This window comes from Scardinius erythrophthalmus (assembly GCF_964197995.2).
Source record: "Scardinius erythrophthalmus genome assembly, chromosome: 6".
NCBI classification, from domain to species: Eukaryota; Metazoa; Chordata; class Actinopteri; order Cypriniformes; family Leuciscidae; genus Scardinius; species Scardinius erythrophthalmus.
The window spans coordinates 16816047-16941894 of NC_138226.1; the positions used below are offsets into that span (position 1 = coordinate 16816047).

Genomic DNA, 125848 nt, shown 5'->3' on the forward strand with positions numbered 1-125848 from the left:
TCTTTTCTTTTTTTTTTCTTACAATGAAAGGTTAATGAATGATCTGTTGTGGTTAATAAATGTAAAGTTGGTTACTCTGACAGTTGTGTGGAAGGACAAAAGTTAGGCTATATGATTTTATTAAATAGCCTAAAGTATGCTACTAAGTAATTTCAAGTCTGGTGGATGAATGAAAAGAAAGGAGAAGACGAAGTCTTGACTGAAACTTTGGTGAGAACACGAATGTTCTGGGTGGTGATGTTCAGATATTTAGTCACCTATTGTGATGGTGGGAGGAAAATAGTAGCTTATGACATGCTTCAACTTATACGCAGAGGTTTTGTTGCAGTTAAAAGTGGTGGGGTGGAAATAACAGGAATGGTCTAAAGTTGTGTGTGCAAAAAAGAAAGAAAATTAAAACACGGGATGTGTTATATGCATGGGTAAATAGTAAACAGACCATAACAATAATAATGGCCATTCAAGTTCAAGGTGTATCTAACAATAAATTCAAGATAAATAAAGTTACATTTACAAGAGACATGCAAAGAGCATACAATTGTCCATAAAGGTTTTTACTTTAAAAAGAGGACCATAAGGGTTCACAGATCGGAGTTGAAGCGTTCGGCCTAGTCATCCATGTCGGATAAGTATAGAACAGTTTATGTTATTTTCTTTTGCTGCTGACACACGTCCTGTCTTTTACAGTGTATCTTTAAATAAAATGAGGAGTCACTTCCTTCCCCACTGTCTATATCCATTTATAACACCTTACACTTTCTCACATATGTAGGAACACTCACTGGCAGATAGCCTATATTTCATGCTTGTTTATGTCAGCAGTGGCATGTGAGTTTATGTGGGTGTGTCTACAAATAAGAAAAATTCATGATGCAATGATGCCACCCAAGATAGCTAAAAAGGTGGGCAGATTATTTAAAGTGGAATAAAGCCATCATGTTTTCTTTGACATAGCCTATAGAAAAAGTAGCCTATAGCTTTCGTCTTGGTTTACAGTTGCAGTTAATGCCTGCAAAATAAGGCTAAGGTTTAGAAAGCAATTTAGTCACAGCCACCAGATATTCCTAAATGAATCATTGGGGTTTGCTGGTCAAATAGTCACAAAGCGGTGCCAAATTTTAAGTCATTATCCGAATGATGCAGTCGGCAGTCATCAGAAAGGGGCGGATTTGACAGATGGAGCGCAGTTTCTTTCTTCTCCCAATCAACCTTCACGCTGCTGGTGGTGTGAGTGACGCAGCTCGCTGTTGCTCTCGCCGCGGTGACTCTGGCTGTCTGCTGTAGTAAAGCAGCGCAGGGTCTGTTGTCAAGCTACTTGCAGTCAGTGTTGTGGTCGTTTGCTTCGTCTTCACGACTAACGTTCCGGTCATTTAATGCATGCTTTCATCTTCTTATAGAAACAGTACACGCACCTTCAAAACTGGCCGTAAAAAAAAAGAAATCTGAACCGCAATAGCGTTTTATTCCCTCTTAAAATCACGAAAGATGGAACATAATAAATAAAGATTGTTCGCTTGGTAAAACGCTCACTATAGTTACTAGAAAACCGACACTTCAGCAGGCGATTCAATTCATGTTCATTTTAGGGTTAAATCACGTTTTATAGGATGAATTTATCCTTGACAGCGTTGAAAGCTATCTGATTTTGGAAGCAATTGAAATCCCTGAGATATATATTGCATATAACCATTTACGTACGCCTAAAACTATCAATGGTGTGAACGCGAATGCACTGGTAACAATCGCTTTTTCAAACACAGACTGGCAGAGCTACAGTTAAACCGTGCTCTGTTGGCCGTGTAAGGATATTGTGCGTGGGTTTTGGGTTGCTAGCCGGTTTGAGGGTGCATTTTGTCTCGACCAATCCTGCGCGGTGCTCTAGGTCCCGGCATGCCCAATGCGGGCAGGGGGAGGCTCCGGCCAATTTGAATGAAGACTGGAGCTTTCGGCGCCATTTTCGAGTGAGCAGCTACATCAACAGCAGCTGCCTAGAGAGGCTCCGTACTGTAGTCCAGTAATTTGAGCGAGGGGACCCTTTTTTCTTCTTGTTTCCAGAGAACAAAGATAGATTTTTTTTCTGAAATCTACCACAAATTTTAGGCGTCTGTTTCCCGGCGGATGGATGCAGCGGACACAAAAGACGATGTGTAGTGACAACAAATAGTGAAGTGGAGTCTGAAGTGAGCTAGCAGGCTAATCCGGCTAGCATCTCCAGCCAAGAAGGGGCGTCAGATTGGAGCTGCGCTGTGGAAACGATATATTTTGTATTATTTTTCGAAAAAATCCAACAATTACGTGGATGATTTGAAAAATCAATAAAAAATTCGGAAAATTATCGCAGGCGACGACGAATAAAATGACGTGGGTTGTTTGGTGGAGCGAGGTGGTTTTGTGCATTTTTTAAACGTTAAGTTTGAGCGGGATTGGTGATGTGAGCGAGACGGCCGGCGAGCCCGACAGCCTATCAGCGAGCGATACACCGGGATGCCACACCGACCAACACTGTCCTATTCTTTACTACAGTTTTTGTTCCTCTTTCAGCGGAAAAAAAGCGACGATGACCAGAGTGCCTTTTTTCTCTCTCGCCTTTTTGCACAAACTATATGAAAAAGTGCGCCGTCATAATTTTCAATTGCAAACTTCTTTTTTTTTTGTGGATTTACAAATATTATGAACGTTCGTGTGTTTTCGGTAAGTAACATTTTTCATAAAAGCGTCTTCTTTGTTTAATGTTAGTTACCATGAAAATGACTATTTATGTTTTGTGCGTGTGTGAGTGTATGGCAAATGTTTTAAAATAGCAAACATTTGCTATCCAAAGTGTAAAAAGCGCAAACTCTCTCACAAAAGTAAATAGGAGTTGGAGACGAGATTAAAGTGATTTGATCAGTTTGTAGAACAATATCATCTCTCGATCGAAAAAAACACGTCGTAATGTGTTTGATCTACTGTACCACGCTATTGCAACTTAACTCCGTTTCATTCCCCTTAGCAATTTGAAACCCTTGTTATCACACTAACGTAAGTGTTATGGACACGTATTCGTACTTTTTATACGAGCGGGCCTATAAATTGAAATTACATAACCAGGTTGCATTGTCAGATAATTTAAGGCCTGGTTGTGTAATGTTAAAATGCGATTATTCGTTATATTAATTGTGTTTGGGGTTAGTGGAAAATAAACTTTTATGTCTATTGCAAAGAGAGCGAAATCTAATCATCTTTAGAGGGATCTTGGGTCAGCAGTCGGCCTTTTTGTCAGCGTGTGCACCTCAGTTCTTATAATAGCGCCGTATTATTTTTCCTTATTTTTTCAGTCTCTGTTCTTAAAGTTGTTTTGGTGACGCTTTTCTTGCATTGAACACGATTCCATCGCTAATCTTCTGTACCTCAAGGAAAGTGTCACTTCGGGTTGTTTTGTTCTGTCTAATGTAGAGGTCACATGCAGAAAGGTCATGAAGTCATTACCGTGATGCTTTGACCTCCTAATTTTGTTGATTGATGTAAAGGCCTGTCCATGTCATGTGATGTCATGAAAGGTTAACCCAGCAGCGACCCAGGCTCACTTTGAGCCCAAACAGGTCAAGTGAGTTCAGAGAATCCAGTTTTAATCTTTTTAATACAAAATGTCAACCTAATCTTAGTTTTTTTGTGCCATTTTGTGTAGCATTTGTTTTATAGTTACAAGATTTTGTATTTTTGTTTTAATATATCTGATTATTCACTTTTCTCACTCCTATATAAATGTGGCAGAGTGTTAAAAATATGGTAACCTTTTTTTTTTTTTTTTTAGTTCTGTGTGGTACAGGTCTAAATGATGTCTGGTTTTGCCTAAATAACATAGTTTGTTATTTTGGAGTGAGTTGTTTAATGGCCATTCACAAAAAATAAGTGACACAAATTACACCATATACCAGTATTACTCCTATGACAGAAATCTTGTGTTATGAAAAAGACCCATTGCAGCATAGACTGACTAGGCACAAAATATTAGTCTAAATGTTAATTTGACTGAGAATTTACATTTGAGTTGCCACCGTAATTAATTATTGCACATTCACTTGGCCAAAAAAAATAGCAGTCAAATAGAGTCAAAATTCTTAGTCTGCTTCTTCCTGCATATGGAGATGGTTCCCATTTTGGTCAGTTTTTTTTTTTTTTTTTTTTATTCTATTTGTTTTGTATTAATGTAGTCAACTCTATAGCCCAATACCAAGCATTGTTGGTCAGAGTGTCTTTTCACATCAGTTCCTTAGTGTGTGTGTGTGTGTGTTTTTTAAAATAAATTTCCTGGCAGTTTTTCTTCCCATGAGTTGATCCTGCCTGGGACCGTAGGGAAACCCCCACAAGTAAACCACAACGATATCTTTATCATGTTCGCAACATTGCAGTTTCATCAACAGACACATCATGCACCCACTCAAACGCCCCACAGTTTCAGTGACAGTGCTGATACTTCAATATTTATTTTTGTTTGGTTTTGTACAGTGCACAGAAACATTTTAGTCATAACTATTGTAGTTATATTTTAAAAATATAACTTACTGTAGGTTCTGTAAATTACTGTATGATCTATATTTTCAAAGAAGTTCACTATTCGAAACACTTTAAAACTTAATCCCACACACAGTTAAAATTAATGCACTCCATAACTGATCAAATACCCATGATCTATTGCCATCTAAATACGTAATCAATTAACTTGCAGGTTATTTTAGGCAGTTTACACTTGAAGTTTATATGCCTCTATCATCTACACCAAAATATATTGTGAGATCTATTTTTACTCACTTATTTTTGCTCATTTAGATATAATCTAGCAGTTCTCCACCTACAGTTGTTTTTATACTTATGTGGCTATTCACTTGTAATACTGTTTGCAATAAAAAAAAATGTAATGGAGATAATGATGAGATTAGTATTTTTTTTGTGTGTGTGTGTGTGTGTGTGTGTGTGTGTGTGGGCAGTTGAAACTTTTATGAAACAGTTTAAATTTGTCGCATGTTAAGACATTGTTTCTCTGGTGTGTCCAGGGCTGGATTTGGGGAGAAGCTGAATTTCTATACTGTCAGCTCTACTGAGAGTTTTGAAAACAAAAGTCACCACACTAAAGAAGTTAAATTGTGCAATGTACACAATTAAACAACTAGTTAAAAAAGCAAGAATACATTAAGTCAGTCATGCTTTGTATGCTCATGACTGAGAGTGTGTAAACGTGAACCTGCAGGAAATGAAGACTTGCACTTCAGATCTCCTGACCAGAGGCTGTAGCATACACACTCAGTTTTAATATGGGGCTTATTTATCAGTTAATTGTGCGGGTAATTTTATGAGATACAACATGTTAATTTTATCATACACCATGCCAGGACCCCTTTGAGTTCACAAAATTGAGTGTAGTAATATGACTGTAATAACATTGCAATAGTGGTGACATGACAAGACTGTTTTTTTTTTATTATTATTTATTATTTGTTTTGAATAAATAGAAACCCATGTTGTACTTGTTTTGACCCATTGTGATGTGCAGCAGCAAATGTGTATTCACAGGCACACAGAATGTCTCTGGGACATCACCCACGCTCTTTTAATGATTATAGGGAAAGTAGTGTGTGTGTGTGGATGTGAAAGATGTTTTTTTTTTTTGTTTGTTTTATAAGCCAGCCAGCCCTTACTCTGAGACGTACAGCTCTGATTTTGACTGTTTAAAGCATCCCTCTAACTAATGATAGTTTAAGTTTGGGTTGGATGCAAGTTGTGAATACAGGCTTTTGCAGTGTTGCAGAGCATTCTTTGATCAATGCATGTGTGTAACAGTGAGAGGTTGCAGTCAGGGCACAGGTGTGTGTTGCTGTATGTAGTTCTATCCGTACTCAGGTGCAGCGGTGCCGTACAGGTGTGCAGGCTTGCCTGCTGTCATTCTTTCTTTGACGAAATATTTGCACAGATTTACTTATTTACACAGAGTTTTTTTTATTAGATTAAAGAAAATGTTTGAGAGAGACAAACACACACACACACACACACCTCATTACTACAAGTGCAGCGGTGTAGCTAATTTACAGGGTCTGAATTGGAATATAGTGTGGATTATTTGCCCTCATGAGTAGTAATTAAATATTCATGTTTTTTCATTATTTTTTAAAATGTTATAATTATACATAGATATATATATTTTTTTTTCTTCCAAAGTTTCCTATTTCAGTGATCTTAAGTTATACCTATAAAATAAAACTTGTTTTGCTAAATTTTCTTTTGACCATTTAACTGGCAAAATAATTACGTGGGAGGGTTTCCTGCATAAGGCAGAGTCTCGGAGTGTGTGAGCGTGTCACATGCTGATGTTGATGGAGGAGTGGAAGGTGATACCCTTTGACCCTGAGGTCATGTGAGCTCAGTAAAATACAAGCAGAGAGAGGTTAAATGTTATATATTCATTCACACCCCCTCTTACTCACACAGACTTGTTCAGGGGCTCTGACGGTCCTCCTCGCGCACACACACACTCACGTGCATGACCACTCTCTAGGTTATCAAAGAGCTATGTGCTGATGCTCTGCTTGTATATAATCAAATTATATCTTTGCTGCATGATTTAAAATTATAGTGTAATATGGTGCACATAATGCGCACTTATCTTGTGGGATTACGATGTTGCTAGTGCACAAGATTAAACACCAAAATGGAGGCTAGGCCAACTACACACATTATTGAGTTGAAGAACTTTTAATATTCTTTTGATGGCAACACTTAAAAATATTTTTTAAGCCTAAAAAAATAACCCAACATATTTTTGAAATGGTTTGATTTATGGAGTTTGAGTTGTCTAACCAGGCTGTATTTTGTTTGACCTGCTCTGTTACTCAGTCCTTCCATTTGCTTGTCCTTTTCAGCTCTGATAGTTGTCTGATAACTTGTGTGACTGATCTTTTTTTTTTTTTTTTCTCCGTGATAAAAATTAATGTGGTCAGATGCTTCCTGTGAAGATACTCATTTATAATATCTTAGTATAAGGCTTGCTGTGTGTGTGTGTGTGTGTGTGTGTGTGTGTGTGTGTGTGTGTGTGTGTGTGTGTGTGTGTGAGAGAGAAAGAGAGAGAGTGGGGGAAGAGAGAAATGTGGGAGTTAGTGAAAGGAGTGGGGAAAACGTTTTCTCACCAGTCTCTGTTTTTGTGCTACACATCTCTGATTCACATCTGAGATGCATGCATAATTTGTTTTTATTTTACTAAAAAATATCTTGTGAATTTGAAAAAGCTTTTTGAGACAGAAACTTAGGTGAGGTTTAAGATGTAAATTTCAGAAAGTTTCTGTCTTATAATTCATAGGCCAACAATAGTTTCAATCATTTGTTGCTTTGAAGGGTATGCATTTTTAAGGGTGCATTTGAGGCTTAACTGACTTGAATAATATACACATAATAATATTTTACACCTCACACACTGCAGTGATCTCAGAGAAGACACATCCACTCACATAGTTGACAGCAACTTTCTCACAGACACACTGTAACATTAACTATGGGTGTATCAATTTTATTTTATTTTTTTAAACTAGGTGTATGTTTTTAAAACTATTTAAGCATCTGGTTTTATGGTTTGATGCTGTCTATTACACCAGATTTTTAGAACTGCAGCTTCTAACGTAATGTCTGTATTTTGATGAATTTCTCTTCTCTTCTTTCAGTATTTGCCTAGTTGTGATGTCAGAAACCAGACAACAAATCAAGGTAATAACATCTATTTGCAATTTAATTTATGTGTTGTGTGTTAATTGTTTTAAGAGATCATGGGCTAAAACACATTTTACAGCAACTAGGCAGTTTAGGTGTTATTTACACCCAGTACAGGACACTTTTAGCATTTGCCATTTATGTAGTTTAATTTATGCCATTAAGCCATTGTGGTATTAAGGCTTAAAAATCCCCTTCAAGCAATGAAGTTGTTGCTTTAGATCTACACAGTGGTTGTTTGCATAAGCGAAGTGTAAAGCTTTTTATTTTATTTAGTATTACTTACATTTGTCTCTTATGGCATTGAATTCACTCAGTTTTTCAGGCAGTGATGGGTTGGCTTTAGCTTTCAGATGCCAACTCTTGTTTAGAAGTAATTACAAGTTTGTTGTCAATATCAGGACATAGGCTCTTATAGGCTACTCTAGCATTGGCTGTATAGTGTGAGAAAGGGTTTAGATGTCTTCCTGTCAGTCTTTGAGATCACGACTAGGCATTAGGTTTTATTGGAGTTAAAAAAAAAAAAACACTGGATAATTTTAGAAAATTCTTGTTTGTTTTCAAAATCTCCTACACTAGTTTTTTTACAAAAAATAAATCAGTGACTTCATCAGGAGCTAAACATTATATAAAAAAATATTGTAGCATTATCACAATGGCTATTTCTTGGCTGTGAATCCATGTTGGATCATTGACCCAAATTCCATAGCTATGTTAGTTAGGTCGTAACCTTGGTGTCAGTGTTACAAGTCAATGCTCATAATGAACAGATGCTTCAGTTGATATTTGTTATAATTAATATATTTTAATATAATAACAAACTGGTCGTTTTTTTTTGTTTTTTTTTAAATATGTGATCGGTTCATTACAATTACGTTACAAGTTGTTTGCTCTAAAATGGTGTGTTATTTATAGTGTTATGCTACAATTCTCCAATTTCTAATTAAAGTAGAATTTCATTCAAAACAATTATATTTAACTTTTAATAAATTCTAAGTCTTTTGAAAGCTTGTGTGTTAAAGAAAATACTTGGTTATTAAGATTCTGTGTTCGCCATTGTGTTTCTGGTTGAATAAATATATCTAATAATACTATCAGTACTAAAATTTAAAATTCAGAGGTTAATGATGTCTCACATTAACTCTGACTTGGTGAGCATTACTTTTACTTTTTTAAACACAACTGTATACAGACCACAGTGATTGATTCATAAAGTAGAGATATCTTATTTAGCATAGTGGAGGCATAAGAGATGTATTCTGTTGTGGGACAGGTCAGCTCCCGCTGTTGAAGATGACTACGAGGCAGGATGTTGGCAGTGCTGAATCGCTATCTCGAAGGTTAAATCCAGTCTGGTCTAGAAGACAATATTACTAGTTGCTTGTTTCTTTTGATATCATTATTTTTTGACGTAGTTTCCAGAGGACAGGTGTTAGTATAATGCAGGAAAGTTGCTGAGAGGTGTGTCCGCAATGATCTCCATAGAGTCCAGCCTGTAGAAAATCAGAATGAAGTCCTGCAAAATATATAAAATTTTGATTACCATTTAAAACTCTTGTAATGCTTTATTTTCAGTCATCTCTTGTGCTTTGTCCCAAAATATAATAAAATGTAAATATGCCAAAACAGCAATACACGACGGCAATCCACTGGGAATGATGATGAATTTAAAATACCCATAATTGTCCCATAACATTAGTATACGTTTATAGGTGCTATTTTACTGAAGTGCAACAATTCAGATTCAGTGTGCATCCATCTCTGAAAAGTATACATTAAACTTTATGTATGCTATTGTGTTAAGTTTTTTATATATATATATATATATATATATATATATATATAACTGTACATAACAGGCATATTAAATAAAATAAAATAAAAAAAGTCTCAAGTATGTATTTCAATACCAAGTCCTACACACAAATGTAGCAATGCCACTTTTTTATTGTATGCAAATGGATTGCAGGCAAACACAGTAAGGAGACACTGAAATATTTTACTGCAAACTGACAGCATCACGTCCAGCTGCTGTGTGTATGTTCTCACTCAAGCGTCCTCCTCTCTTGTGTGTTTCAGATGGAGTCCTGGAATACCTCAAGCCCTGCTGAGAGAAAGAGAGAGAGGGAGGAGAGGAGTCACTCGCTCTGATTCTGGCAGTGCTTGGTCATGTTGCCGAGGGTGTGAGTGCGTGATTGAGAGAGAGAGGAACCCTCTCTAGGTGATGGTGTAGCAGCACAGAATGGTTTGTGGTGATACAGAGATGCAGGCCGTGATGTGCTGCAGCATCAATTCCTGGGACCTACGCAGCAGAAGGAGAGATTACATGTGTGTGAATGCGTGTGCGTGTGTTGTCTTGCTTTAGCAGCATGTAAATATTGGAGTTACTCTTTGGCCAATGCCTCCAATATTGCTCGTGCTGCTGAAGCAAGAAGTCACCAAGCAGCATATGCACGTCATCTTTTTTTATCACAGCTACCAGGGCCTAGCCGGTGCAGGTATGGCTGACTCACAGGTACAGAAATACCATCATGGACTGAATCATCAATCCAACATAGAGAAGTCAGGAGGACACTCGGCCTCACCGGAGTGAACCGAATGGTCAAAGGTAAAGATAGATGCAGAGTTTAGTTTTCTTTGGAAAGCGAGTTAAGTAGCTTTTTTTTAATCAATGTTGCTTTTTTCCCCTTTATAATGTTCATGCAAAAACATGTTTTAATGTTTACATTGTTTGTTTTCCTTTATGTAAAATATGTATCCTTTTTTTTTTTTGTTTCAATCGTCTGTTTTTTCTTCATTAAATATTCCAATTTTATTTTCCTAAACGTGGTTGCATTTTTTTTTGTATTAATGCAAACAAATATTAAAATTAAAAAAAGGAAAAAACTGACCTGTGAATACTCATTTTGACGTGCACCGTTTGTCGATATCTGTTTAGCTTTTGTTTTTAACTTTTTCACAGGGAACGCAACTGTTGTCAAATGAGATTTTTTTTTTTTTTTTTTTTTTTTTGGTCGCTTTTCTGCTCTGATGTGTTTGAAACACATTGAATACTGTTGTAGAAATGTGTGTTTTATGTTTCTGGTGGATGAACCCTAGGCGTGACGTGTATTCATGTTTCTTTTAAAGTAGCCTATTCCTCATTTCCGGTGACTACATTGAGCTAACAAAACTGACTCCAATAGCCTTTTTTTCCCCCGATAATAAGCAAGTTTTACTCATTTATGTGGATTATTCCGGAAGTTGCAATATACGAGATATTAACATGGAGGCAAATGTCTACAGTTTCGTGCTGGAGAGTTTACGCGTGCGTAGACCATCAATCTTATATAACATTAATATTAAAAAGCTTAACGCCCAACGAAATTTATTTGTGGGCAAGTCATTTTTCAGTATTCCCGATAGCTGAAAATGACATGTTTTATTTCGTGATGTTAACCGTACAGGTCGTTGATTATGTAACCTCACGTGACTGTGCCTATAGGCTATAAAACAATACAAAATGTTTATGACTTTTGTAAAATATTGTATAAAGGCATGTCACCCTGAAACAAATAAGAATGCAAAAGGCAGTATCTCGCAACGCAGCTCTCAAAATGTCATTGAAATAATTTCCGCCATTTTATGGAGAAAAAAAAACTATGAGCAGGATCAATTATGTAACCACGATTTGATCGTATCCTTACCATATCCTTGTATTTTGGTTAATGATCATCTATTTATTTATTAATTATTTTGCCGGGGTGAAAGTAGCCTATATAGGATAACTTTGGGGAGTTTTATAAGGAACCCCTTTATACGCAGAGATTCGCCTTTTTTGATCGCTGTCTGAGCGCTGCTTTTTCCTCTGATTTTATCACATCTTGTATCCTTGGCAATAAAGAAATGACTTTTTTTTTTTTTTTTTTTTTTGTTCAATTGACCAGCACTTACACCGTTGTTGCCTTTAACTAGTAACACGACCACTTCTGACACATGTCGATTTAATCTTCTGACGCTTCGTTTTAGTCATATGATGCTTTTAGATCTGAACTAAAGATGGTCAGCACAGCTGTGATAATAGGAACAGTGCACAGTTTCATAGAGCTGATTTTAATCTATGGCAAAACACATTTTAACAATTTAATGGAAAAGTAAAAAAAAAAAAAAATGCAGCTTTTGCAGCTGTTTTTACAGTCTGGACGCAGCCTAGAATTGTCTTGAATTTTTTTTTTGTTAAACCAATCACGATTTGATTTGTAAGCGACGGATTTTATGAAATTTTCTACGTTTTTGAGTCAGATCCAAATTTCCTATGCGGTTTCCCGCGTGTAGCCTAGGCTACTCATTTATTTTTTTACTTATTATTCTATGTTTTATGCACGGAGAAGTCCTCTTATAAGATGTTCTCATATAGCATGGCCGTTAGAAATTATATTTAATTTGGATCTTTTATTTAATTTCTCCGCCAAAGAATAGGCTACACGTTTTTTTTTTTTCTTAATTTTAATTGTGATTAGACTGGTTTTACATGACCTGAATAGATTACAGTTACTGGTCAACGTGTGTTTAGAAGGACCAAGGAAAAAAAAAGTCCGTCTATTTTTCAAGTAGGCTAGGCTATGTGAGTGTGTTTATGTCGGAGCGACTTGGTCCAGATAAATAATGTATAACTCGACATTTTCTGTGCATACAATGCAGATCGTCACGCTTTAATTCTATAGACAAATGAATGAGACTGAAGTCTCAAATCCTATTACGGTCCTTTCGAGTGCCTTAAATGTTAGATGCAGTAAAAACATTTTTTTGGGGGGTTAAAATATGTAATTTTAATAAAAATACAGCATGTAGGCCTATTTCATTTATGTTGCTTTCCCGACAACCATGGCACTTCTCTGGAGTTTTGAGACATAACTAACTAACCTAATTGGTGATGTTCCCTGTTGCTGTATCATTTTTTCATCATACAAGGTTGCTTTATTTAAACATTTAAACGGTGTAGCCTATGTATGAACTCGTGTGTGTTTCAGGTCTTTTTGTAAACGTAGACGTATCATGTGCGTAGAAATAAAGTTATTTGCTGCAAAGAAAGTTACAAAACTAATATATTTTGCTATAGGCTATGGACACAGTTGGGCTTCAAATAGCCTAGTCATTGCCGACGTAGGCATTGCCATTCATTTCATTTGACAAAATTTAAAGAGAAATAAGCATAATACTAGAACTAAATAGTGTATATACATATGACGGGAAATTTATTTGGATATATCCCTATAACAATTTTCAAAGAAAAACAGCAACATACAAAGTATTTTTCAGTGCAGAGTCAGTTCCTTAAAGAGACGAGTATTGACCGAATTTAACAATTAAATTATTAGAAACATTAAACACAGGAAGACAAAACGTTTAAAGCAAAAAGAAATGGCACTTATAATATTGAAGTTACTGGTGCAAGAGAGGTAAGCTATGCGATAGAGTGGGGATGGTGTCATTATTATTAAGACACAATGGTTCATTCACTAAAAAGAAAGAAAATAGAAGAATTGAAATTATATAACACATGGCGCCATTTCAGAGTGAGCTTCCTATTTGTCGGCAATGCATTCTGTATGGCTGCAGAAAATGTAGATTATATTTATTCATAAATTCGTTGTTATTTAATTTTCTCTTAGTTATGTAAGGTTGTATTTGGTAAAGTAGGTTAAAGTAGGTAATTTCACTTTTCATCCCCAATTCGCCTGGCAACAGTCGGCTAAATATATGTTCGGTGACGTGCGAAGGGCTCCAGCGGTGACGTCATATCAGAACAGTCGTCCGAGAATCTCTCAGGATTCCTCCTTAAACAGTGGGGAAAAGGGGATGCCTTCAATTTTTTTCCCCTAAACAGTCCTGACTTTGTGTTAAATTTTGCACATCACATGCCTCTCTTGGGTGACATTGTAAACATTAAAGACATTGATGAGCTCTGGTCCTAGTATATAAAAGGAAAAAGAAAAGCAAAAGCAACCAAAAAACGTAGCTTATACATTCCATTAGCTATATGTCCAAGTAGATTTTTGTTTCAGCACTATAGTGATTTCAAATTGTTCTCATGATGCCATGCTATCGCAATAATGAGTTAAACCAACAACAAAACAAACATATAGCAGGATACAAGTTCATTCTAAGTAAACATTGTAAATGAATCACTGAAGAACTGAAATCCTGTCCTGGTGTGAGTCTGACATTGTTACGTAACGTTTAACCTTGAGTATCCAAATAACTCGCACAGAGAAGATAAATGATTTCAATGCACTTTCGGAATAAGTGTTCCTCTTCTTTAGTTAACTTCCAAAACGGTATAATTTATGCAATCAATCTGTCTGCTTGTATTCGAGGTGAACTTGTGGAGATGAACTATTCAGCTCTATATAAATGAAGTGAATAGGGAATTTTTTTAAATGTAAGATTCGGGAATATTGTTAGTAGCCTATACCACGATCCATCCACACTTGTTTTTCCATTTAAAACCAACAGACAAAATAAGTGCAATTTTATAGCACACAAATCCTAGTTATGTTTTTTTTTTTTTTTTTTTTTTACAAATTCAAATACAGACACGAACTAAATCAAATCTACGGGATACAGGCCTACTCTAGGTTGGCACAATGTAGTACATAAAAAAGTACCTAAGGAATGGAGTTATAAAATCAGCTGATGAAATCAGATGTCGTGTTTATCAGGTCCAAGATACAGTTCCGACACATCTCAGTTATTAGTGTGCAGATCTCAGCCGCTTCTGTCCAGCAGAACCCGAGCCAGCGCACGATCTCTCCAGGACCGGGCAGAGAAAAGCCACTGAGTGCGACCACCTTATCCTGGAAGCTCAAAGCGAGACAGTCCGATGGGAGAAAGTTCAGCGCGGGGAGACACGCACATACAACCAGAACAACTCTCCACATCACACGGGAGAAGCGCGGAGCGGCAGCAGGGGGCAGCGAAGACAGGTACGCGCTGCTCTCGTAGGGGGCGCACAGCTTGTCCACTTCCCCAAGACGCACCCGGTCCCATTCTTTCAAATCGAAGCTCTGCAGGCCAAGCAAACCCACGTCCACGTCAGTCCGCGATGGCAGTGGCGTTCCCCGAATGACGCGCAGCTTTTCTCTGAAGTCCTGCATCTGCTGGAGGAAAGTGAGCGGGTCGGAGAGCGAACGGAAGGATTCGGCGATGTTGAGCGCGCGCCGCTGCTCCTCGAGCGCCGACCGCAGCTGGTTGATCTCGGGGTCAAAGGTCTGCATGACCGCGAGCTTCAGAGTCTCCAAGTCCGAGAGAATCTCGCTCCGTTTGTGGTCCAGCGTGCGCAGAAGTTTGTCAAAGTACTCTGAGACTCGATCCGCGTCCCGCGAGACCCTCTCCAGCGCTTTCTTCTTAGCTCCCTCTAACGATTCCAGGCACGAATGCACCTCCGCGCCCCTCCAGCCCTCCACGACGCGAAACAAGTCCTCAAATGCGAGCTTCTCGCGTTCGTACGCCTCCTCCAGCGCGCAAAACTTGTGTCCTTTATGATCACCTGTCGTGGCGCAAAACCCACAGATGAGCTTCAGATCTGTGGCGCAGAAGATATTGAGCGGCTGTCCGCTGTGAGCTCGGCAGAGAGACATCCTTGGCATCACTCGAATCCTGTTGTACTTCTCCACGATGCCACGCAATGAGTAATTGACTTGCAAGCTCGCGATGCCGTTGTGCACTGTTTCCTTTCGACAGGTCGGACATTTGAACGGGGGTCTCCAAGCAGGGCTCCGGTTACCGTCCAGGATGCCCTCGAGACACTTCTTGCAGAAGCTGTGAGAGCACGGTAGAACACGCGGGTCCTCGAAAAGACAGCAGCATATTGGGCATGTGAGGTCCTCCTCTAAGAGCTCCATCGTATCCTAAAGAGGAAAGAGACATCAATATGAAAGCTTGTCGGGGGCATGACACATCAATACAACTCTCATCATAGCAAGCTTCTCTCTCGTGGATCTCACACCGATTGTGAAGTCTAGAGCACTTAGTGCTGTCCAGTGTCATTTTTGACACCGTCTACATTACGCGCAATAAGCAAAGATATAGCATGCATACACACACACACACACACACACGAGTAGGCTTTTTTTTTTTTTGCATCGAAAAATGTTTTTATATTGCGAGAATGCGTTATGAATCTACAGTGAATAAATAATGGAACAGAACTAGCTTAAGTCAATATTTTACAGTGCGATTCTGTGAAGAGGCACAGCAGGTTAACCAAATATAGTAGTTCAGATTGCCTGATGATGAAGACTCCTGAGTGCACCAGTACTTCATTTTAATTGCCCGCGTGAGAACTTTCGTGCAGGAATATCCGAGGACCTGTCCAACAAACTTCAAGGAATTGATTTGGAAAACAAAATATCCCCGCCGTCGAGTTGTCAAAATGTTTCTCGGTAATGCCCGGGTCCGGTTGTCAAGGTATTACTGTTGTTGAGGCAGATTTTGCAGGCAGAAAGCACCAGCAATTGGACCAGAAGTGCACTAGCTGCATAGGCAGTGTAACGCAATCAGGGCTCTTGTTGCTGTGCAGACTTCGCCCTTTCCAATTGGGAAATTTTAACTAGTTCAGGTCAAGTCAGCATGGCCAGGCAATTCAAACTAATGCGCACAGACAGTTATTGAACAGTGAATCTAAAGTTAAACATTCCAATGCCACATTCAGCATAATATCCGCGTAGCAGTGTATTTGCAGACTCAGGTAGTTGAACACACGTTTCGTGCGGTGAGAAATAAATGCAGAGGATCCCTTCATTCTTGGATGGTGTTGTTGCGGGGGAGCGCTCACTCTCTCCTAGATCAGCGTTTTTTATACAGATTACGTCAATACTTGCGTTCCCCATCATCTACCCGCATAGACGCATAATTCATCTATTCAGTGAACTACAATAACTACGTGGTTTTCATTTACAACTAGTCGTGGTTAGACACTGATACAAACACAAACAACCAAAAAGCACGTCCGTATTTCCTGCCACAAGGATGATTCTTCACGCCACTTCGGTCGCATGTGCCCGTGCCATGTGTCAGGGTCTTGACGCATCGATAACCAATCGCTACCGAGTCACGTGTCAAAATATTTTGACCTCGATTTTTCTTCCCCTGTTTCCATGCCATCAGGAAGAGAACGGCGTCCGAGGCGCAGCGCTCATTGGTCGAATCAGGGATGAAAGCGCGTGCAATGACGTAATTGGCCACGAGAGGGCGAGAGTCTCAGAGAACCGCAGATTTGTCAAAGAAATAGGATAACGCTAGAAAGGCTTTTAAAATGGTTTTCATTTATTGTATATTAATTCGTTAATAAAACAAACCAAAATCCAGAAGGGGGGCACATACACTTAAAAAAGTAAACCATTTACCCCAATCCATTTCAATAATGTGACATGACGACGTGTTCTCAAAGCTTTTCTGGTCAGTTGGCTGTTTTGGTTGCACATTGCCTTGATTGTGATATTTACCTATCAAACAAATAATTTAAAGTATTCTAACAAATTAAGTATTATCTAACTCTTTGTTAGGTAGAATGTGGGATTTAATCTGGTGGAGTTTAGCGGTCAAAATAATAATTATCCAATTTGCCTCAGTGTGTATTTTAAATTCAGTGACTACTAGATTATTTGGATGTAAATTATTTACCAGACCGACGGTAAAGCGTCACGAGCTATCTGATACTTTTCTCTGCGCTGGGTCAGGATGGGGCATTTTCTGTCGTTTATGATTACTGCACAAGAATTTGTAAAAAAATAAAATAATAATAATGCTAATAATAAAAATAATATATACATTTCCATGCATCTGCTATAACTCAAATTAAAAATTGTTATTAGTGTAAAATCATTTAATAGTAAAACTGTTTTGAATGTGGTCCACTGAAGGACTCTTCAAGTAAGCGCCGCCTTGAGGTAGTTAACGAGAAAAACACCAGCCGTCGACAATGATTTTTCCATGAGATCCATTCTATCCTGAGAGCTCGTGCGCTCTTCAGTTTGACATGTGTAACTGCACTTCCGGTGATCTCAGCGCTAGAATGGCTGCAGTTTTTACGTGTTGTTTGGGCTGCTGCGGGGATGGCGGGCCGGGTCACGCTCCCCTCAAAGATATGCCCACCGTGCAGCTAGACACGCATCACATGGGTAAGAGGTCATTTCCAATGCTCAGCGGGGTCACAAAAAGTCACCAAATTCATTTTAACACGAAGAGATGTATCAAGCTAACAGATAATGCTATATCTTAAAAACAAAGGTTAGAACACAAAATAACCATTGCCATCACTGTTTTTAAACAAACAGTGTGTTTTCGTTCGTAATAATATCTAATCAATTATGTCAAGTAGTCCTAACTACTCTGGATCAGATGTTAGTTGCTAGTATACAGCTGACAGATCCAGTGTCTGTTTTGATTGGATTTCAATTGAGTGAATCCAGGAAGTGAGGTTCAATTCAGACTCGTTTTTTGACGATATCACTGAAAACGTTTTGAAATACATACCTTGTACTGTAGCAGTGTGGGCATGAGAGTTTGCTCGGCCTTTTTTCCCAGGGACGGATGTGGTCATAGTGAAAAGTGGGAGGCGGATCTGTGGAACTGGAGCCTGCCTCGCCAACGCCCCTCTACACCAGAACAAGAGCTATTTTGAGTTCAAGATCCAGTCCACGGGTGAGTGCCCTTTTGTGAGAAATGAAGCATGTTTCAGCTAATCAGGTTTTTAATATTTTGCTAATTATTGTGCAAATACTGTAATAACTTGTAGCTGTCAGACAGATGTATTTGTCTGAAAGTAGCTATGAAGTGGATTCTGAAAAATAAAATAAAATTGTTTACCTTTATAAGTGAGCAAGATTTCACCTTAATATGAAAAGGTAATTTATGTAATACCACATATGTCAAAAATGTCACCAAATTCAAAAGAAAAACATATTTGCATAAATAAAACTAACCTACTGGGACCCTTAGATTTGTTTTGCATTGTGACATTAATTTTAGTACAGTTTTACCTCCAAAATCTCTGTATTATTGGTCTTTATATGGGTATGTATAGCTTAAGAGAGGGTTTCTCAAACTCGGTCCGCTGCCCTGCACAGTTTAGCTCCAACCCTGATCAAACACACCTGAGCAAGCTAATCAATGTCTTCAGGATCACTAGAAACTCACAGCTAGGTGTGTTTGATCAGGGTTGGAGCTAAACTGTGCAGGACAGTGGCCCTCCAGGACCGAGTTTGAGAAACCCTGTGGGCTATGAACTTTTGCTGATGTTTGCGATGCAGGTGTTTGGGGGATTGGTGTGGCCACTCAGAAGGTGAATTTGAACCAGGTGCCACTGGGTCAAGACAGCCACAGTTTGGTACTCAGACATGATGGCTCCATATACCACAACAATGAGGAGAAGAACCGTTTACCTGCCAACAGCCTCCCTCAGGAGGGGGATATAGTGGTACATTTTTACTTCTTTTTGTGTGTTGGTTACATTCTAGATTGTGATAAATAGCTAAATTGTGGAATGCTACTACTGTAGAAGACATATTGCTCGTGGTCGTAAGTGTGTGTGTCTGTTTTTAGGGCCTGACCTATGATCATGTGGAACTGAACCTGTACTTAAATGGAAAGAGCATGCACTGTCCGGCCTCAGGTATTCGAGGGACTGTGTTCCCCATAGTTTATGGTGAGTTGTGTATTGTTTCTTTATCAATGACAGATACAAGACATCATAACTTTTGCTATATCTGCACATTTTTTTAGATTATTTGGAGCAAGTTGGAGCAAGTTGATTTATTTGGTGGCCATTTTGGTGAGGGATTGAAAGATGTCACCTACCACCCTCAGATTTTAAAACTGCCATAGTAGCTTCAAGGGATGAGAAAAATAGATTTTTCATGATTTATGATCTGCTGTTTGCAGAGACGAGCTGTCATGAAATGTTTTTGCCGTTCATATGATGAACTAACATCATATTGATGTTTGTAATCTGTTCTCTCTCAGTGGATGACAGTGCCATCATAGACTGCCAGTTCAGTGATTTCTACCATACTCCACCTGAAGGCTTTGAAAAGATTCTGTTTGAACAGCAGATCTTTTGAATCGTCAGCTACGTGTGCAGACACACAGTGTGAAGTTGAACTGTGTGTGTGGCAGTACGTGCTTATATTCTCTTTCAATGTTGCTTCTGCCTTTGCTGTTACTACTGCTGCTCTTGTCCATTTGGAAGTCAAAACACTTTATTTCTGTGTGTGTGTGTGTGTGTGTGTGTGTGTGTGTGTGTGTGTGTGTGTGTGTGTGTGTGTGTGTACACGCACAAATGAGAGTGAATCTACAACCCAGACAACGCTTTACATAAGCACTGAAGACACTTACTGATATCTACTTTCTGTTGTGGGCGATATTGATAAACTGAGCTTATACTTTTATTTAATGACAATGCAAATTAATTAGCAGCTGAACAGCTTTTTGTTCTTATTTTGTATGTTTATTTAATTTGATTTATGTAGAAATTGACTTTCTCTATCTACACATATCAGCTTTCTTGAATGAACCAATTGTATTTGCACTAGTTATGTGTGGTTGGAAATCAAAACAAACCTCTCTTGTTAAAATATATGATTAGAAACAGTTCGATAGGTTTTTGATGTGTCTGTTACTGTCATTTGCCTTTCATCTGAACGAGGCACGTGTGTGTTTTCTTCATATTGATAGATTGCTAACAATAGCAATTTTCAATATTTTCCAGAGTGTATTTTATCACTTTACCTCTATGATCTCTATTGCACTTAATATTAAATAAGTGACTTTGGCTGGACAGGCTCCAGAGTGCTAAATAACCTCTAAAATGTTTAAGACTTGCATGAATCTGTTTAACATGGCCAGTTTTGATGCATTAGCATATATCTTACCAAAACCCTTCAAATGTGTTATACTGAAGATTCACCAAAACATTTATTTTTGCCTCAGATGTATTTTTTTTGACCCCAGTTAATCTAATATTCACAGCAACATTAATGACAAATATTAACAAAATGTAGCTGGTTACAGCAGAAATGTTATTCTACCAGAGAATGTTATCTACTCATAACACTAAACCACTCGTAATCACACATTAATGTTATTCAAAAAATGAACGTGATCAAAATGGCCGTGCAGTTACCCAAAGGCAATGTGCTTTTCAGAAAAAGGTTCTCTGAAAACGTTGTGTCCTGTAATAATCTTTTTTGGTCCCAAACAAAGCTTGAATTCTCTCTGTACACTGTGTCTTATGGTACATTCCACAAGTGCTGTATTTAATAAAATTAAGTATTCTGTGTCTGAGTCATAGTGTGAAATGAGGACAGTCACCTATGACCATGTAAAATGTCAACATACCAAGCACGTCTGCAAAAATAAAGTGTTTTATTTAGCTAAAATTGAAAATGCGTCTCTAGATCTTTCATTGTTTACTGTAGGAATAATGTGGGTTAGTTGTAACTATTATGTGTGTGTGTGTATATAATAAAAAATAGCCCCTTTAAAGGAATAGTTCACTTTAAAATGAAAATTCTGTCATCATATACTCACTCATCATTATGTTGTTTCAAACCTGTATGCATTTCTTTCTTCTGCTGAACACAAAGGAAGATATTTAGAAGAATGTCAGTAACCAGACAGTTTCTGGGTCCCATTGACTTTCATAGTATATTTTTTTCCTACTATGGAAGTGAATGGGACCCAGAAACCGTGTGGTTACTGACATTCTTCTAAATATCTTCCTTTCTGTTCAGCAGAAGACATAAATTCATACAGGTTTGAAACAACATGAGGGTGAGTATATGATGACAGAATTTTCATTTTAAAGTGAACTATTCCTTTAAGTTTGATGTGTTTTACTCATATGCTACACTGCCATTTAGCATCATCCAGTAATATTATACCTAACAGGGATGAGTGAGTAACTCTTCGTAAACCCCCCAGAGCAGACGCTTTTTATTGTTCCTATTGTCTTGATTTCTCAGCTGGTCTTGACATTAGTAATGACAGACAGGAGGGGGTTCAGTGAACATTTTAAAAAAGACTTTTAAAGCTGTTGAGATGAGTGTCTGCTGCCACCTAGTGTCTATATGGATTTTTTGGGAATGAAGTGTTCCTCTTATAAAGCTACAGACGAGCAGACGCAGGTAAAGTCTCACTTCCAAAGTCAAAACACTCAAGACAAAATAGAAACAGCGTATCTGTGTACAACAGACAAATACTGCACACTCCTCTTTAAAAGTGTCAAAAGCCATGTTTTAAAATACAGTGCAGGAACCGTGAAGAACGTTTCTTACTGTCAGAGGTGGACAATAACAAGGTACATGTACTTAGTAGGCTACTGTACTTAAGTTCACTTTTTGAGTATCTGTACTGTACTTGAATAGGCCTATTATTTTTTCTGGAAACTTTTTAATTTAACTTCACTACATTTCAAAGACAAATATCGTACTTTTTACTCCACTACATTTCATTCAAGGTTTTTGAGTAGAAAGTAATAACGTTAGTCTGGGGATGATCTTGGTTGCAGGGGTTGCATTTTGGTTGAAAATGAAAGTCGGGTTGACGTCAACATTCAACATCGGATAGACGTTGGATTTAGGTTGATGTCAGAACCCGACTGATGTTGGTTTCTGACGTCAACCTGATTTTAATTTTCAACGTTGGGTTTGGTCTTCTAAATTGTGTCATTGTTTTGGAGCACACTAGCTAATAGATAACAGTAAGGCTAACATATTCATACTAAAAGTCAAAAAACTTTAAATACGGCACTATTTGAGGGAACAGCCATTTGGGTGTCCGAAACCATTGTGGACATTATTGAGTGCACTTATTCAATATCACATTCAATCCCACTACTGGAACTGTGTTCTAGAAAATTTGATATGGACATGATTGGGTAGGTAGGCAGGCATAGATTCAGAGGCATAAGGTAGGCTACAGTAAGTATTATAAACAACAATAATAAAACAATGCATAAACATTTATTTTTACTTTTGATACTTAAGTTCTTTTAAAAACGAGTACTTCTGTACTTTTACTTGAGTAAAAGTACAGAAGTACTCGTTTTTAAAAGAACTTAAGTATCAAAAGTAAAAATAAATGTTTATGCATTGTTTTATTATTGTGGACTAAGAACACAACTTCCTTACTTGAGTGAAAGATACTACTGGTCAAATATTACTGGTCAAATATTACTTTGTTACAAGTAAAAGTGTAAAGACCGATTTTTACTTTTGATACTTAAGTTCTTTTAAAAACGAGTACTTCTGTACTTTTACTTGAGTAAAAATCGGTCTTTACACTTTTACTTGTAACAAAGTAATATTTGACCAGTAATATTTGACCAGTAGTATCTGTACTTTCACTCAAGTAAGGAAGTTGTGTTCTTAGTCCACCTCTGCTTACTGTATGCACTTGCTTTGTTTATTTACAGACCTGCAAACTCACAAGAGGTGAAAAAGGTTCACATTTTTGTGATTTTAACATGTAAACAAAGCATTATTGTGCACTGACAACAAAATAATGGGAAAAGACATTGTTTGCTTTAAGTAAAAAAAAGTATCATTTATTGACAGACAGGGAATTGACACAAATTTCACCATTGGATTTGCTTTCTTTCGTTTCACAAGCTTGCGATTCAATTTCGATTCGCTTAACTTCAATTCAATATTGATTAATTTGGGGGTCTGTCAGGTACAGTACATGGCAAATTTACTCAAAGAAAAAATATCTCTCAACTAATGCTGAAAACTATACAGGGAACCCCAGTTGGTACATCATATAATATATTTTTAATGACAGGATTTAGTTTTTTTAATAAACATTTAAATGGTGGCTACTCTTTTTGAAACCTTTATTTTGATGAGTGTACAGTCTCACTCCAGTCTATGGGAAATTAGCTCATTTTCAATTCTTGTGAGGTTTATTGTTCTTGCAAAAAAACAACAACATATATTCACATAAATTCTGATTCAAAACGCTGAATTTCACCAAAAAGCGATAACATCAAAATGATATATCAGGTATATTTCACGAGATTTCTGCCATTGATGTAAACATTTAAAAACAAACTAAACCAAAGAATAGATTTTTGTAAACACACCGTATGAACAGTGGCATCACTTGAGTATAAAAAAAGGTATAAACCACTGACTGCTTGAAGCAGCTTTGTTGTATTATATCATATTATCATTTAAAAGTAGGCCAAAAAAACAACAACTGAATAAGACATTAATACTACTATAGAGTAGATGATTATATTATTATATTAAACCCAGTACAGCTCTGGCATCCCTCAGTGCTGCTTTTTTCCTCTGCAAATCCCGTTCCTGCTCCTCCAACTCTGGAAACACAAAAGACAATGCCATCTCATGAAGCAATGCTATTTGAGTCCCCACAATAATTTTACTTTATGTGTGATTCATTACAAGGCACTCAATGAGATTATAATTACATTCAAACTTGCTATTACACGGTTTCAATAATATAAAACTTTAGATTTAAGTGGTTATGAATGAAATGCCGTACCTTGTTTCAGCTGAGTAATAATGCAAGGTAGATGTCCAGATGCCTCCAGTACTTTGAGAGCAACATCATAGTCTGTGAAACAGTTGTATAAAGAAAAAAAAAAAATCAACATTTTATCAGTTTTATAAAGGGTTAAAAACATACAGGGGTATTTTAGGTTCAAGCTGAGACATAATGTTGATCCACACACAAAATTTGAATTGTCCCTCCTTTTCTAAAAACAAACAAAAAAAACACATCATGGCTAAGATGAGACACCTGGAAGTGAATGTGACTGATTTTTGGAAAATCTCAAAGCAAAAATGTGGAGCTTAACATTTTTTAAAAAGCACTTAATTCTTCTGTTAAAACTTCATTAATTGAGCTCTAAAGTTGTTTTCATTTCAACCTGTCGCTCACATGAGATCGCAGCAAAAACTTGTGGCTAAACTATTGAAATTAATGTTTTAATGTCTGTGAATGACCATGTTCACTTGCAGATGTTTACTTTCTTTTAAAAGGAGTTACAAGTGAAACTGAATGCGTGTGATAATGCCATAAATACTGTCGACTGAGTTTAACTTAACTAATATTCCACAAAACCGGTCTGAATCAAGGCTGTTCTCACCCTGGTGGCTGGCTTCCTGTGATTGTACTCTTTCTCCCAAGCTTCCCAGATGAGACACAAGCTCTGAGAAGATTTCTTCAGTCCACCCGGCCTGATTGCATCTAGTCCAGAATATGGCGGCATTGGACTGGGTGCTTCCTGTGCGGTTTACATCACAAGCATCTGATGTAGTGGCCCGATCTAGTGATGTAGACACCCCAGCCGGAGAAGAAGGTTCTGGTAGCTCCTCAATGTTGAAGTCTGACCTTGAATGCTGAGGTGACCCTGGTTGACCTGAGGGACCTTCACTGTCATGGTGCCGTTCTGGCGTGGAGTCAGCAGTACCTGGTGAGACTGTGTCAGTGGTTGGAGCTCTGGGCGCCGGAGAGGTTCTACTTGTGGATGGGGTTTCCTCATGTTCAGGGGCTGCGACAAACCCAGGTGAGGTGCAAACAGCCTCTGGGGCAGCACTGACAGGTGAACCAAGTTCTAGACTGTACTCTGAAATACAGAGAGAATCTATTGCCACACAGATTCGCGCCTCATTGAAATGACAGCAGCAAGACAACAGAAGAGAGATAAACGCACCTGATTCTGCTGAGGGTCCCGAGTCTACAATAACGTTAAATGGAACAGTGGTATGATACATTTGTGATGATAACAAACTCTGAGAATCTTCCTGAGAGAGAGAGAGAGAGAGAGAGAGAGAGAGAGAGAGAGAGAGAGAGAGAGAGAGAGAGAGAGAGAGAGAGAGAGAGAGAGAGAGAGAGAGAAAGTAACACTGTAAGCAATCACACTGTTAAAGGAACACGCCACCGTTTTTTCATATTAAACTATGTTATTCCCTTAACTAAGACGAGTTGATACATATCTCTCTCATCTCAGTGCGTGCACTCAATCGCTCTGGCGCGCGGCGGAATAGCATTTGGGAGCACTTCGACTCGGCGCAGTAAAAAGTCACGTTGGTTCTAATGACAGAAGTGAGAGGGAGAGGATTTTTCAGGAGTGATGATATTACTGCGCCGAGTCGAAGTGCTCCCAAGTGATATTCCGCCATACATTATAGTTATCCTTTTTACCCGCTTAGAAAAGCGCCACGTTTTATTTTGTGTCACCATACTTGGTTGTGTAACTGTATTTAAATAGGGAAACCGTGGAGGTGTTTGGTCGCTTCTAGCTTCATCTCTGTTTGGATCCTAATGAATGAACTGGGCTAAGCTAAGTGCTATCAAAGTGTCGCCGCGCGCCAGAGCGATTGAGTGCACGCACTGAGACGAGAGAGGTATGTATCAACTCGTCTTAGTTAAGGGAATAACATAGTTTAATATGAAAAAACGGTGGAGTGTTCCTTTAATTAATGCAGGCTATGAGAATAGTGACTGAGTATAGTGGTGAGTATGATACGCTGTTCATAAGTTTGTGGTCAGTAAGACATATTTTTAAAGAAATGAATACTTTCAGCAAGGATTTATTTAAATTGATCAAAAGTGACAATAAAGACATAATGTTACAAAAGATTTCTATTTCAAAAACATGCTGTTCTTTTGAACATTCTATTCCTAAAATCCTGAAAAAATGTAGCATGGTTTCCACAAAAATATTAAGCAGTTTTCAACACTTGTTTATCAAGCACCCAATCAGCATATTAGAATAATTTCTGAAAGGATCATGTGACGCTGAAGACTGGAGTAATGGCTGCTGAAAATGCAAAGGATTAAATTTACAATTAATAGCAAATAGTTATTTTATAATATTTTACAATAATGCAGTTTTTACTATATTTTTGATCAAATAAATGCACCCAAGAGGTTGAGCATAAGAGACTTGTTTCAAAAACATTAAATGAATCTTACCAACCCCAAACTTCTGAACAGTAGTATAACTGTACTGCAGTATGATGGATTTGCCATATCGAACATACTACATTTTATATGGTATTATTGGATGTATGTTTAAAGTTTGGGAGTTATTGTTCTGAGCTTTTCATTTCACAGGGAAAAATTAATTGTGGGGACAAATGTAAAAAAATATTTGTCACTTTTGGTGGCAATTTTGCCTGAAAGCTCAGGTCAATATGTTACTTTGCACTCAATGTTCAGTGCTGGCCTGATGGGTTTGTTACAACCCCGGACTATGGAGAAGTTTTCCAAAAAGGTATGGGGACATGTTTTGGACATGAAAATATCAGTAAATACAACTGCAAAACGCAGGCTTGTTTACGGTGTGATGTGAGTATGATGTATTCTGTACAGATGGACTCACCGAGTCAATGTCAGTGTCATCGTCGTCCACTCCTGAAAAAAATTAGATGTTTCTTTACAATAAGGAATGATAAATAATATTTTTAATTAAAAACATAAGCAGTTGTACCTGTGGTTGACGGGTTGATTTTTTTACAGGGCCTGCAGACAAAGTGAATTTTTGGAGGTTTCCCCTACATAACTTTACTATATTAAGTTTTTGATAAAATACCATGGTAAACTGTGGTAACCTTGCATTTGTCCTGCTTTCAAACAAATACAAACTGGTTACAGGGTTGAGAAGCATGTTGCCTATTGTAAATTCTGAACACAAAGCATACCTTGTATTTTCAGGCACAGTGAACAGAGAAACACTTTATTGCTACAATGTTATTGATACTGATACTGAAACTGAATTGTATGCACTCATCATGGTGTGATGCAAATAATATCTTAAAGGGGTCATCGGATGCAAAATTCACTTTCATATGGTGTTGCATATAAATGTGTCTTTGCAGTGTGTGGACACAACCACCATACAATGAAAAAAATCCATTCACTCCTTTTTTTAAATCCTCAAAAAGTCTAAACACTCAATCAATAATCAATAATCAATAATAAAAAAAATCAATAATCAGGCCGTTTGGATTTTCTGAGCACTATGATGTCATAATGCTTATGCTCTGCCCACGACCACTGACGGACTGTGCCGTATTAGCATATTTCCGCCCTCAGCCATTCGACACTAGCCTGGTAATGCCAAACTCTGCTACTTCGCTTTGCTTCGTAGAGAGAGTCTGGAGTTCCGTAATAGAAAAACGTTTTCTTTACCGCCTGGGGGCGCTAGTCTGAAGCTTAAAATCATTGGTTACCCGTAAGCCAATCACATAACGTTTTGTTATGCCGAGTGTTATGCGCATGCTCAGCCGCATCTAACTTCCACTGTAAACACATGTATGATGCGAAAACAAAACCATCGAGCGAAATACCGGAGTGAACATGGCTGTGAACGACTATGTGAGGTAAATCTATGCATCCACGGTACAATCAGCGTCTACGTCACGGCTCTCAGCCCGCCCTCTGTTCGTTGATTGGCCGGCTGTTTTCAGGCCGGAGGAAAACGGAAAGCTATGACGCGGTCTCAGACTGAGTACAGAAGCGAAATGAAATTGAGCGGAAGTACAAAGTCTGACATAGTCAGGCTAATTCGACACCCCCCATGGAAGAGAGGGGTGGGGTGAGCAGTTGCTCATTATCATTTAAAGAGACATGCACTGTAAACAGTAGCCTGGGTGCCAGCCCGAACCCCACCCACAACATTTTTGGTCGGGAAGTTCGGTCTGGACTCGATCCGTTGAGGAGTAATTATGCTCGGCTCCCAGAAGGAAGAGCCAATCAAATTGCCAGGGCGGGCTTTAATCGATGATGGACAGATGATATGCGGTTACGTAATCACCCACGTCATCAAATAGCGCTTGGGTTGAATTGGTCTTCAACAAAAGATGACTGCAGCTGGAGAATTAAGATGTTTAGATTCCGCTATCACGTCTGTTATAAAAGAAAACGACAGCGCATTAATTTTAAAAGACGAACAGAGCATATTCTGTTCGGTGGTAGGCAGATTGAGGCTTCGTGAAACAATGAAACAGTTGAAGCAAATGTGCCATATTGTGTCGAGGCTTCGAAACAATCCGACACCCGTCTCAACGGGCGACACTTGCAGGTGCTGATCTGAAACAACCTTGACGAGCCATTAAAAATGTGTTTTTTTATTATTGTATTTTTCTAATATGTGAAGCTTGTAACCTGTAGGCTCCTCATTGTGCATAATGTTATTTTGGTCAGTATTAGTCAGTATTTTGGTCAATATTAATAAAAAAAAAATCAAGCCACAATGTCTCACTTTTTTTATAGATTTTTATTAAAAAATATTAATTTCTCTGCTGTGGAAGGACTTAGGCTAATTCTTTTTTTAAAGATAATTTCTCCAGCCTTTGACAAACTCCTCTCACAAAAACCCACGAGGTCAAGATGCGTTGACTTCACTTTTATACAGATGTGCGAGTGTATGGTCTGTTCCCGACCCTGTTATATAAAACTTTGATATATCCTTTTATTGAAACGGGTGCTTTTCTGTGCTTTTACTTTCACTTTTGCCGCAGAGACCCTTTTATGTCCTATAAATGTGTCGTATTTTTGATAATCCGCGCAGATTTCAGCTGATGATTCTGTTTAAAGTTATTAATAACAAATCATGAATGAAAGAGAACTTTTTTTTTTCCTGGTTCGGTTAAGACACGCCTCATAATCAAAGCTCTATGGAGCAGTATCAGACTCACATTCTGCCTATATGAATATGAGTATGACGAAGTCAGGCTACTGAAACAGCTCACTGTGAACAAAGCTGTTTTTGAGGAGGTAAAAATGGTGTTGTTTTACACAACCATTGAGGAATTGTAACCAAAGTATATTACAAACTTTACATGAACACCCTAAAGAATCATACCAACTTGTGGAAAATGGGCATCCGATGACCTCTTTAAAGGAATTGTTCATCCAAAAATGAAAATTCTATATGACTTTCTTCTCTTGTACAAAAGAAAATATTTTGACAAATGACAAATTTTTGTCCATATTAAAAGTCAAGTCACCTTCATTTATATAGCGCTTTTAACAGATTGTGGTCCACTCATAACAAAAGTCAATGGGGTCCAGTCATACAGGATTTGAACAACATAGGGATGAGTACATGATGACAGAATTTTCATCTTTTGATGAACGGTCTCTTTAAATTTGGTCTAGCAGTTTCAGTGAAGTTTAATATGAAACTTTGGTGCATATAGACAAATATCAAACAGTGAGATTTTACGATTCAAGACTCACATTGGGCTGTTTTGGAAGCACAGACTCCTCCAGATCTGACACTACAGGAACTACTACAGGGTCGGTGCCGGTGGGACTTTCATCATCTAAATAGAGACATATTATTCAAATTGTTATGATTTTAATAACTTGTTTATTCAGGCCAATAAATATCTATAATTCGTATTCTCTCAACACAGAGAAATAAAATAAAATAAACCTTAAACACCTGAGTATTCAAGGAATTTCACTACTCTGGGCGTGAAGGGCACTTCTGGAAACCTAAAAGAAACCAAACACAAGATAATCACAACAACTCTGTGATTACTAACTGGACATTATTCTGTAATTAAAAGTTTATACTACTTACCATGTTGGTGAATCGGATTCGCTCTGTTATTAAATAAAAGAAAAGAAAATGACAGAAAATAAGAATAAGCTATACATTTATGTTAGCTGTCTGTCTATTTGTGACTCATGTAACTCAAATCAAATTCGCGTTTTTTGTTGTGTCGGCACGGACACGGACACCGGCACTGACACCGACACGGACACCGACACGGACACCGGCACAGGCATGGACACTGGCACGGACACCGGCACTGACACCGACACGGACACCGACACGGACACCGGCACAGGCATGGACACTGGCACGGACACCGGCATGGACACGACACGGACACCAGCACGGATACCGGCTTAGGCATGGACATGGAGAAGGACACTGGCACGGACACGGACAAGGACACCGGCACAGACAAAGACACCAACACGGACACCGGCACAGACAAAGACACCAACACGGACACGGACAAGGACAACGGCACAGACAAAGACACCAACACGGACACCGGCACGGACAAGGACATGACACTGGAACGGACACCAGCACCAGAACGGACACTGGCATGGGAATGACCACCGGAACGGACACCGGCACGAACACGCACAGCGGAACGGAAAAGGACACGACACCGGCACGGACACTGAAAAGGACAACGGCACGGACACTGTCACCAGCACAGACAAAAAAACGTGAATTTGACTCGGTTACATGAGACTCACCAACAGCGGTTACACAAACAAAACTAGACAAGATACAATGTAAACATGAGGGCTATATATACACCAAGACTAATGACTAACAAGAAACATCTGTGAACAATCAAGCAACGATCAACCAATAAGAATATGAAGTGTGTGTGTGGTTCAGGTAAACTCTATGTCAGGGATAGACAACTCCAGTCCTGGAGGGCCACTGTCCTGCAGAGTTTAGCTTCAGCCCTGATAAAAACTCACCTGCCTGTATCTATTTAGTAATCCTGAAAACACTGATTGCCTTGTTCAGGTGTGTTTAATTAGGGTTGGAGCTAAACTCTGCAGGACAGTGGCCCTCCAGGACCGGAGTTGTCTATCCCTGCTCTATGTTATGGAGACAAAATGTCCCCACAATGATGGCAGTATCCAAAATTGTTGTGCGGGACACGAGGAAAACAGCTAATAAATCAGACTAAGTGAATTAAAAATGCAAGTTTTAAGTGATGGGTGGGTTTAGGAGTAAGGTTAAGGGATATAATATATTGTTTGTACAGTATAAAAAGCATTGTATCTATGGAATGTCCCCATAAAACACAAAAACGTGTGTGTGTGTGTATGTGTGTGTGTGTGTGTGTGTGTGTGTGTGTGTGTGTGTGTGTGTGTGTGTGTGTGTGTGTGTGTGTGTGTGTGTGTGTGTGTGTGTGTGTGTGTGTGTGTAAGAGAGAGAACTGACCCCGCGATGCAATTCTCCTGGATTGTCTGCTGATCCACAAGCCTTCTGATCAGATGTTAAGCCCCCATTTAATGAACCTAACAAACACATAGAAGCATTTAATACTAGAACATCAACTGTACCGATAAGCCACTGTGATATCAGCATCATAACAATCAGCTCATGAAAATAGTGAAATTATGTTTATTTACAGTAAGAAATGAAAAATGATCCTTTACTTTCACACATAGTATTCAATTGTACCTGTAACTGATGGACAGAGTTCTTCACTTGGCCTACTAATAGACAGAGAAACTTGTTAAAGAAACACGTAAACAAGAAATGTGTCAGTACAGTAGATGATAGTACTAATCACATTATAATTATTTATTTATGTAGATTAATGGGTGAATAGAGGTCAACATACCCTTTACTTTTAGGGTCAGGAGTTGACTGCTATTGAAAGAGAACAGAGAGCAATTACTACAACATTACTTACAACTACTGTAATGTTACAAGACTCTGAACCATTTCAGTGCTGCAAACAAGAGTTGTGAATTTGCAGTCTGAATTAAATGTTTACAAGATGATGTGTATTTAGAGATATTCACATGATGCACACAGACACAGATTAAACAGCCAAATTATATCATGAAAACTCACATTGTGCTGTTTTGGAGGTGTACACTCTTCTACATCTGACTCTACTGGAGCAAACACGTGATCAACGTCATTCTCTATGATAAATAAACATCATAATAGTCCAATTTTATTAATGTTTTACATTTAAATTACAATATCTGTCATCAACATGCCAAAAACAAGTTATTATTCTCATGTTGATGAATAAACAGATGTGATGAACTGTGAATAAACACTCTACTACTCTGAACTGAATTGGGTAATCGAGTACTAGTAAACTGTAATTACAAATACCAGACTCTAAAAACTCTTACTGACTTACTTTTCTTCTTTCGGGACAAACTCGCTTCTGACGACCTGATAGAGCGCAAGCACAAGATCATCAGTAGTATTCACATTGCGATTATTAATTTGACAATGTTCAGTAATTAAACCAGTTCAGATGAGGAGCATAACACAATGCACACTTACCCTGTAGATGAATTAGATCCACTCTGTTATTAAATGAAGAAAAAGAAAAATCACATCTACACTTTCACATTGAAGCCAAAATGAATGTGCCACTCATGTCTTTATTTTAGTATTGTGCAGTGAAGGTTTAAGTTGGACAGTAATGTGGTTAGGCAAAAGTCAATGTGCGAGTTTATAAAGAGGAAATATGTGCTGTAAGTGTGTGTGTGTGTGTGTGTGTGTGTGTGTGTGTGTGTGTGTGTGTGTGTGCTGACCCTGTTAGGCCTTGGTCCATGACTGTCTGCCAATCTTCGTCTCTTAGAGCCACAGAGACCAGACGTTGAGGCCTCTTGCAAACTTACTGAACCTAATAAACAAAAATAAACAGAAAATATGAACCTAATAAACAGAAAATATGAGTATTTCACTAAATAAAGTTACTGCTTACATATTTGCATCAGATACAAATAGAATTGCAAAAAAAATTAAACACTTACTTGTTTCTTTCAGGTCTGGATCATGTAATTCACAGTACAGTCTAAAAAGAAAGATTGGTTCATCTAATTTTACTACATTGTCATTATGAAGACATCTAAAACAACATATTCTTTTGTCTTACATATATCTGCCTTCAGTATAGTCTTCAATGGCTCTGGCACGGGCCTCTATGGCGCAGGGATAATGGTACGAGTGCTTACAACGCTTTACATCACATCCTGCTGTAGCTCCCCTTTTCTTGCAGTGGTGGCAAAACTAAAAAATAATGACACAGAAATGATGCATCAGCAGAGAAACAACACCAGAATATGATGGTCACATTTTAAAACATTTTCTTTTAAAGCACATTTTAAAACATAAAATATGCAGAACAATACAAATTACATGTATTGTACATAATCTTGTCATGTTCAATTACTTTTGGGATATAACAAAATGCTCCTAACTACAATCATTTTAAGCTATGTAAAGTGTTGCACAAAGTTTTGAGAAAAATGTCATCCTGTTAAGATAAATTATGAATTTTCGAGGTAGCGGAAGTGTGTTCGTGCTTGTGCATTTGTTTCTGCAGGTATACGCACCAGTTTATTTCCTCTCCGCCGCTCATTCCTTACATCTTCTACTGCAAATCCAAACAGGTCGTCATAGGTGGGCGAGTGCTGGCAGTAGATCCCTGATGCAAACAACTGAGGACACAATAAACACATGCACGCGTCCAGTCTTTTGGAAAACCCCTTAACAAAAAATATGACCGACGATAAGCCTTACATTTCTGTACGGTTTACAATATGAAAACAAAGACTACTTACCAAACAGTTCTGGTGTGCAGAGATGTTCTCTTTGGATGAGAGAGGACCGGTGATTTCGTTTTCGTCTGATTTCTCGCACAATACACAAATAATTTTGCACGGTGATCGATATTGATCCGATCCCATCTTGAGCTCTGCGGGAAATATTGACATTCAAAGACGACTCGTGGTTTTATCGGACTGTTTCCTCCAGTAAGCCTTAAGTTTCGGTTTCGGTTCTCTGCGTCGAAGGCGGGTCACATCGTCGTCATCTTCGGCAAGCATGAAACCACTCGACTTCTCGAACAGACAGAAATCCATAGCAGAAATCTCGACTATAGTTTTGATTTGTTGTTGTCATAGTCTCCCCGGATTCTCAGCTGAGGCCTTAGTCAAATCACGGAACAAATTAAAATCTATTAACTGGTAATTAAAATAGCCCCACAACATCACATAGCCTTCACCATACCTAGAGATTGGCATGGAGTACTTTCCATAAGATCATCTCTCAATGCAAATCAAACTAGCTATTAGGCTAACTGAAATAAAACCATGCCAATCTCTAGGTATGGTGAAGGCTATGTGATGATGTGGGGCTATTTTAATTCCAAAGGCCAAGGGAACTTTATCAGGATGCATAGTATCCTAAAAAAAAAAAAACTTAAAAATAAAAATCTGCCTGCCTCCATGGGAATTTAACATAGGGGTGTCCAAACTTATGCACCCTGTATTTTAAGGAAGAACATTTATTTATTTACGATACATTATTCATTCACAAAGAAAATTTGTGTCCTTAAAGGTTGGATTTTTCGTAATTTTTTAAATTAAGGCATTAAGTTCAGTTTCCAAAAGATGATTTTTTATTCCTCTTTTTAGTCAACTTTAGTATGGGTGTCTAAACGTATGCATAGCACTGTATGTGAAGACTGATGCAAAAGGTAAGTGCCATCTGAAATTTTGTATATACAGTGGTTAAAGTGGGATTTGGCAGGTGGAGGGAGCCCTCAAATTTTGTGTAGGTGCAACAGTGAAAAATTACTAGGGCTGACTTCTAATAGTCGAGGATTCGACGATTCGATTCGGAGAGGTCTGATTCGACTATGAACCTCATAGTCGAATAGCCTAACGTATTTTCCGCACTATAAGGCGCACTTAAAAGCCTTTAATTTTTTCAAAAAACGACAGTGCGCCTTATAATCCGGAGCGCCTTTATGGATCTGGCGCCATATGTTAATGTCTGTAAAACAACCGCTGACTTAACCCTTGTTTAAACTTTCGCCTGGCACCGGAGCGCGAGCCTCCGCTGACTGCGCGCGCAACTCCTCAAACAGACGAGGCATTTATACTTGACGCAACTGTTTTGTTTTAGACTGAACACCAGACCATACAACTGATTTAGACGCGCAAACTGGGTGCCGGTGTGATGATGAGATGTACTAATATCCGTCTGCTCGGGCAGATTCGGGTCAAAGTCGTGCATCTTCGGATGCGGAGGCGCGCGCGTTGTTAGCCGAATCTGCCCGAGCAGACGGATATTAGTTTTTTATTACCTTCGCGCCATAGCTTCGCGCTCAGGCGGACGCGTCGAGTATAAACAAGGTTTTACAGCTCAGCCACTTGTTTTTTCACATTTTTTTTGCAAGTGGTAGATCTTGATTTATATTTGGACTTTGGATGTGATCTTATGAAAAGGTTGGTGACCACTGCATAACGCAAACCCAGTCAAACGTTTGACTGCAGTATCTTCTATTCTATGCGCCTTATAATCCGGTGCGCCTTATAGACCTTATGCACCAGAGAAACAAGGGCGCCGCCATCTTTGGAAAATTGTCTTTTAACTTCCGTTTTGCGGTCGCTCTGTATATTTATATGGCATTTCTGTCCAGGAGTAATTAGCTTTTTAAGTGGATTTACTTAATGTAAAGTTAACGAAAGTTATCATGAGGACTGTAATGTTTAAAGCAGATGACTTAACAAATGTAAATCGACCGGGAAGATTTTAAAACGAGCCGTTCATTAATAAACACGCAAAACGCTGTGAAAATACAGACCGGAAGTCAAAAGACAATGAGCGCAGCGCTGAAAAGGGGCGGAGCTACATAAGGTCTATAGTGCGGAAAATATACGGTACATGGGCGTCAGTTTGGTTTGAAATGTGCTGGGGACAGAGACGCATTCGCATTTTCAGAAGGGCTGGGTACAAAAAAATATTTTCCGCTTTCGCGCAGGTCATGTTTTGAAAGACGATGTCCTGTAGCTTACTAATGTAAATAAATAAAAATGTATTTTATTTTAAAAATGTATCACCATGTGTTTCTTTTAGTTTTTTTTAGCTCTTTTGTTTGAAATGGAAAAAATCTAGCTGCTATCTTAAAAAAAAAAAAAAAAAAAGGTTCGACTATCAGTCGACTACGGCAAAATCTAACGAATCAGATTCGACTATGAAAATCCTTAGTCGAAAACAGCCCTAAAAATTACTCACCATGGGACAACAAATTGAATATTGTGGTATAGCAATACTTTTTGGGACAAGAGTGTCACTGTGGTGTTGGTGTCCGTGCCGGAGATGGTGGTGTCCTTTCCAGAGACGGTGGTGTCCGTTACGGAGACATTGCTGGAGACGTTGGTGTCCGTGCAGGAGATGTTGGTGTCCATGCCGGAGATGTTGGTGTCTGTGCTGGAGACGTTAGTGTCCGTGCCGGAGATGGTGGTGTCCTTCCCGGAGACATTGGTGTCCGTGCCGGAGACGGTGGTGTCCATGCCGGAGTCGTTGGTGTCTGTTCTGGAGACGTTGGTGTCCGTTCCTGAGACGGTGGTGTCCGTGCCGGAGATGGTGGTGTCCATTTCGGAGACGTTGGTGTCCGTGCCGGAGACGTTGTTGTCCGTTCCGGAGACGTTGGTGTCCGTGCCGGAGACGTTGTTGTCCGTTCCGGAGACGTTGGTGTCCGTGCCGGACACTGTGGTGTCCATGCCGGACACTGTGGTGTCCTTGCCGGAGATGGTGGTGTCCGTGCTGGTGTTCGTGCTGGTGTCTGTGCCGGAGACATTGGTGTCTGTGCCGGAGATGGTGGTGTCCATGCACGTGTCCGGAGACCTGCCAGAGACATTGGTGTCCGTGCCGCAGATGGTGGTGTCCATTCCAGAGACGTTGGTGTCCGTGCCGGTGTCCGTGCCAGAGACGGTGGTGTCCATTCGGGAGACGGTGGCGTCCGTGCCGGAGATGGTGGTGTCCATTCCGGAGACGGCGGTGTCCATTCCGGAGACGGTGGTGTCCATTCCGGAGACGTTGGTGTCCGTTCCGGAGACGGTGGTGTCCGTGCTGGAGACGATGATGTCCGTGCCGGAGACGGTGGTGTCCGTTCCGGAGGTGTTGGTGTCCGTGCCGGAGACGATGGTGTCCGTGTCGTACACGGTGGTGTCCGTTCAGGAGACGGTGGTGTCCGTGCCAGAGACTTTGGTATCTTCCAAAGATTTTTAATTTTGGCTTAAATTTTTCTCTATAGAGTGTTGTTATGTCATCTAGTAAATACACTAAGTTTTGTAATGCTAGCATGTGTGGAAGTATTTAAAACAAGGGTGTTACAATTAGCCCCGTGTTAAGTTGTGCCACGCTCTCCCCTATCTCTGGGGGTATGTGAGGTGACAGAAGGGGGTAAGCGAACAAAATGCTGAGTTTTGCGTTCATTTAATTCTACCCCACCTTAAAATAACATTAAAACTGAGCATGTATTTCTAGCTGGTAAAATGCTGTAAATACATGACATCCGATCAAATTACTTCATATTTTGCAGTCAAAACTATTCACTCATCAACGCTGCCTTGGCTAATCGCGCTATAGCCTACTGCCGTTCTCGACCATGCAGCCTACCCCAGTAAAATTGGGGATTTAGCACTTACTAGCACGAAGAACAAATATAGACACAGACTGTGCATAGAGATCGATTTAAGATTGAAACTCTCTTCGATAGGCAAAAGTCATAAGTCAACTATATGATTTTATTTTTATGTATATATAAAACAATATTGATTTGTAAACATACTTTACATACAAATGGCACAGGGTGATCACAGTCACTTTGAGAAACAACATCTGCATATATGATATGCTTGTTTTACATGTACAGTAGGTCCTAGTTTCCTGTGATATAACTGTCACATGCATTCACATTGGAGATTACAGGGCTTGACAACAGACATGCCATATCCCATTATAGACACAATTACTGTGGCACAAATTACTACTAAGTTTTAAGGGATATGAAACATGTATCACAACATACGTAAAGAGCCAACTCAGGTGTCTCTGCGAAATGCATTATTTTGGTGCATTCTATGACTACACTCTTAAAAATAAAGCTTCTTCAATGGGTCTTTGCAAAGAACTCTGAGTTATGAGAACAAGAGTCATTTTCCACTGTATACATTTCTTTGGAATGTTACATTAAAGTTCTTGATGTTACATTATAGTTTTTTACATTATGGTCTAGAGATGGTTTCTTATATTTAAATAATAAAAAGGTCCATGTGGAGGCTGATAACCTATTTTTGGGACTAACCTTTTGGTTTTTGGCTGGTTAGTATCACCCCTGCTGGTAGATGTATGGTTTTAAAAAGCATTTTTCTCCATTGACAACTATTTAAAATTAGCTGCGTATTCTCATAAAAAGCACTTGTCGTCACATTGACATTTAAATGAATGTGAATGCTAATGGACAGCTTTCTCCAGGTACTCTAAACCACATGGTTCACCCATGAACCTTTATTTTTAAGAGTATGCAAAACATTTTATATGTCTCATTTTCCTCTTTTCCAGAGTTGTGCATGACACATAGTGTATATGCTGTACATTGATGGCATAACGGACATATTCACACTCAACTCTCATTCCTCAGGGTCCTTAGTCTCTTCAGAAAGCTGAATCTCTTCCTCTATACTCATAGGCTGCAGCTCATCTTCACACTGAAATGAAGATGAAGAAATGCTTAAAACATGACACTTTTGCTTTAAGTCAAACAGTAAAAAACAGACATGGTCATGCACCAGTTTATCCTCCTTCTCCTCCTCGGGGTCAGAGGTCATCTGCTCCTCTGCACTAAAGTAACCATCATGCTCCACAGAGGCATCCAGAGAAAGGGATCCTTTAGACCAACCTGAGACAAAATGAAAGAAGTTAGAGAAAACATAGATAAAAGTTAAAAGGATGGGGAACAGAGTTTGTATGAGGGCCATGTAGAGATGAAAGAAAGTACCATTGAAGCCTCATCGTGATGTGATAGACAGGGGACAAACCAGTGAACATTTCCAAAATCACACAAAGAGCATGCGTGAGTGTGTGTCAGTGGTATGTTCCAGGTTCAATACACGTTAATGTCTATCAACAGCATGAATAAAAGGACAATCTGTCCACAGATAACAAATTTTTGACAAAAATATTTGCTGCACATTTCTGCTTTGAAACCCTCTGTAATGTCTTGCTCCATTAACTTCCGTGGTAAATCTATTACCATGAACACGTTTTTGTTTGTTTTTACAAACTGAGGGACTAGTCAAAACTTTTTTTTGTGTAACCGATGCTGTCGATAGAGCTTAACCCGAAACAATCTTGTATAGACGAAGACGTGGTCAGAACTACTCAGAAAGCATCAGATGAGACACACATATAACCTACAAACACATGTTGCCCTAGTAAGACCTCAGTGGAGTATGCATGAGTGTGCACATACGTGTGTACTCAGTATGTGTACCTCTCCTACGATTTTGAAACAGGCTTGATGTACTGAACCACCTGACTCCGCCCAAGTTAGGGTGTGGCCCTGTTTCTGGGAGGAAAATAACCAATCAGACGGCATCTCTGCATCTTCTTAGTATGGCACATTGCCTGAACTGAAGTACACCTGACAGAGTTTGAGCGAGCTAATCCTTTGAGGATCAGCTCATTTTCTGACTTTAATCTTTAGAGAGCTTGGTGGCTTGGTGGTAATGAATTATCTGTTTTTAGCATCAGCCATTTTCTATTTTTATTTTTTCAAACCTCTTGAAGAGAAGATATCAAGAACATGTGAACTTCATGTTTGGTTTTCAGTCTGCTAAAATAGGTCACCTAGAGGTGTAGGGTCACTTCGGATGTCCTGTCGTTTTGGTTTTGTCTCAAAGCTGAATGAAGACCCTGTAAACCACCAAAAGAAACAGAAAGAAGTTAAAGAGGAAGTTCAAACAAAAAATGAAAAGTCTCTAATGACATGATGTATGTATGCATGTCGTAGAGTTGGATTTTTTCACTCACCTTTCACTCTCTGTGATGTTCCAGGTTCTAGAATGTTCTCAAGTTCTTTGCCTCTTTCCTCTTCTGTCTTCTGTTTCTCCACTCCTCCACTCCTGAGGTTACTGCGTTCATTTTTCCCCAGTCTTAAGATGTGATTAATTTCATGTTTTAAAATTAGCTCCAATATAAATGTGTAAATGTGATCGTGTGTAATCGGACCTGTTAGTTGAGCTGGTATCTGAGGTGAACTGATCAGGTGCCCTCTGTTGACTTGCCTCTACATAACAAGAGCATGCATTTAATGCATCTTTGTGTTAAATCGGTCATCTGAATGCGTCACATATTTCTTTCCAAACAAACATAAAACCAGACCAATACCTTTGCAGGCCTCCAACTGTCCTGTTAGAAGTTTCCGGATTTCTGTCACCCAGATAGTCTTAACCTCCTCAGACACAGCCTACAGGATAACATATAACAGACTTAACACATGTCTGATAACATGATCTTTTTAATAGGAATATGAACTAAGACACACTCTTGTGCTCACCTGTACTGTGTAGACCTCATCCCTTGAACTGGACCAGATCTCAAACTTCTTGCTGTCCCCTTTAGCATGCTCTGTTATTCCAAAAGCAGCCATCTAATGAAGACAGAACAGAGACCATCAGGTAAATAGGCTATTGAAGTATGAAAAAAAAAAAAAAAAGCTTGCTTGCTTATTTAAACATGCAAATTAGGCATACTCTTATGCTCAAAATGAATTATATAAAAAGCACTAGACTCCAAAAAAAATTCTCCAAAAAATTCTGCAAGGCATTTAACCAAAAAGTTTAAATATTTCAGTTTGTGCATGTTATAAAAAAATGCTTCTTGCATTTTTTTTAAATATATAAATAAATACAATTTAATATGATCCATTAAATATATCTGAAATGTTGCATTTGCTATTTTAGAAAAAAGTCAGATCAGGAAAATTGCCTTTTAAAGATGCAACTCTGGAAGTTGCAAAATTTTCCTCAGTCTGGGAGAAATGCTATGGTTAATTGAACATAGCAGAAGAGATGGGAATTTTATAACATCTTTAGCTAAGCATTATTACACTCTATGTTATTATACTCACACTAAGCTCCTGTTTGAAGCTATATGAGGGGGCTTTCTCATATCCCTCTCCGCTCTCCTCTCGTCTCTTGCAGAAGAGCAGGGCTTTCTCGTGCAGGAACAGGTGTCTCTGCATGGGCTTAAACCTAGCCAAATCTATCACCTTCACGTGACCTCTCTTATGCTCCGCCCACACACTGAACGACCCCTGCATCAGCAGGCGACCCAGGTCTCCAAGGTTACCCTGCATAGAATCAATAAATATTGCTTGTAGATGTGGAATAAATAGAAGTGACAGAAAACATTAATGAATATTAATGAAAAAGACAAGAGTAAAGCGTGTGCATGCCTTTTTACCTCATATCCTGTGATGGCAATGAGATGCATTGAGTCATTTACAGCCTTCAGGATCCCTAGTATAGAGGAAAGAGCTGCCTGCAGCTCCACTGAGCCCTCGCAGCCTTTACTGTACTTAATCATCTCCTAAAACACATTTCAAAGAAAAATTTTGGTTTCTATTACATGACCCCTGAAATGGAAATATTGACAGATCTTTTCTTCTGGACTCTTTTCACAGACTGTGATGGCACATTTCCACAGTTATTAACATTGCAAATCTAGTAAAGTTTTTCATATTTTTATTTAAAGCTACACTGTGTAGGATTTTCTCCCATCTAGCAGTGAAATTGTTTATGACAACCAACTGAATATTACTTTCTAGCCCCTCCCATTCCGAGGACGTTTTAACTCCTACGGTGGCCGTATTATTTCAAATCTGCCGGCAGTCGCGAGTAATCTCCCCTTCGCATTCGTCACGGTGCCACTGAGTGTAAAACGCAAAAGGCGAAGCTTGAATTTCCAGGTATGTCCCTCTTTGGCGAATGTATTTTCAAGATGGAGGCGCAACATGGCTGCCGCCATTCGAGCGACTCGCTCGTATGTATTCTAAATGGCAGATTCTACGCTTATGAGAATACTTGATTAATTAGTAGAAGTAATTATACATTAATGAGCACATATCATTTTGAAAGAACAAAGTGTTTTTTGCTAAGAATCAACTTAAAAAAATTACAGTGTAGCTTTAAAAAAAATGCTATGCAAATTTACAATGCTATTCTTTGTGTTGTTTTAAAAAAAAATAAAAAATGAACACTGCTGCGTAGGTGTTTCAAATACAACGGCTGAGGGATTGATGACAAATTCCACGTTTCTCTCTTCTGACCAAAATAATTAATCTCTCTATATTTTTCCCTTCTTTGGAAAGTCATGGAAACTCTAAAGTCATGCATTTTTTTTTTAACTTTTGCTATTAGAGCAAAATGTGGAAATGGCCCATTGTGACGTATAGTTAAAGTTAAACAGATTATCGATTATCGATAAATGAAGGGCGGGGACTTGGTTGTTGATTGGCTGGAGGCAGAGGCAGATCTGACTGTGAGTTAAAAGTAGATTGTAAGAAAGGAGCAGGGTTTAAACAGACTTAATGATTGGAGAAATCCAGCATACGTCACCAGAGAGAAGTTGTTTTTACCAGAAGATCGAGATAATACATTTTTACTGAAGATCACGAGGTCAAAAAGAGGAATCGTTCAGAATAAGATCAACAACATGCATTTAGAATATAGAGTGAATTTTTAATTCATGTTGACTTTAAGATGCAGTTCTTACCATTTATCTTATATTCAGAAGTCTAAAACAACCCCCCCCCCCCCCCCCCCACACACACACACATACAAACACACCTTCAGCAGGAGCTGGTATTTAGTGATCCTCTGCACAGGCTTTAGTAAGTATGAGTCCAGCCCCAGCTTGTGCTCTAGTTTCTTCTGACACTCCTGATGCACAAACACAATGTGGTAAACAGCTTTCTTTCACAGAGAGGGCCTGATGTCATCAACAGATTGTGTTAAGTGTGTATGCGTGTCTGAGAGTGTGTGTTTGGAACAGAATACTAGAGTACTTCACACACAGTGAACTTTAAGGCAAATGTAGTAGGTCATCCAAATATTACATGCAAACAGAACATTGTATATGTATATATACACTACATACTGCGAATATAGTATGTAGTAGTAATAGTAGTAGTATGCTGTTTTAAATATGCACGTGTACATACCTGGAAGAAGGCACAGTCTGAGCACTGCCTCCAGAGGCTCTCAGAACGAGGCTTGTTGTGACAGTATTTCTCATAAATCTGCAGCTCCCTCATCTAAACAACCACAATGACCAAAGGTCTGAGCATCACTGAGAAAAATAAACTCCTAAAAGTTCACTTTTACTTCATACTTCAAAAAATGCTTTGTTTTCTTGCTAGTTATAAAAAACTCACCCAGTCTAAAAAGCAGCTGCCCACAAGCTCAGGACAGTCAGTGTAAGTCTCCAGCTCTTTGAGGAATATTCTGAAAGGAATTTAAAATGAATTTATTTGAGCTGTGATTCATTCATTTAATCAGTGATATCTGCAAATAATTTGCTAAAATGAATCAAACTTTACATCCTAACTAATGATGCTACTAACTATTCTCCAAATAATCTTTTACATTTGAATGCTGTTTATCCACTCCACTAGATGGCGCTCACCTTTTGTGGAAATTATAAATCTCCTGCATGTTCCCAAATAACACATCCTTCTTGTTCTGCAGAGCTGCAGGAATGAGAGGAGCCATGGAGGGGTTGTCCATCTCAGCAGCATATCCCTATAGCACACACACATGACACATTTAATGGGGGCATATCACAAAAAGCAGGATTTTCATGGCACTATAATAAAGAGTTTGGTGTAGACCAGCTTCAACTTTCACAACAATAATCTACCTCCCAAAAACGGCTAAAACAGGATAAGGCCACTTTAACAACATTTCAGGAATATATCCTCCCACATAATAAAATGAAGTAGTTCCTTGATGTGAAGATGAATTTTATTTATGAAAGAACTGACAGATTCACTTACCTGCAAAACACACAAAAGCTCTTCCACATATGCTCTCTCTGTTTCCAGTAACTCATTCATTACATGCCTGTAAACAAACACAGAACACACAGACAATGAGGAACACACTGTAGAGGGGTGTTGATGGTCTAGCAAGGCACATGTTTCCCCCTTTCCCCTTTGACCTTTGACCCTGGACTGACCTGCGCAGCACAGCCAGGGTTTCCTCCTCCTCAGATACAGAAGCATTGCGACTGCTCCTGTCAACCTGATCAAAACTTACCTACACAGAGGGAATCATTATTGAGTAATAGTCAAGGCCCTTAACTTACATAGAGTTCCCTACATGAGAGAGAGGTTTATTTCATTTGCTTATACAAAGAGAGTGATTTAGAGTTCCCTACATGAGAGAGAGGTTTATTTCATTTGCTTATACAAAGAGAGTGATTTACAGTTTTTATCAATCGCTTTGGTTCAATTCTCGAAATCTCGAAATTCTCAAATTCAGATCTCTGAACAATTAGTTTCTTGTTCACATTAGATTTGAATTTCTTATTGATTTAAGCAAATTGCATGTGTTTTGGCACATGTGTGCAAAGAGTAAGTACAAATGTTTACAATTCGCACAATACCTAAACACACATGGCTTGTTTATCAAAACTGATGAGTTGATTTTCAGTGAAATTGTCAAACTCTTCACAACTTCTAAACATTCTTTCATCATGTGAGCCATCACATGCAAAATTATGTATTTAGTTATCAAAATCTATCAGACATGTACAGTGTGTATATTCCATAAATATCTAACATGGAATATTTGTAATGTCTGTTAAATTGGCAAATAGCCTGACATATTGTAATCACAATCTTACTAATCAACCAGTCAAGTTTGGAAGCATATATATGGAGTTTGCCAAGCACAATCACTACTATTTTTGAACATAGAAGAACATCACAAATCACAATCCTAAACAGCAGCAGCTAAAGCAGTACTGGATAAATATATTTGTATTCACACAGTACATTTATTTTTGTATTTATACATGTGTAAATGTGTTACACATCAACTGAAAATTCAGTTGCTTGCCATGGAAGAGCAATAGGAAGCTATAGACTGAATTGACAATCTTGTATAGTAGGCTGTAGAAAATCAACAAATTGTCAAAAAAAAAGTAAAAAAAAAAATTGTATATAACAAATATTTCCATGGTGAAAAAGCATCTAAACATTTTGACCAGAGTGGCTCACATGATGACAAAAATACTTTTAATTTTGGTGGCATTGGCCAATTTACTGACAAAATACCTACATTTTGAAGCATGTATTCAACGTTTTGGATGAGTACATGTTTTGCAGGCATGTAATAGAGTTCTGTGCCCAGTTGCATAAAGCACCTTAAGTGTAATTTTCCCTTAAGTTTGCCCTTATGTTTCCCTTAAACCTAAGGGTGTTGCAGGAAAAAGCCATTAAGTGTTACTTAAGGGTTTCTTTAAGTGAAACGTCATAAACACTTAGAATTTCCCTTAAATGCTGTTTTTTCACTTAAGTAATCCCTTAAAAAGCGTTAAGTGTTGCATAAAACCCCTTAACGGTCATTTCCCTAAGTATAATTTAAGGTTTGAAAATCGTACCCTTAAGAGTAACGGACAAAAAATAAGACGACATGGCTGAATTTATAGAACCAGCTGAAGATTATTATGTGCCAAGAAGAATTTTTAGGGATAGGGAGAACCCTTTGGACCATCTTATGATGTTCCAGCAAACAGTTGTGAAAATTGAACTTACAGTTTAGAGAATGTTAAGACTGTTTAAAAAAAAAGTGCCAAAGCGATTGAGAAAAACTGTAAAATCATTGAAAAGGGAGGAAAATACACTGTGGGCATTGTAGATGAATTATACATACTTGTTTACAGGACGCACTGCTGTCTAAGTCCTCGCTAATACAGATGTTCTCGTGATCCCTGTGAGCTGAAAGAGAGGAATACACCAATTGCCTCCATTTTACACTTAAAAAAGTAACAGACAGATAGATAGATAGATAGATAGATAGATAGATAGATAGATAGATAGATAGATAGATAGATAGATAGATAGATAGATAGATAGATAGATAGATAGATAGATAGATAGATAGATAGATAGATAGATAGATAGATAGATAGATAGATAGATAGATAGATAGATAGATAGATAGATAGATACCAGGAGATGAGAGTGACTCTGGTCGAGGGGCCACAGGCTGGACAGGGCGTGTTTGTTTGGCTGCTAGTTTTTTCAGGCTAACCCTCCTCCTCTCAAACATCTCGTGTAGAGAGGCTTTCTTCTCAAATGCACGCTTCACCTGCTCCTGTATCATTACACATTATGTAATATAATATAACACAATATAAAAAAGATGTCTTTATTTTATTTATTTTTTATATTTTTATTACTAAATAAAAACTAATTGGCATACAATGTTTTTTTTTTCCATTTCAAAATTAAACTGAATCGAATTTGAATTATAAGTGAGTTGAATGTATAGTTATGAATTCATATTGCCTCACCCTGAGCTCATTGTTCAGCATGCTCTCATATTCCAGCCAAACTGTGCTGATCTCCCACTGCTGTTTCTCATTGGCTGTCTCCAGGTAAAACTCCAGCTCTGACAGTGCTGACTCCGCCCCCTCCTGTGATTGGCACTTGTCAAGAGGCTGTGATGCTAGCATGTAAATCCCATCATCACACCATTTACACACCTGAAAGAGAAAAAGTACAGAAGAGAACGTGGTGGAAACAGGTTTGCATATACAGTATGAAAGTGTGGTTACATGTCTGTGCGTGTGTGTAGAGAATTTGCATGTAGCTGAGTGAAGGTGAAGACTTTATGCACCATCACTCCAGGTCTCCCTTGCTAAACTAGTTCTGTCTTAAAAGCTTTATGGCTGGTTTAAGGTAATGGCTAAATACCTGGGCTGGTAACAATATATATACATATCTATATATTAAAATTAAAAATCACCATGTCCAGTCTTCTGTGTAGCTCTATAGCCTGTGTCAGCATGGTATTCTTGTCTTTTAGCTCTTGGATGAGGTTGTCTCTTGCTTTCTGTAGCTCACTGCATTTTACTGCGACACTGTCATCACCATTTTGAGAGCTGTCAATCAATCCTTGGCCCTCGGCAACCAGAGATCTTACTCTGTCCAGCACTTCCTGCAGAAAAAGGAAGTGTGTTAGAGAGGAGGTATTCAGCACAAGGGTTATTGAAAGCTTTCATATCAATTAGACTGACACATCTATGCATATATGTCTGTGGATGCATGATAACACAACAAGATTATTCAGATGGCGGAGACTCACACAGACTTTCCTTTCGTGATTGGTCAGTTCTTGAAGGAGGTGTTCTGTTTGGGTGGGGCTTATTCCAATATCTGAGAAGGCATTCAGCGTTTCTGTTGCCTGCTCCAGCTCTGTTTGCAACTACAAGACCATAGCACATAAAACAGAGAGCAAATATTATTAGTAAATGCTAATGTTATTCAGTAATAAGAATAAGCTGTAAAAATATGAGTGTCTTTTAAAAGCAAGACCTGTTGAAAGCTGTGCTCAAACTGGCAAAGTTTCAAACATAGCTCCAGTTTATTTTGATGCTGAATCCAGAACTCATCAAATGCTGTAGAGCTCTCATTCAACTGGGATAATAGCCTGCAAGTTGGCAGGGAACAAGAGAGAGAGAGAGGGATATATGAATGAAATCTGAATGACCAAGTAATTGGCAGTGCATACATTAAACAAAACAAATATTACATCTATATTAAGTGTATAAACCACTAGTATTGTTATTGCTAACTAAAACTATTAAAATTGTTGTCGGTATTTGAAATAAAACTGAAATTAAATTAAATATAATATACTTTGGCAACTATTAGTTGAAATACTAATATTAAAATAATAATTTATTAAATCTATATCATTTTTAAAATACTGAAAATAATAAAGAAAACAAAAAATAAAAGTCAGTTCAAAATATGAATAAATACTATATATATAAATTATTTTTGTTTAATGTTTTGACCCATTCAGAAAATTTATGGATGAGCATTATAACATTGGCAGAGTGATTCACATGACTTCGCACTTGTATCTCATGCTTTAGGACCTCAATAGACAGTTGGACAGCTTAAATTACATTACAGTGTTATTTTAGAATTCTTATATAATATATATAAATTAAAAACATTTTAGTAAGAAAAAAAAGTGTCCAGTGTGCTCAGGGAGTTTAGTCAGGTGCTCTTTGGGGTCTGGAAATCAAATAAATATAGAAAAAAGAAAATCAAAGGTACTCTTCTACAAAATTATTTAAAAAGCCTTTATTTTACTGGCTATTTCATAATAGAAAATTAAAAGACATGGGGAGAAGCAATCCACACGTAGCGGCGCAAACAGCCTTCTCCAGGGTTTTGAAGAACAGTGCCTTGGGATTTTATTTTTTCTATATTTAAATAAATTTAGTATTTTATATATTTACATATGTGTATTTATTTATGTATTCTTTCAGATTAAGATGCAGAAAAACAACAGAGGAAAAGTTCTAGAGGATTTCTACTAAGAAAGAGTCTGAGATTTACCTGTGCACTGTAGCAAGATTCTCAAGCTGATCGGGGTTTAGACTGCTGTCCGGATCTCTGCGGACCGGTTCCCTGATGTTCTCCAAGAGTTTACGTCCTTGGCTGAGAGCTTCTGCCATCTCTTCCTAAAGAGAAAACAATGAAGCAAAGAATACTTTTGTAAAAACCAAAGGAATGTGTGATGTGGCACATACTGAATACTACTGAACATATTGAATGCTTTTACTGAATACTACTGAACATATTGAATGCTTTTTTTTCATACTTTCAAACTGTCTTTTCTGCTGGTTTGTGCATTGAGCAGATTGCCGGCTGTTAGGTGGTTGTTAGGCAGCTCTGTTTCTGCCAGCTCTCTGCCCAACATTTGCAGTCTCTGAGCCATCCTCTTCAGTAATGCAGCGAAGCTTTCAAGATCCTACCGCCACAAAGAATTCATAATTTCATATATGATGTCACTGGTACAGCTTGTTTCATTTCGTTTATGCATAGGTTTTTAATGCGCACTCAATAATTTTTCTCCAATTAAAAACATTACACAGAAACGTAATTAAAATCACTTTGACAATATGTTTCAATCATTTTCAATTAAATGCCAGAAAGTTTTATCAATAGCCCAATGAAAGATGCTTTAAGACTGTTCAGCAAAAAAATCCAGTCATTTCAAAAGGAATCCACTTTTTCCCAACACAGATTTCGCAACAGCTTTAAGTTGTCCATGTGAATTCACCACATTGACCAACAGAAAGCTGCTTGGTTTGAAAGTGACTTGTGTGTGAGTTGTGTTTCTTTGCTACCCTATTTTTGCTGTGATTACATTAATGTTAGCGCACCTTTACACTATAGTGAAGCAGGTCGTCTCATTAAGGCTGCAATGTTGCAATCACATGAAAAGCTGTGTATTACTAATATTATGAATGAAAAATTTTACTTTATCCACCTGATTATTGGGCAATGTCACTCATGAAATAAATGAATCATGGCTGACAGCAAATTATGCATTTCTACAAGTGAATTAATAAACAATTTGAATTCACTTGATGCTGCATCCACATCACTGTCAGAATAAAAAATACAGAGTACAACTTCAAGATGTGTATTTATTCTTACGGTGCGATGAGAAATCCAGGTCCTGTGGCAGTAGTATTGAGAGCCACCCAGGTCTTGTGTCAGTTGACTCCGCTCAATATAAGAGTGCAGATCAGCCACTGAGCTTAGCATGATGACCTTCAATACACACAGGCTTCATTATTTACAACGACATGACACACACAAACAGATGTCGCCTGTATAAAACAACAACAACACACATTCAGGTTTCGTACCGGTACTTTAAAGTCATCTCTGTGGAGTTTGAAGAACACATCAGATAACGTTCGCTGCAGGATAGCACTGGGTCTCAGCACCAGAACAAGCCGAAGATTAGCGGGAAACCAGCCCTACACACAAACACACAAGAAAGCACTCAATTTCATATTATACATAATAAATATATCAAATGTATATTTTTAAATATATTATAGACAATAAAACAAAATATCCAGATGTGTGTGAAGTATCTGCAAAAATATTATTGAAGACAAAATTTATGTGCATTTATATAGGAGAGATTCAGAAGCCACAGGTACTGTTAGACTTACTGAGATACGCAGTAATGTTGCCTTTAAACACGCCCATCGATCTTGACGCCTATCAATCACTACGATAAAGCCCACACCTGCTGCACTCAGACTGATGAAGACACATGCACACGTGTTACTGCGGTCAGTATGTATGATATTCAAATGTGTGTTAATTTGTGAATTTACCTGGGAATACTTGTCAGGTAGGTAAGAACATTACGAAACTCTTGGTCTCCGATTTCACTAAACGAAGGGAATTCTGGGAAGATAATGATAGGGCTTCCATCCTGTCCCCTCCCCCCTAAAATAGACAGATAGACAGAAATATGAAGAATCAAAGAGAAAAATCCTGCTCCTATAATCTTTTACACTGGCAAACAGCAAGGGCCAATAAAAATCAGACACCGTGCTGTCCTGTTGTCTGTGTTGGCATGCATCAAAGATCTTAAATTAGCACACAGGCAAACCAATAAAAAACCTGCTCACACCACCTGTATGCTATGTTACAGTTTTCATATTGTGTGCTGCTGCTATTGAACAACAGCCAAACTGTGACATAATACCAGATCGGCTTGTTAGTGTTTTAATCATCTTGGCAGCTAGCGTCAAGAATTTTGGTTTTAAAACCACATTTTATCCCTGCTGCACCACTGACAAGACTGCACCACAATACCAATAGAAATTGTACAAGCAAAGCAAGAACAGAAAAGTGTACCATCCCTGAACCTTATACACACCAAACCACTTGCCTGTGCAAAACCATAATGATGCTAGCTTGTTATGGGAGCTAACCAGGCTGTTGCTATAGTAACTAAGGTGTTCTGAGTGGTATTTTGCATGTAGCTACACTTCCGTTCAAAAGTTTAATGTTTCTGAATGTTCACCAAGAATTTGGTTGATTATATTATATTATATTTTATTATTCAGTGTCACATGATCCTTCAGAAATAATTAGAATATGCTGATTTGCAGCTCAAGAAACATTTTGGATTAATAGTTTTTTGGGTTTTTTTTTGCAACAATGTAAAATACTTTACTGTCACATTTGACCAATTTAATGCATTTTTGCTGAATAAAATAATTAATTTCTTAAAAATAAAATAAAATCTTAAGGACCCCAAACTTTTGAACAGTAGTGTATATTGTTACTAAATTGTCATATTGTTAGTCATAATCTATTTGTTACTATATTGTCAAAAGAGACCAAGTCTAATTCAAATCCTGGTATCCTAGTTTCCGTTTCCACGCAAGTGGGATTGTTTTGCCCATTTTACAGTGATTGAAAAGTGACTGAAAAGTAATTGGTCCTCACCAAGTGTCATTAATAAATATAATCTTAAAAAAGAAAAAATGAAGAGATAAAGACACAAGTGTTGTCAGTATTCCCTCAGGATAGAAACTATGATTTCCCCAATGTATAAAGCGAGATTCAAAAATGTCACTTTATTCTTCCTATCTATTTTGCTCCTTTAAATCAGGATGAAAATACAAGGTGAAACATCGGTAAGACAGAGAGAAGACAGTGGTGATGGAATGGAAAGAGTGAGAGAGAGAGAGAGAGAGAGAGAGAGAGAGAGAGAGAGAGAGAGAGAGAGAGAGAGAGAGAGAGAGAGAGAGAGAGAGAGAGAGAGAGAGAGAGAGAGAGAGAGAGAGAGAGAGAGAGAGAGAGAGACTGGGTGAAGATCCCAATGTGACAAAAATATAAATTTGGCAAGTCATGCCTTCTTCTCCCTGTCTCCATGACAACAGGACAGAGATTGTGCAAGCATCATTTACTCAGTTCAGTTTAACGGTAACAACCTGTCAGCAAAAACAACACATATTCAGATTAAATCCTTAAAGCTGCAGTGTATGTACATGCCTGTATTTCACAGAAGTGATTCTAAACACCAAAATATCTTTTTCCTCTAAGTCGTTTATTTTTTTTACATGCTTTACAGAGAAATTATCCAACCACCCATTACGGAGAGAAGCAGGAAATGATGGGAAGTGAATTTTGACTAACAAATCTATACATACGCACATGTGCCCTAACGTAATGTTACGTATTCAAATAGATAGCTTTTTTGCACTCTAATTGAAGAACTCTTTATTACTACAATATATTTTATGTAAAAAAATGTATTACCCTCATTGAGATAAAGGAAAGTGTTTCTATTGCAATATAATAGAAATGTGTTGTATGAGTAAAATTCCTCCTAAAATAAAAATGTGGATGGCATAACTTAAGTCTTGGAGGAATTTGATAAGAAATGTTTGAGTTTTTATTGAAATCTCAGACTTCAGATTTAGTATGTTGGCAACCATGGAGACCTTGATGAGATCTGATTTGAAACTCTTAAGGAGACACGTATGAATATGATTACTGTTGGGTTTTTTTTTATGTGTGTTTTTTTTTTTAGAAAATATATCCAAGAATTAAAACCCACAAGCAAAAATATCCATCTGCTTTCTATGAGACATTTGAGAAATCCAAAGAGATCTCATTTGTTTTTCTATTTCCCTGTGGATCCTTACAGTTGGTCCCTGGATAATGTTTCAGTTTCATGGATAAAGAAAGAAATGCAAATATAAAGAATATTTACCTGACAAGAATGAAAACTGTCTCTTGAGCTCAGTTATGATGTCAGCAGCACAGAGGGGACTGGTCTCCTTCTGCATGATCTCATCTGTAACAAACACACAGAGACACACTAACATCACGTCTACAGTCGACGCTGACAGCATCGTTCATTATAACAGGAGCGTTCCAGTTCTCCCTGTAACCAGGGCAAGACAATCCTGCAGTATTACCCTTTAAATTAAGTTTAAAACTCTTCTGAAAATCTTTCGAAGGGCCTTACTTGCACAATAGCAAATAACAAAATGAAAAACAGCACTTATCTTATTGTTGTTATTGATGATAAGATGAAATAAACCACAGGTGAAGAAGTTAACCACAGGTAAGTAGAGCCTACAGAGTCTACACACACACACTAATATATTACTGGCTGTCTTGAATGTATTGTGTCTTTGGCTGGTGTATATTACCATCTGAGGGAGGTGAATCTTGCCCAAAGCAATTCCCATGCTCTGGTCAATGGCACATCAGACATGTTTAGAAAGAAAGAGTAGGTGATTTCCTATCTATCTCAACCAAAACCACCTCTGGATATAGTGCCTCAAAGTGCGCACAACTAATTATCTGCATGTCCACACCTTCTATTGTATAACATGGCCTCAATGTTTTTTTTAACTGCAGGATTAAGAAATTCATTTTTTTTTTAAAACCTACACAGCAATCAAATATTTAAGCGGTATTTAAAAGGAAATGACAGAAGAAGCCTGAAAAGAGGGAGAATATATCCATTGCATTCTTTTGTTCTTCTAAAATAAGAGTGTGTTGTCCCATTGGAGTCAGATTTACCCCCTTAGGATATTCACACACACTGGACAGAAAATCATCTGTCACATTTCAAATAGGCTTTTATGGTAGCGTTCACCTGTTCTCTCTCTCCTGCTCTCAGTTCTAATCAGTTATATTTAGTGAGCTTCATTTGTATAACACAAACTGCAAAACTGCATTGCCAAATTTGTCAGAAATAAGTATAATAAAGTAAAATAACAATAATGCAAATGGAGTAAATAACAAATTAACATAATTAATTGTATGAAATGTATTTAAATAATTTGACATTTTAAAATAAGATAAAATAAAAAAGTAAAAGGCCTTACTTTGGAGCCAGTGGCAACATCTGGAAAAATTGTAATATTTCTCAACCTCAGCCAGAGGAATGCATATAGTTTTCCCTCTGTTCTGTACATCCATCCCTCTGTTTCTCTCTTCCTCTAATGTCTCACTAAATCCTCGGCCGCCTTGTAACCATAAGCAGTTATCTCAGAATGAGCTACCTGAGACAGGTGCACCAGTTAATGACTTCCTGTTTCTCTCTCTCTCTCTCTCTCTCTCTCTCTCTCTCTCTCTCTCTCTCTCTCTCTCTCTCTCTCCTCATTTCCAGACTTCCTGGAATGAACTGGTCTCCTGACGCACATACAAAAGTTCCCTTCACCTGCAACATTTTTACAGTATAACTGATAACAGTGATGGATCACTGACTGTAAAGCATTGTTCTTCCTTTGTTTACACTCTCTCTATGTCTGTCTGTGTCGGCACAATCACCCCAAAAAGAGTCTCCTGACACCCATAACTGACCACCCCCACCTTCACCCCCAGCCCCAGGAGTCCCTTCCCCCATCAGATTGGTGGATGAATGAGACCCTGTGTGTGTCTGTGTTTGGTTGGTTTCTCCACAGTATAAGAGGAATCTCAGAGTGCCATCTGATCTTGCTGAGGAGGGAAAGATAAAAGCTGAATTCAAACCAAGTTACTCAGTAGCACTGGTAAACCTCTCTCTCTTTCAGACACATACAAATGTAAATACACACTTTCCTTAGGAGTCTCTGTGGGCAAAAATATTGCTCCAGTCCAGACTGAGTCAAACTAAAGTTCATACGAAAACACATATAATGTTTCACAATAATTGGAGCTTAACTATCACTGTAACGTTTTAGTACACAATATTAGGATTATCATTGCACATACTGTATAGTGGTGTAACACATGGGTGAACACAAAAACAAAGGGAGAGCTGGATCCATTCGCAAAAGAGTTTAATAACAAAATAAACATAACAAAACCACAACAGAGACCAGAGAACCAGGGAACAGATAACTCTTATATGATATCTGCGAGGATTTTCAGTCCGGATTTAGACCGTACCATAGTATCGAGACAGCTTTCGTTAGAGTCACAAATGATTTGCTCTTATCATCCGATCGTGGTTGTATCTCTCTATTAGTGCTGCATTTGACACCATTGACCATTGATGGAACCTGGGTGTGCTCTTTGATACCAATCTTTCATTTGAAAGTCACGTGTCTAGTATCTGTAAAACCACATTTTTCCATCTTAAAAATATATCTAAATTACGCCATATGCTCTCATTGACAAATGCGGAACAATTAGTTCATGCGTTCATGACCTCAAGGCTAGATTATTGTAATGCTCTACTGGGTGGTTGCCCTGCATGCTTAATAAACAAACCACAGCAAGTTCAAAACGCAGCAGCTCGAGTTCTTACCAGAACCAGGAAGTATGACCATATTAGCCCGGTTCTGTCAACACTGCATTGGCTGCCTATTAAACATCGCATACATTTTAAAATATTGCTGATTACTTACAAAGCACTAAATGGTTTAGCTCCGCAGTACTTAAGCAAGCTCTTAACGCATTATAGTCCTTCATGTCTATTGCGATCTCAAAATTCCGGCAAGTTAATAATACCTAGAATATCAAAATCGACTGCTGGTGGTAGATCCTTTTCCTATTTAGCACCAAAACTTTGGAACAGTCTTCCTAACATTGTCCGGGAAGCAGACACACTCTGTCAGTTCAAAGCTAGATTAAAGACACATCTCTTTGACCAAGCATTCACATAATACATTATAGACTTCTATAATTCAATGTTAGGCTGCATAGATTAGGTCAGCCGGAACCGGGAACACTTCCCATAAATCCTGATGAGCTCGTTACATCATAAGAAGAATGGCATCTACGCTAATTTTAGTGTCTTTGTTTATCCCGAGGTTTTCCCGCAGCCTGCCGGATCCAGGCCGTATCCAGATCTGACGAAGGACCTTCGCCTGGACCCGATGACAACACAGTGCTGAAGTGCCAACTAGTCTCTCCCTATGGAGGATCCCTTTACCACTCTACAGATAAAGCGTTGTTGGGAAAATTTGTTTTGCGTACCTGCCCCGAAGTGACAAAAAAAAAAAAATTGTCTCAAAATTTATAAGGAAAGACCAGTACTTTGTTTAGGCTTGGTTTGTAGGGAATTACAAACCTGCACACATATATTCAAACGCACATAACTATAGAACCAATTCTTAACGCGCATATGAACGCCATCAGTGTTTATCACAGGTTCGCGTTTAAAGTCTGTGTAGAGAGAATGGTGTCGTCTTAGCGGCCCCTAATTTAATAATAAATGATTGTTGCGACGGAAGCGAATCAATTAAAACTAACTTTAGCTGGAAAATAACTTTATTAAAGAACCGCTATAAAGCCAAAACAATCTCTGTTACCTTAAATTATATAAATGAAGATGACTTGACATAACAGAATGAGTAGCACCAAACGTACATCCATGCAGCACAAGACTCGACAAGGAACACAAAAAAAACATGGGGTTTAAATACAAGAGGGGTAATAGGCAAACAAGACACCTAGGAATGATCACATAACTAGAAAAACTATGAAGGACTACAAAAATGGAATCAGGTTCCGGTAGAGCAGGTGACCACCACAGAGGAGCAGGCGGAACTACAGACCATCATAGCGGAGCAGGCGGAACTACAGACCATCATAGCGGAGCAGGTGGAACTACAGACCATCACAGCGGAGCAGGAGGAACTACAGACCATCACAGCGGAGCAGGCGGAACAACAGACCCCCACAGGCGGAACTACAGACCACCACAGCGGAGCAGGAGGAACTACAGACCACCACAGCGGAGCAGGCGGAACTACAGACCATCACAGCTTAGCAGGCCGAACTACAGACCATCACAGCGGAGCAGGAGGAACTATAGACCACCACAGCGGAGCAGGCGGAACTACAGACCATCACAGCGGAGCAGGCCGAACTACAGACCACCACAGCGGAGCAGGCGGAACAACAGACCATCACAGCGGAGCAGGAGGAACTACAGACCACCACAGCGGAGCAGGCGGAACTACAGACCATCACAGCTTAGCAGGCCGAACTACAGACCATCACAGTGGAACAGGAGGAACTACAGACCACCACAGCGGAGCAGGCCGAACTACAGACCATCACAGCGGAGCAGGAGGAACTACAGACCACCACAGCGGAGTAGGCGGAACTACAGACCATCACAGCGGAGCAGGCCGAACTACAGACCATCACAGTGGAGCAGGCGGAACTACAGACCATCACAGTGGAGCAGGCGGAACTACAGACCATCACAGCGGAGCAGGCCGAACTACAGACCATCACAGCTTAGCAGGCCGAACTACAGACCACCACAGCGGAGCAGGCGGAACTACAGACCACCACAGCAGAGCACGAGGAACTACAGACCACCACAGCGGAGCAGGAGGAACTACAGACCACCACAGCGGAGCAGGAGGAACTACAGACCACCATAGCGGAGCAGGCAGAACTATAGACCACTACAGCTGAGCCGGGGAACTACAGACCACCACAGCGGAGCACAGAGAGTTCATAGAAGACCTTTGTGTTAGTGTCAGGGCAGATAGGAAGTTCAGGGACAAACTCCATGGTAGTGTCAGAACAGACAGGAAGCTGGGATGACCTTTGTGGTCTTATCTTGGCAGACAGTGAGTTCATTGATGACCTTTGTGGTCGTATCTGGGCATAGAGAGTTCACTGACAACCTCTGTGGTCGTGTCAGGGCAGACAGGAAGTTCGGGAGCAATCACCGCCACCTCGAGAGGATCCTTAGCGGTCACTGCCGCTTCAGGAGAAGCTGTACAGGTCGCCGCCGCCTCGGGAGAACCAGGAGAAGTGTGTGTGGCCCAAAGACACAAGATAGCCACCGTCATCACAGGAAACGCACTCAATGGTAGAAAGGCCTTGGAGACCCCCTGACTCAGGATCACTGGACTTGAAAGATCTGGGACCACTGGGCTAAAGGGTGCTAAGATGACCGGTCTGGGGACCACTGAACTTGGGTGCACTGGAACCACTTGGATCCCGGCTGCTTGCACTTACATCAGCAGAAGGCATCTTGAATGCCTTGGAACAGCCTATGTAGCTTCAGGTACGGCGGCCCGAAACTCTGGCATGGTGGTCTTGACAGCTGGAGACTCTGGACTTGGGACCAACGGATTCGGAAGCACAGAAAGCTCTGGACTTGAGATCACCAGACTTGAAAGCACATGAATCCATGGTGGGTCAAGCTCCACAGCAGCCCACAGTGAAGTGGGAACCACTTAACATAACAAAAGTGTATAGTCTAGAAATTCACTCAGTGACCCCCGAGGACCATCACAAATGAGTATGTGTTGGTTGTGGTTATTGAGTCTGTGGCAGTAAAAGTCAATAAAGGCAAAGTCTGGGAATTCTGTAAGGTAGGTGATATCCAAAAAATCGTTGGTGTGGTCCTTGAGGGAATGGTGGCCTTGCTGGAGCCAAATTAAACTATTTGCTGGATCCTTCTTGGTCGAGTCTTCTGTAACGCTGGGTGAACTCAAAAACAAAGGGAGAGCTGGATCCACAAGCAAAAGAGTATAATAACAAAATGAACCAGGGAACCAGGGACCCAGGGACCCAGGGAACCAGGGAACCAGGGAACCAGGGAACCAGGGAACCAGGGAACCAGGGAACCAGGGAACCAGGGAACCAGGGAACCAGGGAACCAGGGAACCAGGGAACCAGGGAACCAGGGAACCAGGGAACCAGGGAACCAGGGAACCAGGGAACCAGGGAACCAGGGAACCAGGGAACCAGGGAACATACATCTGTGTAGGTCAAGACTTGACAAGGAACACAAGAAACAGAGGGGTTTAAATACTAGAGGGTTAATAGGCAAACAAGACACACCTGGGAGTGATCAAAACTAATCAACAAGAAAAACTGCAAAAGGACTACAAAAATGGAACACGGGACAGGAAACAGAAACGGGGTAAAATGCAAACTAAAAGTCCAATTAACAAAACACAACAAACACAAATCCAGGGAATACATAACAAGTGGGGTCCAAAAATTAGAGGCTATTTTGAAAATATAGGATTCTAACTCTTAATTTAAACCTGTAAATAAACAAATTTGTGGTATTATGGAAAGTCTAAAATTTGGCACTATTTCTATAGGTTACTAATCAAATAGGCAAATTTGTGACACTGATCATGTGAACTCTTTCTACAGATAGTTAGATGTTCTTGAAGCTCAATATGCTCTTTGGATCATTCTCAAATTATACTGGAGAACATGATCACAAGGTTTTACACAAACTAATTTTTATTATGCTGATAATATCATTTGTAATAAATAAAACTACATTAAATTAGAAAATCTGACTTTTTTTAACCCCACTGTACATACTGTTCAAAAGTTTAGGTTCAATCAGATTTTCTTTTTAACCCCTTAAGGGTCACCGTACTGTATACGGCACGCCTAACTTTACTTCCCTATATTACTATTTAATCCTAATCTAATTATGACAAACTATATATCGTTGGAAAGTTCTAAGACTCCTAAATAGATATTTAGGACTCTTTTTTTTTGTTATAAATTATGTAGGAACATAAATAGATGAATTTATGACAAGAGTGCACCTCAAAAAATCTACATCATAACAGGCGTTTATGGCGTTTGTCACAAAAAGTCGACGCACACACTTTTAATAATTGAAACTTTGGTTTTCATGCTAAAAGTTCATAATAAAACATTTAATCTAGTATTTGTCAATAAAAAAAATGTATAAAATAATATTATCCTCTAAAAAGTATAATATACATATTATCCTCTCAAATATAATATTATCTTTTTTATTGCCTTTTTTATTACATCACATATTTTAGTAGTTATCATAAATTAGGTATCATTTGAAAGCTTACGATCTCAGAATTCACCCTGTGTAAACTGTTTTGAAATTGGACATTGTGTTACCATAGAAACGGTACTCTAAATTATTTTATCAGGCTCCTCCCCTTTTGGGCGTCATCATGTTTCATAATTTATGATCAAAATATTTTTTAATCTTGACAAAACACATATTGTCAGAAAGGTCTGAGTCTCAAGGTTCCATATTTTGTGACAGAAGTGATATTTGGACAGAAATTTATTAATTTGTTATGGTAGAATGCATACAGTTAAATTCAATGGAATTCAATGACACCCGGTGGCTATTTTTGGTAATACGCCTAAACAAAATCTCATGGGAACTTCAATTTTTGTGATATCAACTTCAAATTTGGAACACAACTTGGTTAGATATATGGCTTTGATTTTATAGTAATTTTTTTGTAAAACATATTTTGTAAAATATATATTTTAAATAAAAGAAAAATATTAAATAAATTATATTTGATTTAATGTAAATTTAAACTTCCATAACTTTTTCATACTTTAATTTTTTGAAGTGCTTTCACTAATAATAATCTGCATTTTTTTCCCTTTAAAACAAGACCAAACTTGGGTCTATACTCCAAAGCATTCTTGAATTACAACCATTTAAGCTTGAATAGTGCATTTTAATGTCCATTCTCAAAAAGGGGGGTGACAGCTAAGGGGTTAAACAAAGGATTACTTTTATGATAAATATTATTAAAAATATATTAAAATAGAAACCAGTTATTTAATTTTTTTTCCAGTATAGTTGATCAAATAAATACCGCCTTGGTAAGCATAAGATACTTCTTTCAAAATATTTTTAAATATTTAATATTCTGAACGGTATTGTTCTGTACAATCATCTAAAGACCTTTTGAAAATAAAAAAATGATGAATTTTTGCCAGTGTAAGCATGCTTTCACTCACTCTGTCCTTGTGCCAGCGGGACCAGAGGAAGCTGTCCACAATCACTGCCTTGTTTGGGATGCGTTTTCCTGGATTTCCTCAGCATAACTTTCCCCTTTATTGCAGTCTGATACCTGACCTCACAGTGTTCTTTAAGTTATGCTCTACGATACTACAGTACATGGTACTAAACTCAAACAGTTGACTGCAATTGTTAAAGCCTCAGCTAAACTTAATTTCAGAGCAGCTATGGGTAAACAACATACATGCTTCCCTAAAGCCTGTGTACTTTAGAACTACTGCAGCAAGCCGTGCTGCTACTGTGGAAAACTGTGTTTTTATGGTATCCGTTTTTGTACTCAGCAGTAACTCTGCCAAACACACACACACACACACACACACACACACACACACACACACACACACACACACACACACACACACACACACACACACACACACACACACACACACACACACACACACACACACACACACACACACACACACACACACACACACACACACACACACACACACACACACACACTTTGGTCAAGTCACCCCCAGCATGAATCTCACAGGACAGTTTTTGGAATTCTCTTCCAGCAATGGGCTTGGGCTTCTGATTACGTTCTGAATCACTACTGTATCATATTTGATACATTAATTTCTACGGCCTCTAAATTATCAACATGATCAAAACTTTGCTGAAAAACCTGTTGTACACAATCTTCTACATGCCTTCTGCCCTCAGATTAATAGTTCATACTTTTTTAGCAAGTAAAATACCTTCTAGTATCATCCTAAAAATGTCTGCCGTAAAATGAAATCTTACATTTTTATAAAGTAAACATAATAATTACTTTTATAATGTTATTAATATTTCAAGATGATCAGTTAACATTTAACTTATATTTACTTGATTATGTATTTATATATTTTTTATATTTAATCAAAAAACATTTTTGTTAAAAAGTATGTATCAAAGATACAAAAGGCTTTTGAAGAATGTTCATTTATACATCTCTCAGTCATCGTGTTGCATTGCATAATATGTTTTGCCCCCTACAATCAAAACTACAGCATTTAAATATCATCTTCCAACGACATATTATTGATAGATACAAAAATCTCATTCATTTACATTACAAGCAATCAGAATTTCATCTTACTTTTTGGCCATTTAAATAACAACAAATGCACCAGTTGGATATTTTTGCTCAGTTTGGGCCTTTAAAAAAAAAAGAAAAAAAAAAAGGTGTTTTTTTCTCCGTAGTGTGAGCTCCATATTCTCACTGCGTGGGCCATAAAAGCCTAATGCTTATCAAATACAAAACAAAACATACATGCAAACTTTTTCAAGGTTTTCATTTATATTTAGTCTAAAGGTTCAATAAACTGATCCATTAAAAAATAATAATAATTAAATAAACTATTATTTAACACGTCAGGGTAAATATTTTAATTAAACAATATCACACAAGAAAGAGTCCTGTTGTTCCGAATATCAACTCAGCTATAATTTGGCCAATACTTTGACCATGAAGTGACCAAAATATGTGGCCACATATAAAATTATAATGTAGACAGTACTGCTGTAATTTTCCAAAGGTGAGTAATTCTTACCTCTTAAAAACATTACCGAAGCTATCAGTAAGCCACTCAGTGTGTAGAGGCATTTCACTAAGTAGCTCTTTAATAAAAACAAGCTGAGTGACAAACATACTCATTAAGGCTACAGTTCTTACCAATGCTGTGAGAGACATTGCTCAATCTGCGCTGTAGCTCTTGCACGACTGCCTTCTCTGTCTGCATCCAGATCATCGCCATCCTTCACTCCAGAGGGAAGGAGGACGGATAGAGTGGACGTTATGAGAAGAATATCACCCTCTGTCCTTCAGTGATGGGCAATTCAGCATCAGCATCAGCATCACAGAGAGAGACGGGGGAAGGGACTCTCTGATGACACACACAGTCAGACAGTCTATGAATATAACCAGTGGAAACCTCACACGCATGTCCACACAGAATGGCATGACCTGCTGCTGTTTGGACTTTGGCGCCATCACTTGTACTGTTTCTGCTATTACAGCACACCACAATGCACCTGGAGACTGGAGTGGAAGCAAGAGGGCAAGATTGAAAGAAATAATTTAATTCACTGTGATTGACTTGAATTTCATATACAGAATAACAGTATAAGAGAACAAAAAAGATGTTTATATATTTTGTCACATTTGATCAGAACTTAGGAGGCATGCTATGGGTTTGGGTTTAGAACTTCACAGGAAATATCTGCTGAAATAACAGAAATAACAGTATTTCAGCAGATATATAGAGATAATGATTATTTAGTTAAACCTTATGTTCGAAATTGATATATTTGCATTTGTCTGTTGCCTATACAATCTGTTGTAGATTCTATAAGTGAGCATGTTTCATGGTCGTTATCGTAGCTCTAGGCCTACTATACTGCATACAATATAAAATGCATTTTTACATTTTCTGAGAGAAATGTGTGTGTGATGCTGCTTACCTATGCAAGTTGGCGGCGGTTGGTTGCCAAGGTGTTGCTGTGGGGTTAATGCCTTGAGGTTGAATATAGGCTACTCGCTGCTATGCTGTTAATATTTGAATGCATCCTTCAGGGATGTTTTAATCGTCCACCAGGCCAAGCCTGATCAAATACTATTTGAAGAAGTCATGAATCATCGATGTTACACGAAGTAGGCCAAAATGTGGTATCGGATATTGAAGGTATAGGCTAGCTCATGAACTTTCATCTTCTTCTTGTAGGCTAATAGTTTTACTATAAAAATAATTATCTATAATAATTATAATTTGCTAGGTTATTTTGCTCAATGCTCATGAATAATAAGAGTATGGAATTGTTCGCTCAACGAAATAAAACGTTTTTTCAATTCTGACTTTTTCCCTAATATCTCGCGATTCAGAGACAAAAAAAGTTACAAGCCTAAACCAGATAATTGACTCAGATTTATTAAATACGAATTGCGAGATAAACTTGCAATTATGAGGGATAGTTATAAATTAAAGGTGGAATTGTGGGACAAAAAGTCGCAATTACCTTTTTTATTTTATTATTCTTATTATTCCGTGGCGGAAATACACGACGGAGGGGAGGAGCATAGGAAAACTGCAGCTCCCATCATGCACCGGTGCTTTCGTTTTCATTCGTCTGTCTCGCGGGCTTTGCTTTGTTATGGCGGTATCGTTCGAAACTCACCAAAGTTCAGACGTCAACTGCTGAAATCTTTAAATACCCGCCTTGGCAACCCCCAGACCAAGGTATGACATATTTATTCACAGCTCTTTAACGATTTTTTTAAAATGATATTGTATCGAAAACTGGATTTATATTAGAAAATGCTCACAATGGTTCTGTGCCTTAAAATACTGTTTTATAATTGCCGAACACAACCAGTGTTAAAACCTAAATGCGCTGCTTACCTAGACAGGATTTTGGTCGTCACTGGCAGTTTATTTCAGTTCGTTATTTTCCATTTATGTCAATTGCAGCTTCAGAGGCACTGACAGACAGACATTGTTTGATTGAGTGTGTTGTTTATCTGTGTGTGAAATAGAGAGCTTATGTTATTACAGAATTGGATAAAAGTGAGATGCTATGGATTTTAATTTTCATCTCTAACAATTGGTCATGCCCAGTTGTTAAAGTAGTAAAAGCATTTCTCCCCCAAAAACGTAAATGTGGGTTAAAGTGAGCCATTTACTCAAATGATAGTGATGAGCTTTCCATTCAATTGCAGGAAATAATATTACTGTTATAAATACTCTTCGAAAACGTTCAATTATCCTAGTCAAAATATCCTATTTTCAGGCTGGTTTATGAAAATGTGAAAAGTGTGCAGCAAAATAACACTATGGAATTGGACTATGCATTATTAAATTGTATTTTCCATTTGTCTTTCTTTAGACCACAACTTAAGCAAAAGGTGGCACAGCTTACCCCACTACAAATACCCCCGGTTTGACAGACAAGGCTTAAGCCTAGTCCCAGATATAATGCACGTTTGAGCAGTTTTAACTGAAAGCAACTTGCACTGACATCTTAAAATATGTAAGTGCCATTGTTTCGTCACAAGATGCACACCAGTAATTCTTTTCTAAGGAAAATGTAAAAATAAAATAAAAATCTGCTTAAATGTCCTTGAACTAAAGGCTTAATCCTAACTTAATCTAAGGCCTGTATGTGAAACCAGGCCATAGAAATAAAGTACTCTACTCTCTCATCTTCTTATCTTTCTGTCTGAATAATTGCACTCAGTGGAGTTAACATGACCAACAGTTTAAATATGAATTTGTGAACCCACCTTTTTAGGGTTTGAATCAGACCAACATCATCATGTTACCATCTCCAGCTGGACTCCAGCAAGGGCAGTTTCACTTCCTCTCTCAGTGGATCCCGGATAGCTCCCGTGCTGGGGTGATATTAAAAGGTTCCCCAGGAGAAGCCGGTTCTGGGTCATTCAGGAGTAGCGGCAGTCTGGTGGTTCAGGATCCAGATGACTCCTTTATCTGCCAGTTTGCCCCGCTGCCTATCTCCCGACACAGCAGCTGTGCCAGCGTGGATATGTGCAGTCCAGGTGGAAGTGGCAAGACACTTGGGGAAACTGAGTTGTTTGATGCATCTTTAAACAGTGAGATGCAAAGTATGCAAGATATTTTAAGAAACACACGGGATCTCCCATTAATAGCTAAGCTTGAACAGGTGAGTTAAGGTCCACAATTAATGTGAATTTTGCAGAGATCTTGCTTTAATAAATTTGTCTGCTTCTTTTCTTCTTGGGTATTTTAATGAGTTAATTTCATCCCATATGTCAAGATAAAGGGATGATCTGTTAGAATTGCTTGATGGTATTTTACTTTTTTTTCACAATTATGTCTAATAATTTTGATTTCTTATTTAGAGTGTGTTGTTTAGTCAAAGCATTTAAAGCAACAGTGTTTTAAATGTTTCAGGTTTAGTTTTGTAAATTATTTAATGACTTGTTTGTTTATTCAGCTGAAGCAAATGCAACATCGCATGCAGGAGCAGCTAAAAACCCATCAGCAGGAACAGCTGTTTAGATTACAGCATGAACCACAAAGACTTCTGGGAAAACCACAGAATACTGCAGGTACATGATTTATGGTGCATGTGTCATTCGCCTGTATGCTAAGAGCTCTTATTTAGTACATTTAACCTTGGTTGAACAACAAAATTGAGCCCTCCAAGCTGTTAAGGCATTGCATCACACTTTGAATATACTTAACACTGTTTGGTCTAAACTTCACTTTATATGGTCGATAACCTAACTTTCTCCATATGCTGCTCTAGAGACTAGTATGTTGAACCAGGAACAAAGTGTGGTGGAGTTGAACACTGGACATAATGACAATGATCCTGATTCTGAAGAATCCTTTCAGTCAACGATAATAGATCAAACTCTATATAGAAAAGAATGTAACTCAGAGCCACGGGACAGGTAAACTTCAAAACTGCAAGATGGAATACATTTCTTTGACAATGGACAAATGTATTGTGTCAGTCTGGTTAACGTGTTATGTGTGTATTTGTTTTAGACCTATCAAATCAGGTTTGAGAACATTTGAGGAAATACTGGAAGAGCAGCTCAAGATGGAAGACCAGAGACTGAAGGGCAAGGTCAGTTACAGAACATGAGGTTACTAAGTGTTCAAACCTTAGACGGCATACAAATTAATGTTCATGTTGAGAATGAATTGTGCAGCTGAAGACTGAGGAGATGATGTCAATGATGTTTGGAATCAGTAATAAATACAATGTTTTTCTCAATATCTTTATAAGCAGTTTTTCAGTAGATGTGACCAAACAGAGTTTGATAAGTTATAACTATTAAGTGTATATAAGTATCCTCTGTGCAGTACAAAGTATATACGTTGGATTTTTTTCTTATGTAATGTGGATTGGCCTTATTTATCTTCATATCCATGTCTCATCTTCTTCACTTATGTAGAATGCTCCAGCTGAAAGTATGAAGGTAAAGAGACCCTTTCTTAAACGAGGAGAAGGTCTGGCCAGGTTTACTGCGGGAAAAGCCGCTGTACAATCACAGAGAAACAGTCCACCTAACCCCAATCCCTCCTTGTGCCCAAATCCAAAAGTTTCCCAAGGCCCAGACATGAAGTCCAAGAAGAAGTCCATAGTAAACAAAACCGAAGGCTCAAAATCGGCACACCATGTGATCCAACGCAAGACTGCTGTTCTCAACAAAGAAAATTTTCCTCAGAATAAAACTACAGCACCAGTCACCAAGATGACCGTTCAACCTCATGTTCTTGTTGCACACCAGGGTCAGAATATGGGCTCCATCTCAGCTCCGTTCCAGCGAAAACCTTATCCCTTATCCAAGCAGAAGATCAACAGTGGCACTACAACAGACGACAATAAAGCGAGAGCATGTTATCGTGTGGAGGATAATGCCTGTGTTGCAGAAAACTCATTTGAGGTGTGGTTTACGGAGCGGAGGGAACGCTGGGAACAAGATCACCAGCTTGAATGTGCCGAACTCGGAGAGTTTGAGTTGCTAGAAAGAGCAGCAGATGAAATATCCTTTTCCAGCAACTCGTCCTTCATCAGCACCCTCCTTCACAAAGATCGTAGACGTCTCTCTTCCACACCCATCAAATCAACCTATCAATCTGCACAAGGGCCCACAGTTGCTCCTGGTCCCACGTTGGGCCATAGTGTACCAGTGCCTCCTATAAACACAGCGATACAGAGAGACGTCATTGGCACAAGGCCGAACGAGGGGGTTCGAAGAGGGTTTTCTGAAAAGGAAACCGATGAAAAGTTGGATGACAACAAATTGTGCAGTAACTCAGATTTGCAACCCCTTCCCAACATGTCCAATCCACCCATAAGCCACTGCTTTCAAGTGCCCACCACTCTGCCTTATGATAAAAGCACCTATCAAGACAGGGACGGAGCCAGCAGTCCAGAGGGAGATGAAAGGAATTTAAGTAACAATGGAGACTCTACTCTTGTAGAATCAAGGGCCCAGTTAGAGTTTGATGACGATGATACCTGGAATGAACCTGAGGATGAGTCCTGCTGTCCTGCAGAGGAATCCTTATCAGAGAGGGCGCTGAAAAGGAAGGTTGCCTTCTCCAAGGGGGTAAAACCAGTAGGTGGTAGTCCACATGCATTTGGAAATCACAAAGAAGCTCCATCAACATGCCAGTTGGTATCAAAACTGTTTCCAGTGCTAAAGGATAAACCTTCTCCTCCAGTAACTGTGCAGGAACCACAGAACATGCCCAGTGAAGAAGGAACAGGTAACGGTAGAAGTTTTGACGGTCTGCATACAGCTACTGAATGTGCTTATTTGCTTACTGAAATGTTTTTATATTTTAAATCATTATCATTGCAAGATCTTCAGACCTGCTTCCTAATGAAGAAATTATCATAATCAATGCCGTGTAAAACTAAAACAAAATGGATATCTTCAGTGTCACATGATCCTTTAGCAATTATTCTAACATGCTGATATGGTGCTCAAGAAACATTTCTTATTATCAATGTCGAAAACAGTTTGATTAAATTTGGACAAGTTCGATCAATATAATGCATCCTTTCTGAATAAAAGTATTAATTTATTTACTAAACATCTTACTAACCCCAAAGTTTTAAACTGTAGGATACATGCATGATTATATTTCAAGAAAAACATCTCAACTTCTTTTCTGAATGTGCACATACTATGTAATGTAGTGGTTACATACAGTACTTGCATGACCCTACTAAATCCTGAAACAATTTTTTTTTTAGCTCAGTCGAGACTTCTTCGTGAGCGTTTGGTGGAGCTGGAAACAGAGATTGAAAGGTTCAAATCTGAGAATGTGTCACTGGTCAAACTAAAGCAGGAGAACCAGGAAACAAGAGATAATCTCAAGTATGGCCCTTTACCTTTCTTCTTTAAATACTCAAAATACTAAATGTGTAATTTGATAAATATTTCAATAATGTTCACAGCTAAATTGCAAATGCTTTGGCAGTATGAATATACTGTCATGCCTAAAACAAATATAACTGAAAACTTAAATAACTTACAGGAAAGATAGGGCTGAATTTGAAAAGAAGAGGATGGAGGAAATTGCAAAGTGGGAGGAGTTTAAAAGGGAGGAAAATAAGAAACTGCTGCGTGAAAAGAAGCTTTTTGAAAAGCATGCCGCAACTGTGAGAGCAAGACCTGACAAACAAGAACGAGATGAGATCCAGGTCCGGTTTAATTATCGTCTATTGAAAAAGTATCATTTGGACACTACACTATTTGTTATTATAATGAATTGTTTGATGTTTTTTCCAAAAATTTGATGGTTTATGTCTGTATCAGACTCTAAAGCAGCAATTAAACGTGCTGCAAGAGGATCTGCGCAAACGAGAGGCTCGTTGGAGCAACACACAGAGCCGTCTTCGGCAGCAGGTAGACGCTTTGAGTGCAGAGAACGCGTCCCTCAGAGACCAAGTGCGGACACTGGAGAAACTGCGTCTCAGTGTGTGGAAGAGTGCTGAGAAAGAGAAGGAAAAAGGAAGGCTCTCTGCGTCTAGCAATAGAGCTAGTACTGGATCCAAAAGTACAGATTCTAGGGTAAGTGTGGATTGGCAGGTCTGAAGGTCCTTCCCTTCATGCATAACACTAAACAATAATTCCCAGAGGATTGCTTATTTAAATAACTCAAATATACCTATAAACATGTTCATTTGTGTAAGTTTTCACACTCTTACTAGTATGTCTGTTTTTGTGTGTCTAGAGTCCCTCCCTGAGTGCAAAAAGCAACAGCAGCAGAAAGGGAAGTCCAGAGACACAGATTCCTCTCACAGACTCGGGTAGGTATTATTAGTGCATTTCAGGTATTTAGGTACAGAAACTAATCAAATGTAAAATAATACTGGACTTTATAAATAAAATGTAAATTATAAATATTGTTACAAAAGTTATTCAGTCAACAGCGAGTCAATTTTGTTGTTTGATCAATCTTATTAGAGAAACGACAGCAGAAATTTTAGGCTGCTGTCATTTTAAGAGCTACACAGATCCAATATAGTTACACATGCGTTTTCTTTGTCAGCTGTTTGCATTCACTTAAAACATAACCGACTGTGTTTATGAATATTTCGACATATTTTTGTGTCTTTGTCCGTTCAAAAAGACGTAGAAGAGGACTCAGTTCAGTATCGCGCACTATTAAACAGCTTTCTGTGCACATGTTTTGGATGTGTGTGTAGCACAGAAAACACCAAGCGAGAATTCTTGCGCTTGAATGGTTTAAAGTCATATTAAAATGCACACAAAGGAATCGATAAGAGGAATCTAAATTTAAATTTTATAACAAGTATCCGATTCTAGAATTGGAATCGATTTTTGATTCCCAACCCTTGTGTGATTACATTGTAGCATGACTCACAAATAATCAATCACATTTTGCCACAGCTTTTTTCCCTGAACAAATGAAAGAGGCTGTCAGCTTCAAAAGGGAGCACAGTCCAGTGGGAACTCAGTGTACAGATGGACTGGTTATGACTCAGAGGAACCATGATGCTCCACTGATTAACACAGCTGTCATCGGACAGTCAGAGGAGGAACAGGAAGAGATCACGCAGTCTGACGACAAGGTAATATGTCTTGTTTAGCTCCAATTCAAAGCGTGCTGACATTGAGGGAATGCTATTTCAAACAAAACTGAACCATACCCTTCCATAAGGGAAGTGTAGAAATGATGGTCACATTACTAAAGTTATCAAAATGCCCAGTTTCTAATGGAATTTGGGGTCTAACTCATATTCATGTATGTTTCAGATTGAGAAGGTTCTTCCTGATGGAGGTCGACTTGTTGTTTTTCCAAATGGCACAAGGAAAGAGCTCTCTGCCGACGGACAGACTGTCAAAGTCATGTTTTTCAACGGGGATGTAAAACATACAATGCCCGATCAAAGAGTGGTGAGGCATGGACTCTGAAGAGTGTTGTTTCCATCTCTTATTAGGAAGTTTACACTATGTAATTTATGCGCTATGTATTTGTGCTGTTTTTTGGTTAACAATTAAAACTAAGTGAATTTAAAATCAGCAAAGCGTTTCAATTACTTTCAGATTTATTACTACGCTGAAGCTCAGACCACACACATCACCTACCCTGATGGGATGGAAGTGCTTCAGTTTCCTAACAATCAAACAGGTGGGCCTGAATTTCTTTCAAAATTAATATTTAGAGGTCCAGTGTTATGTCCAGACTACATTTTAAGTCTTAATCTTCCCCCCATGCCTATTTTAGAGAAACACTTTCCAGATGGTCGTAAGGAAATCACTTTCCCTGATCAGACGGTCAAGACTCTTTACCCTGATGGAAGAGAGGAAAGTGTACTGTCAGATGGAACAATAATACAGCTGAATCCGTGAGTACAACTCATGGCCCTCCACCTCAGTGTGTTATAATAAAGAGACACATAACATATTGAAGTCAGAGCATTTTTATTCTGCTTTCTTTCAGGGATGGTAGTAAGGTGATCCAGTTTAACACTGGCCAGCGGGAGATCCACACTTTAGATTTTAAAAGACGGGAATATCCAGATGGTACGGTTAAAACCGTTTACTCAGATGGACGGCAGGAGACACAATACCCAACAGGACGTGTGCGGTTAAAAGATGCACTGGGTAATGTCATTATGGACACTAAGACATGAATGATCCACAATACTCTTGTTTTAAGGAAGGAAAACATGGCCTTGAATGAATTTAAGTGAAAGAATATGTGTGCATTTTGTAAATGTGTCAAGTATTTATTTCTGTAAAAAATAAATCTTTTTATGTTGAGTTTAGTTTTGTGTGCGAAAGGTATAGTTCTAAATGATACTTTTTTGGGAAATAAAATAGGCTTGATGCCATTCAGTGATAAATGACGATAAATTGCCTAGTCAATGTTGGTATCAGTAGAATAGGTCACTACAGCCTTGGCCAAAAGTATTGGCAGTGACATACATTTTGTTTTGCAAAGTTTGCTGCTTTCAGTGTAACTGATCATTTAACAAGTGTTTAAAGGCTTTTATTGGCAAACACATTTACAGTGTTGATCCTGTTTCTTTACTTCATAACCTCACTCTGCAATTCACACTTGCATGCTGGATATCAACTTCTGGGCCAAATCCTGACTGAAGGCTACCCATTTTTGTTGATTGACCACAGGTTTTCTATGGGATTAAGATTTAGAGTTTAGATTTTAGGAGTTGCCTGGCCACAGGTCAAATATCAATGTAATGATCTTAGAGCCACTTTCATTATCCACTTGCCTTGTGACAGTGCTCCATCGTGCTGGAAAATGATCAGATCATCACCAAATCGCTCCTGGATCGTTTTGATACCATCCTTTATTCATGGCAGTGTTTTAGGGCAGAATTGTGAGAGAGCCCATTCCCTTGGATGAAAAGCAACACCACACATGGATGGTCTCAGGATGCTTCACTGTTGGCATGACACAGGAATCATGGTAGCTTTTACCTTCTCAGGACAATTTTCCCAAACAGTTGAAAGAGGGCTTCATCAGTAAAAATATATTTGTACGTGCCGTCTAATCCTTGTATTTCCTGCAGAATTTGTCTGTCATCGATATTTTTTCTTGGAGAGAAGCTTCTTTACAACAGGCCATGTCTAAAAGACTTCGCCTCATTGTGCGTGCAGTTGCACTCACCCACCTGCTGCCAATAATAAGCAAGCTCTGCACTGGTGGTGACATGATTCTGTAGATGACTTTTCTTTGCGGACACTCCTGGGATGTCCTGAAGCCTTCTTTACTGCAGTTGAACTTCTCTCCTTGAAGCTCTTGATGATCCAGTAAAAGGTTCTTTCAGGTGCGTGCGCAAGGCCATTTTGAGGCAAAGCGAAGATGGATGCATGTCTTTCTTTGGAGGTAACCATTACTAATACAAAAACACAGTGACTGGAAGCACTTCCCTCCTTTAACAGCAATTAGTCTGCTCTTATGATCCAATCAGAATGATGATTTCACCCGACTAGTACTTGTTCACACTTTCCCATGTGCTGATAACATTATTAGTGAAATGTTAGCTGGTCAGTTTTGTGTCATGCCCAAAGAAATTGGGTTTTAGTCAAAGTAAAAAAAGAAACAGAAACAATTCCCCAGAAACAATGGGAATAAACACATTAACTGAAGCAAATAAATCAGAGTTTTAAATAATTCCTTATGACCAAGAGGATAAAGAAATTAGTTTAACTGTACTGGTACCTTTTACTAAACTAGCAGCATCATTCTATGCAATTCCTCAGAAAGAATATGGACATATATTTGGTTCATAACCTTTTTTTAAAAGATAATTTAAGGGTCACTATGTAACCTTTGGCCCTCTAGCGATAAAAAAAACCCATGCATTTTGCAGAAGAACATTGTTTTGGTTGTGCTTTGGATCTGTGTGAATATGGTTGTCCTACTGCTTATAAAACATTCATTAATAGGCTTAAGAGATATAACCAGTTTAGAACTCAAGGAAAGGATCTCAAGCCGACTAGCTGAACAATTTCACACAAAAACCATCCTGCTAGGGATGAATCAGGGTAAGACAAAAACACATTTTGGAAGGACTGATGTATTAATTTCAAGTCTTGTTAATTTTGAAGAAAAAGTTACGGTGTATCTTTAAAGGACAATGATTTTAAGATAACGTAAAGTGAATTTCTTCAGGATGCTTCTGGTAGTGGTCTTAAGATAAAAGTGCATCAACAGGTCAATTTAGTCATTTGTTGAGCACAAGATGATCTGCAAGGATTTACAAAATTAGCAAAAATTGTCAGTTATGATTTAGTACAAACACTTGAGCCAATAAGTCACAACAAGGCTTGTGAGCCAGCAAAAGTCAATAAGAGTTTTTATTCAGCTCAGCAGAACAGATCTCTTAAACATCAACAAAATCTTTCTGAATCTTTCAAAACCAAAATCTGAAGCAGCCTTAAATTTTAATAAAAATATTTAACATAAAATTAGGCATAGCTGTACAAACATAAAACTGGCCAAATATATTAACAACTGCACAAATAAAGTAGCATAAACCCCCTAATGCTTTAACATAAAATGAAACTACTACACCAACATAAAAAGTTTTGCCTTCAAAAGCTCTGAATGCTGACGATCCTCAGCGTCACTGCCACAACCTACAGAAACTGAAAATAAAACATGACAGATACAAAAATGTTTAGACACATGTTATTTTAATTTTTTTTATTTATTTAATCTCACACTTACCTTTAATCATAATCAGCAAGGCCTTTCTCCACCAGACGTGTGTGGACAAGTGTTCCATCCGCATTATAAAGCAACACAGTCAGCTGTGGTTCTGTTGCCTGAATTGCACATTTGGATAGATTTAAACATTCATGCAACTGTTTTCCAATTGACCAAAACACATCTTAATACCAGGTGTAACAGCCTTAAATGTTATATGAAAATTCTGTTCCCTTTTACACCTTTGGTTGTCTCTGATTAGTATGAGAATACACAGTTGCATTAAAATGTTGCAAGTTAAATTCGACTTTAGCTTTTCCTTTACACCTCCATTGAATGTGAACTCCAACATTTAAACGTGGTCAAGAGCAATCAGATCATGACCCAGTCACCAAAAATGCATGTTATGCCAGGTGTAAAAGGGGACACATTTCTGCAACAATGAATAAGGCGTACAGTGACCACCGCAGTGAGCTCTCCGTTCAACAGGTCGATCATCTCCAGCATGGCTTTCATAGTCCACTCAGGCCGATAAGGTATCCGCTCCATCTCCAAGCTCACGTTTGCTGGTTTGAAGCCTGCTAACTTGACGTAAACAGCTGCACAGGGATAATGATGGAGGGATGCAGGGAGCTGCCGCAATCTGCAGTGACAACACACATGCATATGTTTTTTGATATGCTATTTGATTTTGAATAGGGTTGTAATCAATTAGTTATTTTAATGCAGGGGTTCTCAACCAGGGGCTAGGACCCTTTAGGGGGCCTCAAGCTGACAATGATTTAACAAGACAAAACAAAAATAGCTAAATTTACTAAAATTACATTTTTAAGAGTGAAAAACCTATAAAAGAATTTAAACAAGAACGAGGCCTTAATGCAATTACAAAAATGGCCTGCACAAAGTCTTGCAATGTCAATAGTTGTATAATCTACAGTCTTACTTGTTTACAGATAAAATGTCATCCGAGCCAAAATCCACATGTCTCACAAGGAGCTTGAGAGAGGGAGTGACTTCAGAAAATCCCAGTAGCTTCGCACGATAATATTTACCATCGCTGTATTCGGCGAGACAGGGGCACTCTGCACACAAACACACAATGAAAAACATCCATTCAACAAATCGCTTGTTTTCTGCTGGAGCCTATTCTAACGGGCCACAGGCGAGGAATGAAAAACTTATGGTCTCAGATTTTAGTTTCTTAAACTTATACAAAAGGCATGTATGCAAACACACAGTGCCACTGAGGTCTTTGTCAATAGGTTATGGTTCATTTCAATGTGATCAAACATAAGCACCAATGGGGAAGTCTGTCAGCAGGCTCAGGTTTCCAACACTGTCATTCACACGCTCGAGAGCTTCCTCCAAACTCTCTCCCTGCTCCAGTTTTCTCAGAGTCTTTTCCAACACACACAGGAACACCTGCAAGCACACATCAGATTCAATGAAAGCAATGTACAGTAAGTGACTGTAAATGAGCAGTCATATTTACAGCTGTACTGCAGCTCAATAGGAATCTATTCGATCTGGAATTTCATGTGAGGGTGAAAGATTTTCCCATGCTAATTTCACAACAGGTTCAAGTTGGTCACAGATTTGCCACGTTAAAAGCAGAAAGCACCCTCTATGTAAGCTATGCGGGACAATTTTTGCCAGTGAATTTTCTCTAATGTTACTGGTTCTTCTAATACTGGTGCTGCACTTCAAATTTAAGACCAACTCTTTGAGACGACAAATTCATAAGGTGTAAATTTCTACATGAATGTCTGATGAACAAGGCCAGATATAAACATGTGACGGAAGGTTTGAACGCAGACCCATCAGCTCACATACCTCATTAGGGGTGCGGATATGCTTGACCCTGGCAGGGAAATGTTTTCTTTCTTTAGGAATCTGGAGTTCTTTATAGACTCCTAAAACAGGCTGGGGCTCCTCCAATCCCTAAAAACACAACACCCTGCTACTAAACCAGCTCTGAAATTTTAGTAAGCAAACTGAGTGATTGCTATGAAATTTATTTCACTAGAAATTAAGGAATTTTACAACGTCAACAGAAATGAAACTTCTACCTCTGTGTTTAGATCCCAGTCATCCAAATCAAGGGCAGGAGGCTTAACCACATAATCCTGGAAAGAAACACTGTCAATATCTACACCTCACACAAGCAAAACAAACCCCCTCCCGCTAATCTCCACTGATCAGACCTCTTGGCTGCTGATGGCAGGGTCAAAAGTGGCATATTGGTGGTGCACCATTATCTTGCTAAGAGCCATGCCATCCACCATTATCTCTACTGTAACACAGTCACATGGATCCTCTGGGTGTTCCTGCAAAACAACAGTTTTACTGGGAGAGAGCTGACTGCTTGTCAACACATGATGATTTGACCGATTAATACAGTTCTGCTGATACATGAAGTAGTGTAGATGTAAATAAGTACATGCAAATTTATTTTACCATAATGTAGACATTGACTGAACGCCCAAGTAGCAACTCCTTCATAAGCACCACAGCATCCCACTGCCATCCCTTCCCGATCTGTAACAGTTAAAGCCTGATGATTTGCTGAAAACCAGACTACTTAAATCACATTCAAAGAATTACTTTGAATTTTACATAAATTAATGAACTAATTAAAGGATTAATCTCAGAAAGAAATGTCTTGGTCTTATTTCACAACACCATTAAAACAAAATATTTGTATAATACATAAAACACATTCTGTTTATAGGATTTATATATTTTTTGCATTGTGAGAATATTTATTAAAATAATGTCAGATTGCAAACCCACTTTAAATGGCTCTAAAATATGCTTTATTTTCTTTATGCAAAATTACATTTTGTAGTACATTTTAAACATTTTATTTATATTGTTTTTGGGATGAAATATGATCTTACACAAAATAATTGTAGAAATTTCAGTTTGTGTGTAGTTTGTGAGTTGGTTAATTTTTTATTATTATAAAAGTTGAATAAAAACACCCCCCGTGTTTTTATCCAAGAACCGTAAATGTGTTTAATTATTGAAATACTAATTAAAAAACTCAGATGGTACCTGAAGTAAATATTTTTAGGTCAAAAAGGTGAATTATTATTTTTTTTGTGGGAAATCCCTGGTTTAAAGGATGCACTGCTGCGGATGATCACATTGCCCAGTTTACATTCAAAGTGATCAAATTCAAATGACCACACACGTACCGGTATGACTCCATTTATCTGACAAGGCACACAGAGCTGCGGCACATCCTCACAGAGAACCACTGGGTACACGTGACAAACCGGGATGCTCTCCACAAGTCCCTGATCCACATATCGGACCTGTAACAATTACATCACAAACTGGTAACAAAACAATACAACCCATAATGTTAAGCCAATTATATTTGATCAGAGAATTTGGGATTTATAAATAAATTCACTTTCACACAGAACTAATGCAATGCAACGAAAGCACACTGACCTTCACGTGTCCTCCAATGACCTCCTGCACCTGACCTCTGTACCAGAACATGTCGGTTCCCATGACAGCACAGCCCAAAACTCCTTTCCAGTTGTAGTTCTTCTGTCTCGGCAGAGTTTTAATGTGCTGTTGCAGCCGCTCCCGCAAGCGATCAAACTCACACACTAAACAGCAGAAAAAAGAAAAATGAGTACTGGGAGAGGACATATAATGAGAAACAAATGTTCCTTGCCCATGTTTAACAACATATGACCGTGGTCATCTTTTTTTAACTTGAGAATTATGTCATAAGGTGTGTTCACACGCCATGTGTGTTTCAATTAAAATGACCCTAGTGCGATTGCTCTGTTAGCCATCTGAACCCTGTTGCGCACCAAACAAGCGAACCGAGACAAACTCTGGTGTGGTTCGAATGAAATATAAACGCAACACGGACCAAAGACATGTAAACGTTTAGTCCGGACCAAACGAACTGAACTAGTGTGAACACACCCATAATTGGGTGTCACATCACTTGGCTGTTTTGTATAGTTTGGCCGCCACCTCAATGCATCCTATAAATGTTGTCATATGTCTTTGCACACATCCAGTCCACAGTCCATGTGAGAGGTAAATTTGGTGAATGGTAGCTCTACACATGCAATCATATAGGCAGTGTTGGGATTTTATTTTTAGCTCCTTTTCCTTCTCATCATGTAGACAACGGGTTAAGTACAATTTGAATGAACGTAATATAGTGCATACATTTAGCAAAATGCTCCTCTCTAGAGTTAGTTTTTTCTAGCTGACTAACAAGTTTATGGACATTGAATGGCTCTTCTGAGGCAAATGTAATGGTATGTGACAGTTTACAAACTGTTTTATTGAGGTCTTTCCCCATTTGTAACACAGATTAAGCGTTTACATAAGATAATACATTTCAGAAAGTTGTACCGTTTCTTTTAACATACGTTCTGATGTTCATTCATGCTTATTTCATCCTATAACTAGTAGTAAAGCAGAAGAGATCGGTTCACATGCCGCTTAAACTGAAGCACTACAGTGATCTGTCACTGCATTAAAGAGCACAAAACCATTTTTATTTTTTGTATTTTGAGGTAAAATTGGCAGAATTTGTTTATTAAAAGCAACATTAAAAGTTACAAAGCCCTACAAATTGTTCAACAGAGATGAGGACTATTTGAAAAAGTCTGATATTTTTTGTTTTGACATTTTTCTGTCGCATGAAGCTAACCCTTCCTTTCCCCGTGCATATTTTGCACCCCAAACTCAGTGAGTGAAACTAGTGCAGTCAAATTTTTATAACGGCAACACAACAAAAGATTTGACAGGCTACTCATCACAGAACACGCAGGTAAAAAGGCATTACATTAAATTTTTTAAATCATAACGCACATTTATATTGTAGCCAGTGGCAATCTCATTACAAATATCAGGATAGCAAATCATAACAAAAGTCATTTACATAAAATTTAAGGCTAAGAGAGATGCTGAAAAGTTTTATTTGTTTTAGCTACCAATAAAAACTGCACACACCTGCTTGGTGTGTCATTGCATAAATGACACCTTGTTCAGAGATGGCCGAGATGCTCATGAGCGCGTTTCCGCAGGGAGGCAGCTCTGGAGGGGGGTAGGAGCGTGTCTGCACTCTCTCTGGTGATGGGCTAAAGCGAGGGGTGGGTGTGGGCGGAGTCTGAGATGGACTCACTATTCTCTGTGGCTCAGGAACCTCCTCACTCAACACACACTCCTCTGAAAAGACCGTCTCAAATGCGGAAGCAGTCCTAGGAACAGTTTACTTCAGTATATGCAGGGCTTGACATTAATGTTCATCTGAATTACTACTTTCCTTCAGTGACATTTTTCTTACTTTCTCTCCTTTAGTGCAAGCCCTTCACTAATGAGAAAATCAGCAAAATTGACGTTTTGACCGGCCCGGTTCGAACAGAACAGAGACACAAGCACTGGGCTGGCGGTTGGCTCCTGAGAGGGAAATTACACACACAGAATCAGAGACAGGAACTGGCTGTAATAGAGTTAACTTCTATGGTTTTTTCATTTCTTTACACTCATCCTAACCTTTATATTCATTACAGCCATGGCACCGGTCAAGTAGAGAGAGATAAAGTCACACGCTGTGGCTGTCCACGTAGAGCGACCACCAGCTGGCCTGAGAGTTAGAAATGGAAGAGAACATAAATTGCTGAATTAAAAAAAACATTTCCCTGTTACATATGCCAAATGATCAATGAAAAAGTTGTTTGTTTTGTGATAGAGTCCCTCCAAATATCCTCCAGGTCCTGCACATTCATTGTTTTTTTCTGCATATTTGAACCCTCCAACAGTGATTGTATGGTTTTGAGATAAATCTTTTCTCACTAAGGACAATTGAGGGACTCAAACAACTATTACAAAAGGTGCAAACATTCACTGATGCTCAAGACCAAAAAAATGTATAAAAAAATAATAAAAAAAGAACAAACCCCAGCTTTTATTTTGTTTAAAGATCTTATTTTTCCATTTAATACTGCCCTTTAGAAGCTAAATATGATACTTCCATGATTCCCTGAAGAGAAAATGGGTACAATTTACTCTATCAGCAATTATTGTTTCTGCAAAGTGCAAGTAAACTTATGACTGCAACTGTATATGTACAACTATGGGAAAAAAGATCATTTACCTTATACCACTGAGGTTACATTCCAGTAGGAAAGATCCAATCAGATCCGCACAGAGGGGTCTGAGATTGTTTACATGGAGATTCACTTTATTACCAAAGTCACAACGCAAAACCTATAAACACACACCAGTTTAATTAAACAGCAGATTCCCACTCTTTCCATTTTATTCAATAAGTGTGAGCACAGATACCTCTGCAACACCACTAGTGGACACACTGCACACTTTTCCTCTTTCCCAAACCCCAGTGTTATTAGCAGCACAGAACATCTCTGCTTCCCAGTGCATCTCCTGCGGCTCAGACTTAGAAAAGAGACTCTTCAGCGTGTCGTGAATTCTGCAAACATTGCGAGCAAAATGACAGTGTTACAACTTCAAATGCATCTGATGACTATAGAATATGGACTGAGGAAATCAGGCACCTCTTCAGCTGGCTGTCAAACTGCAGCAGCTGCACAAAGATGTTTCCAGGGGAGGTGACGTGCGTCACACGAACTCTGATGTCTTTGAGACAGGTAGGCAGACTCAGGCTGGGCTTCAGTTCTTCAGAAGCTTGAGGGGGAGTCGGCACAACAGACCGAACTTCCTCTTCAAATGGAGGGTCCCAAACGGTCGTCTCCAAGGGCTGGGTGTCTTTAACCTGGATCCTGATAAAGCAGGAGAAAATGAACACGGAAAATAATTACTTTTACAGCTTAGCTTGAATGAGCGAGCAAGAGGGGAAAAAAAGAAAAGGGGACCGAAAGAACAAAAAAAACAGAAAGAAAGATGGTCCAGATGTTTATTTGGTCTTTTTACAACTTACTGTTTACTGGAAACAGCAAGGCCATTTCTGACCAGTATGTCCTCAATACTGGTTCCTGGAAAATCGTCCCCAATCTCATACAGACACACAGGCACAGGTCTAGTGTTGGACTCTGAATAAACGTGAGTGACAAGCAAAAATGTACAGTATACCACATTACCCTCAATCTCATTATGGAAAATTTATATAAAAACTACAGAAATGTAAACCTTAAACTTGCTTAAAGGCATTGATGTATGTCTGTGTGTGTTTATAAAGGGTGTAACGGTTCTGTTTATATATATATATACACAAAATAAATAAATAAATAAGTTTGAAAAAGAAAAAAAATTCCACCCACGGTTCAGGCTCGGCACGCACTTGCACCGCGGTTTCTCAAATCTGACGACGCAGACGCATCTATAATATGGTTTGTTGAGTTAGGATAATGTAGGTTTCTGTCGATGAATACACATTCTATCTTTCCCTAAACTTAAGGGGGTTGCACACCGGACACGCAGCGCCGCGTCTAGGACAACTCGAGGTATCGCACACCGGACGCACACTCTCTCAATTTATGGCCAACAATATTGTTATGTTTAAGGACATTATGGAATTAAGATAATGTCTGTACTGTACAATTAAATAGAATCGTTGCTGAGTCTGCAGTCTGAACACTTTACCTCAGAGCGTCCGTTAACTGAATGAATTGAGAATCTCACCTGAAAATCCGATAACATCAGCCATTTTCATTCAAGCAGCTAATTTCTGTAAATTAATGTAAAACTAAATGTATATTGCTGCACAGGGTGAAGTCAGTATATACATTAACGACGATTTGAGACAAATAAATGTACATTTAATGTAAAACTATGTAAATGGCGCAGCAGGATTTTGAACAAGGTCTTGAGCCGTTGCTGGGCGCCACGGACAGACGCCGCCGATGTGTGTACACTCATAGAGAATAATGTGTTCGAATTTAAAAGACGTGGCGCTGCGCGTCCGGTGTGCGACCCCCTTTAGTTTAATAGGAGTGCCATATGCTCTAATATAACCAGTCGTTTATGCCGTCATCACCCAGGTATTGATAACACGTGAGCGCAGGTGAGACCTGAACAGCACACATTGCTATCTGTGTTTAAACTAAACTCATTTAAACATTCAAGCCCAAGTAGAGGTGAAAGAACTTGCACACATTGTGAGAAGATTTGTGTGTGCAATCATCCGAAGTGCGCACACACGGAAAGCCACGTCTCAGACAGTGCGCAAATATTGAGTTCTATTTCAAGTTATGCGCTTGAATGGACAAATTCACAAAAATATTGTAAATAGTCAAGAAAGACAACATGTATATCAGTATCAGTGTATGTGTATATGTAGTGGACTAAATCTATTGCTTGTAGTTCGATAGTTCATATCTTCTTTATTTTTATTTGACAGTAGTCCTTTTTCCCTAAACATAGCACTTTCCGAACCGTACCGAAACCATGAACCTAAGAAATAAAAACTAAACCTTTTGTAATTTGAACCGTTACACCCCTTGTGTTTATGTCTGTAGGTGTAAAGTTACGTTTTGGCACAACAGTGATAAGTTTACGCTCCACGAGTTCCTTAAACATATCACAGGCTTCATCACTCCATGTTTTCTGCAAACTGACCACATCATTCAGACTGCACCACAAGGCCTGAAAATAGATGGACAGATAAGCTTCCTTAAGTTGGTTATTTATCAGAGTTCTCATGCCGATGATTGAAGTGTGCTTGTAAGACCTGCTTTCTTACTAGTGGGATGCTATCTGGTGCTGCAGGCTAATTTTCACAGCACATTTGATTTTAAATATTGAATTTAATTTTTATGTTTGACAATCAAAATGAAACAAACAGAATTCAAGGGGAATAAAATTATTAAATTTACACACTTGAAGGATTAGTTTTATAGATGTAGATAAGTTCAACCAAAATTGACAGCATCATTTGCAGTAGGGTGTCAGAGTAGAGTGTCGGTGAGGAAAGATTGAGGAACAGCTGATATATCATCTACTTGGGTCCTTTAACAGAAAAAACTGGAGCATGCATGATCTGGATTTTCAATATTTAGCAGTGGTGGACAGAAACAAAGTATTTTTTACTTTGTTACTGTACTTAAGTACATTTTTCAAATATCTGTACTTTAGTATATATTTTTGGAAACTTTATATTTTTTCAATATAAAATTTTCCAATTTTATATTTTAATCTTCTGATATATGTAGCACAATCAAGTGAAAATCGCTGCGCCCCATAAATGATAAATCTATAAGGCAGTCTATTAGCAAAAGTGCTTTTCTTCCTTTTTTTTTTTCAGTTTCATCATAAATTAAGTAAGCTTGCTCCGGCCGGGAATGTTAAGGGCAGACCAGAGGGGGAGTGGGAATGGGGACAAATGCACCAGGTACAAGGTACAAAGCAACAGTGCCTAGTGCGAGTACACCCTAAGATACAGGATATTTGCACTCTCAGGTATGTTTGTTACCATGGCATTAAAATGAAAAGTATGTTGAATATGAAAAGTACTTGTACATATGAGAGGCAGCACGATCACAAGAAATCTTGCCATGCACCGGCAAGTAATTATTATTTAACCTGTTAAACGTTGCCAGAGCGCGGGCGCACTGAAGCGGTTTTTTTTATAAATAGTTCAAAGTTACTATCAGATTTAATGTTATACCTTGACAAACTATACATCATTACAAAGATATAAGACTCAAGTTTCAGAATTTGACCACTATTGTATTCTGAGAAACTTATAGCGACAGTTATTTCTTAATTTGTGTCAGGAGTTATGAAATGAAAAAATGAGTCGATACCTTTGATATGAATTATGCGCGTCAGCCGCTTTCATTCATAAAAAAACTCCCGTGCCGTCGTCATGACAGCGATACACAAAACAACGTCCTTCCGGGCTTTTAGCTAAAAAATGTGCAGATTTGGAGAAATATTGATATATTCTCATAGGTTTACATCAGATTTCTATAGACAGGAATAATATTTATTGAATTTATACCCAAATGCGTCGATGTAATCATTATGAGCGTTTGTATACTTTGTTAATGCGTTTTCAATTCATACCAATAGCATGAGGGCGTCCTCGCCGCCCTGTGCACAGTATTAGAACATGAAGAAGTGCCATAATCATGTGACAATCCAGGAAGCCTCGAACACACACACAGCTAACAAGAGATCGCGCTGTAACTATGGCTGTAACATGGAGATACAGTCGTTTTGAAGACAATAAACATGTTTGCTATGATATTTGAGTTACCTGTGTTTTTCAATCCATGCCAGGTATTTCCATAATAATAGATTATATTTATAATGTAATGCTAATCTATATAGACTATCATTGTGCAGAACAGTATACAATAGTATATTTTCTGTCTGATTTTTTTATCTGAAGCCAAATTAGATCACAGAAAATTATTTAAAATACTCGATTTGCTTTATAAAGTAAGTTTATAAGCACAAACATGGTTTTAATCTCATAAATTGTCGTGTATTGATGGTGTGCTAAGCTAACATGCTAGCTAGCCCTAGGTGCACCTGCCACCTAGAAGTTATATTTTTATTATTTTTTGAATGCTTACTGAAATGTTTCTTTATTCAAGAAATGCATTTAAAACAGTTTAGAATGTAAGGGTGAACTTTGAGAAAAGAAATTGGTGATTGAAAGTGAAACCATATGAATAGCATGTGAATAGCCAGTCGTTAGTAACTAATGCAGACAAAAGAAATGCATATTTAGAGCCATAACCTGGCTGGAGAGGTGTGAATGTGTGCAGGGGGAGACTGAGACTGAATGGGGCTCGTTTGCACCACAAAACAATAAAGACAATATACTGCATAGATGGTAAGAAGATGACACTAAATATCAGTAGCATTTTAGCATCAAATCAAAATAAAGTCACATGACATGGTCTTGAAAAACATTTCACTAAATACAGAGTTTTGGACTTATTATCTTAAGATTTTAAACATAAAATGTTTAGACATGTGGCATTAGCTGTAGTGCATTTCTAGACTGCTCCAGGGCCAACTTCAATTTTATTTTCATGAGGATGCTTCATAAAAAATAATTTCTAATAACTTTACAAAACTTTGAAGCTATTTATAACAATTTTTGTCATTATGACAATAATTAATTCTACATTACAATAAACTGCCAGGTGTCAGCTTTCAAATGAGATCATACTTGTGCTTTTAGTACAAAGGGTTCATGAACTGTATCTGTTTCAGTTTGGGTATGTCATTTCTGTGGATTTTTCAAAAGTGGGGTTGCAGCTTAACAGGTTAAGACTATTCTATTCATATGGACATTGGGGAACCATAGTTGTCAAGTAAGTTTCATTCATATTTAAACCCCCTTTAAAGGTTGTATCAGTGATTTCAGGCCCCCAAAAAAAGTATCACATTCATCTAATCTTTCCTAACGATCCGCTATGGTTTTGAGTGGTTGGTGAAACCAATTGTTTTTGTGTGCAGATCTCAGAGCCTAGGCTGCCTACAGAGACCTGTTTTTTGACGGCATGCTTATGGGGCGGGCAGCTAGCGGATCGTTAGGAAAGATTAGATGAATGTGATCATTTTTGGGGGGGGCCTGAAATCACTGATACAACCTTTAAACAAGTATAAAATTTCATACCAGTATTGTCCCTCATAACCGGAATTACAGGCTAAATCTTACCATTTCTGGCAAAGCAAAGAACTCGTCCTTTATCTGTCTCAGATCTTTCACGGAGAGAGTCTTTCTGTAGCCAAAGTCCACATACCGAACCTCGACCATCCGACCACCAGGGAAACCTGAGAGATAAACAGAGGCCTTAACCTTCGTACATTTTATCAGAGTGACAATCTTCCTTTACTGAATGTTTATATGTTTGATATGGTACACACACACACACACACACCTGTGACCTGAACCCTGCACCATTCTTTGTCATAGCTAGCGACGCAGGCCTGTGAGATAGAAGGGCAGTAGATCTGGAACTCCTGGTCTGCATTGGGATGACTGTAACAGTCTTGAAGCTTCGAATGCAACAGCAGGTACTCCATATTTTCAACCTGCATTCACCAAGGATGAGTAAATCACATTTTCAATCATTCATTTAATTTCATTAGGAATTTATAATAATGTGTTTTTACACCCACTTGTTGTACATAGAAGTCTGACGGTGAGTTTACATGAGCAACCATAGCGTTGAACTCAACATTGATTTTAGGGAGAACTGGAGGGTAGAAGAGCAGGGGCACACTGCCAGGAGCTACTATAGGAGAGTAGAATCTGTACACAGCACATAAGTTTCAGATCAGCATTGTTCATATTAACAATATTAGCAAAACGATAACAAAAAAGAGCTGACAATCTAATTGGGGTTGGCAAAGTTAATGTGTTATTTTTGAAAACATTTCATTAAGCTTTGTGTAATGGTTCACCAATTAGCATTTTTTTCTGTTTGGACGTTCAGGCATTTCTCATTTTCACTAGCATTTAACTTTATTAATTTGCTGATGCTTTGCCAAAAATACTACTTAAGGTATACATTTATCAGGGCACGCGTGTCCTGGAATTCAAATCTTCTCACTTTTTGAACTACATTATTTTATATTTATTAAAACAATTTACTACAGATTTATAATTTGCTATATATATATATATATATATATAAAGTGACAGTAGCCTAGAGTTAACATGCTGCCGCTTGTCCTTAAAGGGAAAGTTCAACCAAAAATGAAAAATCTGTCATTTACTCCCTCTAATGTTGTTCCAAACCTGAATTAAATTTTTTCTTGTGCTGAACACAAAATAAGATTGTCATTTTGTTTTCTGCTTCAGTATGTGGGTAACCAAACAGTTGCTGGTCCCCACTGACTTCTATAGTAGGAAAATATACTATGGAAGTCTGTGGACATTCCTCAAAATAACTTTTATTTTCAACAGAAGAAAAACGTATTCAGTTTTAAAACTTGAGAGAGTAAATGATGACAATTTTAATTTTTGGGGGAAACTATCCCTTTAATGTTAATAAAAAACTAAACACAGAGAAAATCACTCGCTGCTCTGAGAACTTTAATAGAAGCTTTGAGAAGAATCAATGTATAATTTATACAGTGAAGTCTATGTAGTGTTTTATTTTTATATTTGTTCATTTAATATCTTTCTTGAATGCTACTGTTAAAACACCTACTGTAGCTGAAAAAATAAAGAACTGTTTACATTTGTATGTAAAGCATTTATATATTATGTTGTGTAATGTTTATCTTTGTTCTTATTTTTTAATAACAAAGAAAATAATGAAAAAACATTTTTATCTACGTCACTTTGGCCTAAATGTCTGCCATTCTTTTTTTATTTAATATTTTGTTTCCTTGTAAGGCTTTGTTTTTAAAATTGGGATATTAGTTTGGCTGTAATGCTCAGTCACTTGCAAAATAGTTAAACCAATATGAAAAAGAATGGCGATAAAATCGTGATATGATATTTTGCCATGTCGCCCACCCCACTCTGATCTTCTATAAAGTTCGAAAAGGTTGAAGGAAAGGGCAATCGTGGGCTAGTTACAAGTTACAAGATGTACGGTCTCTATATTTCCTTCCCAGCGGAGGTCCGGACAATACTGTTTTGGAACAGTTATACATTTCCATCGAGGCAGCTGTAGCACTTTGTAAAAGAAAATAAATAACCTAAACACTCAAAATAGTCTATTGAGCCCATAGAGCCAAACCAGTGATGTCAAAGAATTTTTACCAAAAATGTATCAAAAAAGTAAATGTATTTCTCCCAACAGGATAGGATTATAAAAAGGTAAGATCAGATGTTTTAACAGGCAAATTTTTTTTGGTTATTTAGACACCTACCAGCATGGAACATAGAAGGCCTTGGGACAGAAAAAACATACTGGGGCTGCAGGGTTTACCTCTTAAGAAAAGTATGGACCATTTTTATACTTTGCTCAAAGCAATAAACACTAAAAACAAACAATGCACATAATCTAATAATCACAACTCTCATCATGAGAACAAAAAGTAATTTAAAAGATTTTTTGTCTTTCCTTGCCATTAGGGGTGTCCATGGTTAACCGGTTAACCGATTAACCGTTAAAAATTGCGTAACCGAGTGAAACATTTTGCTCGGTTAATTTAGTTGTAATACATTTTTGCACCACCAGAGACCGCTAGACCAGTTTTCTAATATGAAGCGGGCAAAGAAAGCGCGCGTCCGAGAGTGAAGGCTGTGCGCGAGCCAGAAACAAACATAGTATCCGCGCTACAATATCGGATCACAATAATATCTGTCTGCAGAGCCGCAGAGCCACAGCTTTACCCCAGCAGTTACCCGCGCATGCGTTTACCGTTACATTAACCCATACATTTTGTATTATGCATTTCCTAAACATGTACTTGCTAATCAAACACTTTATATGAACAAACTACTAATCAATAAAACACAATCGGTCTTCCGACCTTTTACTATTGTGTTGATATGCGCGAGGGAGAGAGAGCAATACAGCGCTCGTGTTGTTTGAAGGCGGTGAGAGTGCGTGCGCGCGCGGCCGGGGCTCTCTCTCTGTTTGTTCTTATGCGCCCTGTCCGCTGATCTAAATAATTAGTTGTTACGACGACTTATTTGTTCCCTCGTTTTAATAAATCGTGGACAAGTTGAACTAATTCCCTCCCTCATTTTGATTAAACGAATTACAACGTGGCCAAAAAACAGACTTTGATATTATTAATTAGTGAATGCTAAAGACCTATTTTTTGTGAATTGGTGAATATTCAGGTGAATTATTTCGTGGCCACGAATTAATAATTATTAAACTGTTTTTCTTACTAGTGAAAATAGCTCTTCGGTGAAGGCCGACTATTCTCGTACATCTTTTTATTCCTTTTTTTTTCGTGTGTGTGTGAATTGGTGAATATTCAGGTGAATTGTTTCGTGGCCACGAATTAATATTACCTCAGCACGTTTTACAAGACCCTTCTCGATCGCAGCGGCAACGAGCACTTTGATCACTTAAAAAATAAAACATTTCAGCGCTAGATCGCCTAAAAAAAACGAACGAAATGAATGCTCTGCTAGTTAACTGGAGATGTGTTTTTTTATTTGTATTGGTAACGTTATTCATCCCGCGAGATGTTTCAAAAGTGGTGGGGACAATATCGACCTTAGAAAATAGTGGTGGGGACATGTCCCACCCGCAAATTACGCCTATCTCGGGGTTGCGGCGCGCACACTATGGTTAACCGAGTATTAACCGCTAAGGGCCTCGGTTAACGGTTAATGAAAAACTTGAAAACGTGCAGCCCTACTTGCCATCTCTTAATAGTTTTCCAAATTCTAACATTGTCTATTATGAAATGCTCTTCATGTGCTGGAAAAGCATAGACTTTTGGCTCTAGATAAAAATATAATAGATAGGGTTGGGTACCGAAACCCGGTACCGGTATGAAACCGGTACCCATGTAACCGGACCGAATCAAAACGCAGATTTCAGTGCCACTTAAAGGCCTCAAGCTGTCGGTTGAAATATTTGCAGTTTGAAATGTAGTAGGTCTATATATATATATTCAATAAAAGAAACTCGCTTACTGACAAACCGCTGCTTTAAAATGCTAGCGCTCGCGGCGTGCGACTGTGTGCGACTCCATGTAAACGGTTTATGGACTTGCACCTCAAAAATCTTTTATGAATTAAACGTAAACAGTCGTCTTAAGGGATCAGACAGACAGGGCAAATATATGATGTGTCAAAATAGAGCTGTACATTAGTGTGAACGTGGCCAACAGTCTATGATGTGAAGCAATTAGATCTCCCACTGCCTAAGATGTCATCAGTAATAATAAAACAGCAGCAAAGCTAAGAAAAATTAAATAAATCACTCACTGCTCTTGACTTGAAAACATTCAGATACTCAAAGCACTCTTTGTTTATTGCTTGTCATTTGTCCTGTCATGATAATTAAATAACTAATTAATTATTGCACTCTTTTATACAGTACAAAGGGGAGTCATAGACCAAAAGAAACAGACAAGCACCAATTAAGTTTTCGTGCAATATATTAAAAGTCTTATAAGAGAATAAACATACACAATAGAAGATTGTGACTCTCAGAATCGGATCGTGAGGTGCCTAAAAATTCCCACCTTTAGTGTGCTGTAAGGATGAAGTTAACAGCCCTAGATGTGACTATTACACACCTGGCCAGTTCCATGAACACCAGATGCTCCCGCAGAGACACCATCGCCGTTTTCCTCATATCCACTAACAGTGTGTCTCCGTCCTGACCGAACACCTGCATCTCCACAGCCTCAGAGCCTAGCAGTCTTCTCATCTCGTCACTTGCCTCTGAAGTCCACCCTTTCACCTGATACACATAAAAACACAAACACCACATACTGTAGCTTTCCGTGTCTTCTCAGTTATCAATTGTGCCTGGAGACAAGCCACGCTCAAACAATTAATATTCTCTAATAGCATCCATAAAACAGAAATAGATATGAAACATAAGTTTTCCACCACTAGATGGCACCCATATGAATAACTTCCTGTGGTTGAAATGTGAGAAAACTTATTTGAACATGCATTTTGTGCACTAATAATTGCTTGTGTTGTTAGAGTAAATACAGCTCTTACCAGGTCTGAAGGAATAATATCTTGAAGGGAACATTTGATGGCCAGAGGAGCCCAGCCGTTCATTTCCAACAGAGCAGCTGCATCAGGTCTCCGCAGACACTCATTCAACGAGCTTAAATCTCCATCACTAAGACACACAAAAAGAAAACTTGATTTGCAAACAGATCAATCTCAGTCAACTCTAATGCCATGAGCAGATTCACTATTTGAAAATACAGCAACATTCAGGTCCAGAGTTAGAAATGCACACAACTAACTAACAAATAAAGAGGATTTTAAGCCTTTAAAAATTACAACAAAAGGCTATCGCGGTGAAGGAGAAGTGTTACAATGTGGTCAGCAGGAACAAAAATTAGGCCATATTCAGTAACCAATGTAACTAAACAGCGTTGAAACAGGAAGTGAAATGTCAAGAGAATGTCAAAATAAGGGTCCACATAACAGAACATAAACCTGACAATAAGCTTGTTAGGCTATTGTTTTATGTATAACAGTTAGTTCCGATCCTCGAATATCCATTGACTCAATGCATTAACCAGCGCTGACGTCATTCATGGGAAATACCCTTTAACGTTAAAAGGATGATACAACAAAGATTTCACTTTCCTTGGACACAGCAACTAGAGGTGTGCACGAACATTTGCTGTGTAATTATTATTCTAAAAATTAAAAAATAATTAAAAAAGAGAACGATCACAGCGCCCCACCCCCGAGCGGGCACTCTCCGTCTTCAGTTCTGTCTTTGCTCTCTCCCTCGCATCAAAATCAACTGATCCTAAAGGTCGGAAGTCCGAATCCATGTTTCACGTGGTGCATTCGTGATGACAAATCTTTCATGATGTCCTAACAGCCAGGATTCCCACACAAAACGTCCACTAAAGTCCAAGTCGCAACCTAATAACTCCATTGAGCCGATTCTTTATAATTAATGGTTAAAGCAATTGGTCTGCCCGTCAGTGTCTGAATCGGTGTATAACAAATCATTACTTAGAAGAACATACACACCTGAAATGAGAAAGTAAGTGTGCTTACCTCATTTAGCAAGAGTGTTTAGTAAAATTTAGCCTTAATAATCCACAGTATGTATAGGCCTATGACAATGTGTAGTAAATGACCTATAAAATCATTTAGTTTGAAGTTAGACTGGAGTGAGATGAAAGTACATCAAAGCACAAATCAAGCTGTTGCTAGCTAGCTGCTAATTTTATATGGTAAAAATTACACTATTACACATCTTAACGCTACGTTTTTAATGCTACTTTTTAATTTATATGACTATACTTAAATAATTATCAGGTCTATCAAAAAAGGATTTTATCTTTCAAAACAATGAAAGCCAGTCGTGGAAAAATCACAGCTTTAATTTTTTTTTATTTAACATTTATTGTCAATATTGGGCTTGCGGATCATGTGGGTACTAGTGTACTCTTTGCTGTGTGTGGATGACCATGTTGGTCAGCCACCACAGAAGACCAATTTTGAACCAGGAAAAACCCTGTTATGCAATCATCATATCAGTGCATCTAAAAATAACCTATATAGCCATAACCAACACACTAATATTATTTATGGGCATGATAATCCAGATGTGTTTTGTGGAGTTCTTTATGCATTTCATCTTGTTTTTTCATGTGCCCGTTTTGCAATGGCAGTTATGTTCACTGAAATAAAATAACGAAAATCTAATATACTTTTCAGTTATTAAATTTTTTAGGCTAGTTTGCTAAAGGGCAATGTCATGTTTTTTAATTAATAAAGTTAATTTAATGCATTAAAATTAATAAAAAGTACAGACTGTCACAATGTCATATAATAACTGCTATTTATAATCCTACTATTGTAATTTTAACTGAACTTAGGACTGGTGGTGGTGCTTAAGATATTGCTGGTCATTCAGTGTTTCTGTAAAAAAAGTTTTTAAAAGTTTAAAAGTAAAAAAAAATAAAGTTTATTAAAAGATAATAATCCTACTACTAATAATGACAATATATAACATGATGAGCTGCTGGGTTCATGAATGTTAATCACGTTGTCAGCGTTCGCTCGAACTGATTTGATGAAATTAAATGGGATGAGGGCCATCCAGTGAGATTGCCATTTGCGCATTAGTTCCGCCCACTCCCAGAGAAAATGGCATATCTTCTGCTTGTTCTTAAAAGCTGAATAATTCCAGATGAACTCAGGAATTTTGACAAGAAAATACAAACAAGTATATGGTTTACATGTAGTGTGTCGATTTTGTGTGGTATGTAAGACTCTCGCTTTCTCTCTTTGCGTGTTTACAGTACGTCAAATACAGGTACGCTGAGCTGAATTTGAAATATTAGTACAGATTGCTTGACGGAGAGCGAAACTCTCAAGCGCTCATTCAGAGTGTTCAGCGAGTGGAAATCTATGTTAAACTTGTACTTGGCATCTAACACACACACTGGCGAGTAAAATCGAAGAATTTATTAGCCAATGGCTAATGATAGACATTATTTAGTAACCCAGAGTGAAATTTACTTGCATATGCGAGTGATTTACTAGCATTGTAGGGGGTTGCAGTATTACAATATTGTGGTCATCGCGACAGCCCTAATGACAACCCAATTTTTTTTTTTTTTTTTTTACAGTGCTTACATAGCCTAGAAATCTAGACGCACCCTAGCGGCAGCAAAATGTATTTCGCAGCCAGGTGGGTTTAGCAACTCTCAATAAACCTTCTCGCTGCAAAAACCCAGATTGGGTCAGGCCAATCACGTTGTGTATAGAGTAGGCGGGGGCGGGCTTAACATATGACGACAGAGTTGCGACGGTTACCTGGCTGCTGCTATTTGAAAACAAAGAATGGCGGCTGCTGATGGAGAACAACGGTCTTTCGAATCGGCTTTGGCCGCGACTCTGGAGGACTTGGAGTTAAGTTTTTCTTTGAGAAAAGAGCAAAGAACGGTACTTAAGTCATTCTTAAAAAAAGGAAGATGTGTTCGTCGTTTTGCCGGCCAGATATGGCAAAAGTTGAATCTATCAACTAGCTCCGCTGTTGGGAAAACGCTCAGGTTGGTTGAAGCGCTGTCCTATTGCGTGCAGAGGGAATTTGAAAGACAGCCGTTTATCCCGCCCCTCGGATTGAGCCGTGACTATGGTGAGTTTCCAGACCTAACATCTTGATGTAGGTCTGGCTTGCCAGGCTAGTGCTTACACATACACACCATTTAATTCTCACCTTGGGATTGAGAAGCCCTTGGAGAAGCCATAGTCCTGAAAGTAAACAGATAGACGGGAGACTTCTAAAGCAAGGCATTTGGTCACACTCTGGAAACGCTCTTTATGAAAGAGCTCAGTCACTGTTACTCTACACCACACATCCTCCTTCCAATAGACAAAGATCAGAGAGCCTGTGAACACACACACACACACACACACACACACACACACACACACACACACACACACACACACACACACACACACACACACACACACACACACACACACACACACACACACACACACACACACACACACACACACACACACACACACACACACACACACACACACACACACACACACACACACACACACACACACACACACACACACACACACACACACACACACACACACACGGTGACTTGCATTCATTTGTTTTCATTTTTTATGAAGCTATGTGTTGACATTTGTCATCCATACAAATATAACAAATTTTTCATTCCATTTGCAAAAATACATTAAGACAAAGTTCATATCATAATAAGGCTTGATTTTTTAAAGGCTACCTGCTGACAAAAACCCTCTCAGTTGGTGGCAAAAACTGTGCAACTACATACTTGACCATACCTTGCACATTGGTCAGAGCTGAGTGTGTGTTTTCATCAGCTGAAAACATTGTCAACAAAAAGCATTCAGCACTTGCTGCAGATCAAGTTGACCATCTGGTGTTTTTGACGAACAATATGTAGATGTGTAGTGAGTAGAAGTGGATTGTTTCTGAATGGCAATTTGCTATTATGTGTTCATGTGTTGATGCACTTACAGTTTTATGCACTATTGTAACCTAATTTTCCTTGCATGCACATTAAGGAAATTACATTATTTAAGAACGATGGTTTCAAAAGTAAATGGACTTTAAAAAGTGAATGTCACTTAAAAGATTTCAATAAAAGATGCAATGCCTGATTTGGTTTATATTTGCTTACTGCGCTTGTTTGCGCCCTCTTGTGGGCATAGGAGACAATACAGTACTTTTTTCCTCTAACTTGAATATAATTTGAATTTAGCTAATATTTAAGAAAGAAATTTGAATTTAGCTTATCAGTCATTTTGACAGCCTTATATCATAATGCCATAATATAGAACACATACGATACTGGTAGCTGATTGGTCAATACAGCATTTCAGATGTGCTAAAATACACTAAGTAACAGCTAAGACTAGAGGTCGACCGATTCATCGGTTTTGCTGATATATCGGTACCGATAGATTCAGTAAAATGATCCAATTTAATTTAAGGTTGGCAGGTCTGATTTTTTTTTTTTTTTTTCAATAACCATGCATAAACATTATTCTCTCAAAAATACAAACATGTACATACATGTTGCTCACATATTATGGTAGCCCTGTTTGTGACACCTTTGCCATTAACATGTTATAAGCAACTGAAAAAAAATCACAAATGACAGGGCATGTCAAAGCATCTCAAGGACCCCAAAAACACCTTAGAACCCTAAGGGTAAAAGGTCTGAATGAGGTGAAATTTGGCTTGCACTTCTGTAACCAAAGCTGAATGTCTTTTCCCATGTAACGCGTCAGCCATGGTCAGAGAATGTATTTTAACAAAATTTTCTGAAAACAATTTTAAAATGCAAATTTTAAAAGGTGAATCCAAATATTGTAGCAGAAAAATTATGATTACTTATGAAGTAAGCACTGTGTAATCAATACTAACAAAAAACGATAAAATAAATACACAACCATCATTAACATTAAGGGATTACATGCACATACCCGTCTTGATTTCATCACTGCACGTGAAGTGGCAATTCTCTCCTGAGCAGAATTCGTTGATCTTTTTGGCCAACTTTTGGCCTGCCTTGTGTTCGAACAAATAGCGTACGTAGAAATGTCCAGGGTTCACAATGTGTGTTACCAGTGCATAGTGCACCACTAAAGAAGTAAAAACAAACAAACAAACACACGGTTGGCACAAAATGCACTTCAATAAGACAAGGAAAAAGAGAGTTGTCTTGTTTTTTTGTTCTTCTGATTAACCAACAAACGAGGCACATACTTTTAGGTTGTTGAGTTGAGGACTTTTCAAAATGCTGCCTGCGATGTTTTCTAAGTGCTCTGTTCCGTTCATTGCACCTTGGTTCAGCAACCGGGCAACTGCGTGCTAAAAAAACATGAGCTCAACATATTAAACATTTTATAAAAACATAAGAAAATGCTCAGTAAATAATAAAAAAATAACCATCACTATCAATATTTTTTACCCAGCCCTGAAAACACACACCTATTTCCACTTTCTCTGTTCCTGTATCTCCTCTATCTGTTTCTTCCATAAAACTTGGGCTGTGTGTGACTTTATGTTTTTTGGGAATGGGGTCTGCATTTCTCTGAACAGACTGACTGGAGCTGTCCCAGACTTCCTCAGCGCTTTTCACATGTTGGAAAGGCTCCACAGTAACTTCTTTGATACTGGCATGTAAAGATGAAACGGTATGAAAATTTCATATCATGATTATAGTGACCAACGTTAGAACAATTATCAATATTATCACGGTTTTAAAAATGTTTCAAAAGAACTGATACACACTGAAAACATTAACAAATTTTATATTTGAAAAATCAACAAACAACAAATAAAATGATCAACTATGCACTTCTTTTAAGCATAAACATTAAAGCTGCAGTATGTAACTGTTTTTTGTTCCAAATTTACAAAATGTATATGAGCAAGTAAATCATGAATCCATTTTCCAAACCGTGTTTTTGTATTATACTACGGTACACGTATAATAAGGGTTTAATTCTGATTATTTTAGGCTGGTACAGGTTGTAAAACCAAGTAGCCCAGTACCTGCGTAATTCATCAGACATAAACAGAGAGACGTAGCTCCGGCTACAATGTTCTTCTGCAAGATGCATGCAAATGTTACAAACTGCAGCTTTAAATTATATGACCGTCGTCAATAGCAACGCAGTCTTGCATCTCAGTTTTTGATTGTTTTGAAAATGAAATCAGAGGACTGTAGTATTAACACTACTATAATATTGTTGTAGTGATCGTCTTGTCCTGACGATTGTTTTGTACACTGTAAAAAATGGATTTATAAATGGGTAAGATTTTAAAACATCTGTTACACAAACTCATCGTTTGGCTTTAGAAGGCTTTTATCAACCCCCCAGAGCCGTTTGGAGTTCTTATATAATGGATGGATGCACATTTTTTGAGCTTCAATCTGTTGGTTGCAATCCACTGCTATTATAAAGCTTGGAAGCGTCAGGGTGTTTACTCTGATTGCATTCGTCTGAAAGAAAAAAGCCATATACACCTAGGATGGCTTGAGGGTGAGTAAATCATGGGCAAATTTTCATTTTAAAGTTAACTACACCTTTAATTGTCTTGTTTGAAATTGTTTGTTCGCTTGGTTCAAAGCCACGTGCTACAAACATTTATTTTTTTGCGGAAGCTTTGCGTTAATTACAAGTGAGATAATAAACTTTCTACTCAAAACAATATTTTGTGTCCAATTATTTCCCCAACTTAATTTTGCTATTGAGGTAAAAGTTAATTTACCTTGCGTTTGAAATAAAAGAGGGTGGTGGTCATGAATACGATTTGTAGTGTTTCCCCTTTTGCAGTGACTTTCTTTTTACATGTTCTGCATCCTCTCATAAGTTTCCCACAGGACTTTTGTAAAAGGCAAAATATGACCACACCTCATATTTGGTCTTCTTAGAAGGCTGAAATTCTCCCGAGCGCTGTCTTCTCATACAAAAAACAACGTTTCATTTGTGCGCCTGCGTCAGACTAATGCTGCCAAGACAGGATTTACCACACATTTTCAAATTCGCAATAATCAAACACGGTTTTCATGATAATTAAATTTTAACCGATAATACTAACGGTCAGGACATTTTATAGTGAAACCGGTCATCGTTTCATCCCTACTGACATGATAATAAAATGACAAAAATCATGTCAATACGTTTTACACACATTTAATAAAGCACATTCTATAAACACTTACCAACCATCATCGACATCTGTGATTTTAAGATAGTTTCTCATACTTTCAGTAAGATTGTCTATCTGAAGACTGCACCTATAAATAAAAAACAAAATTAAGAGTAAATTATTCCCTTTCTTTTTGTATGCATGTAAAAACAGCAGAGCTGTGTGCATTCATTTTGTAACTATTAATTGCATTCTGGAGCTCTGAAACTAATTGTGTACGATGGTCATCTACCTGAGTCCTGAACGCAATGACAGACAGCTCATGTCATATGACTCAACATCCACTGGAATTTGTAGAGTCTCCAAAATCTTAAAACAATTAAAAATAAATATAGCAACAAATTTGAGAGAAGGTTTAAGATACTACTGTGTTGCCTTAGAAACGGAATGTCTTATTTTAAGATGTATAGTTATTATATATAGATATATTATATATATATATATATATATATATACAGTATCTGAAATCTGATAAAAATGTTTCTTTGAGGTGGAATGTGGAATAAATGTAGAATGAACTAAAAAAAACATTTAAGAACAAGAAAAGCACACTAGGTAAAAAGGATTATAATAAAATTACACTTCACCCACACAAAAGAAGTTAGAGCTTTCACAAAATTCAGAGTTTCTAGCTACTAACTATCTTACTTGCCTTAGTTCCTAGAAATTAAAACTAACCTTGAAAAATTAAGTCATTGAGATCATTTAACATTAAGCAGAACTCTGTATGGCGTCTAGTACAGCGTTACCTTGTCTAGGTTGCAATAGGTCTCCAGAGAAGGAACCTGACGAACGTGTCGAGCTTTCTGGATGGCTGTGCGCAGATCTTTTACCTGCTTTTCGATCCTCTTACACTCTTTCCAACCATCCGAGAAGAGTTGATCAACAGTGTTCAATTTTGACACCAACGTACTCCGCCTACAAATTCCACAAAGTTCTTGATGAGAAGCCTTATTTGCCAAGTCTGTGACCTATAAAACCCCACAGAATGTTTCATCTCAGTTTGTGCCTCTAAAAATTCTTTCCACAAACCTTTTCAGCAGAATGTTCTTTACTTTGTTAACGGCCTCATCAATTTCTCTGACAATTCGAGTTCTTTCTTTTTTCAGCTGAGTATGAATACCATTGGCAAGAGTCTTAAATACACAAAACACAAGCTTAACAAAACAGCAATATCGCATATATTATTCAAGAGATTTAAAATCACCATGAAATCATGAATGGCAAAAGACAATGTTTATTATAAATTTATCTCTACACATGAATTATTAAAAAAACGTGTCTATGTAATCTTTAATCAAAAACATTAATGTCTCTCGTAACATCTCTTGACAAAAATCAGTTGCCCAGTCAACTGATTCCTACACAAGAAAACATTCCTACAAAATAAGGTTACAGAAGTTTGTTTGTACAGTTTCTCATTTTACCTCGTGAAGTGTATCAAGTTGATTCAGGGTTTCCATTGCTTTAACGAGAGCTTCATCCAAAACTTTAACTACATCTGGCCTCTACACAAACATACATACACACACACACACACATACATTACTGAGCTCTAACCTTGAGCTGAGAATATTATGTGAACCTGATCTCAATGAAAGGATGAGACTATATACTACAGGTCAAAGTCATCCAAGTGAAAAGTGTGTGTACCCCTTCAGCATTCTCCTGTGTGTGGACGGCTGCATATGAGGGTGGGCTCCTAAACCTTTGAGATTTCCACCGGTCTCCAGAATGCCTGCTGACAATAATGTTTATTTTGCAATTGCAACTTATTGAAACCAATGTTTCATTAAAATATAGTTCTAAAAATGTAAAAAAAAAAAAAAAAAATATATTGGACTTATAGAATATATAATTAATCTCAGTTTGCTAAATACTCTTTCTTTGTGTTCATCCGTGCTGTATAGATGAGGCCAATGATTCTGCTGTCCACCTCTAACCCATCTACTCCTTCCTCACCAATCAGGGTTTCCATCTATATTAAAACAAATGAAAAGACTTCCATAATTAACACCACCAATTTCATATAATCCCATTCCATAGGAGCATTTAATAAACAGATATTGCTGCTTCAGTAGCACTGCAAACCAAGGGGTTGAATCCCAAATATTTTATTTTAGTAAAGATCCAATCCAATTAAATTTAGAGTCAGGATATGATCAATTTTGTGAATTTATTATATACAATAGTTCATGTGATTGAAGTATCATTTTAAGATACTTCTCATGGCTCTTTAAAAATGTACCGGTAATCCCCAACACCTAAAGACTACTAAGTGCATGACATCACTACAGGCTCCGGGAGAGGCTAATTTTAGTGGTTTCCTTAACATGTGAAATTTAACTGAATGCCATTTACAGTGACAAATATGGAGACTATTACACCCCCACTTAACGAATAAGAAAAAAAAAAATTAATTACTGACATTTTAAAGGGTCATTTCAAAGTTTGCTCTCTCTTGCTTTATACTGTAATTATCCGCTCCGTGTCAGGGCTTTTGTATTTCCTACCTACTGTACATGTCTTAAATTGGACATATTTAGGCTTACAACTGTTTCATATTACTATTTTTAAGATTTATAATTAATAATTAAAAATTAGACATCAATTTCTCTAGTATTTCTAACTTGAATACTAATGGTAGACCTAGGCCTGCCTGAAAAACAAGCTCTTTAATTTCTTTTTTCTTTTGAATTTATTTGTACTGTTGCTTGCAACTTCTTTGTTTAGTTTTTTTTTTTTTTAATTACTGTTTACTTGAACAATTACTTGGGAACTTATTATTTTTATAGCTTCTGATGGGGTACTGAAATTTATACAATAAATTGCCAGGACTGAGAATGTTTTTTTCCCCTTTCAGTTATTGATACATTTATTTAACGACACAAAACAACTAAAAGCCTATTCTTTTATGTCTCTTCTTTAATGATAAAGGGTATAAAGTTATGCACATCCTTTGTGCAATACCGAAAAAGTTGCTGTGTGGCCTTCTGCACCTCTAATAAAGTTAAAAAGTTACGTTTTGGCAGTTATTATACTGCAGAATAAACAGACAGAGCCATTTGTCTATTCCGAAAGCCTTTGAAATAAGTCCATTACAATTAAACATTTTACTATGTGATGTTGGTATTATTGTAAGATGAAAACCAAGGGATTTAATTACTTTGAATGGCAAAAGTTTGTATTATGCATACTGCAAAACACCAATAAAGTCATACTTGTCACAGGACTCGAACTGCGTCAAAAAACTGCTTTATCAAAAGTAATTTTTCACGTTGAGCTATATTACATAGCGCGTTCACATGCGCATTAAGAATTGGTTCTATAGTTATGTGCGTTTGAATATACTGTATGTGCGCAGGTTTGTAATTCCCTACAAACCAAGCCTAAACAAAGTACTGGTGTTTCCTTATAATTTTTGATACAGAATTTTATTTTATTTTATCAATTCGGGGTAGATACGCGAATTGAGTTTCCCGACAATGCTTTATCTGTAGAGTGGTAAAGGGATCCTCCATAGGGAGAGACTAGTTGGCACTTCAGCGCTGCATTGTCATCGGATCCGCTACCTGATCTGGCAAACTTGCATTGTGCAGTTATAGCCAATAAAGGGCCTGTAATGTGTCACATTAAAATACCATTACCAAGCATTACGTTATTCTCTTGACTTCTGAAAATAGAACATTAAAGAAAATTTGCAGCTCATCCTGTCAAACTGACGGATAAGGATTATTTGCAGTGCAACTTTATGATTTTATATTATTTGTTTCTTTTTGAGTGGAACTTCCCCCAACCGGAAGTGCCTCCCATTGTAGGCTCGTTATGAAAAAGGGGGATACACTGCTCTTTTACAAACGATAAAAGCATAGTCAGTGACGAGGGACTGTCAAGGCATGTAGACAAGAACATTATAAAATGCAAGGGGGCCGTATAACGCTAAAAATGCATGTCTTCTGCAGGGCTACAACTTTGGGAGAGGAAGAAACTGAAATTTAAGTCGTTATTCACTGACAATATAATCACGCCTTTTTTCCTCATCCATGTAAACTACCCATAGACTGTAAAAAATACCTGACATTCCGGACACGTGATGACTTTCTGAGGTGACTCGAGCGCGCGCAGACATGTGCTGCAAAAGATATGACTGCACAACAGCACGTGCGGGAGATTACCCCCAGCTTCATCTTCTGAAAAATAAAAAGCATAATCCACCAGATTAATAAACCCACAAAATTTACATTAGATTTTATAAAACATGACAAATACATAAATGCTTATTATAACGCTTTTCTGGAATTTTCTGTCACGTTGTTTTCAAACATGCGCGTGTAGGATCAGAAAGAATAAAAAAGTCTAGTAACGTAAAATACACTTTCAAATTATCATAACATTCAAGTTTAGCTGTTTGTTACCGGGTAATGTGTAGGATGCGCCACAGATATTACATGCAACCGCCGTCTCCAACATTTTCCACAGAACTACTTGTGAGAGAGTCTCTCTCCTATCTGACTCTCTTTGACCTGTTTCATTAACTGATGAGCTCGCTCGCCAATCGTCCAATCAGAATTTCTCATCGCTGGGTGTGTCCAATCAGAGCCTTCGTTACTTTTTTTTTTTTTTACTGTTTTTTTTTTTTTTATTAATGCCATGAACCAGAACAATACAATGAGACATAATCACTGTAAGTAAACAAATACAAATAATAAAGTAAAATAAAATAACAGTGCCAGAGGACAATAATTTTTAAACACAAAAGAAAAAGGGTGCTATTTTAGATAACATCATACCTGCTTACAATGCTATAAGCTCTAATTGCTTTTTTACTTGTGCAGTTACACAAAACAGAACAATAAAGCTTAAAATCGTTTTTAAAGCAAGGAAAGTTAGGTTTGGAGTCAGACCATTTCATTTTATGAATATGAAACTTCCCCATTAATATTAATAGTTGTATGAAATAAACCTTATCTTTCTCAATTCCATTATCATTGAAGTGTATCATTATGTCAAATCCACTCAGCTGTAAATCAATGTTCATTTTTTTCTTAATTAAACGCTCAACATCAAGCCAAAATATTTTTGTATATATGCAATGGTAGAACAAATGAAAAATTGTTTCCTTTTCACCTTTACAAAAATTGCAGGAGTAATCAATATCCAATTTAAAACGTTCTAGCACATGTTTTACTGGATATATTCTATGCATTATTTTAAAAGAAACTTCTTTAATTTTGTTATTAATGTAAAATTTATCTACTGTTCGCCAAGCATTACGCCAATTTACATCTCCAAAAACAGATGACCAGAAAAACCGAGCTGGAGGGTAAACAATATTATTAAGTATATTTCTAATATAGTTATTTGAGATTTTATTTTGTAAAATATTTATATTACCAAGAAATATGTTACCCATGGTATCTGTAAAATTTAGATCTTCCTCCTGTGATGCATTTCTAAGAAGAATCAATACTTTCCTAGGAATTGCATCCATTACAACAGCAAAGTCTTTAGGTCTAACTGGTATTTTAAATTTATTCAAAAATTCTTTATATGTTAATAAATTTCCATCATTATTCAAAAGCTGACTAACTAATATAATATTGTTTTCGAACCAGTAATCAAAAAAGAGAGATTTATTTTTGTAAAGGATGTCCTTGTTGTTCCAAATATAATATCTCCTAGGTGAAAAGTTATGTTTGTATGCAAGTGTCCATGCCATGAGAGCTTGTTTATGAAATTTTGCAAGTTTAAATGGTATTTTTTCAATTGAATAATTACACTTCAATAAAAATGAGAGGTCGCCCAATTGTTTAAATAGATAGTTAGGAAAGGAATTCCAAATACTGTCTTTATTTTTTAAATACTGAATGAGCCAATTTATTTTAAAAACATTGTTCAAAGCATCATAACTCAAAACCTCTAAACCACCATGATCTTTGGGATTGCATAAAATTTCTTTTCTCAAATAATGTGGCTTGTTTTTCCAAATAAAATCAAAAAGCATTTTATCTAATTGTTTGGTAACTTTAGGGGGAATATCCAATGATAATGACACATAGACTGATCTGGAGATTCCTTCAGCTTTTGACAAAAGTACCCGCCCCTGAATTGACAGATCCCTTTAACCACGCATTGAACTTCTTACTAGTTTTGTTGATAATTGGATTGAAGTTTAGATTGTTACGCAGATTTTCATCTTTACATATAACAACTCCCAGATATGTTACTTGATTTGCAATTGGAATATTACAAAAATTAGTTAAACTACATTCTTTAAGAGGAAACAGAACAGATTTATTCATATTCATTCCTAGCCCTGATACATCTGAAAATTCTTTTATGCTTTTCACTGCTTTAATTATTTCATTCCTATCTTTCAAAAATAAAGCAGTGTCATCTGCAAACTGACACAACTTAAATGTTTTCCCTAATGCTGTAATTCCTTGGAAATGTCCTTTTTTAATGTGAAGAGCCATTATTTGCGTTGCTAACAAAAACAAAAATGGGGAGATCGGACACCTTTGTCTGATCCCTCTACCTATTTCAAATCTGCCAGAAGTCCCCCTTGCTAATTTTACAGAACTGGTACATCCTCTGTACAAGGTTTTGATAGCTTTTTGAAAATAACTGCCAAACCCAAAAAATTCAATTGTTTTAAATAAAAAGTTGTGTTCTATGGTGTCAAATGCCTTGTGAAAATCAATAAATAAAATAAAACTGTCATCTAAAACATAATCATTGTAGTCTACCATATCAAGTATCAATCTAATATTATTACTAATGTGTCTTCCTTGAATAAATCCAGTCTGTTCCTCATCTATAATATATTCTAATCCTTTTTTTAGTCTTTTAGCAAAGATCAAAGCAAATAACAAAGATTATTTTTGTTTGGCTTTGGAATTAATGTAATAACACCTTGTTTTAAAGAGGAGGGCAATTCCCCTTTTTCAATAGATTCTAAAAATACGCCTAGCAAAAATGGAGCCAACTTATCTCGAAACACTTTATAAAACTCACTGATAAGTCCATCATTACCTGGAGACCGATTATCTTTAAGGTTGCCAACTTTTGCATTGCTTGTTTCGGTCAGAGCCTTTAAATATGACGGCTCTGGTTTCGATGTGCTATAATCCAATCAGAAGTTCTCTTTTCAATTTTGTGTGTGTGTGTGTGTGTGTGTGTGTGTGTACACGCACAAATGAGAGCGTATCTACAACCCAGACGCTTTACATAAGCACTGAAGACACTTACTGATATCTATTTTCTGTAGTGGGCGATATTGATAAACTGAGGTTATACTTTTATTTAATGACAATGCAAATTAATTAGCAGCTGAACAGCTTTTGTTCTTTTTTTGTATGTTTATTTAATTTGATTTATGTAGACATTATTGTTGACTTTATCAATTAGACGCAGGTAAAGTCTCACTTCCAAAGTCAAAACACTCAAGACAAAATAAAAACAGCGTATCTGTGTACAACAGACAAATACTGCACACTCCTCTTTAAAAGTGTCAAAAGCCATGTTTTAAAATACAGTGCAGGAACTGAAGAACGTTTCTTACTGTCAGAGGTGGACAGTAGCCTAACAAGGTACATGTACTTGAGTAGGCTACTGTACTTGAGTACACTTTTTGAGTATCTGTACTGTACTTGAGTAGGCCTATTCTTTTTTCTGGAAACTTTTTACTTTAACTTCACTACATTTGAAAGACAAATATCGTACTTTTTACTCCACTACATTTCATTCAAGGTCCTTGACTAGAAAGTAGTAACTTTAGTCAGGGGATGATCTTGGCTGCAGGGGTTGCATTTTGGTCGGAAATGAAAGTCGGGTTGATGTCAGAACCCGACTGATGTTGGTTTCTGACGTCAACCTGAATTTAATTTTCAACGTTGGGTTTGGTCTTCTAAATTGTGTCAATGTTTTGGAGCACACTAGCTTATAGATAATAGTATGGCTAACATATTCATACTAAAAGCCAAAAAACTTTAAATACGGCACTATTTGCGGGAACAGCCATTTGGGTGTCCGAAACCATTGTGGACATTATTGAGTGCACTTATTCAATCTCACATTCAGTCCCACTACTGGAACTGTGTTCTCATATAATAGGGTAGGTAGGCAGGCATAGATTCAGAGGCATAAGGTAGGCTACTGTAAGTATTATATACAACAATAATAAAACAATGCATAAACATCTATTTTTACTTTTGATAAGTTCTTTTATAAATGAGTACTTCTGTACTTTTACTTGAGTAAAAATCGGTCTTTACAACTTTTACTTGTAACAGTAATATTTGACCAGTAATATTTGACCAGTAGTATCTGTACTTTCACTCAAGTAAGGAAGTTGTGTTCTTAGTCCACCTCTGCTTACTGTATGCACTTGCTTTGTTTATTTACAGACCTGCAAACTCACAAGAGGTGAAAAAGGTTCACATTTTTGTGATTTTAACATGTAAACAAAGCATTATTGTGCACTGACAACAAAATAATGGGAAAAGACATTGTTTGCTTTAAGTAAAAAAAAGTATCATTTATTGACAGACAGGGAATTGACACAAATTTCACCATTGGATTTGCTTTCGTTTCACAAGCTTGCGATTCAATTTCGATTCGCTTAACTTCAATTCAATATTGATTAATTTGGGGGTCTGTCAGGTACAGTACATGGCAAATTGACTCAAAGAAAAAATATCTCTCCATTAATTCTGAAAACTATACAGGGAACCCCAGTTGGTACATCATATAATATTTTAATGACAGGATTTTTTTTTTTTTTTTTTTTTTTATATAAACATTTAAATGGTGGCTACTCTTTTTGAAACCTTTATTTTGATGAGTGTACAGTCTCACTCCAGTCTATGGGAAATGAGCTCATTTTCAATTCTTGTGAGGTTTATTGTTCTTGCAAAAAAACAACAACATATATTCACATAAATTCTGATTCAAAACTCTGAATTTCACCAAAAAGCGATAACATCAAAATGATATATCAGGTATATTTCACGAGATTTCTGCCATTGATGTAAACATTTAAAAACAAACTAAACCAAAGAATAGATTTTTGTAAACACACCGTATGAACAGTGGCATCACTTGAGTATAAAAAAAGGTATAAAAGACTGACTGCTTGAAGCAGCTTTGTTGTATTATATCATATTATCATTTAAAAGTAGGCCAAAAAAAACTGAATAAGACATTAATACTACTATAGAGTAGATGATTATATTATTATATTAAACCCAGTACAGCTCTGGCATCCCTCAGTGCTGCTTTTTTCCTCTGCAAATCCCGTTCCTCCTCCTCCAAGTCTGGAAACACAAAAGACAATGCCATCTCATGAAGCAATGCTATTTGAGTCCCCACAATAATTTTCATTACATGTATTCATTAATTTGATTCATTACAAGGGACTCAATGTTGAGATTATAAATACATTCAAACTTGCTATTACACACTTTCAATAATATAAAACTTTAGATTTAAGTGGTTATGAATGAAATGCCGTACCTTGTTCCAGCTGAGTAATAATGCAAGGTAGATGTCCAGATGCCTCCAGTACTTTGAGAGCAACATCATAGCCTGTGAAACATTTAAGAGCCATCAGCCTTTCAGTTGTATAAAGAAAAAAAACAACAACATTTTATCAGTTTTATAAAGGGTTAAAAACATACAGGGGTATTTTAGGTTCAAGCTGAGACATAATGTTGATCCACACACAAAATTTGAATTGTCCCTCCTTTTCTAAAAACAAAACAAAAAACACATCATGGCTAAGATGAGACACCTGGAAGTGAATGTGACTGATTTTTGGAAAATCTCAAAGCAAAAATGTGGAGCTTAAAATAAAAATAAAAAGCACTTAATTCTTCTGTTAAAACTTCATTAATTGAGCTCTAAAGTTGTTTTCATTTCAGCCTGTCGCTCACATGAGATCGCAGCAAAAACTTGTGGCTAAACTATTGAAATGAATGTTTTAATGTCTGTGAATGACCATGTTCACTTGCAGATGTTTACTTTCTTTTAAAAGGAGTTACAAGTGAAACTGAATGCGTGTGATAATATGCCATAAATACTGTCGACTGAGTTTAACTTAACTAATATTCCACAAAACCGGTCTGAATCAAGGCTGTTCTCACCCTGGTGGCTGGCTTCCTGTGATTGTACTCTTTCTCCCAAGCTTCCCAGATGAGACACAAGCTCTGAGAAGATTTCTTCAGTCCACCCGGCCTGATTGCATCTAGTCCAGAATATGGCGGCATTGGACTGGGTGCTTCCTGTGCGGTTTACATCACAAGCATCTGATGTAGTGGCCCGATCTAGTGATGTAGACACCCCAGCCGGAGAAGAAGGTTCTGGTAGCTCCTCAATGTTGAAGTCTGACCTTGAATGCTGAGGTGACCCTGGTTGACCTGAGGGACCTTCACTGTCATGGTGCCGTTCTGGCGTGGAGTCAGCAGTACCTGGTGAGACTGTGTCAGTGGTTGGAGCTCTGGGCGCCGGAGAGGTTCTACTTGTGGATGGGGTTTCCTCATGTTCAGGGGCTGCGACAAACCCAGGTGAGGTGCAAACAGCCTCTGGGGCAGCACTGACAGGTGAACCAAGTTCTAGACTGTACTCTGAAATACAGAGAGAATCTATTGCCACACAGATTCGCGCCTCATTGAAATGACAGCATCAAGACAACAGAAGAGAGATAAACGCACCTGATTCTGCTGAGGGTCCCGAGTCTACAATTATATTAAATGGAACAGTGGTATGATACATTTGTGATGATAACAAAGACTCTTCCTGAGAGAGAGAGAGAGAGAGAGAGAGAGAGAGAGAGAGAGAGAGAGAGAGAGAGAGAGAGAGAGAGAGAGAGAGAGAGAGAGAGTAATGCAGCCCTTACAAATGCTATTGCGGTAGAAGAAAACACAGTGCGGAATATGACGGAGTGCAAACGAATCCTAACTAGCTAGGTGTGTTAACGTGCAATTTACGTTGACACGTCATTTACGCATTAAAACGTAATGACGTGTTAACATGTAAATTGCGTGTTAACACGTTAAAACGTAAAAACATATTAATGTGTTAACACGTTAATTGCGTGTTAACGCGTAACTACGTGTTAACACGACAGTTTCACACGTTTTGGCCCTTTTGGCCGTACACAACATGCATGTTAAAGCACTTAAAGAGGAAACACCGCGGCACAAGAGGAGCCGGTGAGAGGTAAATATGCAGCCTGTAGCACGATGACGTAGCTGGATGATCCAATACTGGATGGAGGTGTGTTTGGGTTATAATTCGCATTTGCATGCGCTGGTCTTAAGTGACATGTGCTCAATATTGTATTGAGATGATGTTCTAACCTGTGTAGTAGTAGTAGCCTTCTGATAAATAGTAATAAGTAATTATTGATGAATAAGTAATTATTTACATAAATGTGATGCTTTCCTAGTTTCTCTATACATACATGCAAAATAGTTAATTTTACAACATTTTAAATCACATGATTTTAAACCTAAATGTGATGGATTTAATGCGTGTATAAAGAACATTTTAAAATAAAGCCATTTTATTTTATTCAGGTCATATTTGCTGTTGAGTGGAAGCAAAAATGAGTCAAATAATTGTCTCCATAATTTTAATCCTAGAGGTAGGCCTACAATACAATATGGTCTGTAAACAACTTAAAATACCAGTACACATTCAAGGGAAAATGCAAAAATAATAACAGCATCAAGAAACTAAATCTTGTATTTTTCATTAGGCTCACACATAGTTGAATAAAAACATAAGGATTTTGCAGTATGCATAATACTAATAGCAAATATAAAGAAATCAATTTCACAATAAGTAGTAAAGAAGCTCATTGCATGATTGCATTTTAGTGTCTTTGTTTCTATAGTGACAGAGTTTTATGTACTTACATCATGCCATGAAGTACATACATAAAAAAAAAGTTCAAGTTTAAGTTCAATATACAAACTGATCACAGCAGTCAGATCACACCGTTGTCACTCAAGTGATCATTTATATTTAACTTAAATTCAGGGGTTTTTTAATTTATTTGTACAGACCAAAACACACCACCGCGCATGCGTGTCCAGTACGTGTCGGATCTGATCCAGCTACGTCATCGTGCTACAGGCTGCAGCAAGGACCTCTTGGAATATTCTCCAGGAGCTAAATAACTAGCAGTAAATCTCTTTATTAGAGAATGCAATACTACTAATATTAGTAATAATATTAACAATAATAATATAATTACAGTAATGTGATGATTTATATTTGCATAGAATAAAGCTTGATCGAGCTTAGGAGTCAGGGCTGTTTTTATTATTGTAACACTATTAGGTATTACGGTCTTATCACTTGCCTGTATTTTGTTTCATATTCATGAAGACTTGTCAGTTACTTTTTCATACTGTAAATTAAAAGGTGAATGAGAATGTCTCTGTCAGCTCAATTGTCATCTCAATTTTTATGACCGCCGCTAGCGTAGCTAGCGAAAGCGGTCATATAGGGATTGTCAAAGTTTTTTTTTTTTTTTTTTTTCGTCACCTTACTGAATTTTTCGTCAACGATACCAGGGACACCGAAGCACCGGGGAACATGAAATTTGGTGGGCATGTAGCCCCACTACACTTCTACGGAAAAATTTCGTTTGGTCCCCGGGGGCCACTCCCCCCCCGCGCTGGGCCCCCCCAAACCCAAAAAAAATGCAGTTTTTCCTAAATAACTACCTGAACCGTGGCACCGAGGATGAACAAATTTTTATGGTATGTTGGTCTACTAGACTTTTACGGAAAAATTTCGTTTGGTCCCCGGGGGCTCCTCCCATAAAAAATTAAAATGCAATATTATTCTGCTTTAATCGCCCCTATCTTCAGTGGAGATGTTCAGAACTGCACCATATTTCATGTGTATGATTAACTTGACATCCTCTGGGGGTATCCTCTGCTAAGTTTTGTAGAATTTCATCCATGGGGGGGTATAAAATAAATTCATTTATGTGCACATTTAGTGACTGTACACTCATCGGCCTGTAGATGGTGCTGTTGAGCGAAGGGTTGCTGGTTAAGGATGATACTGTCACACATACACATGCAGGAATACAAACAAACGCAAGCATGCACACACACTGACATCCACACGCACAGACACACACCCATACACACACATACAAATCCACATGCACAGACACACACACACAAACACACACGCGCACACATGTACGCACACATACATACACGCACAGACGCACAGACACACACACACACACACACACACACACACGCACACACACACACACACACACACATGCACATACTATTACTTTTTTTAGGTATATACATAAACACGCAATACAGCCAAATTACTCCACGTCATTTATTTTTGTGGAAAGCCAGTGCAGGCCTGAGCGGCGGTCATATTTTGTACCGCGATGCGGTACATCTAGTTTATTTTATTTTATACTTATAATAATTGTTTGCAGATAAAGTTTGTCTGTAATGCAGCTGGTTAATTTTTGTTTATTTTTTTTCTATTGAAAGAGAACAGAATATTTAAACAATGCTTAGAGAGCATTTGTGTGTGATTTGAGTTGGACAGAAATCTGAAAACTTAAAGAGAATGACCTGTTTAGTTGGCTCAAAGTTCATTAAAACAACCATTTCAAAAGCTGAAGTGATTTTCTTTTTTTATATTATAGTTAGAATATGTATAACTCAGTGTTTTAACTAATCGAAAAAGCTGAATAATCGTTCCAAACTTACTGATTAGCCCGCGAAATAATCGACGATTGGTTGATTAATCGTTCTATTAATCGTTAGATTAATCGATTATCAAAATAATCGTTTGTTGCAGCCCTACTCCGACATGGACACTGCACTGGAATGGACACCGACATCAGCACCGACACCAGCACGGACACTGGAACAGACACCGCACCAGAACGGACACTGGCATGGACACCGCAACGGAACAGACACCGACATGGACATCAGCACTGGGACGGGCACCGCACCGGAACAGACACCGACATCGGCAATGACATGGACACGGACACCGCACCAGAACGGACATCGGCATGGACACCGGCACAGACACAAGCACTGGCACCGACACGGACACCGGAACGGACACTGAAATTGACACCGACACCGACATGGGCACGGACACAGCACCAGCACCGACCAAAAAATGTGAATTTGACTCGATTACATGAGACTCACCAACAGCGGTTACAGAAACAAAACTAGACAAGATACAATGGAAACATGAGGGCTATATATACACCAAGACTAATGACTAACAAGAAACACCTGTGAACAATCAAGCAACGATCAACCAATAAGAATATGAAGTGTGTGTGTGGTTCAGGTAAACTCTATGTTATGGAGACAAAATGTCCCCACAAAGATGGCAGTATCTAAAATTGTTGTGCGGGACACGAGGAAAACAGCTAATAAATCAGACTAAGTGAATTAAAAATGCAAGTTTTAAATGACGGGTGGGTTTAGGAGTAAGGTTAAGGGTTATAATATATTGTTTGTACAGTATAAAAAGCATTATATCTATGGAATGTCCCCATAAAACACGAAAATGTGTGTGTGTGTGTGTGTGTGTGTGTGTGAGAGAGAGAGAGAGAGAGAGAGAGAGAGAGAGCTGACCCAGCCATGCAATTCTCCTGGATTGTCTGCTGATCCACAAGCCTTCTGATCAGACGTTAAGCCCCCATTTAATGAACCTAACAAACACATAGAAGCATTTAATACTAGAAAATCAACCGATAAGCCACTGTGATATCAGCATCATAACAATCAGCTCATGAAAATAGTGAGACTATGTTTAATTACAGTAAGAAATCAAAAAATATAGCTGCGAGCAGCGATTGCGGGTCCAAGCCGGTGGCACCGCCACCCTGGTGCTTTTAGTTACACTAAAGCCACCGGGTGGCGGTGTCATCGGCTTGGGCCCTCCATCGCTGCTCGCAGCTATATTTATATATATATATATATATATATATATATATATATAAATGTAACAAAAAATATATATATCTATACATTATATATATGTAACAAAAAATAAATAAATAAATATATATATATCACTGATTCTTGAGAGTCGGGACAAAACATGTCCCACATAGAAAAGTCTAATTTATAGCTAAAAATTAAGAAATTCATCATGATTGACATACTTACAAAGTTAAATCTAAAGGAATTGTATATACCTATCTGATTTTTAGAATAAACTTTTTTATCTTTTTGGGGAAAATTTGTTTAAATGTATGGTCTGTGGTTAGAAGGTCCATGTTATTGCACTTGTCCTCAGCACGAGGTCACAATATTAACCATCCCAAAAAACTTTAAAAAAGCTCTACAATTGTGAAAACATATATATCAAATAAAAAATAAGCGGTATAAATATAAAAAACAATGCATTATGTGAACATCAAACAATATTTTCCATAAAAATCTGCCTATTAAAGTTGTGTCCTCAGTTTCTGTCAACTCCGTCAGATTTTTTCATAAAGCTCTTTAAATCAGGAAATAGCATGGCCAGCTATATCCCTGGGGACCCCTTTTCATCTCCCTGCCTGTGGTGAATGCAGCACTACCACACATGCTCTGGTACATTCAGGGATTAAAGTGAAAAAAATTCTTCTGACTGAAATTTTTTTTTAGGCCAAGTCATATTCCTTTAACTTTTTAAATAGTTGAGACCAATAGCGTTTTAAGGGGAGACGTTTTAAACCGCTTTAATATTGCCAGTAGGCGTATTTTAAAAGCTATATTTTAATCTATGAAAACCAGGCATGGAACATACTAATATAATTAATAATTTGCATATATATATATATATATATATATATATATATATATATATATATATATATATATATATATATATATATATATATATGCAAATTATAACACGTTTACACAAAATTTGTTAACACACAAGTAAGTTACTTTTCCCCTTTACTTAACATAAATTGTAAGAATATGACTAATAGTAAAGACTAGTACTAATAAATACAGTGCTATGCATAAGTTTAGACACCCATGCTAAAGTTGACTAAAAAGAGGAATAAAAAATCATCTTTTGGAAATTGAACTTAAAGGTATAGCGGAGGATCTTTCCGAATTTTAGATAAGTCCCGCCCTCTCCACTTTTTGAAAAGTTTGATTGATTCACCAGAATGATTGACAATTAGGAGGACCAATAGTATAGGGTATCCACCCGGAAGTAAAAAGATCCTCCGCTATACCTTTAATGCCTTAATTAAAAAAATTAGGAAAAATCCAACCTTTAAGGACACCAATTTTCTTTGTGAATGAATAATGTATCGTAAATAAATAAATGTTCTTCCTTAAAATACAGGGTGCATAAGTTTGGACACCCCTATGTTAAATTCCCATAGAGGCAGGCAGATTTTTATTTTTAAGTATTTTTTTTATTTTATTTTTGGGATACTATGAATCCTGATAAAGTTCCCTTGGCCTTTGGAATTAAAGTAGCCCCACATCATCACATAGCATTCACCATACCTAGAGATACTTTCCATAAGATCATCTCTCAATGCAAATCAAACTAGCTATTAGGCTAACTGAAATACAACCATGCCAATCTCTAGGTATGGTGAAGGCTGTGATGTGATGATGTGGGGCTATTTTAATTCCAGAGGCCAAGGGAACTTTATCAGGATGCATAGTATCCTGGATCCATGAAGTAACTGGCCTTTAAAAATAAAAATCTGCCTGCCTCTATGGGAATTTAACATAGGGGTGTCCAGACTTATGCACCCTGTATTTTAAGGAAGAACATTTATTTATTTACGATACATTATTTATTCACAAAGAAAATTGGTGTCCTTAAAGGTTGGATTTTTCCTAATTTTTCAAATTAAGGCATTACGTTCAGTTTCCAAAAGATGATTTTTTAATCCCTGTTTTTAGTCAACTTTAGTATGGGTGTCTAAACTTATGCATAGCACTGTAAACATTAGACCTAGGCTAAAGCTATTAAATAGCAGTCCCAAACTAGTTTTTGTTAATACAATGTTGGTATGAGCCACTACAGTCATTTAAAAATATAAAAAATAACACAAAGAAAAATAGTGGCATTTTGGGGTTATATGGAAACGACAGTTACCATGGTGAATACACAATAACTGTTAATGAAACATGGAAACTGGTGAATAGAATGAGAATCATACCTGCATTACTTTTATTTCGTGTAATTTACAACGTAACGGCGTTGCATGCTCGTAGTTTCTTTTGCACTTGATCAGTGAAGCAATACAGCGCGCGCCGCCACATTTGCGCGTGCAATTGTGTGTGCGCTACGACAACAGGATAACGGCTGACAGGACAAGAAAGTCCGTTTTTCTGAGGTGAAAAACTTTATTTCAGCATACACTTATGTCACTGCCTGCCTGGTAGTTCCTATTGTGCTGGGTTTTCTGAAGTAGTCATGATTCGCCTCTCATAACATAACATGCTCTAAACACGCACGCAGTGTGGAAAAGGAGGAGCGGAGGCGCGGGGAGCAAGGATCACAGCGCAAATTTGAACTATATCGATGTGATATGGTCTAATTCCATATCGCATTTAAAAAATACATCGATATATTTTTATATCGATATCGCCCAGCCCTACCTGCATTATAAGTGTGTCACTGAAATATAGTTCTACCTCAGCGCTCAGCTGTAGCCTGACATGCACTTTCCGTGAGCGGTAATTGAAAACCCGGAGTGGACTATGAGCGGAGTGATTACAGAGTGCTTAGAGTGGAGAGAGGAACGTGCTTTTGCTCCACTCCAGGCTTTGATCACATCCCCCTCAGCAGGGTGAATACACCTCGTCTTTCCTTAATTTAAGACCTATTCAAACTAAAATTAAGATATTTATTACACTATTTGAGAAATGAAAGCCTATTTACGGCCTTAAAATTATGAAAAGTGAATTTAAGACTTTAAGGACAGACTGGAACCCGCAATGACGGAAATCCGTCATGGACTTGCTGCAATTAACGGAAATCCGTCGTAGCGACGGAGAACTTTAATCCCTGTACATTTGACATTTTTTTATATTTTAGACAAACAATGTCAATATTCCTATGGTCACAGCTGCACCATGTCAATACCATCTTTCTGTTAAGATACTTTTTTTTAAACCATAGTGGATTGAATTTAAGCATTTTAGTGAGGTTATTGGGACAGCTAGCAACTGAGGAAAAACTACCTAGCTGCAGTGTACAATACAGATTTTGGCAGGAAAATACATGCCCTTACGTCAACTCCATCAGACGTCAACTCCGTCAGGTTCTATGTCTGACGGAGTTGACCTGTAAGCTGACGGAGTTGACAAATCCACCAATAACCTCTTAATGTGCGAATATAATATTATTTGTGAATATAGTGAAGGGTTAAACTGTTATTTCAGGGTTTTATTTACACATAAATGCTCATACATAGCATGCATTACATTATTTAACCATACGCATCTGACTTGTAGATAATGGGCAGGCAGTGGTCTGCTTATTATTGTGTAACGTGTAACTTTGCCAGCACTTTAATGTATATATTTATATGTAGAGACAGAGATAGAGATATGAGAAGCCAGTGTAGGGCTGGGCGATATGGCCCAAAAAAAATTATCATTATACATTTTTTTTATATCAGTCGATATCGATAATTATCACGATAAATGTCAAATCTTTATTTCAAGTTTAAAGGCAGATTTTTGCTCCTAAGTGAAAGTTGTAGTAAACAGAGCGTTAGTTGTGGTTTTAAACTACTCTTTATTGTCAGAACATATCATGACAAACAGGTGAACATTTCACAAATCTGAGGTAAAACATTCAAACATTTTTTGTCAACACCATCAGTTTTTCCGTCAACACCGTCAGTTTTTCCGTCAACACCGTCAGATCTTCGTCAACAGTGTTGGATGTATGAATGTTTTTGTTAATTTTTTGGGGGAAAAAAATATTCTTCCTTCAGTTTATGTTGTTTTTGTAATAAAGGACCATCTGATCTACATCCTCTTATGTTTTATCTATTTAAGGAATTTGTTTTTACAATATTGAAATTAAAATCAAAGTTTGAAAATGCAAATATTTAGAAATCTGAGTTTTCAGAATAGTGTGAAATCACAACTTAAGTTTATATATTGGATTTTTTTTTACATATAGTAACTAAACACTATTACAATATACTTTAGAACTTTAGATTCTTGTTGGATTTGAAGAATTTAAATTGTATACTTTTTAGTGTGTCTGACGGAGTTGACACAAATGCAGTTCTGAAGGGAAACATGTTTATTTGTTAAAAATGTGTTTTTATTTAGAACCTGTTCCTTTACATGGTTAAATAGCTAAGACCTTTCTCTGCAGAAACATATAACTCTAATTGATATAGTGTGTATTTTTTTAAAAAGTTTTTTAAAACGTGTTTTGTCCCGACTCTCAAGAATCAGTGATATATATATATATATATATATATATAGTGTACGTCCACGGCGAGGAACGGGCAGAGAAGAGCGAACGTTTTTGAGTTCATTCCTACTTCCATAGGAATTCATTGAAAACGCTCGCTCTGCACCATTATCCATGTCAGTGCGGACGAACATATTTTACTTTCGTTTTTAAGTTAGCAATTCAAAAGCCCCCAGCGGTGTCACACCTTGATTAACCGGTGGTAAAATATTACTCACGGTCACATACCTAGAATATTTTTATATAGATACAATAGGCCTACCTGACTTTGAACACAAGAGGGCAGTATAGCACTATGAATGACATAATTTATTTATTTTTTGGACTAAAAAAAAACATTCTGGATGTTTTTAAACTTAAACAATTATAAAAAAAAAAGAAAAAAAAAAGAATAAAATGGGTTCAGTTCTGATATTGGTATAATTTTATATAGAATTTTTAGAAGATAGGAGGTTTTTAGTGTTTCCTTTTTTGACATTACTTTAATCCCTCGCCAAAGCAAAACCATTTGAGATATTTATTATCCGTTCACAATTTAGCATCTTTAATGTATTTTCATCATGTTGAAAAAGTTTGGTGGGAATAAAATAAACCACATAAGAGGAGTGGGTAAAATTTCAGAGGCTGATTTTGCAAAGAAATCCACATTCAAACCAAAATATCTGACTTCCTGTTGCTCGGAGCTAATGACTGTAAATTAGAAAGTTGTCCGGCTCGATGAGACCAATATACGTACTGATTTTTGTAACTGTTGGTAAAACTAACCCCCCCACTTTTGTCAAAAGTATTTTGAAAGTGACACACTTCTTGCTGCCAGTTGGTGGCGCTATAACTTTGACTCACAATAGTTACATCCATCTGATCGGCCTCTTACCACGAACACACTGCTGAAGTTTCATCAAGATCAGTTAATGTATGCAGAAGTTATAACACTTCGTGTTTCTCTTTTCTTGCCATAAATTCGTTTCCTTGCCACGACCAAACCGTTCGAGATATCAAAAATCCGTCCGCAATTTAGCATCCTCAATATCTTGCCTTCATGCACACCGAGTTTGATGGGGATTGAATTAATTCTCTAGGAGGAGTGTTTCAAATTCCACAGCAAGCGTTCTCCAAACAACCCATAATAGCTGACTTCCTGTTGTAGGGCTTGGGCCCTAAAAATAATCCTTACGAAAACAATAGGGCCTTCGCCCTTTCAGGGCTTGGGCCCTAATGATTCTTTACTTTCACACATAGTATTCAATTGTACCTGTAACTGATGGACAGAGTTCTTCACTTGGCCTACTAATAGACAGAGAAACTTGTTAAAGAAACGTATAAACAAGAAATTTGTCAGTACAATAGATGATAGTACCAATCACATATAATTATTTATTTATGTAGATTAATGGGTGAATAGAGGTCAACATACCCTTTACTTTTAGAGTCAGGAGTTGACTGCTATTGAAAGAGAACAGAGAGCAATTACTACAACATTACTTACAACTACTGTAATGTTACAAGACTCTGAACCATTTCAGTGCTGCAAACAAGAGTTGTGAATTTGCAGTCTGAATTAAATGTTTACAAGATGATGTGTATTTAGAGATATTCACATGATGCACACAGACACAGATTAAACAGCCAAATGAAAACTCACATTGTGCTGTTTTGGAGGTGTACACTCTTCTACATCTGACTCTACTGGAGCAAACATGTGATCAACGTCATTCTCTATGATAAATAAACATCATAATAGTCCAATTTTATTAATGTTTTACATTTAAATTACAATATCTGTCATCAACATGCCAAAAACAAGTTATTATTCTCATGTTGATGAATAAACAGATGTGATGAACTGTGAATAAACACTCTACTACTCTGAACTGAATTGGGTTATTGAGTACTAGTAAACTGTAATTACAAATACCAGACTCTAAAAAAACTACTGACTGACTTTTCTTCTTTCGGGACAAACTCGCTTCTGACGACCTGATAGAGCGCAAGCACAAGATCATCAGTAGTATTCACATTGCGATTATTCATTTGACAATGTTCAGTGATTAAACCAGTTCAGATGAGGAGCATAACACAATGCACACTTACCCTGTAGATGAATTAGATCCACTCTGTTATTAAATGAAGAAAAAGAAAAATCACATCTACACTTTCACATTGAAGCCAAAATGAATGTGCCACTCATGTCTTTATTTTAGTATTGTGCAGTGAAGGTTTAAGTTGGACAGTAATGTGGTTAGGCAAAAGTCAATGTGCGAGTTTATAAATAGGAAATATGTGCTGTAAGTGTGTGTGTGTGTGTGTGTGTGTGTGTGTGTGTGTGTGTGTGTGTGTGTGTGTGTGTGCTGACCTTGTTAGGCCTTGGTCCATGACTGTCTGCCGATCTTCGTCTCTTAGAGCCACAGAGACCAGACGTTGAGGCCTCTTGCAAACTTGCTTTACACTTTTTACACTTAATTGTTTCTTTGAGGACTGGATCATGTAATTCACAAAACAGTCTAAAAGGAAAGATTGGTTCATCTAATTTTATTACATTGTCATTATGAAGACATCTAAAACAACATATTCTTTTGTCTTACATATATCTGCCTTCAGTATTGTCTCCAATGGCTCTGGCACGGGCCTCTATGGCGCAGGGATAATGGTACGAGTGCTTACAACGCTTTACATCACATCCTGCTGTAGCTCCCCTTTTCTTGCAGTGGTGGCAAAACTAAAAATAATGACACAGAAATGATGCATCAGCAGAGAAACAACACCAGAATATGGTGGTCACATTTTAAAGCATTTTCTTTTAATTACTTTTGGGATATAACATAAAATGCTCCTAACTACAATCATTTTAAGCTATGTAAAGTGTTGCACAAAGTTTTGAGAAAAATGTCATCCTGTCATTCATAAATTATGAATTTTTCGAGGTAGCGGAAGTGTGTTCGTGCTTGTGCATTTGTTTCTGCAGGTATACGCACCAGTTTATTTCCTCTCCGCTGCTCATTCCTTACATCTTCTACTGCAAATCCAAACAGGTTGTAATAGGTGGGCGAGTGCTGGCAGTAGATCCCTGATGCAAACAACTGAGGACACAATAAACACATGCACGCACCCAGTCTTTTGGAAAACCCCTTAACACAAAATATGTTCGATAAGCCTTACCGAACAGCATTAATAATACATTTCTGTACGGTTTACAATATGAAAACAAAAATTACTTACCAAACAGTTCTGGTGTGCAGAGATGTCCTCTTTGGATGAGAGAGGACCGGTGATTTCATTTTCGTCTGACTTCTTGCACAATACACAAATAATTTTGCACGGTGATTGATCTCGATCCGGTCCCATCTTGAGCTCTGTGGTACGTGTTGACATTCAAAGACGACTCGTGGTTTTATCGGACTGTTTCCTCCAGTAAGCCTTAAGTTTCGGTTTCGGTTTTCTGCGTCGAAGGCAGATGTTACATCGTCGTCAGGGACGTGCACAGACATTTTGAGGGGCAGGGGCTCAAGTGTAATAAAGGGCACTTCTCATAATTACGTATTTTTTTTATTTTTTTAAACAAAAAAGTATATATATTAACGCAACTCTGACTTCCTTTAAAAAAATTTATTTAAAAAGTAAATTTTATCTTCCTCAAACTCACGCAATTGTTTCATTTTCAAAAGATGTCTACAAAATAATCAGTTCACACAGAAACCATGATCTCCTTAGTATTCATTAGGTTTATAGAGCAGCAAAGGAAACCATTCCACAATGTGCATGTTTTGAAAACATTTTCTATGCTACTAGTTTCAAGTATATATTTATTAATTCTTTAAATACTTTTTGTTTCACAAGCAAAATAACTTTTTAGCTTCACACAACCAAGCATCAGAATACTGAATTGCCTTAATGTTTTAATCAAATACATTAATATTATTATTGCTATGCATGTACACACACACACACACACACACACACATACACAATAACTGATGGTGACTGACAAGGACTTAGTTTCACATTTGAGGGAGGACTGTATCATCATCATCAAATAAAACCTTCAAAATCCAGATGGAGATGAGATGGAGTTTGTTTTAAACCTACTACACTCTTAAAAATATTCTGTGGCTTAGTAAATATTACAGAAATATTTAACTTTATTAACTTAATAAAATCTCTGAAAATCTTACTTGATTGTTTGAATTAAACTTACCAAAATAATTGAGTAAAAATTCAATAAAAGCCAATGTCATGTATGTATTTGTGGTTGTATGAATACTATTTTATAAAGGTTTAGAGGAAATAAATAATTTATAAATATTGTTATTTTTAATGTTTAATGTTAACTTATTTCTTCTCAGTTTTATGTATTAATGTACCAGATGCAGTTACTCAGATTTACTAAATTTTTTTAGAGTGTATCCTCCATCTGTTTGCATCTGTAGATTTCTTCTAAATTCACCAATTTAGATTTCTAAATTTCAGGGGGAAAGACTCTTGAAGTAGTCATTAACTGGGGACGTTCTGTATGCAAATTAGGCGTCAACTAGTTAAAATGCGCACATTTGCATCTAATTGACAGGGCAATGCAGGTAAATAGGATAAACAAAATAACTAAAGCATATCACCGTGCATATTTTATTACTAACTTATTTTATTACATGGCTTGGTTGAATTCCAATGTACTGTAGAATGCGGTCTGTTATGTAAGGAATAATTGACGACAGGCCGTTGAATTGTTAGAAAAATAATGCACACCCGAGGTGGTAATGCGGTCACGACGCGAAGCGATCTAGCGTCGCACCTGCCGCGTTTGAAACGTCAACACCACTAGCACACGAACACTAGCTCACGGATCCCGCTAAACATGGCTGTGTCTTTGGTGCACTTCACCTCCTTCTTTCAGGGAGAGAACAAAATCGTTGAGGTTGGCGAAAAACACGGGTAAGTCAACTTTATGGGGTGACGTCACATAGGCGACATGTAGTCTTTCTCGTTATGTCTTTTCCACAACTGCTAGCCGAATAATCATACCATATACTGTCAAACTCGTAACATGAAAAGTTATATAAAAAATTCACAGACAACATATGTTCACATTCATGGCAAAATTCAAACGGGACCAGAAAATAATTATTTTCTCCCATTCACTTGCATTGACGATTTTTCAACCTAGGTCCACTTGGGGTTTTACGGATGGGCGGGACGACACATATTTATACATTTTGAAGCCACTAGATGGCGCTCTTCTCACTTGAAATTTTTTTTTTTTTTTTTAGGCCTGCACTCTATTTTGATGTGAAATGTTGCATTTATTGAAAAATAAAATAAATAAAATAAATATATATATATATATTAGTTCTAATGGAAAAAATAGCTCATAAAAATTATATAATTAATGCAAAGTATCATAAAAAATTCTAAAAATTCTATATAATAATCAGAAAACATATATTTGATTGGTTATCCTGGGAAAAAGTAAAGTAAAATTTAAAGGCTTCGTCCGTTTTCGGGCGGGAGGAAGCTAAGTGTAACCCATTTACGAAGAAGAAGCCCAGAGGGTTAATAGTCTTGTTTGAACTTGTTCGTTTTTGGCTAAGCCACTTGCTGCGAACTTTTCTTTGCGGAAGCTTCACGTTTATTTCAAGTGATTGATATAAAATAGGCCTAGTTCATCTTAAAACAACATTTTATGCCCAATTATTTCCCAGACGTAGTTTTGGTATTGAGGTCAATAACTTGCCTTGCGTTCGCTATAACTTACAACAGTCGGTGATGGTCACAGTCACACAAGACGACTCGGCAGATCTGAAGTTTTCTTGTGCATGTTCTGCTGACAGGGTGACCATCCTCGAAGTTTCCAACAGGACTTTTGTTAAAGCCAAAATATGACCACATCTCAGAATTGGTTCTTTTAAAAGGCTGAAAAATCTCCCGAGCACGTTCACTGCCTTCCGCAATTCCTTCTTGAATAAAAAAATAACATTGCGCCCTGCGCCTGCTTGAGACTGTTGCTGGCTGAACAGGATCTAAAATCGCGATAATCAAACACGGTTTTAATGATAATTAAATTTTAAACGATATTACTAACCGTCAGTACATTTTTATCGTGGTTTATAGTGAAACCGGTAATCGTCCCATCCCTAGTCAATAATAGAAAAAAAAAGAATGAATTCGAATTAATTAAAAGGAATTGAATTAATAAATAAATAATAATATTGACGCACATGCTTTTCTGTCCCTTACCCATACCTGTCAACCCTCCCGTTTTTCCCGGGATTCTCCCGTATTTTACATTGCTTTCCCGCTATCATCCCGTTTAAATAATTTCCCGTATTTCTCCCGTATTTTTAATCTTTCTATAATTTTTTTTTAAAAAATCCCAAAGGGCGAAAACCAGTTAAGCGGAAATCCCGCCCTGCAGCTAATTTCATTGGTTAAGGTTACAATGACGGGTAGGTTTAGGGGTCAGTGTTTGGTGTAGGCAATCAGTACTGTGATTCACATGACCAATAAAATCTTTAGAATCGGCTGCAGGGCGGGATTTCCACTGAAGTAGTTTGGGGGAAAAAATCGCGCAAAGAACAGCAGCATCCGAGGATGGGTGAACATGAGAGAGATGGCATTAACACACGCAATTATGTCAAAATGTCCGTTTTGTCGAGTATCCTCATAAGAACAGTCTGAGCAGTCTATTAGTTAAAAAAAAAAAAAAATCGTAAATGAAAGTAAAGAGTTGTGAGAGAATGAGACGCGTGTGAGATCCGTCAGCGGCTGTTTTTAAAGAGACAGTAGCCAATAAAGCTTTCTGTCAGTAAAGTTAATCAAAGAACAAAGGTTAAGGTAACAGAGAAAAGCACTCACTGCTCTTGACTAAAGATCTTTTTTTACTTTAATAAGGATTAATCTATGTACAATTTAAATTGTATGCAGTGCAAACTGTTTGATAACTTCAATTTCTGTATATTTTTCCTACCTGTTAGACAAATATTTAAAATATACTGTTTTATGTTTTTCTACATTAATTTGGAGATTAATTGTGAAATTATTACATTATAAAATGTAAGTTTTTTAATGGCAATTAATCGTGATTAATTAATGTAATTAATTGTTGCAATTGATAAAAATAAAGAAAGAAACATGAATAAGTCCTATGTTTATTTTAAGATAAAATAGTTTATTTTGAGATATCTCAGATTTGAGTGTAGGTTTTGCACGTTCAACATGGGTTATAGGTCGAAAGTTGAATGAACGAGAACTTATGTCCTTTCGATTTCTTACAGGTTGAGTTGTTGATTTTTGGAAAGAAGTGAGAACTTCTAATAATTGCAGTACTCAGTAATGTACTCTAGATGGAGTTTCTGGAGCAGATAATATTGCAGAGTTGTTGAGACAGCATTATTGTAATCTTTTACAATAATTGTGTGCAAAATTAATTATAATGTTGACTACACTAATAATTATGACACATGAGGTGTACCAAGCTATAAGCAAATTGGCTGACAAAAAAAGCAAGTGGTTTAGATCATACTGTATCTCTGCTGAACATCATCTTAAAATACGGAAGTAAGAGGTTAGCTCCCCTTTTAGCTCTTTGTTTTTCTGGTTTTATGATTCATGGTGTTTTACCAGATTCAGTGTTGTCTGTTTTGTTAGTACCAGGAATTAAGGACAAAGCTGGTATGTGGGTAGCTTAGATAATTACAGGCCCATATAGTGGTAGCCAGTATTTTGTCCAAAGTTCTAGAGAAGATTGTGCTGGATATGATAACTCTTCAGATAACCAGTTTGGTTTTAAAGCTAAACACAGTACCGATCTCTGCATTTATGCCTTAAAGGAAATTGTAAATATAGGTATAGAGATAAAAAAAAAAAAAACCTCATCAGTTCTTATGTGTTTTATTGATGCATCTAAAGCTTTTGATCGAGTTAACCATGATCATTTTTTTTTTTAAATGAGACAAAGAGGGGTGCCAGAATATATAATGAGAATTCTGGCTTGTATGCCCACCAGATGATACAAGTAAAATGGGGCAATAAATTCTCTGCACCTTTTAGGGTTAGTGCACCTTTGTGCGCCAATGAGGAATTTTGTCCGCC

The 125848-nt window shown here is 37.6% G+C and overlaps 7 protein-coding genes across 25 annotated transcripts; 2 read left to right on the forward strand and 5 right to left on the reverse strand.

Annotated features, from left to right (window-relative positions):
- The first annotated feature begins 10019 nt into the window (after positions 1-10019).
- spryd7b (SPRY domain containing 7b) lies at positions 10020-21152 on the forward strand. Of its 2 annotated transcripts, none has more exons than XM_081368907.1 (5): positions 10020-10339; positions 18298-18414; positions 19023-19189; positions 19315-19417; positions 19735-21152. In XM_081368907.1, exons 1-5 carry the CDS (start codon positions 10330-10332, stop codon positions 19830-19832), a joined length of 495 nt encoding a protein of 164 aa, XP_081225033.1. In that variant the 5' UTR covers positions 10020-10329; the 3' UTR covers positions 19833-21152. The 2 variants fall into 2 exon arrangements, with proteins under 2 accessions (XP_081225033.1, XP_081225034.1); XM_081368908.1 differs by lacking the exon at positions 10020-10339 and adding an exon at positions 17768-17891.
- Positions 12941-18858, reverse strand: trim13 (tripartite motif containing 13). Of its 4 annotated transcripts, none has more exons than XM_081368903.1 (3): positions 18753-18858; positions 18247-18423; positions 12941-15620 (listed from the first exon to the last, which is right to left on the reverse strand). In XM_081368903.1, exons 2-3 carry the CDS (start codon positions 18268-18270, stop codon positions 14400-14402), a joined length of 1245 nt encoding a protein of 414 aa, XP_081225029.1. In that variant the 5' UTR covers positions 18271-18423; positions 18753-18858; the 3' UTR covers positions 12941-14399. The 4 variants fall into 4 exon arrangements, with proteins under 4 accessions (XP_081225029.1, XP_081225030.1, XP_081225032.1 ...); XM_081368904.1 differs by having other exon boundaries at positions 18580-18830; XM_081368906.1 differs by lacking the exons at positions 18247-18423; positions 18753-18858 and adding an exon at positions 16474-16819 and having other exon boundaries at positions 12947-15620.
- Positions 21153-23293: 2141 nt separating the features above from the next.
- On the reverse strand, positions 23294-34346 carry LOC308692324 (uncharacterized protein). Of its 12 annotated transcripts, none has more exons than XM_081368240.1 (21): positions 34120-34346; positions 33892-33996; positions 33432-33565; positions 33310-33350; positions 33088-33179; positions 32834-32856; positions 32685-32719; positions 32384-32457; positions 32148-32176; positions 31985-32019; positions 31742-31818; positions 30338-30360; positions 30197-30249; positions 29989-30074; positions 27447-27479; positions 27236-27267; positions 27128-27159; positions 25454-25544; positions 24887-25366; positions 24280-24351; positions 23294-24094 (listed from the first exon to the last, which is right to left on the reverse strand). In XM_081368240.1, the coding sequence occupies exons 1-15, from the start codon at positions 34270-34272 to the stop codon at positions 27456-27458; spliced, it is 984 nt and encodes a 327-aa protein (XP_081224366.1). In that variant the 5' UTR covers positions 34273-34346; the 3' UTR covers positions 23294-24094; positions 24280-24351; positions 24887-25366; positions 25454-25544; positions 27128-27159; positions 27236-27267; positions 27447-27455. The 12 variants fall into 12 exon arrangements, with proteins under 12 accessions (XP_081224366.1, XP_081224359.1, XP_081224358.1 ...); XM_081368233.1 differs by having other exon boundaries at positions 32384-32427; positions 34120-34341; XM_081368232.1 differs by lacking the exon at positions 27447-27479 and having other exon boundaries at positions 31985-32016.
- Positions 34347-38074: 3728 nt separating this feature from the next.
- On the reverse strand, positions 38075-62993 carry mcf2lb (mcf.2 cell line derived transforming sequence-like b; the record flags this gene model as incomplete). The annotated part of the gene is made up of 29 exons (XM_081367706.1): positions 38075-39057; positions 39139-39248; positions 40199-40264; positions 40382-40503; positions 40580-40637; positions 40739-40817; positions 40908-41000; positions 41481-41702; positions 41816-41941; positions 43201-43293; positions 43575-43667; positions 43788-43857; positions 44039-44154; positions 44409-44475; positions 44591-44670; positions 46291-46355; positions 46590-46734; positions 46934-47125; positions 47389-47580; positions 47728-47847; positions 47958-48072; positions 48996-49120; positions 49261-49410; positions 50103-50219; positions 50318-50431; positions 50633-50723; positions 50801-50915; positions 53200-53283; positions 62912-62993. 29 exons carry the CDS (start codon positions 62991-62993, stop codon positions 38980-38982), a joined length of 3180 nt encoding a protein of 1059 aa, XP_081223832.1. The 3' UTR covers positions 38075-38979.
- Positions 62994-64298: 1305 nt separating this feature from the next.
- cpap (centrosome assembly and centriole elongation protein) lies at positions 64299-72271 on the forward strand. Of its 2 annotated transcripts, XM_081368087.1 has the most exons (16): positions 64299-64472; positions 65119-65262; positions 65524-65913; positions 66208-66322; positions 66523-66670; positions 66768-66849; positions 67181-68501; positions 68995-69118; positions 69279-69444; positions 69560-69814; positions 69978-70053; positions 70658-70839; positions 71024-71164; positions 71315-71399; positions 71496-71616; positions 71712-72271. In XM_081368087.1, the coding sequence occupies exons 3-16, from the start codon at positions 65548-65550 to the stop codon at positions 71902-71904; spliced, it is 3375 nt and encodes a 1124-aa protein (XP_081224213.1). In that variant the 5' UTR covers positions 64299-64472; positions 65119-65262; positions 65524-65547; the 3' UTR covers positions 71905-72271. The 2 variants fall into 2 exon arrangements, with proteins under 2 accessions (XP_081224213.1, XP_081224212.1); XM_081368086.1 differs by lacking the exon at positions 65119-65262 and having other exon boundaries at positions 64376-64472.
- A 1801-nt stretch (positions 72272-74072) lies between these two features.
- rnf17 (ring finger protein 17) lies at positions 74073-102853 on the reverse strand. Its single transcript, XM_081368538.1, has 37 exons — positions 102682-102853; positions 102341-102456; positions 100147-100244; positions 99920-100004; positions 99694-99774; positions 99299-99402; positions 99016-99184; positions 98499-98575; positions 98280-98354; positions 96539-96723; positions 96314-96418; positions 96031-96189; positions 94247-94418; positions 91042-91168; positions 90606-90772; positions 86559-86691; positions 86318-86471; positions 86095-86210; positions 82946-83060; positions 81397-81508; positions 81014-81238; positions 80784-80928; positions 80593-80705; positions 79992-80082; positions 79783-79895; positions 79449-79696; positions 77913-78076; positions 77651-77770; positions 76908-76988; positions 76655-76777; positions 76520-76576; positions 76284-76391; positions 75749-75872; positions 75394-75532; positions 74907-75093; positions 74472-74569; positions 74073-74389 (listed from the first exon to the last, which is right to left on the reverse strand). The coding sequence occupies exons 1-36, from the start codon at positions 102734-102736 to the stop codon at positions 74474-74476; spliced, it is 4539 nt and encodes a 1512-aa protein (XP_081224664.1). The 5' UTR covers positions 102737-102853; the 3' UTR covers positions 74073-74389; positions 74472-74473.
- A 3929-nt stretch (positions 102854-106782) lies between these two features.
- On the reverse strand, positions 106783-121205 carry LOC308692326 (uncharacterized protein). Of its 3 annotated transcripts, none has more exons than XM_081368245.1 (14): positions 120986-121205; positions 120742-120846; positions 120352-120485; positions 120123-120270; positions 119861-119883; positions 119712-119746; positions 119412-119485; positions 119184-119212; positions 119022-119056; positions 112933-113009; positions 108979-109063; positions 108412-108891; positions 107783-107854; positions 106783-107583 (listed from the first exon to the last, which is right to left on the reverse strand). In XM_081368245.1, the coding sequence occupies exons 1-14, from the start codon at positions 121136-121138 to the stop codon at positions 107504-107506; spliced, it is 1530 nt and encodes a 509-aa protein (XP_081224371.1). In that variant the 5' UTR covers positions 121139-121205; the 3' UTR covers positions 106783-107503. The 3 variants fall into 3 exon arrangements, with proteins under 3 accessions (XP_081224371.1, XP_081224372.1, XP_081224370.1); XM_081368246.1 differs by having other exon boundaries at positions 119412-119455; positions 120986-121199; XM_081368244.1 differs by having other exon boundaries at positions 119022-119053; positions 120986-121176.
- Between the last annotated feature and the right edge of the window lie 4643 nt (positions 121206-125848).

Excerpts from the sequence above, each read along its gene's own strand:
- spryd7b (XM_081368908.1), top strand. The coding sequence starts at position 17,786 with ATGGCTGCAGTTTTTACGTGTTGTTTGGGCTGCTGCGGGGATGGCGGG. Across the intron at positions 19,190-19,314 it reads CTCAGGAGGGGGATATAGTG|GGCCTGACCTATGATCATGT; the intron begins GTACATTTTTAC and ends GTCTGTTTTTAG. Across the intron at positions 19,418-19,734 it reads TGTGTTCCCCATAGTTTATG|TGGATGACAGTGCCATCATA; the intron begins GTGAGTTGTGTA and ends GTTCTCTCTCAG.
- trim13 (XM_081368903.1), bottom strand. The coding sequence starts at position 18,270 with ATGCCCACACTGCTACAGTACAAG. Across the intron at positions 15,621-18,246 it reads CCACACTGCTACAGTACAAG|GATACGATGGAGCTCTTAGA; the intron begins GTATGTATTTCA and ends TTTCCTCTTTAG.
- LOC308692324 (XM_081368231.1), bottom strand. The coding sequence starts at position 34,272 with ATGTCAATATTTCCCGCAGAGCTCAAGATGGGATCGGATCAATATCGA. Across the intron at positions 33,351-33,431 it reads TATACTGAAGGCAGATATAT|ACTGTACTGTGAATTACATG; the intron begins GTAAGACAAAAG and ends CTTTCTTTTTAG. Across the intron at positions 30,075-30,196 it reads GAAATTCCTTGAATACTCAG|ATGATGAAAGTCCCACCGGC; the intron begins GTGTTTAAGGTT and ends GTCTCTATTTAG.
- cpap (XM_081368087.1), top strand. The coding sequence starts at position 65,548 with ATGTTACCATCTCCAGCTGGACTCCAGCAAGGGCAGTTTCACTTCCTC. Across the intron at positions 71,400-71,495 it reads GTTTCCTAACAATCAAACAG|AGAAACACTTTCCAGATGGT; the intron begins GTGGGCCTGAAT and ends TGCCTATTTTAG. Across the intron at positions 71,617-71,711 it reads ACAATAATACAGCTGAATCC|GGATGGTAGTAAGGTGATCC; the intron begins GTGAGTACAACT and ends GCTTTCTTTCAG.
- rnf17 (XM_081368538.1), bottom strand. The coding sequence starts at position 102,736 with ATGTTGGAGACGGCGGTTGCATGTAATATCTGTGGCGCATCCTACACA. Across the intron at positions 83,061-86,094 it reads TCTTTGCTTTGCCAGAAATG|GCCTTGTGGTGCAGTCTGAA; the intron begins GTAAGATTTAGC and ends ATCTATTTTCAG. Across the intron at positions 80,706-80,783 it reads CCACTAGTGGTGTTGCAGAG|GTTTTGCGTTGTGACTTTGG; the intron begins GTATCTGTGCTC and ends GTGTGTTTATAG.
- LOC308692326 (XM_081368245.1), bottom strand. The coding sequence starts at position 121,138 with ATGTCAACACGTACCACAGAGCTCAAGATGGGACCGGATCGAGATCAA. Across the intron at positions 120,486-120,741 it reads AGCGGAGAGGAAATAAACTG|TTTTGCCACCACTGCAAGAA; the intron begins GTGCGTATACCT and ends CATTATTTTTAG. Across the intron at positions 113,010-119,021 it reads ACTCTGTCCATCAGTTACAG|GTTCATTAAATGGGGGCTTA; the intron begins GTACAATTGAAT and ends TGTGTTTGTTAG.